We start from the raw sequence: 136,525 nt of genomic DNA, 5'->3' as shown, positions 1-136,525 counted from the left end.
TATAAAATGCTAAGCACCCTTATCGCAAAGAGAGCTTTGAGAGTTTGTCCCCTGAACATCCCAGCTGACTGCAGTATCCAAACAAAAGCAGGGAAACTTTAAAGAGACATGATTAACCAGAAATCAAGTCAGTTTTAAAAATGAATTAAAAGTAGTTTCTGGGAACTCCACCTGATCTTTGGCTAAACTTTTCTAAAAAGTTCTCTCTCTCTCCCAATGATCTTTGAAAGATTCACACCAACAAAAGCAGAAACTGACTGACTACAGGGAAAATGGTGAAACTGACCATACAAAAAGTGCTGTCCACAGCACAAAATGAGAGACAGGAATATGTTGTTATTTTCCTAACTGCTTTCAGTTGCAAGGTACACAGCGGTGTTGTAGCCATGTTGGTCCCAAGATATCAGAGACACAAGGTGGGTGAAGTAATACCATTAAAGCAGGCCAGTAAAAGTTACCACCTCAGCATCTTTGTCTTGCTGATAATCTGAGATGTGCTTTTTCAAAAGGCGGTTATTTTCAGACAGAAGTGTGATTTTTTAAGCACTGTCCTCTAAACAAGACACTTCTATTTTGCAGACATGAGTACGTCTAAAGTAGACAAGAAACTCAGGGCACAGACTAATGCAGGCTGGCAATGCGCAAGCTTCCCCACTGTACCTCAGTCTTGACCTGCAAATCTCATGACTCTGGTCCTGTATTTCTAGGAGATTTCAGACTGAGAAGAACTGCTCGGGAGATTCAAATGAAGTTGCTAAAACCATTTTACTTGGGTAACAAGCACAGTAACTTCAAAGGAGAAATTCTGTATGCACTCTGCTCAGCCAGCACAGCCCACACAGTAGGAAAAACCAGGTCAGAAAGGGGGGCCAGCCCAGGGCAACTAGAAGATGATTGAGTCTCTCTCTCTCTGAGGTAATCTCCACTGGCTGCCCCCAGGAGGAGTGAGTGGCAAGGCTGGCTGGCAGTGAAGCCCGTCCTGTGGCACAGGAGCAGAGAAAGAATTGTACCCGATCCCAGGAGAGACTGGCCAAACAAACATCCCTCCTGATGAGACAAAGCTGGTGCCACTGGCAGCCATTTTGCTAAGAAGGAAAAGCACTTGTGGCACCGACAGCATAGGAGCCCCATGGCAGAGCTCTGGAAGCTGGTTTCTCATGCTTCAGAAAATCTTGTTAAAATAGCAAAATACTTAGACCACGTTTTGTCCTGCCCTAATCCTGGAGCCATGTCACAGACATTGTGCGTTGGGTGCAGCACAATGAGGATGTGCTCTCTCTTTTCCTCTGCCAGTAGCAGATTAGAAACGGGTTCGAGATCTCCTACATGAGCCTCGTGCATGCTAACAAATGGTGTTCCTATTTCTCTTGGATACTGCAGCGATGGGAACCCGAGATGTGTCGGAATCCCATATAAATAACCACGGGGTCGTGCATGTCTTAGCTTCAGTAGGCCCAGCTCATTGTACGTACCAAGCACCCCTCCATTCCCCCGGAAGGTCCCGTGGGCCACCCTCCCAGGTATTTTAGGGATTTTCTGCAATCTGCAGACCCTCTGCCTCATGCCATTGCTCTGTGTCCCCCATACCACTCTTGCACCCCATTAGAGGTCTTATGCAATTGCCCTATTCCCCCCCAAACCAGGACTGTGCACACCCCTATTCTGCCCAGACCAGCATTTCTTTCCCACCCCTGTCATGGCTATGTGGGCCTTCCCTGCATTATTATTTCTTTTCTGTCTAGGAGTTAAGTAATTCAGAGTATCAACATATTGAAATCTATTCGGAGAAAGGGCACAGACATGAAATCAGGGTATCGTTATGCCAAAGGGTGTTAACTGGCATCAACCAGTACCTTGGGCTATGGACAATCGCAGGGGTGCTTGAAGCTATGGCATCCTTAGAGAGCAGGGCTTCTGTGTCCCCAATTTTCCCCCAAATGGCTTTTCAGTTTTCCCCCAAATCAACAGGATTCTGCCCACTGATTCTGAGAACATTCCCTAAAATTCTGGACTTGCATATGGTGTTCAAAAGCTATCACTTTACATCAAAACAGAGAAATGCCGTCCAGTGGAACGCCTCCCACACTTGGCCAATTCACATAGTATTACAGTGGATTTTACTCAGCAGGGTTGATAGTTGCTTGAGGTTGGGTGTGGGGGTGTCTTTGTGTGTGAATTCCTTATTTTCTATTATTGCAACAATCTGAAAATTGCCAAGTTTTGTCTCAGCCTTAGGATCAAGTTTTCAAAGGTGCCTGAATCACATAGGCCCTTTGAAAATGTTACCCTTAGTCTGATGTCAATTTTGCTTTGTTTTTTAAGAAAGTGTCTTTCACTTTGCAGGTCAGAAATTCTAAATGTATTGAATCTGTATGTAAAAGTGGTTCCTTTTATTCCTACCCTTTGTTTCCTGTCCTTTAACCAGTTATCAATCCACAAAAGGAACTTCCCCTCTTATCCCATGACAACTTACTTTACATAAGAGCCTTTAGTGAGGGACCTTGTCAAAGGCTTTCTGGAAATCTAAGTATACTATATCCACTGGATCCCCCTTGTTCACATGTTTGTTGACCCCCTCAAAGAACTCTAATAGATTAATAAGGCATGATTTCCCTTCACAGAAACCATGTTGACTTTCCCGCAACAAATTATATTCATCCACATGTCAGACAATTTTATTCTTCACTATAGTTTCAACTAATTTGCCCGGAACTGACATTAGACTTACCAGTCTGTAATTGCCAGGATCACCTCGGCTGTGTCTAGACTGGCAAGTTTTTCCGCAAAATCATCTGCTTTTGCAGAAAAACTTGCCAGCTGTCTACACTGGCCGCTTGAATTTCCGCAAGAACACTGACGATCTCATGTAAGAGTGTCAGTGTTCTTGCGGAAATACTGTGCTGCTCCCGTTCGGGCAAAAGCCCTCTGGCGCAAATCATTTGCGCAAGAGGGCCAGTGTAGACAGCACAGTGCTGTTTTGTGCCAAAAAGCCCCGATGGCTAAAATGGCTTTTTTGCGCAAAACCGCGTCTAGATTGGCACGGACGCTTTTCCGCAAAAAGTGCTTTTGCGGAAAAGCGTCCGTGCCAATCTAGATGCGCTTTTCTGAAAATGCTTTTAACGGAAAACTTTTCCGTTAAAAGCATTTCTGGAAAATCATGTCAGTCTAGACGTAGCCCTCTAGTGCCCTTTTTAAATATTGGCATCACATTAGCTATCTTCCAATCATTAGGTATGGAAGCCAATTTAAAGGCTAGGTTACAAACCACAGTTAATAGTTCTGCAATTTCCCATTTGGGTTCTTTCAGAACTCTCGGGTGAATGCCATCTGGTCCCGGTGACTTGTTACTGTTAAGTTTATCAGTTTGTTCCAAAACTTCCTCTAATGACACCTCAATCTGGGACAATTCCTCAGATCTGTCATCTAAAAAGAATGGCTCAGATTTGGGAATCTCCCCAATATCCTCTGCCGTGAAGACCGAAGCAAAGAATTCATTTAGCTTCTCCGCTATGACTTTATCATCTTTGAGTGCTCCTTTAGCATCTCAATTGTCCAAGGGCCCCACTGGTTGTTTAGCTGACTTCCTGTTTCTGATGTACTTAAAAAACATGTTACTATTACTTTTGAGTTTTTGGCTAGCTGTTCTTCAAACTCCTTTTTGGCTTTTCTTATATTTTTACACTTAATTTGACAAAGTCTATTTTCCTCACTAGGATTTGACTTTCAGTTTTTAAAAGATATCTTTTTATCTGTCACTGCTTCTTTTACCTTGTTGTTAAGACATAGTAGCACTTTTTTGGTTCTCTGTGTTCTTTAATTTGGGATATACATTTAAGTTGGGCTTCTATTATAGTGTCTTTGAAAAGTTTCTATGCATCTTGCAGAGATTTTACTTTTGTCACTGGACCTTTTAATTTCTGTTTAACTTCCTCATTTTTGTGTAGTTCCCCTTTCTGAAATTAAATGCCATAGTGTTGGGCTGCTGAGGTGTTTTTCCCACCACAGGGATGTTAAATTTTATTATATGATGGTCACTATTTCCAAGCAGTCCAATTATATTTACCTCTTGAACCAGATCCTGTGCTCCACTTAGGACTCAATCAAGACCAGCCTCTCCCCTTGGGGGGTTCTACCTGCTCCAAGAAGGAGTCATTTAAAGTATCAAGAAATGTTATCTCTGCATCCCATCCTGGGGTGACATGTACCCAGTCAATATGGGGATAGTAGAAATCCCCCCACTATTATTGAGTTTTTTAATTTGATAGCCTCTCTAATCTCCACTGTCGCTGTCCTGATCAAGTGTCCTGCTATATTCTTATTATTGGAGCATGGAATTCCTATCTATAGAGATTCTATGGAACATTTTGGCTCGTTTAAGATTTGTAATTAAGTGCAACAGTCAAACAAGCCTTATCAGGGTGGAGCAAATCTTGCAAATACAAGAGTCCCACTCTGACATACCTAGTACAGTTCCCCCAATCACCAATATTCCTGCTCAAACAGAGATGAAAGACTTACCAGTATGAGTTCGAATATGTTGAATATAATTGTTCTTCCTGTCTGAAAAGTAGGAGCACTGGGAGCACGTGTACACCTTCCTAGGAAAATGATTTCTTAGATGTTTCTTCCAATGATACTCACTGACAGTGGTGTAAGTACATATGGTGCACTTGTACACTCTCTCGTTTTCTCCTGCTTTGTTGTGGTGTTTCAAGTGTGCCAGATAGTGATCATATCTGTTAGTGTTATAGCCACAGCGATCACAGCGAATAGGCCCCTTAGAGAAATCTGCCTCTTCTGTGGTGCAAGAATCAGATTCCTTGACCTGGGCTTTCTTCTCTGCATTTTCCTCTACAATGAATTTCTTGGCACTGTGCACTCTAATGTGATGCACAAACTCCTCCTCACACTCTGCCTCATAATGGCATGGTTTGCAACGAAATGGCTTGCTTTTCAAGCTTTTACATTTGTCCTCTGCATTCTCTGGAGTATCTGGTGCTTCCAGGGTGAGGTGGTCCTTGTCCAGACTGCAGGGCTCAGGAGTAGGGCAAACGGCTGGACCCTGGCTTTCCACACTAGGAATTTCAAGAGCCCCTAATTCCATGGTTTCAGGTCCATCAGGGTCGCTGTCCTCTCCCTGTGTATCTTCCATGCCCTCTCCATCACTATCTGAAAAGTTGCTGTCACCTACAGTTGTCAATTCAGCCATTTGCCTCTCTTCTCCAACCAGGTAATCACAGCAACTGCCATTAACTTCTCCTGTCAAGGCCACATTTGCCAACATAATAAGCTGAGGGGCTGCCAGCTCAGCTTTGGAAAGGTCATGCAAGTCATACATGTCGTTAGACAGTGCCATGCCAATGTTGGCACTGCCAGAAAATAGGCTGTTCCCACCAGACTGCCCCAGCACCTGAGTTGCCATAACAGCAATTCTGTCAAAAAAAAAACCAAAGAGCACCAGTAAAAATCTGACAATTACAAATATAAACATCCATTTTCTAAGATCCAAAACTGAGAGAGTAGGTTGGTAATGTCGGCACATCTATCCAAGACTATCAACTGTTATGAAATACAAATAGGAAAATAGAAAAAACGAGAGATTTGGTGAAAGCTAGCTCTTCCTTAATTAGATATTTTCTTTTTATGAACTGAGCAAATATGCATTTTTCTTTAAAATGTTTACTTTTTGCTCACAAGTATGTACTCACCTTCTGGAAAACTTGTCAATAAGCCAGGCTACTTTAAGACAAATCCTTGATTGCTTTACATTACCAGGAGACACACTCGCTTTACAAAACGCCACTCGTTTCCGAGCTACATTTAGAACGTGTCTACACAGCTCTGCGGCCGCGTCTCTTCCCTCCGCCCTCCACTCGGAGCTGGAGTCAAGTCCTCCCGTATTTACAAGCTCCCCTCGCTGCAAAGAGACTCGTTTCGCATGTGCTGCCACACCCAGTGACCCCAAAAGTGGCCTTGTGACCGGGGGAGAGCCGGGGAGGCTCGGGAGGAGCCGGGGGGCGCTGGGGCCGCTCCGGAGGAGCAGGGGGGACGCCGGGGAGGCTCGGAGGAAGCCGGGGAGGCTCGGGGGGCGCTTGGGCCGCTCGCGGGAGCCGAGAGCGCTGGGGCCGCTCCGGAGGAGCCGGGGGAGAACTGGGGGGGCTCGCGAGGAGCCGGGGGGCGCTGGGGCCGCTCCGGAGGAGCCGGGGGGCTCAGGAGGAGCCGGGGGAGAACTGGGGGGGCTCGCGAGGAGCCGGGGGGCGCTGGGGCCGCTCCGGAGGGGCCGGGCGGGCACGCGGGGCGCAGCCATGTCGTACAATGCGGCGGCCGCGGGCGGTGCTCGGTCCCCGCGGGCCCAGCGCGCTCGGCCGGGGCACGTCGCGGCAGCCGGGCCCGGCCCGGATCGGCCATTTTCTGCCGCCCGCCCGCCCGGCACAAAGCCGTGGCCCGGCCCAAGGTCACGCCCCGCCCGGCCGCAGGGAAGCGCCGCGCGGCCTGGCCGAGCCGCCCCGGGCGCTTCAGGACCAGCGGGCCGAGCAGCTCCGCCCGCGCCGGCAGGCCCCGGCCCCTTGGCCTTGGTGCTGATCCCGCCCGCCCGCCGGGCCCGCGCGCTGATCAGCCCTGGACAGCGCCCCGCCGCCCCGCGCTCACCGGGCCCGCTCCGCCGCCGCCGCGCCGCTCGCCGCCAGGCGCCTTCCTGTGCGGCCGGCCAGGGCGGGAGCGAGGCGCCGCGCATTCCAGCACAGCCCCCGCCCCGCCCCGCCCCGCCCCGCCGGCCTGCGCCCGCCCCTGCCACCGCCGGCTCTGGGGGGGGGGTGAGGAGAGATGGGGGTGGGCTGTGGGGCTCTGGGGTGAGGAGGGATGGGGGGTGGGCTGTGGGGCTCTGGGGGTGAGGAGGGATGGGGGGGACCGGTGGGGCTCTGGGGTGAGGAGGGATGGGGGGTGGGCTGTGGGGCTCTGGGGTGAGGAGGGATGGGGGGTGGGCTGTGGGGCTCTGGGGTGAGGAGGGATGGGGGGTGGGCTGTGGGGCTCTGGGGTGAGGAGGGATGGGGGGTGGGCTGTGGGGCTCTGGGGTGAGGAGGGATGGGGGGGACCCGAGGGGCTCTGGGGCGAGGAGGGATGGGGGGGACCCGAGGGGCTCTGGGGCGGGGGGGGGAGAGATGGGGGGTGGGCTGTGGGGCTCTGGAGTGAGGAGGGATGGGGGGTGACCCGAGGGGCTCTGGGGCGGGGGGGGGAGAGATGGGGGGTGGGCTGTGGGGCTCTGGGGTGAGGAGGGATGGGGGGTGACCCGAGGGGCTCTGGGGCGGGGGGGGGAGAGATGGGGGGTGGGCTGTGGGGCTCTGGAGTGAGGAGGGATGGGGGGTGACCCGAGGGGCTCTGGGGTGGGGGGGGAGAGATGGGGGGTGGGCTGTGGGGCTCTGGGGTGAGGAGGGATGGGGGGTGGGCTGTGGGGCTCTGGGGGTGAGGAGAGATGGGGGGACCGGTGGGGCTCTGGGGGTGAGGAGGGATGGGGGGACCGGTGGGGCTCTGAGGTGAGGAGGGATGGGGGGTGACCCGAGGGGCTCTGGGGGTGAGGAGGGATGGGGGGTGACTGGTGGGGCTGTGGGGTGAGGAGGGATGGGGGGGACCGGTGGGGCTCTGCGGGTGAGGAGGGATGGGGGGTGACCCGAGGGGCTCTGGGGGTGAGGAGGGATAGGGGGGACCGGTGGGGCTGTGGGGTGAGGAGGGGGGGTGAGGAGGGATGGGGGGGACCTCTGGGGCGAGGAGGGATGGGGGGCACCGCCGGCTCTGGGGCGAGCGGGGGGGGTGAGGAGGGATGGGGGTGGGCTGTGGGGCTCTGGGGGTGAGGAGGGATGGGGGGGACCGGTGGGGCTCTGGGGGTGAGGAGAGATGGGGGGACCCCAGGGGCTCTGGGGTGAGGAGGGATGGGGGGACCGGTGGGGCTCTGGGGTGAGGAGGGATGGGGGGACCGGTGGGGCTCTGGGGTGAGGAGGGATGGGGGGACCCCAGGGGCTCTGGGGTGAGGAGGGATGGGGGGACCGGTGGGGCTCTGGGGGTGAGGAAGGATGGGGGGGACCGGTGGGGCTCTGGGGTGAGGAGAGATGGGGGGACCGGTGGGGCTCTGGGGTGAGGAGGGATGGGGGGGACCGGTGGGGCTCTGGGGGTGAGGAGGGATGGGGGGGACCGGTGGGGCTCTGGGGGTGAGGAGGGATGGGGGGACCGGTGGGGCTCTGGGGGTGAGGAGGGATGGGGGGACCCCAGGGGCTCTGGGGTGAGGAGGGATGGGGGGGACCGGTGGGGCTCTGGGGTGAGGAGGGATGGGGGGACCCCAGGGGCTCCGGGGTGAGGAGGGATGGGGGGGACCGGTGGGGCTCTGGGGGTGAGGAGGGATGGGGGGACCGGTGGGGCTCTGGGGTGAGGAGGGATGGGGGGACCCCAGGGGCTCTGGGGTGAGGAGGGATGGGGGGGACCGGTGGGGCTCTGGGGGTGAGGAGGGATGGGGGGGACCGGTGGGGCTCTGGGGGTGAGGAGGGATGGGGGGACCGGTGGGGCTCTGGGGTGAGGAGGGATGGGGGGACCCCAGGGGCTCTGGGGTGAGGAGGGATGGGGGGGACCGGTGGGGCTCTGGGGGTGAGGAGGGATGGGGGGGACTGATGGGACAGGGGGTGACCGATGAGGCTATGGGGTGAAATCGGGGGGAGAGGACAAAGGGGACAGTTGCCTTGGGGCCCAGCAATTGAAAGGGGCCCTGGGCTCCTAGCTGCTCTCCTGCGGCAGTGGGGCTGGCTAGAGCCCCAGGCCCTTTCCACCGGTGTTTCCCAGCCAGTGGTACGAGTATCCTCAGGGCCCTCGAGAGATGTCTGGGGGGTACGTCAACGCAACTGAAATTGAAATTTGGAGAAAACTGAATTTTTGTTGTAAGTTTTACAGCACTTCATTAGTTTTGTACTTTTTACACCCAAACATTTCATCAACTGTTTAAACAAATGTGTTGCAATAGTAGAAAAAAATGGTGTGTGTCTGAAAACTGTAGGTACTGGGGGTACTTATCATTTTTTGTTTTTTGAAAAAGGGTTACTTTATAAAAAACGGTTGAGAAACACACCACCACCGGAGCACTGTGCTGCACACTCCATGGGGCTCTGAGGGCAGAGCGGGAGGGACATGCTGTGGTCCAGGCTGTACTGAGGGCTTCCTGGGGGCCAACATGGTGAGCTCCAGGCCCTGCCCCTTCCACCCATGGCCCCACCCCTTCAGGGAGCAGGAGCCCGGTCTCCCCACACCTTGCCCAGGGACCTAGGGAATCATAGAATCATAGAATAATAGGACTGGAAGGGACCTCGAGAGGTCATCGAGTCCAGCCCCCCGCCCTCAAGGCAGGACCAAGCTCCGTCTACACCATCCCTGACAGATGTCTATCTAACCTGTTCTTAAATATCTCCAGAGAGGGAGATTCCACCACCTCCCTTGGCAATTTATTCCAATATTTGACCACCCTGACAGTTAGGAATTTTTTCCTAATGTCCAATCTAAACCTCCCCTGCTGCACTTTAAGCCCATTACTCCTTGTCCTGTCCTCAGAAACCAAGAGGAACAAATTTTCGCCTTCCTCCTTGTGACACCCTTTTAGATATTTGAAAACCGCTATCATGTCCCCCCTTAATCTTCTTTTTTCCAAACTAAACAAGCCCAGTTCATGAAGCCTGGCTTCATAGGTCATGTTCTCTAAACCTTTAATCATTCTTGTCGCTCTTCTCTGTACCCTTTCCAATTTCTCCACATCTTTCTTGAAATGTGGCGCCCAGAACTGGACACAGTACTCCAGCTGAGGCCTAACTAGTGCAGAGTAGAGCGGCAGAATGACTTCACGAGTTTTGCTTACAACACACCTGTTGATACAACCTAGAATCATATTTGCTTTTTTTGCAACAGCATCACACTGTTGACTCATATTCAACTTGTGGTCCACTATGACCCCTAGATCCCTTTCCGCCATGCTCCTTCCTAGACAGTCGCTTCCCATCTTGTATGTATGGAACTGATTGTTCCTTCCTAAGTGGAGCACTTTGCATTTCTCTTTATTAAACCTCATCCTGTTTACCTCTGACCATTTCTCTAACTTGCTAAGGTCATTTTGAATTATGTCCCTATCCTCCAAAGAAGTTGCAACCCCACCCAGTTTGGTATCATCTGCAAACTTAATAAGCGTACTCTCTATCCCAATATCTACATCATTGATGAAGATATTGAACAGTACGGGTCCCAAAACAGACCCTTGAGGAACTCCACTTGTTATCCCTTTCCAGCAGGATTTAGAACCATTAACAACAACTCTCTGACTACGGTTATCCAGCCAATTATGCACCCACCTTATCGTGGCCCTATCTAAGTTATATTTGCCTAGTTTATCAATAAGAATATCATGCGAGACCGTATCAAATGCCTTACTAAAGTCTAGGTATATGACATCCACCGCTTCTCCCTTATCCACAAGGCTCGTTATCTTATCAAAGAAAGCTATCAGGTTAGTTTGGCATGACTTGTTCTTCACAAACCCATGCTGGCTATTCCCTATCACTTTATTACCTTCCAAGTGTTTGCATATGATTTCCTTAATTACCTGCTCCATTATCTTCCCTGGGACAGACGTTAAACTGACCGGTCTGTAGTTTCCTGGGTTGTTCTTATTCCCCTTTTTATAGATGGGCACAATATTTGCCCTTTTCCAGTCTTCTGGAATCTCCCCTGTCTGCCATGATTTTTCAAAGATCATAGCTAAAGGCTCAGATACCTCCTCTATCAGCTCCTTGAGTATCCTGGGATGCATTTCATCAGGACCTGGTGACTTGCTGACATCTAACTTTCCTAAGTGATTTTTAACTTGTTCTTTGTGTATCCTATCTTCTAAACTTACCCTCTCTCTGCTTGTATTCACTACGTTAGGCACACCTCCAGACTTCTCGGTGAAGACCGAAACAAAGAAGTCATTGAGCATCTCCGCCATTTCCAAGTTCCCTGTTACTGCTTCTCCCTCCTCACTAAGCAGTGGGCCTACCCTGTCCTTGGTCTTCCTCTTGCTTTTAATGTATTTATAAAAGGTCTTCTTGTTTCCCTTTATGCCTGTCAGTGCCCCTGGGTGATAGTGAAAGGGGTTCTGAGGTGAGCTGTTCGTTGTTTCAGGGCTGCGTGTGGGCAGGGTTGTGAGGCATGGGCCTCTCATGAATGACTGGAGAAGCTGCAAGGTGAGATTCTCACATGTTCAGTTGTGAAGGGGGAGTTCTGTATGTAGGGGTGAAAGGGTCCCTTACACAGGGGGGGGCCCTGAGGTGGAGGGTCCTCGGGATAGTATGACAGGGGTTGCAGTGCGGTGCTGTGGCATTAGGCCTGCACACACACACGGAGTTGAACACCTGTAGAAAGGGATGTTGTGAGGTCCTAGATCACCCACATCCTTCCCAAGAACCCAGTCCCATATAGAGAAGAATGGCCCTGGTGTAAGACGGGGCATGCCATGGGATCCAGTTACAACACGCTACTCAGGCTCTCAACACAATTACACTGCTGCTTGGGCCAGTGAAGTGAGGTTTGAGCATTGATAGCATTGTAGATGGGGTGCCATTTCAGATTTGGGGATGGGGGCAACCTTAATCGTGATTCCTGGGGCTGCTTAGCCACCTGAAAACTCCAGGTTTTGTAATTCTTGTATAAAGAAAAATATATATATACACAAACACCAAATAAAGCCATATTGGAAGTTCACATGTAAGTTCAGAACAATCCAAAGATAGTGCATCAAGATATTCCCAAACTTGAAATATCAGTTTGTAGCCTTAATGCAGGAATCAGAAACATAAGTTTGATACTTTTATACTAGAGAGAAATAAAAATAAATACAACCTGCTTACAATCTGCTTATTTTCTCTAAGGGCATGTCTACACAGCAGGGCAAAAATGGAATTAAGCTACGCAACTTCAGCTACATCAATTGCGTAGCTGAAGTTGAAATAACTTAACTCGACTTTTGGCGCTGTCTACACAGCAGGAAGTCGAAGGAACAACACTCTTCCTTCATCTTCCCTTGCTCCTCGTGAAATGAGGCTTACAGGAATCTAAGGCCGTGTCTACACTACAGCCCTCTGTCGGCAGAGGGATGTAGGTGAAGCACTTGGAAAGTGCAAATGAAGCATGGCTTTAAATATCCCGTGCTTCATTTGGATAATCACGTCAAAAATGAGGAGTACAAAATCTTTCAAAAAATTGCCCCGTTGTCGAAAAAACTGCATCTACGCTGTGGTTTCACTTTTGACATAGCGCTTGTTCAAAACAGCGCCATGATGTGATTATGCAAATGAAGCATGGGATATTTAAATTCCCGTTTCATTTGCACTTTCGAAGTGCTTCATTTACATCTCTAGGTACGTCTAGACTACAGGGTTTTGTCGACAGAAGTTTTGTCAACAGATACTGTCGACAAAGCTTCTGTCGACAAACAGCATCTAGACTACATCCAGTTCTGTCGACAAAGCAAGCCGCTTTGTCGACATAACAGTGTGGACGCAAAGGACAGTGTAGATGCAATAATGCCTTCTATCGACAGAACTCTGTCAACAAAAGGCGTTATTCCTCGTAGAATGAGGTTTACATACGTCGACAAAACTGCTGAGTTTTGTCGATGTTATGTCGACATAACTCAAAGGCAGTGTGGATGCCCACTTTTGTCGACAAAACCCTGTAGTCTAGACACACCCTCTCTGACGACAGAGGGGTGTAGTGTAGATGTAGCCTAAGTAAGAAGTCCTCCAGCTCGACATTACTTCTAAATAAAAGCTTGTAGCGTAGACTTGGTTATTTCAGAATAATGTCAGTTATTCCAAAATAACATTGCTGTGTAGATGTACTCTAACAGACTTTGCTAAAAGTAAAACTAGGAAAGGCCTTAAGATGTGCAGGGACACAAGCAATAGGAGGACCACAGATTTTGGGGTGGGGATAAGATAAGCTGTCTTCATCTCCACGTCCATTACTGGAAAGATGCGGGGATCAATTGCTGTTTCAGCTACTTCGTGCCTCCCAAACCATAGGGCCCTAACTAACTACTTGTCTCACTTGTGTTTCAGAAAGACTATTTATTTTAATAGTGATAGAAATGTAGCCGTGTTAGTCTGGTGTAGCTGAAACAAAAACCAGGACTATGTAGCACTTTAAAGACTAACAAGATGGTTTATTAGGTGATGAGCTTTCGTGGGCCAGACCCACTTCCTCAGATCAAATTGTGGAAGAAAATTGTCACAACCATATGTACCAAAGGATACAATTAAAAAAAAATTGAACACATATGAAAAGGACAAATCAAATTTCAGAACAGAAGGGAGATGGGGGGGAAGGTAGATGTCTGTGAGCTAATGATATTAGAGGTGATAATTGGGGAAGCTAAGCTATCTTTGTAATGGGTAAGATAATTAATGTCTTTGTTTAAACTTAGGCATAAAGTGTCGAATTTAAGCATAAATGTTAGTTCCGAGGATTCTCTTTCAAGTGTGGTCTTAAAAGGTCTTTGAAGCAGGATGCAGGTAATCAAGTCGTTGAGACAATGTCCTTTCTGGTTGAAATGGCAAGAAATTGGGTTTTCTTTGTGATCCTGTCTGATATCTGTTTTGTGGGCATTGATTCGTTGGCAAAGTGTCTGAGACGTTTGTCCAATGTACATAGCAGATGGACACTTTCGGCACATGATAGCATAAATTATATTTCTGGATGAGCAGGAATATGTGTTCTTGATCTGATAACTCACTTGGTTAGGTCCAATAATGGTATCAGCAGAGTGAATATGTGGACAAAGCTGGCAACGGGGTTTGTTGCAAGGGAAGGTACCAGGGTTGGTATTAGTGTGGTATGTCCTGTGGTTGTTGGTAAGAATCATCTTGAGGTTAGGTGGTTGTCTATAGGAGACTATGGGTCTGTCTCCCAGAGCCTCTTGGAGTTTAGTATCCTGTTCCAGCATAGGCTGTAGTTTCTTGATAATGTGTTGGACAGGTTTAAGTTGGGGGCTCTAATCCCACTGACAGAGACCAGAAACTTCAGGATCTCTACCAAGCACTTATAAACCTCAACTACCCACCCGGAGAATTAAAAAAGCAAATTGAAAGAGCCAGACGAATACCTAGAAACCATCTACTTCAAGACAGACCCACGAAAACCAACAATAGAACACCACTTGTCATCACCTATAGCCCCCAACTTAAACCTGTTTTTTATTTATTTTAACAAGCACAGGAGAAACCAAGCCTCTGTACAGAATAACTCCTATTGCTATTTCCTTTGCTGTGCAGTCGCAGAGCTGTTGAGTGATAATGTTTTAAAAGTCAGCTTGGGCTGAACCTGTATGTTTTCAGTTGAGCTGCTTTGTAAATCTTAAATGCTAGGATAGAGTTGAGTAATTGAAGAACTAATTTAATTGGAAGCTTTTAAAAAAGCCACTACTTTCAGCTGCCTCAGTGCTGCTGTCTCTTTTCATCTCACCAACTTCAAAGTGTACTTTACCTCCCCCTTCACTGCACCCAAGCTCAGACATAAAGAAGAGGGCAGACTGAAGAGTTGGCAGAGTGAAACGCTTTAGACAAACTTGAAAGTTAAAGCTGTTTGTTTTTCCTACATACAAAAATAATTGGAAAATTCAAACCAAGTCCGGATTCATTTAGAGCATAAAGCCTGGTCATATTTTAAAATACTTTTAATCTAGCCAGCTCCTTGATATAACAAATTCATTTTTAGTCTTTATCCCATCAGGAATTTCAGCTCAAGTGAGCCCAGTTGGTGTTGATAGTCTTGAGCTGCTTCATGCATTTCAAGTTGAGGAATATTATTAAACCTCTCCTGCAGATGGCTGACGGCTTTTGTATACTGTTCTTTTCTATGGATTTTCTTTTCTTGGTGTTGAAAGCATTGCTTTGACTCTTCTAGTGATTACTGGTAGATTGACTCTATAATTAAACAAGTTCACAGAATAGTTTAATTTGGTTCAGAGTAGTTCAGCACCAAATACATGGTATAGTATTTAACCTGATGTTTTCTTAGTTACAATGCAATTTGATCCACACACAGACTCCCACTAACTTTATACCCTGGGGGATATGAAGATCTGTCTATGTAGTTATAGGGGCTCTGCACAGGTGCAGGGGTCCAACCAAAGGAAGCAGTTGCAGAAGCAGGGATGTTAAAATGTTTAACTGATTAAATGCTAGTGCTTAAGTGGTGAACCATTTAGCTTACAGCCTGCTGCCCGGCCTGCCACCTGGCCCTGCTGCAGCCATGGGGTCCTGCTGCTCGGCTCGCCAACCCCTCCGGAGACTGCTTGGGTGTAGCACTGCTGGAGTTCACCAGCAAGGGCCATTTAACCAGTTAGCATACTGGTAAGCTTTATGCTTACTGGTATGGTTGCCGGGTTAACCATTTCGCAACCCTATGCAGAAGCCAGTCATCCATAGACTGTAAACTCTTCAGGGGATGGAGTACGTTTCCATGTATGGCTTGTACAGAAGCAACGCACGCCAGAATGTAACAAAAAATAATAATGTAAATATATAAGTTTTAATTTGTTGTAAGGCTCATTGCAAGTGCCTCAGTTATATATTTAATATCTTATTAATTCAATATAGAAACCTATGCAGTTTTATATTAGTCAAGGATCTGGTCCTATCATTTCTTAATATTTAGAAGCTGAATTCAGTGCTTGTTAAAAATGCTAGATTGACATTAATGGAAATGAAGATTCACTTTTTTACCCCCCTCTCTTCCCAATTACAGGGTTTTTTTTAGTTGTACAGATCTATGTCTACCCAAAATCCAGTCAGTCCAAATATGATGGAGGCAGCTCTCCAGTAACAAAGTATATCTTTCCACAAAACAGGTGCAACATTAGCAACAGCTGGGCATGCAGCTCACTCTATCTTTGGCACTGTGCAGCAAATCTGGTTTAAAGACACCCACCTCTATTTCACTTTTTAAAATACTGTGCTAGTAAGCAGTATGTTAGTCAACAATAGAAAGAGTCCAGGTAGAAGAAGTATGTTTCATTCTTTTCTTTTTTTTTCTTTCAGTGATTTAGGACCTGATGGCCTTTAGGGTGAAAGTAATTTATTTTTTTGCAATGTATAACTAATCTTAATTTTGAATTTCCAACTTTTGTAATGTTTGTGAGTAAAATTTTCAGAAGTGCTTAAGTGATTTAGGAATTTTACTTGACTTTTAATGGCTTTAAGAACATAAGTCACTTAAGCACTTGAATGTTTCACCCTGTCTTTCAAATAGTAAAAGTTCTCCTTAGTGTTCTTTTCAGTACTTGCTTATTTTACAGGTTTAATTGTAACATAGGGAATTGCTTATTAACAGCTATCAGAAGTCATCATGGAGCTTGCAAATTATGCAGACTCTTCCAAAAATGTCCTTTACATACTCATGAAATTTCTTTCCTCCTGTTTCCTAGAGGAAACCTCCTTTTTCTTCCTTCTCTGACTGTCTGTCTTGAGTGCCCTTCATTCGGGACACAGCTCCTGGGAGAACAAATATAGTGGATTTGTCTGGAAAAAGGCTCTTCCCAAACCATATTGGTATTCTTCCCAAACCCTTAGCTTTGCAACTTGGACCTTGTCTACACTGGCACATTTTGTCACCAAAGACTGCCTTTTGGCAACAAAACAGTGAAAGTGTCTACACTATAATGGGACTTTTGTCTGGCAAAATACCCTGTTCTGGCAACAAAAATATTCCACCCCAGTGAGAGACTTACGTCTTTCCCCTCCTTTTATTGTTGACAAAGAGCCAGTGTGGACACTACACTGTTTGTTTTGTCGAGAGAAGTGGCCTCCACCAGTATCTCCCCAGTGCCTGCCCTAATGGCTCTGCTCGGTGTTTTCTGAGCTGTGCTGCCCTGCAGGCATGTGCCTCTCCCCTTTCAAAGCTCAAACCCTATATAAGCCCCAGTTCCCTTAGCCTCTCATATGTCACATGCCCCAGCCCCCCAGTAGTTTTCTTTGTCCTCTGCTGGACTCTCTCCAACTTGTCTACATCCTTTCTGTACAGGGGAGCCCAAATTGGACACAGTACAGGCAGTCGGGACTGTAGGTTTGTTCTTAAGTTGAATTTGTATGTAAGTCGGAACTGGTACATATTTTGGGGAGGGACGGGGAGCTGGAGTTAGGTGGAAAAGACCCTGATTCTCATACAACTTCCTTATTCTAAGAAAAACACATACTGTTTTGATATGAAGGTTTTTTTGGTTGATATTTTAATTAAAAATTGATCATAAGTTTCAGTGTTTCATGCTATATCCAAATCTTCCTTTTGGGGTACCTGAAAGATCCCCGTTATTCATTTAATAGTCAGAATCTTTGTTTTTTATAACTAAAAAAAGTTTATTCAATGCATATTACTGTTCCAAATAGAATTTGCTACAGATGGTTCAGTGAAATGGGTATTACGTGTAATCAATAGTCATTGGAGAGCACAATGAAATATTGATACAATCAAAGCTGTTGTTGTATTCTGCTGAGCAGAAAATGGAAATCCCTTCCTGGGAAGTGTGTGTGTGAATTTATCCACAGGATTAATTGTAAAGAAAAATTCTGTGTTGGGAACAGGAGTTTAGCCACAGGTGGGTCCTCATTGTCCGCTCACCCACTTTGCAACCAGACCCATCCCCTCGGGGCTTACCCTGCTCCGCTCCAGCCAGGGTGTGGGGTTGGGGCTTATCCCCTCTTCCCTTCTGTCCTGCTCCTCCCCATTCTTGCCCACCCACACCACTGGGTAATTTTTCAGCTTCACCTCTGCCAGGCTGGAAGGGACTTGTTAATTTCACGTGATGCTAACAAGATACTTGCAGCTCTAGTGCTGAAGAGGGAAAGAGCTGTTGCTCCCAAGGTGGGGACTGTAACACAATGGGTCTCACTGCCTGCTGCTCCTGCTTGTTCCCTTGGAAATTAATTTTTCCGCTCTGGGGAGCCCCCTTTTGGCTGGTGTCTTGTTCCCCCCAGCAGACCCGCGTCCTCCGTGGCGAGAAAAGCCGCTCCGCATCTCCCTCATCTGCTGGGGGGGGGGGGGGTGCTAGTTCCACGTCTCCCTGGTCTGCTGGGGGGAAGCGCCCCCCGCGCCGCCGGAGGTGGCAACAGCGGGGGAGGCACCCCGCACTAGCTGCGCCTCTCCCCCACCCCCGTTTGTAAGTAGGGATCCGACGTAAGTCAGATTGATGTAACCCGGGGACTGCCTGTACTCCGGATGTGGCCTCAATACTGCTGAACACAGGGAAATAATCACTTCCCTCGATCTGCTCTGCTGGCAATGCTTTTACTATTGCAGCCCAATATGTCATTAGTCTTCTTGGCACACTGTTGTCTCACATCCATCTTCTTGTCCACTGTAATCCCCAGATCCTTTTGTGGAGAACTCCTCCCTAGTCATCTGCTGTAAGTTTCCTTTTTGTGTCTAAACTCGCCAAAGATTTCTCTGTTAAGTCACACTGGTTGCCTGGCACATTTGCTGTTCTTTCTGCACATTGGGATGGCTTGTGCCTGCACCCTCAATAAGGCTTCTTTAAAACACGGCCAGCTCTCCTGCACTCCTTCCCCCTCATATTCACCTCCCAGGGGATCCCGACCTTCAGTTCCCTGAGGGGGTCAAAGTCTGCTTTATTCCTTTTGTCAGGATCCTTAACTTCACCGTCTCATGGTTGCTTCTGCCAAGGTTGCCACCATCTTCTACTTCCCCTATAGTGAACTTTGGAATCTTATGGTGCTTGCCTGAATTTGATCTCCCAGACTTCTCTCCTACCGTTCCTTGTCTCAGTGGCGCCTACATGCATGACAGATACCAGCTTCTCTCCAGCACTGCACGTGAGTGTGTGTGGCTGTCTCCAGAGATCTGCAACCTTGGCACTGCAGCAGTTCAGCAGGCGGTATTCCTGGTCACTAGACCCCCACCTGTCTATTTCTGCTAATCACATTCCTCAGTCGTGTCACCTGCCTCTTCTTGGTAACTGCAGCCCTCTTCCCCCGGGGGTGCCCTGAGTGCCAGAGGATACTCTGACGTCACCTGGAAGGGGGCCTCTCTGTAGAATCACTTCCCTCCCCTTCCCCAAGACTTTCATCCTCCGCATCAGCACAGAGGCTGCCAGGCTGGGAGTGGGGCCTGCTCGTCTGCGTTCCTCAGAAGTCTCCTCTTTATACCCCCCTGCCTCCTTTAGCCCGGCCGGTGCAGCCCCGCCAGACTCAAGGGCCCATTCATGGTCTCTGAGGGCCATGAGCCGCCTGCCCCATGCACATGCATGCCGCCCGCCACGAGGCATCCAGAGCAGCTCTGCTGCTGGCCTCCCACCTGCAGTCCTGGGGAGGTGTGTATTGGCTCCATGCCGGCTCGCTGGCCTGCTCCCTCTGCACTCCCTGGCAAAACGCCGGGGGGCTGGCTCTCTGCGTGCCAGGAGCTCCCAGAGCAGCTCTTGTGCACCCTGCTGTGGCTGCGCCCTGCGGACAGTGTGGCGGACGGCGCCCTGGCACAGCTTCTCCCAGGGCAGGGGCAAGCAGGGGAGCGGCTCTGGGACAAGCCTAACTGCAGGTGGGATTAGCAGGGTGCAGGGCCATGGCAATGTGTATAGGGGTGCTCAGAGCTCCCAAGCCAGGACTGGCCTGAGAACAGGTCTAGCCTCTGGCTAGGGAGGGTAAGCTTTGTGTGAAGGGACCCCTCTTATCTTCCCAATGGCCCTGGGAGATGTGTGAATGCCCCTTCATCCTGATGGGCAGTTAACTTTCCTCCCCCGCCCCCATTCAATGGCCCTTCCCTTCTTCCTATTGATCTAATCTCATCCCCGCACAGCTCCACCAAGGCTCAAAGAAAAGAAACAGACCCGCCCCGGCTCTGGCCCTGATAGTGAGAGATGCAGCCCTGGCAGTCCGGTGTAGCTGAACCAAAAGACAGGACTAGGCAGCACTTCAAAGACTAACAAGAGGGGTTATTAGGTGATGAGCTTTCGTGGGCCAGACCCCCTTCCTCAGATCCAACTGGCTGCTGAAGGCTCCTGCTGGAGACTGGCCGGGAGAGACAAGCCCTGTCTGGCCCAGCCCCTGTTGGTGGGAGAGCCAGAGGCCAGGCAGAGGCTGTCTGTGCGGCTGGGGCAAGGCTTCCTGTCCCAGGCACTTGCCACTGGCGGGAGGGCTTATGGGGTGCACTGTCAGCACTGTCCTCACTGCACCATGGGGGTGGGGCGGTTGCTGCTCGGCCCTAGCTCAAGCAGAGCAGAGCACAGGTTTTACCGGCCCACTTCCCAGCAGCCAGCCCTGGCTCCCAGCACTCCCAGCCCCAGTCACAAGTCTGTCTAGCTCAGCGCCTGGCTTCCCCCTTCCGTCCCTTGCCCCCAGCAGGTCTCTGTGCGCCCCTATTCTTCCAAAGCATGCTCCCCCATCTCGCCCCCGGGGCCGCTGTGTGCCGCACAGCCCCTTCCCCTTAGCTATCCTCCCTCTGTGCGCACCTCCTTTCCCCCGTCTCCCCCTTCTGGAGGCTCTTGTAGGACCCCCCTTTCCCCACAGTGCCCCCCCATTCCTCTCCCGTCCCCAGGGCAGTATGACAAGTCATGTTAAAGGGGATGAGCCGGGGTATTGTTATGCAGGAAGCTGTTGGGTGCCATCAACCAGTTGTTTGATCTGTGAGGTGGCTCTATTAAGCAGCTGGGCTTCCTGCATTCCCTTGCCCCCACAATTGTTAGGGGTCTGGCCCTTGGTGCCTGGCATATTCCCTGCCATTTGTGCAGTGATCGGATGTGCTGCTCAGCAGTTATTGCAGTCCCCAGGTAAAACACAAACCCAGTGTGCAGCTTTGCAAGTTCATCCAGTGAACAGTCATGTTGCACAGGAATGCAGCTGCCTCTTCTGAAACCTACATAGTAACATGTTTGAATCCTGCTTTTTATTTAGGAAACAAAGTGAAAGCCACCTGCCCGTCAAAGGGAGGCATGCAGTACCCAGAGGCCTGCTGATTTCGGTGGGCGTCGCTGGGTGCTCAGCACTTTAGAAAATCAGGCCACTGATGTTTGTTCCCAGAAAAATGTGAATTTATGCACCCAGCCTTGAAAATGTCGCCCTTCATTGCTCTGTGCCTTGAGTATTGCGCTCTGCAAGACAGGGTCACGATGCCCACTCCTGCGTGCAAAGAACTCTGGCAACTGCATGTGCATAGCACGTTTGATCTGAACAAGTGCTATGGTTCTTGTGGCGGCTGTTGGATAAAGCAGAGCTAACTGCGGCCTCTGCCCTCTGTTTAACAAAAGTACAGCCTGACATTTTTGCCAACTCTTGCCATGTAATTGTAAGTCTCGAGCTCGCTGGTGTTTTTTCTTAGAATGCCAGCTCCTTGAGCCAGGAGAACCATGAGAATCGTAGTGTTTGTGAAGTATGTTTCTAGCCCTCCTGGCTGTGGTGAAAAGCAAATAGAATGCAAAGGACAAGAGAGCCACATTTTTCATTTTAAAAATACCTCAGGCTTTTCGGGGCCGGACTCATCACTGTTAACACGTGGGTCTGGCAGTGCTGGCTGCACCCCTCCGCGTGGTGAAATCGGGTCGTGTCCCTCACCCTTGTACTCTGGGTGCGTCCCTTGCCTCTGTGTTCTTTGGCCCCCGCCCCGGAGAGGTCGGAGATAAGAAAGTAGCTGCCATGGGGAGTCCTTGCCCAGGAAGTGGGGGGCTTTCTGGGAAGTGGCTACCCTCTGAGTCACCTTTCTTCTCAGACGTGTATGTGTCGACCATCCTGGTGTGACTGTCTGTCTGTCCCACATGCTAGCAAGAGCCCCAGGTCTCTTGGCTTGGCTGCCTTTTTCTCTCTCCCAGAGCAGCTGGGCCTGGCCACTATGATAGCGGCAGTTTCTCCTGCTGCCGTCTCTCCTCCCTGCCTCACTGCAGCAGCGTCATGGTGGGGCAGCAGGAAGGGAACAAGGGAAGCGATGTCCCCAGATGCCTACCCACTATTTACCGCTCTGAAGCTGTGAGGTGGAGGAGATCAATGGCCCAAGAAATATTGGGCAAGTGTAGCAACGCAATAGGCCTCCTGCCAGTTCCCGGAAAACACACTGGAGGAGGCGAAGAGTCAGGCTTTGTCTGCACAGGGAAGCGCATTGGTGTGACAAAGGCCTGTCTACAGAGCAATGCTTCTTTGAGGTAAGTTTTCCCCATGCTGCTATAGGTGGCAGAGGGCTAGGGCTTGAGGGCTCAGCCCCCTGGTCTGCCTTGCCACCTCACCGCCTGCCTGCATGCCCAGCTCCGTAGGAGAAGTCCCGTGTCCGGCAGCACCACAGCCAGGACCCCTGAGGTGGGGTCTTGTGGTAGGAGGGGCCCCACCTGTCCGCAGGCTCTTGTGTGTCTTAAGATGCTGTGGCAGGTTTCTTTGAATCATCAAGAGCCAAGGGGCAGGAGAAGGGAGCTGGGCCCTGTCCATGAGACAGGAACCACCCCTGCAGCAATGGCAGCTCCTTCTCCAAGGCCCCACGTTCCTGGCCTCTCCTCTGCACTGGGCTAGGCTAGAGACAGCATCCCCCCTCCACACACACACTGGAGACCAAACCTGACACCCTCCCCCGAGAAGAGACTCATCCTGCATACACCCAGGAGCGAGGATGCAGCCCCCTCCCAGAATATTTTCACTGTCCGCCTCCGACTGTGACTAAACCAGGGTAACGTCGCCAGCAGAGTGCAGCCACAGAGCCCACCCCGCTTTGCCCCTTCCCAAGCCATGCACAGAAGTCTGGCCCGCGGTGCCCTGCTCTGCACACCCCGCCGGCCCCGGACAAGGCTTTCGATGGGCTAGTCCGCCTAGCTGTGCCTCAGTCCTTACGCCAGCATGACTCCCTGCGTGGACGCTCCTGGCTGGAGCGCCACTAAAAGCTCCACCCTAGGAATCACTGTGAGGCCGTTCTCTGGCCTGTGTCATTATACTGGAGCCACTCCGGCAGGGGAGGGTTACAGACCAGCCAGAGGAGGCGTGTGCAGTGCTGGCCAATCAGGGTGGAGAGCAGTCAGCCAATCAGGACCAGGCTGGGCTCTAGAAAAGGCTGCAGCGCTGAGGGGCACTCATTCTTGTTCTGGCTGGGAAGGGAGTAGGAGCACCTGGAGAGAGCAGGGGTGGGCAGGGTCAAGGGAGATGGAGGGAGGCTCCAGGTGGTGCCCTTGCTACAGGGGCCGAGAAGGTGCAAAGGTTCGTGGGGAAGTAGCACCAGGAACAGGAGCGGTAAAGGGGCGAGGAATGGCTGCTGCCAGAGGGTCCCTGTGGTGGGACCCAGAACAATGGGTGGGCCTGGGGCTGCCCTTCCCCTTTCAGTGCTTCTGTGGAGTGTAGCCAACGGGTGGCAGCAGCAAGTGCAGGACGATCTGTGCTGCGCGCTGTTTCACTGCCAGTGTCGTCCAGGGCAAGCAGGGGCCATGCTGGGCCAACACACTGGCCGGTTTCGAGCCTCAGTGCTGAAACAGTCTGGACACCCTTGCAGCTAAATGGTGGTCAGCACGGACCTAGCGGCACCTATTTCTGACCCCCACTGCCAGCAATGGGCACTTTTCTAGCATAGACCAGGCCCCAGAGAGAAGCACAGAAGGGGCTTGATTTCACCTCTGTTGCATTTGCAGTCTGGGCCTTCCAACGTCGCTGAGCGAATGCTGCAGAAAGCGCTGCGGTGCACTGCACACACAAGGCAGCACTGAAGCATCCTGCCAAGGCCTGAACAAATGCTGATGCAGCATTTCCCCTGGACAAAGGTCAGTCCTGTTTCACTGGCTTCTGAGTTCACTATCTTCTGTAGCAGTGCCGTCCACTCCCCATCCCCAGTCTTGCAAGGAGCGCTGTGGGGCAGCCCCTACAGCGAGGGGCGGGGAGGGCTGCTGACTCAGAAAAACGCACCGCTCCGGTCATCTGGTGAAGTGGGCTGTGCCCACAAACACTCATGATCCCAACGACATGTTTTGTGAGTCTGTAAAGTGCTCCCAGTCCATTGGTTGTTTTGTACATTAATCAGAAAAACCAGTCAGGAGCTGCACAAAAGTGAGAGGCAAAAAACAACCCCCTCCCACACCCTCACTGAGGTGGCCCCCAGTTGAGGAGAGCCCCTGCCCATGTCCCCTCACACACCAGGCTAGTAGATTTTGTGGGCCCTCCTAGGCTCTGGGGAGGGGCCAAAATGAGGGGTTCAGTTTGTGGAAAGGAAGGGGCTGCTGGGAAGCAGGCTGAGGATGTGGGTCCGGGTGGGGGGGGAAGTACAGGAGCGGAGCCCCAACCCTCAGGGGCTGGATCCAGGCTCGTTGGGGGCTGCATCTGGCCCCCGGCCTTAGGTTCCTCACCCCGGCCCTACAGCCACACAGAGGCCTGCTTGTTGGGAGAGGAGGGCTACCACTCTGTCAGAGACCCATTCCAAGAGCCTTATCCCACTGCCGCATAGGACACAGCATTCGTTCACGCTGTAGGAAAAGACCAAATCACTTCAGTCAGCATTAGAAAGTTACTGATTTCAAACCAATTTCCCCCTAAACCACTGCAGGGAAACGCTGCTTTTCTTTATCTACTGGCTTGTTAGAAACAAGCGTAAACCACACTGAGGGAGTGCCTAGACTATGGCCCTCTTTCGACAGAGGGATGTAGATTAGACACTTCGAAATTGCAAATGAAGCCGGGATTTGAATTTCCCATGCTTCATTTGCATAATCGCATCATGACGCTCTTTCGAAAAAGCCCTGTTTCAAAAGTGAAACCAGCCTAGACGTGGGTCTTTCGAAAATAGAAGCCATCTTCCAAAGATCCTACAAACCTCAAAAAATGAGCGCCATGCCGCGATTACGCAAATGAAGCGTGGGAGATTCAAATCCCAGCTTCATTTGCAATTTCTAAGCGTCTAATTTACATCCCTCTGTCGAAAGAGGGATGTTGTCTAGACGTGCCCTGGGAGTGGGGACTCTTTGCTGGAGCCTTTGCAAGCCATTTGCATGTTCCTGTCCACACTGGCCAATCAGGGCTACTTTGCCGTGTGCTTGTGCCGGACTGAGTGGAGCTCGCTTGACTTACTCTGAAGCGAAGCGGTGCCTATGCAAACGGCTCTGCTCATTTACTTAACGGGCCCTGAGCCTGAATGGGACCTTGCTCCCGAGCTCAGTTTTGCCACACTGGGATGTATCTCACTTCACTGGAGTGACTGGCCACTTGTGGCGTAAGAGCCAGACTCAAAGGTCACTTCAGACGCTCTGCTGCCAGTTGAAATTCTTGTCCCAAGTGAGGTGCTCAGGCTCCCCAGGTAAGCTTGGGGAAAGACATTAACCGCAGGAAGCTTAGCCCGATGACACTGCTTCAGGTCAGTGAGGGTGGCAGAATCAGAGTCAGACTGGCCAGGCCAGAAGGGACCAACATGATCTACTCTGCCTCCTGCACATGGCAGGCCGCAGAACCTCCCCCACCTTAATCAGCCACTCTTAACTCAGCCAGGTCACAGACAACCCACCACTTATTCTCGTTCAAACAACCAAGTGCCCCTGCCCCCCTGCAGAGTGAGACAGAAAATGCCAGGGTCTCTGCCCGCTGGGCGGGGGAGGAATCCCAAATACGGGGATCAGTTAGATCCTGAGTAAGTGGGCAAGACCCACCAGCCGGACACCTGAGAGAGACTTCTCAGTACTAACTCGGAGCTCCCCACAGCTACTGCCCCATTTCTTACTGTTCTGTATTTGCTAATAGCTGTCAATGATGGGCCATGTGCCACCATCTCATCATACTCCCCCCTCAGTAAGTGTCAAGCTCAGTCTAGCACCCTCACTACTCCCTTGGCAGGCTGCTCCAGACCGTCACGCCTCTGACAGCTAGCGCCCTTCGTCTAATTTCATTCCTAACCTTATTGTTGGCCAATTGATACCCGTGTTTTCGTGTGCCAGGATTAGTCCTTAACTGTAATGAAACCTCTCCCTGCATGGTCTTTACCCTCTGGTGTATGTATAGAGAGCACCCTGAATTTGGTTAGGTAAGCAAGCCAAGCTCCTTAAGGCTTCTCTCAAACGGTAGGTTCACCATTCCTCTGATCATCCTAGTAGCTCTTCTCTGCACCTGTTTCAGTATGAATCTTTCTTAAACATGCAGTAGCCCAGATAAGGTCTCACTTGTGTTGTGTGTAATGGTACCATCACTTCCCAGCTGCTTCTGGAAGTACCTCCACTGAAGCTCTATAGGTCTGCTTCACACTGGCAGCTCATGGCCATCCTGTGATCCTACGATGCCATGTCATTCCCTTCCTCTGTGTCCCAAAGATACCTCTCCAACTTAGTCCTGAAATGCCTGATGCTGCACTTTGCACTGTTAAATGTCCTCCCGTTTCTGTTCCTCCTGTTCTTAGGGTTTCCACATCATCTTGCATAATATTCCGATCCTCCCTTGTGTTGGCAATACCGCCCAGCTTTGTGTCAGCCACAAAGCTTTCTTTGGATGCTCCCACACTAAGGAAAATGTGAAATAAGACTTGTCCCGAGAGTAGCCCTTGAGGGACTGGTCTGACAGCTCACCTTTCAGCATCACCTGTTGGAGTCTCCCCTTTAACTAGTTCCCTGTCTTTTGCTTCTCAAATCAATCCCCATCTTCTCCACTTTAACTCATTCCCAAGTGGCACTGTAGCAGATACTTCACAGAGATCCTGGCTAATTAGAGCTACTGCATTTTCTTTGTCTAGGTGGAAATGAGCTTCTCAAAGAAAAAGATCCGATTGGTCTGGCACAATCTAACATGGTTTTACAAAATTTAGATGTTTATCCCCATGTATTTCTCTAACTCCTCTATCTTTCAAAATTTGGTCTAAAACCTCACATAGGCTTGAGGTCAAATTACTGCATCTGAAATTTTCCAGATCACTTCCCCCTTTCTTAAATATAGTTCCTTGTGATTGCATACTCCCCTGTATTCAGACCTTATATGCTAGTGTGATAATATTTGTACAGAATATCTTTGGAAGGTAGGTTTGAAAACTCTTAATTTGCTGATGAGTGTTGTTCTGGTAAAAGTGTGGTAATATTGTATGTGAAGTTATAAGATTGCTGTGTATGGCATTAACATGTTTTCCAAACCACACAGCCCTGCCCAGAGGGGCAAACAGATCTGTCCTAAACAAAGGAATGTGTGCTGTTAATTTGCATGTAAGTCGTAAACAGTCCTCAAGCAGCAAGAGAAGATAAAGGAAATTCAAACTGGTTAAAAAACCAGCAGGGAACATTCTTCTGCATAGACTTTTTGGCTCCTGGTTCTCAGCTGGAAATACTTTTCCAGAAGGGACCTTAAGGTACTCCCCCCTCACTCCCTACCCATCACAAGCACTGTACCTGAAGGGACAAAGGCTACAACTGCTGTGCTATGTCTACACTCTCGGCTTCTTGCGTGAGAAATGTGCAAACGAGGCTAAGCGTGGAATATCGCTGAGCCTCATTTGCATACCTAATGAGCCGCCATTTTTGCTCTTGCGCCAGAAGGAGCTGTCTACACTCCCTCTTCTTGCGCAAGAAAAACCCTCTTGCACAATGCCGTTCTTCCTGAAAATAATCAGCATAGCGGCATTGCGCAAGAGGGTTTTTCTTACGCAAGAAGGGGCAGTGTAGACAGCTCCTTAGGTACGCAAATGAGGCTCGGCGATATTCCATGCTTAGCCTCATTTGCATATTTCTCAGGCAAGATCCCGCCAGTGTAGACATAGCCCTGGTCTCTGGAAGTGTTCTCACCTACAGAGCATAGGTGATAACTCCATGGACACTGTGGGGCTGGAGCACCCACAGGGGAGAAAGAAGCCCACCTCCCCATGTCTCCCGCCAGAGGCAGGCCCCACCCATCAGCCCATCCCCAGTGAAGTCATGGGCCTTCACATTCATAGGCTTGTTCAGGATTGGGCTCTGAGCTGGTAGAGTCCATACCCTGGAAGATGCTCAGAAGACAGGCTGCCATTTGGTGCGTGGTAGCTGTACAGACTATGGGGGAGTTACACAAGTACTAGAATATAGTTGGGAAAAGAAAAAAGTACATAGGAAGTAACTGACATCTGTAGCAAATTCAGTTATGCCTTTTGATCTGTCTTTTGCACTTTTAAATATCTGTGGGCTCTGTAGTAGGGACGTTAAGTCCCAGTTAATCAGTTAAACTGATTAAGTGGGATCTCACTCCTGGCCCCTCCCCCACACACTGCCGGCATCCCTAAGTGCAAGGGAGCTGGCTTCTGCTCCTGGCCTCCCCATGCGAGGGGTGGCCAGCTTTTGCTTCCAGCCTCTCTGTGCAGCAGGGCCAGCTCCTGACCCCCATGGTTGGGGGAGGGCTGCTCCCGGGTACTGGCTAACTGATACCCAGGAGCATAATCTGGTAATCCCGGCTTCCCATCAGCATCCCTGCTCTGCAGTCAGAACACCATTTGATGTTCCTCTCAGGGCCAGTAGCCACAGGGGAGAGAGAGGCACATGTAGTTCTTTTCATCTACAACAAATTCAAAATTAACAAGTATATGGCTGCACTTTGGGAGTATTAGTCTCTTTAGAGTCTAGGAGGATGCAGGCAGTTGCTGTGTGTTCTTTGCATTGTGGCTCCGGTAAGCAATGACTGTTGTGTGCACACAACAAATAGACAGTCCCTGTGATTAATACAATCATGAAATTTTGCCTTGAGACACTTGTGCAGCTGCACTGAAATGAACGGAAGATGAACAAGTAACTGCACAGCATTTGTTGCATGTGTAGCTTTGTTTCTTGTTTGGGACTTTTATTCTCCCAGGTACGAGGCTGCTTGTGGCAGTGGTAGTCTTCAATTGCTGCTTGTGATTGCAGAACAGAATCAATCAATCTCTCCCTCTCCCTCTCCCGGGCAGCTTAACAGGAAATTCTTGCTTTAGAAAACCATTGACAAAAGCTGTTCCTATAAGCAAATAGAGGCCTGATCTTGCTTCACTAGTGGTGAAGTTCCTCCCATTGACTTCACTGAGAACAGGATCAACCCTAAAACATGGGGAGAGGGGTCCATTATACGATGTTTGAAGGGAAAAAACAGTTTCCGCCAGCTGAGTGGCTGATCCATTATAAGGCCAGAAAGGCTCCTGCTGACTCTAGCCTGACCTGCCTAACAAGCCCAAAGAGTTACCCAGTGGTGCCTTTAGTGGGCAGGAGTGAGCCCAGTGCAAGTTGTACTTGAGTGCAGCATCTCAGACAGGCAGTGTTGATTTCAAGACTCCAGGCTAGACCCAAAGGCACTTGGGCACCACCAAAGCACACACTTAGGCACTGCTGCTAGCCTCAACCACTCAGTTGCCACCTGTGCCTGTAAATGTCTGTTCTGGCAGTAGCCACATGCATCCAGATGCTGCCCCCCATTAGCAAGCTATTTAGTGCCCTCACTCACACCGAGGCCCGAGTGGGATTCTTGAACTAGATATTCCCCCCGTCGTGCACCAGCAAGACCTGTGCACACTTGTACATGCACACCCAGCCGTGAGGGAAGCTCTGAATGCCATGCTGCCTGAGTTACAGCAGAGACTTGAATTGCCATCTCTGCCATCCCCCAGCAGTGCAATGGGGTTGGGGGAGTCACCCTCCCTGAGAAAGGGCTGTTGTGACAAAAGTCCTTTGAACCAGATGGATTCCTTCAGAACGCCAGATAATAGCAAATGTGAAATTGCAAAACTTCTTTGTAGACGAGAATTTAAACCTGTGTCTGTACCAAAAGACTGGAGGGTAGTTAACGAGATGCCAGTTTTTAAAAACTGCTTTAGAGAACATCCTGGCCATTATAGGCCAGTAAATCTAACTTCAGTACAGGGCAAACAGGCTCAAACTACAGTAAAGAACAGAATGGTCAGATACATAGATTAACATCATTTATTGTGGAAGAGTCAATATGGTTTCTGTAAAGGGCAATCAAATGCCTCATCAATCTACTAGAATTCTGAGAGAGGGTCAATAAGCATGTGGACAAGGGGGATCCAGTGTACCTAGACTGAGAACCTTTGACAGGGTCTCTCACCAAAGGCACTTAAGCAAAGTTGCCATGGGATAAGAGGGGAGGGTTACAAGATGCGCATCAGAACAAACAGACATGAAATATTCAATACACACATTTAAGCATTAGCTGAAGCATGATACACACCCACACAGAATTCAAACTCCCTCCAGACACGGCCATGAGAAGGGGTATTTATCTTCATAGCAAGGAAACAAAGTGCTAAGAGAGCTAGAAAATAATTAAACAAGTTTAATGGCATGACAGACTGCTAAAAAAAATCAACATGGCTAAGTAAAAATAATCGACATCACATGGACAACAAAACCAAACCCTCCACCAAAACCAACTGTCAAACTTTGCTGCCATTTACTACTCCCCACATGACCATAGATAGTTACATATGCATTCTAACAGGCCAGCGGTGAGACTAATTCTCTCTCCCTGCTTTACAGTTTAGTCTGTTCTCTAGCTTGAAAGAGTGAACCTGCTCAGTTCTTCTCCCCAACAGCCTTGTGATTGTCAGAGCTCTAAACTCTAAAACCCCCATCCCTGGATGTGCCCAACCTCCCAGATCGGTTACTGGCCTTCTGGCTGTATATGGGTGTCTCTCAGCCATTTAAGTTTAAGTGTTCCTTCTTTGGCTGTCAGGATCAGTAATGAGCAAGCCAAGGCCTGACTGCGGTGTTCCTTCAGTAGTCTTGGTCCCACTCACCCAGCAGAAAACAGATCCAGATCTCTCAGGTGGTGAAGTAGAACCTTACTACAAATGTGGGACTATTTTTTTAGTGTCAGTTCCTCATTCTGAATAGTTTCTTGGTTAACAAGAGTCTTGTAAGTTTAGTCTTCTTGTATGATACAAACCCTGAACTTGGGCAAAATAATCTTAAACAGCTGTAGCTTTTGTGTAATAGTAGTTGTGGTCACCTTTTTCTTTTTGCACCCAGTAGCATGGAGGCCAGGTTAACACTAGGGTTTTTGCTGGCATAGAAATGTCACTAACAAAACTACCAATCGAACAGCTATTATTGTACCATCTCGAGTTTCTAGTGGATATCTAGCCACAGTGTCATTATTCTCTTCTTACCTCCAGGTGTCCTTAGAGCATCCAGCGTCTTTGCTTTTCAAAGCAGCTCCTCTTTGCTTGCTAGAGCCAACCCTTAATGCAAGGAGGCCAGGGGAAGTTCTCATAGAGCCCATCATTGGTGGCTCCAAAATAGCATCAGAAAGCAATGTCAAAGGGCCACCAAACCCATGTTACACAAAAGCCAAGGGCATTTTCAAAATCAATCTGCAAAGCAAGTTGACGGCTCTGTAGGGGTTTTCCTGCACTGCAGCTCAAAGCTGTGATTTTAGCACTCAAGCGAGTGCACTAAGGGTATGTCTAGACTACATGCCTCTGCTGACAGAGGCTTGTAAAATAGGCTACCTGACGTAGTCAATGAAGCGGGGATTTAAATATCCCTGGCTTCATTAAAATAAAAATGGCCGCTGCACTGTGCCGGCTCAGCTGATTGTTGGCTCAACGCGGCAGTCAAGATGCGGATCGGTCAACAGGGGAAGCCTTTCTCGACCGCTCCCTTATGCCTCGTGAAACAACCTGTACAGAAGCGGTTGACAAAGGCTTCCCCTGTCGACCGATCCGCGTCTTGACTGCCGCGCTGTGCCGACAATCAGCTGAGCCGGCACAGCGCAGCGGCCATTTTTATTTTAATGAAGCCGGGGATATTTAAATCCCCACTTCATTGACTGTCAGAACCTATTTTACATGCCTTTGTCGGCAGAAGCATGTAGTCTAGACATACCCTAAAAGTATCAGCATGGCTATTAGTGCACTGGCTAGTTGCCCTACTCCAAGCCCTGAGTTTGGGCACGTAGTCTGAGCTGCCACAGCCACACTGCTAACTTAGCATGCAAGCTTGAGCTGGGCATCACGCCTCCAAGCTGCAATGTAGGCATCCTAGGAGTCCTGGATTCAGGTTCTGCATTCAGTTGCAGTCAATGTTCCCTCTAAACTTTTCCATCCACGTGTGCAATAACTTTTGTTACGTTTACCAAGGCATGCATGAATGTACACCACCAATAGAAATACATCTGCACAGCTTACAGGGAACTCTGGTCGCAGTAAAGTGCTTATTACCAAGTTTGCAGTGTCCCATGAAATTACCTAACACGAGCTTGCAGATGCTGGAGCACAAAGACACCCGCACTGGAAAAAAACCTGGCTCCCAGGACATGGTTAAGCTAGTTATTTTGGAAGCCTGGGAGAGGTATGATTGCCAGGTCACTAAAATACTAAAAATTGGATAGATATTGCTTTGTCGTTTTATTATAGGATTAGGAAAACAGGGTATGTTTTGATACCTGCTAAATCTCTGAACAACATGGCTGTATCCAAGCTCTGTTAGGACTGTGAAAGTCACTGACTGTATTGATTCCTTCATTCCTCTCCCACACAGTTAGAGGCTTTAGTCTGAATGCTTCAAAATTAAAGTCTTCACCACCAAGAGCTCCCTGATCTTATGCCTATTTTCTTTTCAAAATACCCAAAGAATAACATCTACACGAGGACAGAACAAGTAGCAACGGACTTAAACTGCAGTAAGGGAGGTTTAGGTTGGAATTAGGAAAAAGTTCCTAACTGTCAGGGTGGTCAAACACTGGAATAAGTTGCCCAGGGAGATTTAAATATCTCCAGAGATGGAGAGTCCACAGAGTAGGTTAGAAAAATGTCTATCAGGGATGGTCTAGACAGTGCTGGGTCCTGCAATGAGTGCAGGGTACTGGACTCGATGACTTCAAGGTCCCTTCCAGTCCTATTATTCTATGATCTAAATCCATGAAGCATCTTATTAAAATAAACACTAAGGTATGGAGAGATTTCTAATTCTTCACCCAAATCCCTGGGAGAAAGATTTCAATAGGTTTTGAAACTGAAGTTGCATACATTAAAAGGAAAGCACTAAAATGCAGGGAAGAAGGGTGTATTTAACTGCAACCACGTCAGGGAGACCATCATCTCCTTTTTGTACCTCCGTAACCTGCAAAGGAAAAAGAGTCATTGTAAAAAGCCTTAACAGCCTCAGCTCAGCATCAGTTTATAGACTTTAAGGTCAGAAGGGACCATTTTGATCATCTAGTCTGACCCCCTGCATAATGCAGGCCACAGAATCTCACTCACCCACTGCTAGAATAATCCTCTCACCTATATCTCATATATTGAAGTCCTTGAAACGATGGTTCAAAGACCCCAAGATGCAGAGAATCCTCCTGCTAGTGACCCGTGCCCCATGCTATGGAGGAAGGCGAAAAACCTCCAGGGCCTCTGCCAATCTACCCTGGAGGAAAATTCCTTCCCGACCCCAAATATGGCGATCAGCTGAACCCTGAGCATGTGGGCAAGACTCACGAGCCAGACACCCAGAAAAAAGTTCTCTATAGCAACTCCTATCTTCCCACCATTGGCCTATTTACCACTGATAGTTAAAGGTCAATTAATTGCCAAGATCATGTTACCTCATCAAACCATCCCCTTCATAAACTCATTTAGCTTTATCTTGAAGCCAGATAGGTTTTTTTCCTTATATCCATTTGTTCTTGTGTCCACATTGGTACTGAGCTTTCCATTTGGTTCCCACTCCTCTACACTCGTACATGTTGATAGCAGCGTCAAGAGTAGTCACAGGATTAAGGTGACACTGAGCTGGCCTGGGAAAGATTTCTAGGTGATGATCTGGACTGATCTCTGACAAGACTTTACTAAGACACACATGAATAATCACCACTAACAGGAGAGAGGAGAAATCCCTAATACAGGCTGCTGAAGTCTTCAGACAACTGAAGATGGGCCCAGTGCAGATAACATGATTTTCACTGGAGGCCTACAGGGAAGCTTCACATCTCTCATCTCTCTCTTGCAAACACTCCAGACCAGGAATGTGTTTGAATGCTGTGAGTGCATTTGCCAATGGGCCCTCAATCTGGAGGACAGTCTTTGGGTGCAACCATAATATAAATATTCATTAATCATTGAGAAATATCCTAGAACCGTGTTTCCCAGTTTTATTTGGCCATGGAACCCTTCTGAACTACTTAACTAGGTAGAGAAGGCTAAGGGGGAACACGATAAATACATAATGGACTGATGTAATTAATCCCCGTCTATAGAAAGATGGGGATTAATTGTTCTCCACGTCCACCAAGAAGTACTCCACTTTGTTAGCAGCAGGGGAGATTCAGGTTAGACATTAGGAGAAACTTTCTGACTAAGGATAGGGAAACACAGGAATAGGTTTCCAAGGGTGGCTGTAGAATCCCGACAGGTATTTGTCCAACCTGTTAAAAATCTTCCATGACTGGGATTCTACAGCCTCCTTTGAAAGCCTGTTGTAGAGCCTGACTATAGAGTTTAGCTGTAGCTCTGTCAGTTCCAGGAAAAACATTACCTCTGCCACCTCACTTGGCATTTCAGCTATCTGTTATTTACTCAATAACACTTTGGGGGAGAAGTTATGTACAGCAGGAAGTTCACACACGGTCAAGAAACTTTATGGAGAACATGTATTCAGCAAGAAGAAGTTTTATTTAGCCTAGAAGGAGCTGATCCAAAATCCACTAAAATCTTATGGAGTCTGTCCGTCCATTCCAACATGCTTTGGATCAGCCCCAAACCTCTTGAGGGACTGCAGGAAAATAAAGCCATCTTTGCCTTACCAGAAGCAGTTCTTGTCCCTGAGGTGTGAGGCCCTGTAGAACCACTGGAATTTCCACCTGTAGGAGGGGGAGCAGTAGGACTGGTGTATGGAAAATATGAGGAACGTGGTTGTGACCTGATAAGAGAAATGGTTTAAGCGTTTGTTTTTTTATGAATGGTCACTCTGAGCAAAACATCTTTTAAAAAGACAAATCTGAGTAGAAAAGTAGAGTTGCAACATTATACTTATTTTTAGGCCTACAAATTAGCAAAGTGCAAAAAGGAATTAGACAGCTACATGAATAACAAGGATTTTCTGAGTTATACTTAATGCTAATAAGTTTTGGAAGAGATTAAATCTCTTGCTTCAGCATTTGCACCCTTGCGCCTTGTTCTTTCACAAGTGTGAAAATGTTGGCCAAAGATCTGTTCTAAGTCAGGAAGCTGAAGTTAGGCTCTTAAATACTTATTTATGCCACTAAGTAAGTGCCTTGAGTTTCCGGCATTCGGAGCACGCAAGAGTGCTGACTGATGCCCAAAAGCACAGCTTTTCCATACAAACCGTTCCTGATGTTTAGGCCAGTTTAAAGTTTAAAAAGCCCAGATACTTGAAACATGCTAGGAGCCCTAATGGGGTGATTTAAGTTACTTCAGCAAGCCACTGACCTATGAAGTGACATTATAAACACTTGTGTTTCATACTACTAAAGAAATTTGTACTCTGTATTCACTCTCGTCTATTAGCTTGGCTGCTTTTACTTCTGTTAGTGCTTCAGAGCTAAGAGTGTCAGCTCGGTTCTGTTGCTTCTTGTACATCAGAATAGGTCTCTGATCCCAAACTGTTCTTTTCTACAGCGCTCCCAGTTTGTGTGTCTCAGCTCCCGCCCAATTACTTTTCAAAGCAGACTGAAATTTCAGTACATTCCAGCATCCTTCATACTAGAGTTATGGAGCTTTTATCCGTTGGTTGGTATCCCAATTTTCCCCTTTAAAGAGTAGGTAAATACACTCGCCCCTTATATTACTACGTTCCAATAAAAGGTGAGTTAGCATATCTGCATGTAGCTCAGTAACTTGATAAACAAAACACTCCTGGGCAAGATCAGTTTGGGCTCTGAAGAGCCATACAACTCCACTAGCATGGCAGGTATTGCTACTCCTGCTAAGCTGTTGGGAAGAATTTACAAGAGGTTTTGATTTTTTAAATAAACATTTCAATATCTGAGCCCACATCTGAAGTTACTTTATTACTGTAAACCAGACTTTGCTTCTTTGTACAAAGTAATCAAGTAAAAGTCCTTTGTAGTACTATTTTTTTGTTTACATTTTCAAATACTTTATTTTTGATTACAAGTATTTGCACTGTAAAAAACAAAAGAAATAGGCCTGCATTTAACCACGAACATTAACCAATGAGCCCAGAGTCATTGGTTAACCCCGTACATTGTTACACTTTCAAATACGAACTCTGGTGGCCAAAGTATCAAAGGGCATACAAATGTCTGGAATATCTGGCACCTAAATACCTTGCAATGCCATTTACAAAGTATGGCAATTTGAAGCTAAGAAGCCAGCAGCATTATCTTCTGCAAATGTAAACAACTTTGTCTGTCTTAGTGGTTGTCTGAACAAAAAGTAGGACTGAGTGGATTTGTAAGCAGTAAAGTTTTACATTGTTTTATTGTTGAGAGCAATTATGTAACAAAAATCTACATTTGGAAGTTGCACTTTCCTGATAGAGATCACTTTACAGTATTTTTCTGAGCTAGAATGAAAAATAATTATAAATATAATTTTACAGTGCAAAAAGTGGTGCTGTAGACTTCGTCTTCTGTGTTTGTAACTGAAATCAAGTGTAGAAAAAGATGAAAAAAACCCCCACCAAATAAATTTCAATTGTTATTGTTAAAGTGTGATTAAAATTGCAATTTTCATAACTGATTAACAGCCCCCACTACATTACATTACTTCAGTTATTAATATTCTCAGCTATGTCACAGGAGAAATTCCACATAGCTTGTTTACATTATTTCTAAAATTTGAAGTTCATCTAAACAAGCTACAATGGTAGGTGCTTCACAAACAAAACCAGTCTCAAAGCACCCTTTTAAAATGCCTCATTCTGCTGCAGCTTCCGCCTGAATTGCTATTGTGGCAGGATTCTGCAGCTTGGCTGACGCAGGAGCCTGCAATTTCCAATACAGAAGCAATGTGAATGTCCACACGACATGGAGTAAGGACTATGGGGAACAGGCAGAGCAGTGAGCACAGTGCTTACCTTTGATTACCAGCCAAGTACCCTAGTAGGCCTCCTGCTCCAAGTCCAGTCCAAAACCCCGGTCCTGAATTGGCCTCATAACTGGAACCGCCACCAAAACCACCAGCTCCTTCATTCAAATTGCAATGAAAAACAAAACAAAAACAATCAACTTTGTCAATGGCAATTAACCATTCTCAAGAGTCAAGAATACTCCACATTCAAGAATTATTTTAACAGAGGAGTACAGTGAAACTGGCTTCAGTGGACCCATTCCCATTTGAAGAGCTTCAGAGAGTGGTTCTGCTTTGGAAAATGACTCCATTAAAATGGCACCTTCTGTTCATTAGTTATATTACAGTAATGCTGAGTACCTCCATCCAAGATGAGGGGCTCTGTTACTAGGCACTGGGTAAGAACACATTAAGAGACAGTCCCTGCCCCAAAGAGCTTACCCTTTAAAGAGGCAAGACAGATAAAGCCAGGGAAGTGAGGCAACCTGTCTGAGATTCCATAGCAGATCAGTGGTCAAGCTGGGGACAGAACTCTCCACTCATTGTCACTCAACAGATTTTCCACCATGTTGAGTAACTGAATAAGTTGAATAGTATGGGCTCATTCTCATGACAAACACCATCATCACATTTTTCTCATGGTAGTTCTGACTCAAGTGTGTGTTAGCAGAACTGTTAATTAAGATCACAATACAAAAGCATCATTAGTGCTGATGGAGAACTCAGGGGAAACCCGCTTCACTTAAATCTCTGGTTGAATCTGAAGAATTATCAGCAAGAAAAAGCTTGCAAACAGAAACCTTTAAACGTGGAGTCAGAGGCAACATGGAACTTCCCAATGTCATTTGTTGTCACATTTTAGAGTAGAACTGCACTGTACATTTAAAGTACCAGGCATCAAGATAAGGAAGTTTAACAAAAGTATCACAGGGCAAAGGTAGAGAAAAATGTATTCATAACTAAAAATAAGGGAAGTGATCAGTGCTGTCATTCCAAAATCCCCCTGGACTCGCCCAATCTGCTGGAAACATCACACACACAGTATTTAGCCACAGTAGCTGGAGGGAATCAATAAGGTATCTGAGAGGAGTTTAAAAGGTTTACAAACAGGGAAAATTTCCCAACATCTGAAATCTGTTGGCCCTGGCAAGGACAGAACCTTGGCTAATCCTGGACGATAAGGAATGGGATGGAAGAAGAAAACGACTTTGTTGTGTGCTTGACAACACCTAGCAAAGTAGGGCACTGGGCAACAGCTGGGGTGTGCAGGTACTTCACAACAGAAATACATAACATAGGTTAAAGCTCTAAAATCCGGGACTCTGGTCCAGCAACATCTGCAGTCTGGCAGGACCAGATTCAGACGTGCAGCCCTGGCCAGGGCTGATGGTAAAGAGCGCAACCCAGTCTGAGCTGGTGCGGCGAGGGAAATCTCCTCAGTCAGGGCTGGCACGGTGGGGGAAACAGCCTCGGTCAGGGCTGACACAGTGAGGGCAACAGCCCTGGCCAGCGCAGACAGCAAGGAATGCAGCCCCACTAGGGAGGGAGGTAGCAGGGCCAGCGGCCAGGAATGCAGCTAGTAAGGTGGGGAGCGCTGCCCTGTCCGGGGCTGGCACGGTGGGAAATACAGCCTTGGCCAGGGCTGGAGTCAGTGGGGCCAGCAGCTGGGTGTGCAGGCCCAGTTGGGGCTGGAGGCAGTGGGCAGGCAGCATAGGGCGCAGCCCCAGCCAGGAGCAGAGCCTTGGCCTCCCCTTGTCAGACAAACTCCGTAGTTCAGGACCTCTCCAGTCCTGAGGGTGCTAGACAAGGGAAGTTTGACCTGTAACAATAGCCATCAGTGTGCAGGAGAAAATCACCAGGGACACTAATGGGCACATGGCATTAACCCATGGTTTAGAACAGAGGTGTGGAATCTTGTTTGGGTTGGGGGTCACTGATCCATAGAAAAATCAGTAGCGGGGGGGAACCCAAAACCCTCATGGATGTGGCCCCCAACTGAGAAGGGCAGCCAGGCCTCCCACTCTTTGAGGATCAGTAGGAGTTGGACACCTAGCACCTATCTGTGCCTGTGAAAGTCTCTCCCAAAGAGTATATTGGAAAGCTAGTTGCAACTTTAGCAATGGAGTTATGACTGTGGGCCCCACAGCTGACATTCACACGTGACAACGCATGCACATGTTGTTTTCCTTTTTTAAACTATTCCCTCCCCTGTTTGCTGCAGCCAGAGCAATACCTTATTACTTTTTATTTCTAACACTACAACAAGTGTAGAACCACACCTGTGAAGCTGGATTTGAAACCAGGAGGAGGTGGTGGTGGTCTCTGACGATTCTCCCAAGACATCCTAGAATATCCATCATCATTAGAGAAATCCTGCTGAGGCACGTGGTTACTGAGGAATAACTTGTAACATCCATAAGCAAGGAGCAGAAGCACTATTACGACAATCACTCCAGATGTAGAGTCAGAGGAATCCTGAGAATTCACTTTGTTTGATTGGAAATAGCTGGAGCCAAAGCTTCCAAAGTTGTTAGTTTTTCTTTGGCCTTCCTCAGTTAACTCTAACGCATACTGCAAGCCACAAGATCCCCTTAAGATGTAAGGGTCATCTGGATAATCATAGCCTTCACAGCTCACTTCAATTCTTCCAAAGCGATAGGAGTTGTCCAAATCTGCCTTACACTCCCACTGAAAGTAGTAAACAAAACTCAAAGTAGTAACCATTTCCTGGAAAGTAGGAGATAGTAGTTTTTTTTTCTTACAATCATTGCTATAGTTCAATCTATCTAATAATTACTGTTTTTAGCTGATTATTTTAAGAGAACTTCTGGACACTTGTATTTTAAAATTTAGCTACAAGATTCATTAACCTTTAAATGCAAGAAACTGAACATTCAAAAAGTAAAGCAATTGTAGCTTGAGAGTTTCAGTAGTTTGTTCATAAATCAGGTTTTTCTAAGCATTTCTAAAAAACACTGCAGAGTATCATGTAATACAAAAATTATAAGCACAATAAAAATATTTGAATAAGCATCCATCACAAGAAAGCTGTGTGGTAGTTGCACTGAAATACTAATCAAGGCCCCGATCCTGCAATCTGAAAAGTCAGCTAGGGATGTGTACTAGTAACCAACACTCAGGAGCAGCACCCCTGCTGGGCCCACTGTTAAAACTGATAGAAACTCTGGTTTTGGTTACAGGACACCTGGCTTGAGGTTTAGCTTAAATAGAGTGCCAGTAAACCTGTTTAAGATAAATCAAAATAAAGGTGTTAATACATCGTCTTGCATAGTTTAAACTAACCCAATTTAAAAATAAGTTAAACTTCAGCAATTTTCTTATGCAGACAAGACCTTACTTTTAACTAAAGAAAGATATGGGTAATATGGAAACTTTTGTATTGGTCTGAATTAGGTTTCTTAAAATACACTTCTTAACATTTCAATTGGACTGGAAAAGTGTTCTTAACGTTAAAATTGTTCTTTTAATAAAAAGTGTATAACTTTTGCATAAAATCTAAGTCTAGGGTGTAAACTAATCAACAATATTCCTTTAAAACTATGCTTTTAAACGGTCACTAAAGCAGTGGTGGGCAACCTGCAGCCCATCGGGGTACAATGTGTGGTCTGCAAGACATTTTGTTTACCGTTGCCCACATGCAGGACTGCAAGATTCTGCTGGTTTCTCTCTGCATATTTTTTTTCCCTACTGGTATTACTAGAGTAACATGCACGTAAAGCCAGGGCATGTGGAGTGAGGTGTGTGCTGACTGCACGCAGCATTGACTGTGAGAGCCATGTGTTCCCTCTGCATCCAATTAAAGTGATGCTACAGTTCAATTGGTACACCCTGCAAATTCTGGGTAGGCAAGCAGTTAGCCAAAATAATCCCAAGAGACCATTATGCGAGTCTTGTGGCCCAATGAGATAAAGGGCCATTCATGCAGCACATTTGCTAGCCTAGATTGCCTATCACTTCACTAAAGGATAAATCTACACTATAATTTAGAAGTGTCCTTGTGAGTCTTTACAGTTTATGGTTGCTGAAAATTTCATTCAGTCTGTGCAAAGATTTTTTTCTTGTTTAGCATTTAATTTACATACATATTTAAGTGACTCTACCTGTATGTCAAAGCCATCCCAACCTTTGTTATGACACTGAACAACTGCAGGGACATATGCACATCTGGCTGTGCCTCCAGTACATTGTAGCTGGGGAACGGGAGATGTCCGCCGAGAAGTAGTATATTGGTCTTGGTAGAGAGTGAGAACTTGGACCTCCCGCAACAAAACTCTCCCTGAAACAGGAAGTACGCAAATTATCAGAACTAGTATGAATGAAGAATGCATTTCAAAACAAGACTAAATGTGAGTTAACACAAGCACCCTGCCAAGATGCTTTCAGAAACAGAGAATACTTTAAACCACTTGAGACATCTAGCAACGTGATTGTGGCTGAAAGTCTGTGACACCTACAGACTCTGATAATAGGATACAGCCCTGTTTTACTTCTTTCAAAGAGATGTTACTGTGTATGTCACAGCCCCAGATGACACCTCACCAACAATATACAAGCTTATTGTGCAAGAAACTTTGGCTACAATGCAGTAGTTTCTCTCTGAATACTGAATCCCTGACTGTATTTACCATAGCAATGCTTGAGAACAAATTTGTTTTAAAAATATTTGTCTGCTTCATAGATTCCATAACAAGCTTTTGATGGGGAATCACGATTGAATCTGAAATGAGTACAAAATGGAAGTGGAGGAGAAAACTATGATGTCATGGTCCACCCAGGTCAAGACAGAAATATACCAACTGAAATCTTTCAAGCATGAACATTTCAGCCTCGCCTTTTTCTATTTACATGTGTAAATGACACATCACATATCAATGACATATGACCTCTCCTGGAACAATCCCAAGTCACATTCCCATTAAATCACAAACTAAATGATTGCTTCATCATGATGACTAAGAATATTATCACCTCCTCAAGAGGATTGCCAAGAACCTTGTACCTAAAACATCACTGCAATATATGAGGCCTGTGAGGCAAACAAACTCCTCAAATCGTAATTTTTCAGTGGGACAAAAAAAATGAAACAATTAAATTGTTAGAGATTTGGATACAGATTCTAAATAATGCAAACATGAGAGCTGTCACAGCGGATTAGTATGAATGGTGCATCTAGGCCGATATTCGGTTGAGTGCGAACAGGGCAGTGGTTCTCAGCTCAGTTACCACTGTGGGGCCCAACAGTTCACTGTTTAACGAACGCAACTAACCCGGGGGTGGGCCGGGTCCAGCGTGCGGGGCTAGTGCCCGCGATCCCCACCCCCACAGTGCAGCTACGGGAGGGTCGCGGCTCTGGCTGGCCGCAAATCACTGCCCGTGGCCTGGCCACGGCTCGCAGCCACGAGCCCCTGCCACCCTGCGGGAGCAGAGCTCCCCTCGCAGCGGCAGCCCGCCAGGTGCCGCTGTGTCCTGCCCACCCGGCGTAACCGCCCAGAGGGGGGCGGGGAGCTGCACGCGGCCCCCGGCTCGTACCCGGCTGCTCCCAGCCCCGCGCCAGCCCCGGCCCGCCGACCAGCAGCAGCAGCAGCAGAGAGACGAGCAGGCCCCGTCCGCCGGCCGCCATGACAGCCCAGGGTACTTCCGGCTGCACCGTCACCCGGCTCCTCTGATTGGCTGGCTGGCCATTGTTGGGTGCGGCTCCCTCGCGCCCCCTGCGGGTTAAACCGCCGCAGGAGCGCGAGACAGGTAGGCGCGGCGGAGTTCTGCCCGCCCCCTTCCCCGCAGGGCCAATAGGAGAAGAGGAGCCTACCAGCTGGGCTCAGGCGCTTGCTCTGGCTGCCAATGCAGCTGCTGCAAAGGTCTGCAGCCTAGCACTGCCGAATCGGTGTGCCAGAACCGGTGGGCACGTGGTTTCGGTACTGAGGCTGTTTGGCATGGTCCCTCACTGCCCAGCACCCCCCCAAGGGGAGTGCCTCCCAGGCTGAGACTCTGCCCTGCTGCCACACTGGAGCTGTGGGCCAGTGTGGGCAGAGCTAAGAGTGTCTAGGGGCAAGTTTGTGGTCTCACAGTTAACAAAGAGTGATGCTGTGTGCAGAAGGGGCTTAGGAAGTGGAAGTTCGTGGGGCCTTCTAGGGCACAGTGGCTTCTGACTCCAGACCCAGTGGCTATAACACTTGCTCCCTTCTGCGCACATATTGACCTGGAAAAACTTAGAAAACAACTAATAGTCTAGCAGCACCTTAAAGACTACCATCTACAGGTTTTGTTAGTCTTTAAGGTGCTGCTAGACTATTCGTTGGTTTTTATTTTTTTTATTGTAATGTAAGTTCTGCAGTGCCCAGCCCCCAGGCCCTGTCCCTTTGGCCATGCCTCTCAGGGGAAGGCAGGGCTTTGTCACAGACCCAGCTGGTGACCCAGTGTGGGTGAAACTCTGGGTCTCTTATGGCAGCAGGCAGACAAGGCTCACAGTGTCACCCTGCCACAAGGGCTAGGCTCCAACTCTTTGTACAGAAGGATGGCAGGACTGCAGGTGCTGGGGCTATAGGGAAAGCAGCACACCTCGTGTGGCGGATGGGGATCGCTGGGGGCTGCACCAGGCCTGTCAGCAGGGGGCCGGGCTGGAGATGCGTGCCTGGAGCACTACACCGCGCTGTTCTGGGGAGCTGGAGTGACAGGCTGTGGCTGGCCCTTTAAGGCCTCTCCGCTGTGGTACTGGCCCTTTAAGAAAACAACAACAACTGGTCTGGTAGCACGTTATAGACTAGCGAATAGATGGACTCCCGATCCCCTCCACTGTTGGGTTAGTCCACAAAGTGCTGCCAGGCCACTTGTGGTTTTTCTGTACAGACTCACGCGGCTACCCCTTTAAGGGCCCCTCCCTTTCCCGGCCCATCCCTAGCGCCGGGCTGCGCAGCCGCCAATCCCGTGACCGAGGGGGCGGGCTCCTGCGCCGTTCTGACCGGAAGTGCTGCGCCGCGCATTTCCGGAGTGCAGTGAGGCCTGCTCCTTGGCGGCGGGGAGCGGCGGCGCCATGGCCGGGATCAAAGGTGCGCAGGGGGCGCGGGCCGGGGCACGCCAAGGGGTGGCGCTCGGGGCAGAGCCGGGGCTGCCGTACGCGAGCCCCTGCCCAAGGCGGGACCACCCACCGCCGCCCTCCGGGCTCGCTCCTCCGGGGAGAGCCCGCCTCTGCGCTTGGCACTCGCAGCCCCCTCCTCGCTTCGCGTGTGGCCTCGCTGTGCAACTCAAGGGGCCCCGGTAAATCCAGGTCCAATGGGCCCGCCCGTGCAAAGGCGCACGCGCGTTCTGACCGTACGCGGCTGTGAAACTCAGTGGCTGTGATTTGCAGGGTGTTGGTATTGAGCCGCAGGGTTCCAGTAAAGCCAGCTGGCCGGTAAGACTTCCCTTTCTCAGAAAATCGGTCACTTGCTTCCTAATGTTGCTGGGTGAAAAGGAGCATTTGGGACCCAAAGCACATCTTAGTTCTATCTCCTGAACTTCAAAGAAGCCTCACTTTTCCCATTTTGAAGAGTCACTAATTTCTTTTGTCACAACAGCCAGATTCTGATGAGTATATCTGAAACAGAATGATGCATCTTTCTGGAGAGATATTTTAAAATACTAAGTAAGCATATTATACAAACAATTTAACTTTATAGAGAACAGGTTTAACATGACACTTAAAATGTTCCTATATTAACAATTTTTTGTTTCATGTTTTAATTGAGCTGGAAGTAGTTTCATGTACTAGCTCTGCTCCTGAGCACTCCTGCTGATTTTTGCTGCAAAATTGTATTTACTTGTTTTTTTAATAACCTACAAAAATAGAGGAAATGGACGACTAAGTACTGGGTAAACAGTAGAATGTTCCGTAGGCAAAATGTTGTCAAAATAATGTAGGGCTTGATTCAGTTCTCTGAGTCAGAGTTTTTTAACTTCAGAGGGCTTTGGAATCAATAGAGAAACTGAATAATCAAATTTGAAAAAATATGAAAGAAAAACGCTTTTTCCAAAACTCCTGTTCTTGTGTTTGCGTATATGTGTGGGTATATATAATATATACACACCTCATAGTTTCATAAGAAACCTCTATTGATGCTCATTGTTAGCTTAATCATATTGCCTAAGTTAAATCACATTTCCTCCCAATAGAATTAATAAACAAAGTAACCCCATGAGGTTTCCTTAAGGGACCCATAACCTTTCATGTGCTTCGGAAAGTCCCAAGATGGATATGAAATCCCACTTGCGTCATCTTTGTTTTTTAAGTACTAACTACTGAAAACATGTAGCAAACAGAGGGAAGAACCTCATGTTAAATTTTATTCACAACTTCATTTAACACTGACTGTTTTAAAGCTTATTTTTTGTGTGTGTAGTGTAAATACAAATATAGAGAACCTTTAATGAAGTAAACATCTCCTTAAATGTAATATGAAACCAATGAGAAATAAAATATTTACTTATGGTCTGATAGTTCGAATTGGTGGAAAAAATCTGAAAAATTGAGTTTTGGTAGACTTGAATGAACCCCACTTAATACACAAATGGTAGAACTTTAAAGGATGTAATTCTGAAAAGCGTAGTAACTGTAAACTTGATATACAGCGAAATTAAATTTAACATTTTCCTTTGTAAATGACCAAGCAGTTTTAAGAGGACATCATCTGGTATGATGTACAATAAGGATTTAAACCAATTGCTTTCCCATCAATAAATGGGAATAGCTTCTATTTTCTGATTAAAAAACCTGATTTCTAGGTATATGTTGCCTTTGACTTGACATTCATTTAGTTAAATAAAACATCACCAAAGAGGAAGGGCTTCAGAACTTAGCATTGTGAACTATTTTCAATCTCTGACCTATCCTATTAAATAAAGAATAAGTATAAGGCAACGAGTTTAGCCTAAGGAGGCTGGGGTTCTTTAAGTCTGCTAAAATCTTATTGCACCAAGTGAATAGAAGTCACATAGAAATATGTCATTTTATATATTTCACAAGTTTGATTGTGAGGTATTCCATTCTAGGGATGTTTTAGCGAGTAGTCCAGTTCCCCCAGCACTGTCTCTGCTGTGCTGCCTGGTCCCCATCCTTTCCCCCACCCTGCTGCCTCTATCAGAGGCAGCAGCAGGGGGATATGGGAGGCTGCTCCAGCAACAGCCCCATCTATGAGGTGCCAAGTAGCCCCTGTTCGGAGCTGCCTGGGCAGGCCACACGCAGGAGCTGCTCCTGCAGCATTCCTAGCTGCAGCCAGCCCTGTCTGCTGCAAACGGGCTGGTGGACTCATTGTGAGCTGGGACTGAGCAGTCCTCCTCGCACTGGTCCAGGACACTGTGCCTCTGCATTTTAAATGTAGTAAGAACTCATCCGCTCTTATTGCATTTAAAATGCATAGCCTCAGTGTGGGTGGCTCCCAGAGCTGGCACAAGCCAGGACTGCTTGGTTCTGGCTTGAGCCGGCTCCTGGAGCTACCCCCGCTGCAGCTCTGCAGAGCAACCCTTATTGACAAACCATGTGGTTGATTCCACAATTTAATATCCTTATTCCATTCAATAAGCATAATTTGGCACATTTCAAAGTTGAGTCCATTTGCATTATTTGTGTGGCATTTTTACTTTCTCACAGTGCATGTATTTGAATAGATTTCCCACAAGCATGCAAAAAAAAATCTGCTGTCTTGATGAAGCATATAAAATTTCAGTCATAAGAAGTTTTGAACAAGTGAAAAACAGGGTCATTATTTAATCTCTTTTGCAACCTTAATTGCAGCATATGCTGTTAAAGTGTGGGAGGGGGAGGAATAAGACCAGTTCACTCCAATCTACTGCAAGAGTATCCATTGATCTGCTTTAAATGTTAGTGAAATTAACAGTGTTGAATATTTTAGAATACTCTGCATCAGCTCGAAAGCTTGTCTCTCTCACCAAGATATTTCAGCCTCCACCTTGACTTTGAAAGACTGTGAATGCAGAAGGAAGAGGCTAATTCAATGACACCCTTGACTTGCATAGATATTAGAGATGTTAGATATCATTTTATTGAATAGTTGAATAACCTCATGAATTCTTACTGATTACAGGCAGTCCCCGGGTTACATGGATCCGACTTACATCGGATCCCTACTTACAAACAGGGTGAGGCAACCCCGCACTAGCTGCTTCCCCCCAGCAGACCAGGGAGACGCGAAGCTAGCGCCCCCCCGCAGCAAACCAGGGAGACGCGAAGCGGCTTTTCTCAGCAGACGCCTCAGCTTGAGAATAAAGGACTGAGGGAATTGAGGGGTGGGAGAATAAAACTGAGCTCTGGAGAAATGTTTGGCTAGAGTTTCCCCTACAATATGTACCAGTTCCGACTTACATACAAATTCAACTTAAGAACAAACCTACAGTCCCTATCTTGTACGTAACCCGGGGACTGCCTGTACTTGACTATTTTAGCTGCTCAGGGTGGGAGCTGGTCCATGAGGGAAGACAGTTTAAAAACTAGCTCCCTTCTTGGAAGGGCTGCCTGCAACCCTGTGCTGCTGCCTCTGATATAGGGGTGGCAGCAGCCCCTGTCTGGGGGGAGGAGGGTCTGAGCTCCTGGACCCAGCTTGAGCAAGGCTGCCTGCTTGCCTACTTCCTAATACACTTTAAATGCAGAGCCTCAGCAGCAGTAGGTCCCGGACCCATCACAAGCCAGGATTGAGACAGGCTGCTGGCCAGCCTGCTAAAATATTAGTGGCCAGGGAAGGGGAAAATGCATGTTGTCTATGGCATTAACCTATAAGCTTTTGCTTATTGGTTAATCAACTACCTTATTGCATCCCTAGTAGATATTGTTCAGCTTTGCCAATAGCAAAAACATTGTAAATACTTTCATATTGTGTATTAATGTCCCATATGTTGTTCTGTTCTTGATTTGTTTTTTCCTTACAGCTTTGATTAGCCTGTCCTTTGGAGGAGCAATTGGACTAATGTTCCTGATGCTTGGATGTGCTCTCCCACAGTACAATAGGTAACATAGAGTTTGAACACACTTTTGGCCTCATGCCCTTTCGCTACTGAATAGTGAGTCTTGTCTTCCAGAGACATTGTAATGAAAATTCTTTTAGTGCACACTAGCTGCTCTTGTAAGCAACTTTTTTGATTATGGATTGAAAATATTAGGGATAAACAAAATCATCTGTGAACTAGCTAGCCAGGAAAGGGAAACCAACTAATATATTTATAGGATAGTCTTAAACACAAACCATTAAGGAAAGCAACAGAAAATGTTTCTCAGATTTGAACTCTCTTTATCCTTTAACCTCTGTGTACTTGGATTGACATAGGTTTCAGAGCATATTTTGAATGGGTAATAGAAGAATATTGCCAGTGTGATGGCCAGTTTGTCCAAAGAACTATTGGGTAGTTGACTGACTTGCAGTGTTGTAGCTAAGTTGGTCCCAAAATTTTGGTGAGACAAGGAAGGCAAGGTTATATCATTTACTGGACCAGCTTCTTGGTTTTTCTCACCAACATAAGTTGGTCCAATAAAAGATATTACCTAATCTGCCTTGTCTATCTAGATTAATTGAAAGACAAGCTTGTAGACCCTTGTAGTTGCCTAAGCATACCATGTCTGTCTGATAAATTGTCCAGCCCCTTTCAACTGATGGTACAATGAAATAAGAAATACTAAACACCTGTTGCTAGGTAGAATGACATCCTGAATTACTGTTGTGGAATAAGTTGTCTTCACGGGTCTATATTTTGGTTCTGTAGCCTCCTTCCCCTGTTTTCTGAAAGCTGAATATCAGGTATAGTGCTAAATATACTTTGTATGACTTCCTCCACCTTATTGAGTGAACGCTAAATTTAAAATATTTGCCAAAGTATTTATTTTCCAGGTTCTAAAAATATTTTGGAGATATTTCCATCCATTGATGTAATTTATTTATTTATACATCCATTGATGTAATTTATTTTTTATAAATGTCTGTAGAGAACAATTCCTTACGCACACAATATTTATGGGCAGCTTTTAAATCTTATAAAGTTTGGCAGGATTGCTAAAATATTCAGAGGAATTGATCATATCTGATTCTCTTAAATGATGCAGTGAAGTGCCCAGAAAAAAAGTGGATAGATAGGTCTTCTCCCTTGTGTGCTTAAGAAATGGTATTTAAGTGCTAATAATAATAAACCATTATTGCCAAATGCTGTAGATTATATAAGGGCATTTTTACATTCAGTATTTAAAATGTTAAAAGATCTTGGCACTTGATAACACTTTTAGAATTAGCTGACAGCTGGATTTGGTTTTTGTTTTAAATGTTTCAATACAAGTTTGTGAAGCAAAGGGAGGAGCAGATTGAGATCTTTCTCTCTTATCCTCTGAGAACACCCTCTCGCCCTGTTTTCCTCCACGGTAATTCATGTAATCTGAAACAGTCCCTGGGCTTGAACATTTGGGACCCCATCATGGTTATAAATTTCACTTCCCTGCTGAATGGAGCCAGTTATGTGTGTCAGTTCATGTTGGAACCCTTCCTCCCTCCCCTTTCTTAAATTATTGCTTGAACAGGAAATGGACTAAAGGGGTGTTATAATTTTGCAGTGGGGAAAGAAACTTTAGTGATATATTTCATTGAGTTCTTAATATGCTTTACACAGTAATCACTGTGGTAAGGGCTTTTTTAACTTTCCTGATGGGGGATAAAGGTATACACACAAGGGTTTTTATCAGGAAAAGCAATAATAAATTATGTACTGTGAAGAAATGGGACTATTAACTCTTCTCTTTTTTTCTTTTCTCCAGCCAATACTGGCCCCTGTTTGTTCTGTTTTTTTACATCCTTTCTCCTATCCCCTACTGCATAGCAAGAAGATTAGTAGATGAAACAGATGCTGCAAGTAATGCCTGCAAGGAGCTAGCAATATTTCTTACAACAGGCATTGTTGTCTCCGCATTTGGGCTACCTATAGTATTTGCCAGAGCACAACTGGTTAGTAATATTTCCATATGGGAATATGTCCTTTGCTAAATGATTCTCTATGTTGTTTAGTATGTTCTCTGAGCTTAAAGTTTTGCCGATACATTTTGATACAACTTTTAAACTAAGATCTTTAAAGTGTACCTGAGTAAGTGAAAATGTATATAACACTGCAAACATTCAAGAAGAAGGAAAATATAACAGCCATATAAAAACTCTCCCACAGAAACAAAGCTAAGAATGTTCCAAATAATGTGGACACCATTTATGGAGTAGTTAGGACTGTTCTCCCTAGTGGTAATCTATTTCTTTCTCCTTTTTACTAGACTCAGTAAACAAAATATAGGATATCCAAGGAGAATTATCACAAAATGTGTGGCCTGGGTTCTAATCAATATATAATTATCTTCAGTTCTTTGTTTAGGCAAGTGTAGCACTTAGGCTTGGTGTGGGTTTAGGGAGGGTAGCTGGTCTGGTGTCAGACCAACTGTGAGAGAATTGTTAAAATGTGTCTCCATGTACCATGGTTTTGTGGTTTAATTGCAGATCATAACAAAAGCTTTTCCTTTTGTTCCACTACAAGCCATGCTTGGTAACTTTGCATAATGTTATTTTTGTCTCTTTTTGTTGCTTCATCTGTCTTGTTCTCTGTATATGTAACCAGATTTCCCTTGTCCACAGATTTTGTGGGGAGCATGTGCGCTCGTCCTCACAGGGAATACTGTCATCTTTGCTACTATCCTAGGATTTTTCTTAGTCTTCGGCAGCAATGACGACTTCAGCTGGCAGCAGTGGTGAAAGAAGTTGAGTACAGAACTATCGTAGACATCTTGTCGTTCAGCGGCCATCCATACAAACAGAGAATGGGCAATAAGGAGAAATAGCATAGAAAGCCTCTTGGTGTATTTTAGATACTACTTTTCACCTTGTTTATTGTAAGTGTTCTATCTTTGCTGACTTGCTGATGGGTTTCAAGGTTTTTATTGTTTGGAAAGACACTTAGTATTCATTTCCTTTTACCGAAATAGGTTTAGTAACTGATTCATTTAAAATTTTAATAGTTGGTTCCATTCTGTTTTGTATTTATGCTACATGAAAATGCTGGAACAAGAATTTTTAAACGGTTTAATTTAGAAAGTTTTCAAAAGTTTTTTAAGCTCAAAAGTAAGTAATATTGGGTTATGGATAAAATGTATCTTTTTTTCCTCTTGACCATCGTGACTAAGTTATGATGTACTAAGGAGAAAAAGTAAGCAATTGTGCTACCAAAACAGCAATACTGTCAATAAGTAAATGTGTTGATAGACGGTGTTTTGATGGGTGCATAGGTAATGGATGGGAGTACCTGTTGTAGACTATTTTATTCACACCTTGCTATGACTGAGGTATTGATGCCACTGGCTTGGGAATGGGGCAGCTGTTGCCAATAAGGAGGTATTTATTTTCTGAAATCTGCTTTTGACACCCTTAAAGGATACTTCCTTTTTTGTTCTCAGCTCTTGAGTGGGTGTGACATACAAATCTCTTATGTATAAGTTGTATTTGTTTATTCATGCTATAAAATGCAAAATTTAAATTGCATTGGTGAGGGAAAAAATTAATATTTTCATTTTCAAAGCTGTTAATGTTTCTATTTATAAATATTGTATGTTTTTGGTCTTCTGTGTCAACTTTTAACATTTTACCAAAGGGAAGGTAAAATGTTCATTTATAGAACTACTGATGTATGTCTGTTTGCAGCATATACAAAATCTTTCCCCACTTCCCTTTTTTAATTTATTTTATACATAGTATATATTGAGTAAAATTGCTTTTCAACTGTAGACTAACACTTAAATCACAGGTATTTAATTTACCATAGAAAATTGCTATAGTAATATACAGTACAGTCGAAGCACAGCTTTTTTGCAAGTCTTTGACTGAAATGATTTCCTAGTGACTTTGTCAGTCTTTCAGTTCATGCATTATCTGTTAACAGTAATGTTATCTGTAATAATTGTAGTTCTTGTTCCATAAGGTTATATCACCTGTAATTTACAACATTTAAGACAAGTTTTCTACATACCTCTCAATTGTCTGTTTTTAATTGACACAAATCCTATATATTAGATATTCATTGTGATGCAGTGGATTAATGCAGATTAATCAGGTTTAACTATATTAGATGCATCAATAAAACTGACCAAAAATACTTTTAAAATCTAGTTTTATTCAACTTTTTTAAAAAAATGAAGATTAGAAAAGCAAACTGTGCAGGCATGATTAAAAATAATTACATAGGTCTTAATTATAAGTGCTTCAGTATAAAAATGCATGGAGCAAGTGGATCTTGTCTTGTGAAAAAGTGGATTATTTTATTTACATGAATGTAAACTAACTATGAAACTGACTATTTGAAATCTATTATGATGGTTACATTATATGTTTAAGATACTTAGTATGTAGGGACAGAAGACGGGTGTGCACAGCTACCTGTCAGTCACTAAGGCCACACAATGTTGTGTGCAAGAGTTGGAGCAATATTCTCCAGAGCTGTAAAGGAACTGAAGAATAAAGTCCTCAGTGTGTAGAAACTGAATCTTTAGCAGATAGCATTTAAGCCATCCTTAAAGACATATAACAGAAGAATCCATTGAGTAGGATGGAAATTTTCAAAAGTGCCTGAGTTGATAACACGTCTCATTGACTTTCAGTGGGACTTGTCCACCTAAATACTTTACGTGCGTTTGAAAATCTCCTAAACCAATGGCTGATGATGGAACTTGCCATCAAACAAAAGTTAGCACTAGTGGCTTTGACAAATCCTCCTAGATTCTTGAGTTCTTTTTATGGCCTGACCCAGTCATTGCCTAAGAAATGCGTTATGTTTTTCCCATTGCTTTTCTAGTTGTCAATGTAATGTACTCTTCCACCTGGCCACAAAATATTTTATATTTAATAGCTGAGTACTTTTCCATATATTAATTGTGTTGACAGCATTGTATTCTTGACCTTGTACACTAATTAGACAATGCTGTCTCTGATTTCTAGGCTAGACACTTGAGAGGTATGACTTTTCCATATATTATGCACTGAAATAGCATTACCATCCTTCTGTAGAGCACTTTTGATGATGAAACAATAAACGTTTTAAATATCAGCTTGAAGTTCTGGCTATTTAATGAAAATATATTACTATGTATGTTAATCAGAGTATATAGTCTGTTAAAAACATGGATTGCTTACTCCACATTGTTTTCATAGGTTTGTCCTTGCTGTTGGAAAAATGTGCTTGTTTTCAAAAAAATTACTTGTCTGTTTTGAAAATTGGTGCTTCATTAATCTGAGGCCACTATGGAGATTTAAGATTATTCATTAGTATGCAAGGATGTCCCAGCAAACTCAAAGCAATAAGATATTTACAATATTTAGATGTTTTTCCAAGCCTGAGCATTCCATTATTTTGAATTTCATTTGTAAGATTTGTAATACCAGCATTAATTGTACACACCACTAGGATTACACTGCCAATAGATGTCACATATGGGACTTTTTAAGTTCTATATAATAGGCTGCTAAACCATACAGTATTCTTAGTTGTAACCAGTTGCTAGCCCAAGCTTACAATACTTAAAATATTTTACAGTAATATGTTGTCAGTCAAAACTCTGTTGACCTGCTACATTTATTGCCTCAGTACACACAATATGTAAGTGATTTATAGAGTGGTGTGAGAGATATCTATCAGTAAACTTCTGAAAATTGGAAAGTTGATACCATATAGTGCCTGTCACGAACAAAAAGAAATGAATGAAATCCTGGAAATTGTGCAATAAGACCTTTCCTTTTTTTCTAGCAGATAACTTGTTTTGGAAAAAAATAACTTGATGAGGTCAAACCAGATTCTAAAAGCAAAAGTGTACTTCTAATATGTGAAATCTGAGGAAAATTAAGACTTTATGGTTGAAACTTCAGTTTTGAAACCACCACTCCAGTGACAACAACTAGCGAGTCAGTTCTGTAGTGGACAGGGAAAGAATGTGATAGTACACAAGGCTGTCTAAAGGCCCGTCTAGCCCAGTAACGACAGACCTGGGGACAATGGGATCTGTGGGGACCGACTGGGGGAAGTATTAATATTGCTTGTTGTGGTGGCGCAACTAAGCTGAACCTAGTAAATGAGCACTAAAGCGTAGGGATCAGTTAGTCTGACCAATCAGCACACTGGCCCCGGGCTGGGCCTAGGCTTGCTGGTGAACTCTGCCCGGCATGATCCCGAGTGGACAAGGGGCGGGGCGAGGGAGAGAATCCGGCCCCATCCTCGAGCGCTGTTCTTGCATTGCCCCCCCCCCAGCGCTGAGCCGCGACTGTTAGACAATAGGTCCCACGCCAGGAAAGTGTCAATCCCGGGGCTGGATGGACGAGCCCAAGGAGCAGTAGCGGGGGGGGGGGGGGGGGCTGAGCAGGCCCCCCCGGCCGCCTGGCAGCAATGGGCGGGCCGGGTTAACGGACCGGCGCGTGCAGGGGACGCTGCCCGAGAGCGGCGACTCCCACCCCCCACGCTGTTCACGAGCCGGGCGGAGCCTGCTGGGGGGCGTGTCCCGCGCCAGCCCCGCCCCTCGGCCCGCGTTCACTTCCGGGGCCAAGGGGTCGCGCCGCCCGCCGCCTTCCTGCGCGCGTGCCCAAGATGGCGGCGCCGGGCGGCGCGGGGGGGGCGGCCGCGCTGTGGAGCGAGGTGAATCGCAGCGGCCAGAGCGGAGACTTCGGCCGCGCGCTCAAGTCCGTCAACAAGCGTGAGTCCCGGGCGCCCCCCCGCCGGGCTCCTCCCCCCCCGCCCCCCGCCCGACAGCGGGGGGGTTCGCAGCGGGCCTGGCTCGGGCCTGCCGCGCTCGGGGGACGCCGTCATGCGCGGCGTGCGCGCTCCCGGGCCTGCGCGTGACCCGCACCCCCCCCCCCCCCCCCAGTGCAGCCATCGCGCGTGTGGCCCGCGCCCAGGGCCCTCGCGCCAGGGCTGCGAGCTGTGGCTCCCCTCGTGAATTCGTGTCCCGTAGCCAGCTACAGCCCCTGGGGGCGGGGCGGGGGCTCCGAGCCGCGCTGCCCGCCCGCCCGCCGGGCCCTAATGCTCTCTCAGTGCCCCAGACCCATCCAAGCCGGGACTGAGCCCAGCTGCTGGCCAGCCCGCCCGCTAACCCATGTACTGCCCAGTGCGGGGAGGAACGTGCGTCCCGTCTGCTGATCGGCCAGTCACTGCACTGCCACATCCACAATCCCCCCCAGGGGGTTTGGCCATGTTGGTAACAGCGAGTAGTGCTGTGGCACGGTGGAGATTAACAAACGTATCGGATCAGGAGCTTCTGTGGGCAAAACCCTGCCGCTCAAGGCACAGTCTGGGACATTGTGTGGATTTAAATGTGATGAGCTCTGTTTTCAGTGGGAAGTCAGAATGGAGCTAGAGATTGTGATAACTCTCTTTGCTTCCCCAAGTGTTGCAGATCAACAAGGATGATGTGACTGCCCTTCACTGCAAAGTGGTGTGTCTCATTCAGAATGGAAGCTTCAAGGAAGCCCTGGGTGTAATCCACACCCACACCAAAGTGTTAACTAGGTGAGTGGTAGCTCCAGAGGCTCCCGCAAGGGAAGTATGTGCAAGCCCTGAAAAGCTAATACAGTAGACTTCTGATAATCCGGCACCTTTGGGACTTAGGTAGTGCCGGATGATCAGAAATGCCAGACTATCAGGAGGTACTCTGGCGGGGGCAGGCCTCGTCGGAGGGGAACAGCGCCGCAAGGGCCGAACCCTCCGCCATTTTAGAAGAAGGCAAAGCCTGCGAGCCGGGGAAGCAGAAAGGGGGCGAGAGGCAGGCAGCCGCTTCAAGAAGTTCTAGTCAATTACACTGCCGGTGGCTGGATCCATAGGCAACAGGCTCTCAATCTACCTTTCCTCTCTACTGCCTGGAGGAGGGAGGGTAGGGGTCGGCGTGTGTGTGTAGGTGTGTAGATTGAGAGCCTGTCAGCTGTGGATCCAGCCTGGGGCATTGTAATTGACTAGAACTTCCTGAACACAGCTGCCTGCCTCTTGCCCCCTCTCTGGTTCTGCCCCTTGCAGGCTTTGCCTCCCTGCAACAGGAGGGAGGGTTCGGCACCCCCCCACCTGCTGACCCCCTACCCCAAGCAGTAGAGAGAAAAGGTAGATTGAGAGCCTGTGGACTGTGGATCCAGCCTGGGGCAGTGTAATTGACTAAAACTTCCTGAAGCAGCTGCTTGTCTCTTGCCCCCTCTCCACCTCCCTGCAACATGACAGAGTTCAGTGCCCCTGCCCCCGCTGACCTCTGTCCCCTCCTCCTCCCTCTCTCCTTCCTCTCCTGCCCCCCAGAGGCAACAGAGCAAAGATAAATTGCAAGTCTGTTGCCTGCAGATCCAGCCACAGTTAGTGTAATTGACTAACAACTTGACCCAGCTGCCGGAGCACTTCCGGGTTGCAGCTGGTGCTGGACCATGAAGCATGCCAGACCACTGGATGCTGGACCACCGGAGTTTTACTGTATCCTAGATAGGAGGATGGTGCTGGTAGACAGTGACTTTGCTACAGATTTCCCTGTTTTGCATGCTTCACTTTAGGCTTGGTCTGCATGGGTCAGTGTAAGGCAGCTTATGCCAAGCTGACCCTGTCACTGCACACAGTACAGCCTTGCTCCCACTGATGTAAGTGCCCTACTACACTAACATAACTCCTCCTCCTCCACATGAGGTGTAGGACTTCTCAGTGTAGCTAGGGTGACGTGGCAGCTGTGCAGAGGTGGTGCTGTTGGCTGTCATCCAGCAGAGCTGTGAAATGATAAAGCTAGCTCCTGGCTCCCCCGTGTGGCTGCTGCCAGGTCTGTACCAAGCTGGGCTGCAGCCTGGGCTCCCAGTTTCCCTTTGGGAACCCTGCTATTCCCCCCCTCCCCCCCATCCAGAGTCAACATATGACTGGGAGCATGGAGGTGAGAATCACTGGGGGGGCATCGGGGCTTCCAGTGGGCAGCTGAGTGGAGATGAGTGCCTGAGCCATCAGCCCTTGACACTGTCCTTCACAATTGGGTGGAAGTGCTCCTGGTGACACACGTCACCGACAAGAGGTGGGACATCACCCACTGCTGTGTTGTGGTGGCAGTAACGCAACCTAACACAGGTCGAGGGAAGATTGTAGTGTAGACCTGCCCTTCCTCTCATAAGCGCTCCTGCTCAAGGCAATGGAACTGCTCATGCCAATAAAGTTCAGAAGGTGCATGAGTGTTCCCAAAACTTGGGCTCATGGCTCTCCTTAGCTGCATTTTCCCATCAGTGAAATGGCAGTGATAAATGTTACCTATCCATCTTCCTGCCTCACAAAGGTGTTTGTGCCCTGCTGTCTGTGCTGTGGCTTAAGATGAAAACTGCTGTATAGGAACTCACATTAATTTTGCTGACAGTATGTACTGTCAGCATCACTTCCCTCTGGGGAAGCAAGTCGTATGCGTGAAGGGAAAGGATGTAGAACAGACAGTGTTGGTGTTGTAGCAATACTCTCAAAGTAAGTTGTCATAGCCCTTATTTATAAACACTAATACGAACGTAAAACCATAGGCTAGGTTGTCGCTTAATTTCTTACCTCTTTGAACACTCATAACTTCCATAGCAAAGCAGCTTTTGATAAGCTTGCATAAATATACACGTGCTTGTGAGGACTGAGAGAAAGTCATGGCAAAATACCTGTCAGGTGTGAGGGTAGTGGATTGCATGAGACATGTATATAGCCTTCTATGTAGTGCTGAGAAGGAGCGGTGGTTGTGGTACATGTTGGTGCCAAAGACATAGCGAAAGGTAGAAAGAGGTCCTGGAAGCCAAATTTAGGCTGCTAGGTAAGATATTAAAGTCCAGGGTCTCTATGGTGGCGTCCTCTGAAATGGTTCCAGTTTCATGTGCATAGTCAGGAAGACAAGCAGAACTGCAGGGTCTCAATGTGCACACGAGACAAAGGTGTAGGGAGGAGGGGTTTAGGTTTATTAGAAACTGGGAACCTTTTGGGAAGGAGTGGCCTATTCGAGAGGGTGGATTCCACCTACCTAAGTAGAACCAGACTTCTGGCACGTGAATTACAATAGGGCTGGAGAGGATTTTTGAACTCAGAGCTAAGGGAAAACCAACAGGTGCAGAGGAGCACATGATTTGGGCAGAAACATGCCTGCTGGGTGATGAGGGAGAAGCGGATATGTAAGAAATTCATAAAGTATAGTGAGGAACAGTCAAATGAAATAGAATCCCATTTAAAAACAGCACATGCATGCAAACAATTAAGAACATAACATAAGAACGGCCGTACTGGGTCAGACCAAAGGTCCATCTAGCCCAGTATCCTGTCTGCTGACAGTGGCCAGCACCAGGTGCCCCAGAGGGGGTGGACCGAAGACAATGATCAAGCCATTTGTCTCCTGCCATCCCTCTCCAGCCTCTGACAAACAGGCCAGGGACACCATTTCTATCCCCTGGCTAACAGCCTTTTATGGACCTAACCTCCATGAAATTATCTAGCTTCTCTTTAAACTCTGTTATAGTCCTAGCCTTCACAACCTCCTCTGGCAAGGAGTTCCACAGGTTGACTACACGCTGTGTGAAGAAGAACTTTCTTTTATAAGTTTTAAACCTGCTACCCATTAATTTTATTTGGTGTCCTCTAGTTCTTTTATTATGGGAACTAATAAATAACTTTTGAATGTTGAATTGAATGTTGGCAAAGCATGCAAGTGCTGTATACAAATGCAAGGAACCTAAACTCTGAGATTGATGAACTAGCGTGCCTGTCAATAGATGAGGCTGTGGAAAGCAGCTTTCAATAAGCTTGCGTAAATATACATAGGTGCTTGTAAGAGTTGGAGAAGGTCATGGGAAATGACCTGTTGCAGAGGCGTAATGCCTAGACTCCATGAACTACTGCTACTTAGAGCAGCTAGTCCTGGAACCCAGAAGCAGAGAGGCAGTTCTTAATTTAATCCTACCATGAGTACATCAGAACTGCTGTTTTGGGGCAATAAAATCAATACATCTGAAGTTCTATCTGTATTCATGTGTCAGTAGAAGAGGTTTTAAGCAAATTGTTTAAATTGATAAATTAAATGGTAATAAGTCACCAAGTCCAGATGAAGGAACTCAGCTATGAGATTGCAACTACTGTTATAACCTACTGCTGAAACAAACCTCTGATTAGGTGATAGCTCATGTAACACTGATCTGTGGGCTCCAGAGGTGTATTACAGCATGGTGAGCCTAATTTCAGTACTGGACAGATTGGTAGAAACTGCAGGAAAGAACAGAATTGTCAGACATACAGATGAACACAGTTTGTTGGGGAGGAGTTGTGACGGCGCGTTGGGGGTCTCCTGCACCCCGAAATGGCACAAACAGACTGCACCAGCCGGTGGAATAGAGGAAGTTTATTGCCTCTCCAGGATACAGCACAGCACAGATGTAATCTGGTCACAGAGCTGGGCTAGGATGCCTCAGGCCCCCTTGAGATGGGGGAGACTGGGCCCCTAAACTCCAGCCCCTTTCCCTAGGCTGTCTCCTTCATGCTCCCAGACAGCAACTAACCAACACTCTTCCAGCCCTGCCCCCCAGCCAGGGCAGCATTCCACCTTCCTTTGTTCCTCTCCATGGGGGGTGTCTGGCCATACTGGTTGAGAGATCCCTTTGCATAGTGACTCATCCTGTTTTGCTGGGTCGTGGTACCCACGGCAGCCAGTGGGGGTTACCCCAGAGCCAGCAGCATAGAAACCAGCCAGGTACCCCCACTACGTCACAGGAGTCAACATGGCTCTTGTAGAGGGAAGCTGTGCCTCACCAGTCTGTTAGAATTCTTTGGTGTTAGCAAGCATTGTGTACTTAGAATTTCAGAAAGCCTTTGACAAGGGTTCACACCAAAAGCTCTAAAGTAAAGTATCTGCCACTGGATAAAAGGAACGGTCCTTTCATGGATCCATAATTGGTTAAGGTAGAAAACAAAGGGTAGGAATAAATGGTCAGCCTTCACAATGGAGAGAAGTGAACAGCAGGGTTGCCCAAGAAACTCTACTGGGACGTGTGCTGTTCAGCATATTTGTTAATGAGCTGGTAAAGGGTGATGAGTGAGGTAGCGAAATTTGCAGGTGAAACAAAATAATTCAAGAGAGTTATGTCTAAAACAGACAGCGAAGAGCTACAAAGGGATCTCACAGAATTGGGTGACAGGGCATCAGAATGGCAGAAGAAATTCATTGATGCAAATGCAAGTAATGCACATTGGAAAAAAATCCGAATGACAAAAATCATCCAACTGAATGGTTCTCATTCATGAAAGAGCTCTCGGAATCATTGTGCATGGTTCTCTGAGAACTGAAGCTAAATGTGCAACAGTGGTGGAAAAGATTAGCAGTATGTTAGGAATTATTATGAAAGGGGTAAAGAAATAAGATACCGAACTTCCTAACGCCACTGTGTAAATCCATGGTGCACCGACACCTTCAACACTGTGTCCAGGCTTGGGCACTCCAGCTCAAAAAGGACATAGTGGAACTGGAAACGGTTCAGAGAGAGACAACAAAGATGATCCAGGACATGGCTTCCATATGAGGAGAGACTACAAATATTAGGGCTGTTCCGCTTAGAAAAGAGATGAGCAAGTGGGGATATGCTAGAGGTCCAAAAGCTCATGAATGGTGTGGGAAAGGGAAAAGAGAAGAGTCATTCACCCTTTCTCACACTTTTTTACTATTGATGTTGTGATGGCCAAAATTATAGCTGGATTAAAAATAGATACGTTTATGGAGGGTGGGTCTACAGTGGCCATTAGCCAAGATGGTTAGGGATGCAGCTCCATGCTCAAGGTAACCCTGAACTTCTGACGGCCAGAAGTCAGGAGTAGAGATGTATGCATTGGTCAGAGGATATAGATGATGAGACCCTTGGGGATGATGTTTTGTTTCTTGTGTTTGTTTGGGAAGTAGATGTTGCTGTTAAGTTTCTTGTTTTTCATGATGAGTTTGTAATTCAGGGGACTAACTTCAATATCTTCCATTGTTTCATGAGCGTAATTGTAGTTGTTGATTCCAGGTTATTAGGTAGCTAGCTATCTTGGGACTGGCATGGCTCAAGTACGCTGCATAGAAGCTGGGAGTGGAAGACAGGTATATTTCTCTCCATTTCCGTACACTCCCATTGGAGCTCTGCTCACTGTTGGAGATGGGTTACTGGGCTAGTTGGACCAGGAATCTGACCCAGTATGGCCATTCTTACAAAACTCTAGCTTTTTCCATATACAGCAGGGTTTTGCCCAACCACTAAATTGTGTATTCTCCAAAGCAAAGAAAGTTCTCATCACACTTTATGCATCTGTTCTGAGTAACTTTTGGGCTATCGTGACCAGGATCATGTTTTAATCTTTTTTTATTACTATTCCATCCTTGTATTCCCCCAGAAATGTTGAGTGCAGAAAACATTTAAATAAAATGTGAACACGGACAAACCTCTCTCACAGCATCTTTGTTAGTCACAGTAAGTTGTTGGTCCCTTCTTTTTGCTTTCACTCAGTCTGATCAATAATTCCCTTGGAGAAATACACACTGGACTCCTTTTAAATAAAAACTACCCATGCTGTGTATATTATGGCTTGCTGGTGTCATTAGCGCTTTTTTAAGTCTGATTCAACCTAATAGTTTTGCCATTAGTTTTCCCTTGTAATCATGGTGTTTCTTGACAGCACTTATTGCTCAGCATCAGATGTGGTGTTTTATGTTTAAGGAGAGATTGCATGTCATCACATTTGCTCTGCTTATAGCTTTAGGTTGCAGTGATATACCTTTCTGTATGCAGCAGCGACCAGTCCTCTCTTCCTTCATTGATTATTCAGTGAAGCTTTTCATTGTTCTGCCTTAGAAAAGTGTTACAAAAAATAAACAGTCTGCACATCTATGAGATTTCAATGCCATATTGTAGTGGTTATGGGTACTTATGAGTATGAACTGTTCTGGCTAATTTAGATTCTTCTTTGGAATAGGGCTTTTGCATTCCCTCCTGGCTAAGAAAACCTGTTTTAGGCATTGTTAGTGCTCAGTAGATACTTCAATACCTGGTGCCAACTCTTCTAATATAGTGATCTTGTAAGAGTAATTATGGATGCTTAAATAAGGGGTCATGGCTCTCCTAGGAGACAGATGTTGTAAGAGGAGTGCTGTAGTTGTGCTCCCACCCTCAGTCTCTGCCTTGTTTTCTCAGTGACTCCATCACCTTTGAGAAGGCATACTGTGAGTACAGGTTGAACAGAATTGAAAGTGCGCTGAAGACCATTCAGTGTGCCAGCCAGCAGACAGACAAACTGAAGGAGCTGTACGGACAAGTGGTAAGTACCGCTTTGGGAACTCTGTCATTCATGAGCCCTCTGCTTTGTGAGTTGGAAAAAAATCGGACACAAACTTTTCTAATGCTCAGCTGTGACTTAAAAAAACCCTGTTATGTTCTTGGCAGAAACTCACTGAAATCAGACAAAACTCCCATTGACTTCAGAGGGACTTAAGATTTCACCCTCTCTTCTAGTTAGCTGGGGTCTTCCAAGCTACCAGCTCGGGCAGGTAGCTCCATCCTTTCTCTGTTGGCCCCCCACTTCCCTCTACAGGCAGTCCCTGGGTTACGTGCAAGATAGGGACCGTAGGTTTGTTCTTAAGTTGAATTTGTATGTAAGTCGGAACTGGTACATATTGTAGGGGAAACTCTAGCCAAACATTTCTCCAGAGCTCAGTTTTATTCTCCCACACCTCACTTCCCTCAGTCCTTTATTCTCAAGCTGAGGTGTCTGCTGAGAAAAGCCGCTTCGCGTCTCCCTGGTCTGCTGGGGGCGGCATTAGCTTCGCGTCTCCCTGGTCTGCTGGGGGGAAGCAGCTAGTGCGGGGTTGCCTCCCCCCATTTGTAAGTAGGGATCCGATGTAAGCCGGATCCATGTCACCCGGGGACTGCCTGTATTTCATTATCTACTGAATCACATTCCTCTGTTCCAGAAATCAGGGTAGTTTGCTGGAAGCTACTTAACCAGAATGTGCCTGTGCAGCCATATAACTGGTCATCTTCCTTCTCCCCCGGGGTAGCACAAAGCGATGGGTTTCCATCAGCTAAGGAAGTGGGCAGGTCCCAAGGAGAGTGATTACCTTTCTGCTCTGTGAGCCAGGTCAGCTCTTCATAGGATCTAGTCCTGCAGGTGCTTCATGCATACAGTTGCTTAACATCAGGAGCAGCTGTGTGGGAAGTGGCATAACTTGAGCTAGGCTTGGAGCACCAGGATGGAAAAGAGGAAGAGAAAAAGCTTTTCTTCCTTCCCTTGTTTTCACAGTTGATGAGAATAGTCCCAACATGTGGAAGGAACAGTTGCTTGCTGTAAATAGTTTTTGAAAGAAGGTTATTTAATCTGGTTTCTTGAGAGGTGCTGAAGCTTGTAGTGAAGAGGCTGGCAGAGACCAAAATCGACTCTGTTCAGAGTAAATTCTGCAGTAGACTTTACAGCACTTGATTAGGTGTGTCTAGCTGTGGAGGCCGGTGTGCAGGGCAGTGTCTCCCTTTCCAGTTGTACAGGTTGGAGCGCTTTGACGACTGCTTAGCCGTGTATCGGGATCTCATCCGGAACTCCCAAGATGACTATGAGGAAGAAAGGAAAACCAATCTTTCTGCAGTGGTTGCAGCACAGAGCACATGGGAGAAAGTGGAGCCAGTGAGTGTGTTTGCGTGTTCCCCCTCCACGCTCTGCTGAACCTTGCCCTCTTAGAACACTTCTGAAGATGAATCGCATGGCTCGTGGATGGGAAGGAGACATTGGAGAAGCTAAATCGTAAAGAGAAAATAGGAGAACTTGGCTAATACACACAGAAAAGAGTAATGTCTCCCTACCCCATAGCTGTGTGGAGTGAGGCTGTGTTCTGGAGATGTAATTATTTTATAAAGTACTAGCAGGCAGCATTTCTCCCTCTGCTTGTGGCTATTAGCACTGGTCTTCCATAGTTTGCTTGGCTAAAACCCAGAAAGTAGCCCATGTGACCTCAGCTGGTAATCACGTGTCCAAACTGGAGGCCTCCTATCCAACAGGAGTGCATCCGGAGTGACCTCTCCCCTAGTGCCCCAGTGCGTGCCGTACTTCCAAGGTTCTCCTAATGCTAATAAGTTGACTGTCACCCTGCTTACCCTGTCTCTCTTCTATTGGATGCCCTGGCATTTCAGGTATAATTTAATTTAAATGAACAAAAGTGAACAGAAGTGCCTTTGCAGTTGGCACTGTCCGATGCACAACACAGCGCTCATGCACATGTTATAGCCTTGTGCAATCTGGTCATCGACAGTGAGTGTCCAAGACAGTGCACACCAGCCAGATCCACTGAACGTGAATGGCTGTGAGCGCCTCTGCTTCCATCCAGCAGAACATTGCTAATGTGCACTAGTGACTGGGAAGATCCATTGTGAGTGTAATGCTCAATGGTTAGGCACATTACGTGTGTTTTAAAATATTTAAAGCTGTAACTTGTCTTTGAAGTTCTCCAGGGATGCAGTTCCTGCCAATTCTCTGCTTAAGCAGCATGGATAGTTCTCCTGAGATCTAATCCGGTTATTTTTCTAATTCCTAAGAGATGGACTGTTCTGCAGCAAGAAGTTGGATATCTCCATTGCAGATTCCCCCTTGGCTTTGTCTTGCAGCATAAGGGGAAGACCATTCATGCCATGGCTTTTTTGACCGCACATAGCCTCTCAAAATCACCTTCACGTGCATTTCCTAGTGAATCTTCTGTTGTATATTAATCTAAGAAGTTGGCATGTTTGCCCAAAGCTATGGCTTTTGCCTGGAGTAATCCTGTAAAAGTATCTTTAAACAAATCTGATTAGCTTCTGATCCAAAAGTAGGCTGGATAAAGTTAGGTAGTAAATTTGCCTTTCAAGCATTTAACCTGATCCTCTCTCTCTATTAGGAAGATCTGGGCCTCCAAGAAGGCTCCTATGAGCTGTGTTATAATTCTGCATGTGCATTGATTGGGCAAGGCAGGCTGACTGAGGCAATGAAGAACCTACAGAAAGCAGAAGGTAACAACATGGGCTGTTATAAAGATGTGTATCACTCATTCTTTGTAAATACAGAGAGAGAACAAGGATTTGATTCCAGATTAAAAATGGGATTGGACAACTGTAGGGCTCTTCTGTTAGTTTCCTTAGTGTATTCGCCAAGAGGGGTTGGGACTTCATAACACTTAACATTTCTTAAGTCACTTTTGTTATGTCACTTCTTTTTAGCTATCGTGGATCAAATTGTTTTCTTATCTGCAAGGGCTTAGCATTTCAATCTGTAGCCCTCTTCCTGCTTTCCAGATACATATCGTTTATTGTTTGGCCATCATTTTACAGTAGCAAACTGTATAGAACATCTCAGTCTTTCTTCCCGCTTGATAGTTAATTCCTGAGTGCTTTTGGTAAGTGCTTATGATTGTGCCAGTACTGCAATCTCTTCATGGTAGCAAAAGTTTTAAAAGTCAACTGCAGCTGCTCTTTGAATGTACATCAGTCTTTTAAGTCTGGGTGAGGTCATGTGGGTGACAAGGAGTTATAGTGGTGAGAGCTAGTTCACGAAAGATAGACTACTTTTAAAGAAAATGAACAGGGGAAGGAGAGAAACAAGTGAAAAACTTGCTTGCCTTAAAATGTGCCCGTGAAATTTTGTAGACCCGTTTAGAGTCCACAATGGACACGCAATATAAACCAGGGGTGGAGAACTTCCAGCTCCCTGTTTAATTTGATCTGGCCTATGGCAAGTCTCTGCACCATGGGCTGGAAGCGCCAAGCCTCGGCTACCCCTGCAGGGCTGCAGTGTGAGCGCTGGTCGGCCGGAACTGGGCACGCCCCAGTACCCCGAGTTGAGTGTGAGTGAGGGGTTTTGGGGTATTTTTTGCTTCTTACATGAGAGCAGGATGTTTGCTTTCTGTTTTCGTTTTGCTTTTTATTTGTGTGCAGCCCCTCCCTCCCCCCAACTGATTTTTCTGTGGGCCAGTGGCCCCTGATGAGAAAAGGTTGCCCACCCTGATATAAACAAACATTCTTACCATCGTCCTGTTCTCTGCCTTCCTGTGGGTAAGAATTGATCCTTTCTAAATGTTTCACATTATTTTCTCTAGATCTGTGTCGCCAGTCGCTTTCGGAAGACACTGTAAGTTGTTGCTGTTACTCCGCATAAGGTGCATTTTACACTGATGCATTTCAGAGCGGTGTCCCGGGAATTAGCCATGTGATTGCTTGTTAAATTGCTAGACAATATCATGTCCAGCAGTAGTGTCCAGTCTGCCTGCATTGATGTTCCCGATTCCAATCCCAAGGTGCAAGTTGTTCCTGCCTGTTGCTGAAATGTACATTTTTGGGGCCAGACTGTCTCTGGCCTTGCCCACATAGCACTCCCTTACATCAGTGCAATGGGGGTATGCTCCTGCTGCCTCAGAGGGAGGGGGAGGTATGCCTACTGCAGACGTGTGGAGGCTGTGGTGAATGAGGCCCACAATTCATGCCTCACACTTTGGCATGTCTGTAAGGTGAAAGCGATCTGCTCGCACGTGGGTCGAAAGGATAATTTCCATTGTTAAGAGTAGCTTGGCCTTTGGCTCCTATTTTGTGGCTTAAGGTGCGAATGCGTTTAATCGTGTCATGGCTTGGCTGCCTTTTGAAGATTGGCCTTCTGGCAGTGGATTATGACTGAGGGTTTTGCCTGGGAGAGACTGAAAAAGTGCCAAGCGCAGAAGCCAGGGAGCCCAGGAAGAGGGGGGCTTCATTCTGTCGTGGTTTTCCTTCAGGATGTGACGGAGGAAGACATTGAGGCTGAGCTGGCCATCATTCATGGTCAGATGGCCTATATCATGCAGCTGCAGGGGCGTACAGAGGATGCGCTCCAGCTTTACAATCAAATAATCAAACTAAAGTAAGTGCTTCGTTAAAACAAGCTCTCACCCTTCCTGACGGGACACGGCTGCTGTCTAATAGCTGTATATTTAATTCTCATTTTTCCTCTGCAGGCCGACAGACGTGGGATTGCTTGCTGTAATTGCAAATAACATCATTACTATTAACAAGGTATAGAATTGCTTGTTCTTTGCAAGAATGCTTGAGAGAGAAATCAGAATGAACGCTGAACTCACTGCATGCAGAGCTCCCATTGACGGGGGTGGGTCAGGTCTGCGTGCAGAAGGATTGCAAGTGGAAATAAGTACTTGCTTTCAAGTGGAAGAAGCTCTCTAGCAGGGAAGTTCTATTTACAGTGTTGCTGTTTGTCCTGTTATTTTGGTATTTCCATTGTATTTTTATCCTGAGAGACTCCAACCCTACAAATACAGATTGCAAAAATAATCCTGTACGTAGATAAATTCACGCATATGAGTTCCATGGGAGCCAGTCACACTGCTTGCATGTCTGTAGTTACATATGTGCCTAGAAATTTGCAGGATCCGGGTCTTAGAAGACTGAAGCTTCTAGATTAAGGGTGTGTGAGAATTTTTTTCAGGTACAGAATTGAGGGAGTTGGGGGAATGGGAAGATTCGGGGTTTAAGTGTGCTGTGTTTGGGATTCAGTAACTTCTACAATGCATCATGCAAACTATTAGTTACATTGAGAACATGAGGTTTTTGTGCTGTCTTCAAAACCTGATGGCTCACTACAGTGAAACTTACATCAAGTACATAGTATTTACACAATAGTATTTGTGTATGCGAAAACTATACAAATAGCATAATGTAGGAGTCGTTTCTCATGTAGTCTCATTCTACTGTCATTTTTTAAATGTTTGCTTGACAGGTCAGAGTTGCCAGTAAATCATTCTGCTCTTTGTTGAAATTCTGCAGTTAAAAACATGCAAAAGTTGCCCATATATAAGTAATATAAAGTGGTATGCATAAGCCAGATGGGAAAAATAAGTGTAATTCTCTCTAAAATGAGCTATGCCTCCCAAAAGATGGTATGGATCTTGGTACTGTCTGGTTTCCAGACCACAGTGACCTATCTGTTGCAGGCACTTCATGGGATTTCACACTGACTGCAGAAGACAGCTTTTAGGGTGCCCTGTAGAGAGAGATTCTGAGGCATTCTGGCAAAAAAGAAATACCTGGAGTCCCCATTCATCATTGCCTCGTCTTGTGTTCTTTGTGCTGCCCAGTGCTGGCAAACAGGGAGGAAACACGTGCCCGTGGGTGTTCACGGCACGATCTGTGTGTGGTGGTGGGTGGGATTTTGTAATAGCACAGTCAGTTGGGGGATCAAGATAGAGATCACCATTTAAAGGAGATAGTGTAACTTGGCTTCATCTCGTTTTTGCTTTCACCAGGACCAAAATGTTTTTGACTCAAAGAAAAAGGTGAAATTGACCAATGCAGAAGGTGTGGAGCACAAACTCTCCAAGAAACAGCTGCAGGCCATCGAATTTAACAAAGCTTTACTGGCTATGTACACCAATCAGGTAGAGTGGTCCTTGGTTTGCTGCATGCTGTCCTGGTAAATGTAGTACTCGTTAACTTAGCATTGACTGGGGATATACGGTTGAGAAGAAATTGTGCGTTGCTCTACATGAGGAAATACTTCAATGGCTGTTCTTGTTAATAAGGCCCCCATTGCCAAAACACAAACCCGGGACTACAGATGTGGTACCAGTATTGATTGGGTCCATGAGCTCAGAGCTTTAGAGAAGTGTAACTGACAAGAACACAGTCAGGTCTCTGGTCTAGAAAGCTGAGCAGGCCTTTCATGGGGGTTCACGCCGGCTGCTGAAGACAGCTTTCAGGGGCCCTGCGGTGAGAGATTGAGGCACTCTGGCAAGAAAGAAATGCCATTGCCTAGAGCTGCATGTGCGTAGAAACCGAGATTTGTCCCGTGTCTGTTATAGAATCTGGCGGAAGGGGCGTGCTGGGCATTTTCACATGGTTCCCCTTTTGTTTCCCCTTCTCCCAGCGGCACACGTGGGTCTAGCTCCTTCTGTCCCGCACAGGCATTCTGGGGGGAACAAGGGAGAACCGTGGCGAAGAATTCCCAGGTAGCGGCTTGCGCAGCGCCTCGCTTGGAGAGTCTCTTCCCAGCCAGTGTATTTCTAACTGCAGTAGCGCCCACAGGCTCTGATGCTGTTTGAGCCACGCACTGGGAGCCCACGACAGACTGTCCCCAGGCTGCATGCGGTCTAAGTGTCTAGGCAGGAGGAGGGCAGTGAGGAGACGGGCCAGCACAGGTGGAGAGCTGTGCAGGCGTCTGGCTGAGGAGTGAAGCAGAGGGCAGCGCGATGGCAAAGGCCCTGCCTTTGGGAGTCCTGCATTGGACTATCTAGGGGCCAGTGACCGTTCACCTGTTGGCACAGCCTCCGCCATGCCCCGAGCTCGGCTGGGGCCTCCTGAGCCTCCTGCCGGACGATCGGTGCCTCGGAATCGGGCGGCCCCGCTCTCTGGGGGCTTGCACAGCGTCAGTAGCTGCCCACTGATGCCGAGGCGAATGTCCCCTTGTGTCCCTCAGGCCGATCAGTGCCGCAAGCTGTCAGCGAGTTTGCAGTCCCAGAACCCTGAGCACCTGCTGCCTGTGCTGGTCCAGGCTGCCCAGCTCTGCCGAGAGAAGCAGCACGCGAAGGCAATAGAGCTCCTGCAGGTGGGTGACTGCCCTGCTGGCCAGGAGAGGGGAGGGGAGGGCAGTCCCTCGGTGCAAGGAGCACTGGGGCTGCCCAAAGGGTGCGAGCTCTGCCATGGGCAGTGGCCACTGCGTTGAGTGACTGGCTTCCAGTGAGAATGCAGTGACCTCCCGGCCGGGCGCCCACGCCCTGATGGTGAAGGGTTGGCTTTGTCTGTGACAGGCGAGCCCCACGTGACAGTGACCCCTTCGCTATGGGGGTGGTGCCAGGCCTGCTTTCCTCCGCAGAGGGACCTGGTGGGCGCTGGACCCTGGGGCTGTGCTCCTCCAGTTTGACCATGCTGACTTCGCTTCTCCTGGCCTCTCATCCCAAAGGGTGGAGTCCACGTCCTTTGCCAGCCCTTCTCTGCATGCACAAATTGGGGCCAGAGCCTGCGGGCACCTCTGGTTTCAGAGTGCCCTGTTCCTGAGTGACTGCTCGCCTGCAATGAACTGCTTTTAAACGGGCGCTGTGTTTGCATGGCACTCCACCTGTTCTCCTGAAACGGGGCCAGAGCCTGCGGGCACCTCTGGTTTCAGAGTGCCCTGTTCCTGAGTGACGGCTCGCCTGCAATGAACTGCTCTTAAACGGACGCTGTGTTTGCATGGCACTCCACCTGTTCTCCTGAAACGGGGCCAGAGCCTGCGGGCACCTCTGGTTTCAGAGTGCCCTGTTCCTGAGTGACTGCTCGCCTGCAATGAACTGCTCTTAAACGGACGCTGTGTTTGCATGGCACTCCACCTGTTCTCCTGAAACGGGGCCAGGTTCCTCGTGAACAAGGCCTGGGCCGTGGTGGGGTCACCTGGCATGCTGCGCTGGCCAGCTGCCTCCCTAGACGGCCGCTGGGCCTGGCTTGGGTGGATGGGGATGGTGCTGTGGGAGGAGCAACGGTCCCTGGAAGCAGCTGGGCGCTCTGTATGGAGCGGTGCCACGGGAACTGCTCCCTCCCTGGCTGTTCAGTCGCCCCCGCGAGCTTTTCTTTCGGAAGTTGGGTTTGAAATGGGCCCAGGCCAAGGCTGACGCTCTGTTTGACCATGCTGACGTGCCCTGGCGTCTCTCGCTCTCAGGACTTCTCGGAGCAGAGCCCTGCCAACGCGGCACAGATCAAGCTGACGATGGCCCAGCTGAAAATCGCTCAAGGTACCAGTGCCCGTTTGTGCTAGGAAATGCTGCTTTGTTGCTAGGTATCCCCCAGATCTTTGTCACTGGCCTAAGGCCAGGGCTGAGGGGGGCCGCCTGTTGCTGTGAGCCCGGGCCAGGCAGCTCCAGGCAGGGCCGGTTAGAAATACCTTCTCAGACACCGCCCTTCTGTGAGACTGCAGAGGCTGGGGCCATCGCTGTGCTCCTCTCAGCTCTCCTCTGCGTTTGGCCAGAGCCGTTCTTGTCTGGGCCGGTTCTTGGACCAGGCTGCAGCCGCCCCTCTGGTGTCTGAGAGGAGTAACCGGGGGAGGGGGTTGTCATTAGCCGCGGGCACCGTGTTTGGGGGGCAGACTGAGCCCTGACCGAGGCGGAGCTCTTCTCTTTTCACCACGGCTGTGGGGTGAGACACGTCTCTTCCGTCCTTGTCTCCTGCTGCCCTGTTCCCTTAGAGGCAGCAGCCTTGAGCATGCTGGGGACCCAGTGGGAGCCCAATAGGTGCTGGGCTGCTGCAAAGGCTGTGTAGGCCGAGGCTGAGAACAGCGCTCCTGGGACGGACGTTTCTCCCAGCAGTTGGTGGGGTCTTCCCGAGAGTGGGGAGGAGCGGGCAGGGGCCCTGCCGGCAGAGCAGTGCGGCGGCTCGCTGGCGTGTGCGGATTCCCCCGGGCGCTGTGAGGAAAGGGGACCAGAGGAGACCAGAGGGCAGGCGAGCATTGCTGCGTGGGTGAAAGTGCATTCTTCTCCCTTCTGTCTCCAAGGCAGCGTCACCAAAGCATGCATCATTTTGAGGAGCATAGAAGAGCTGAAGCATAAGCCAGGCATGGTGAGTGGCATCCCAGGGTACCATCCTCCAGAGCTCCCTGTGGTTTTCACGCAGCTTCCCTGTTGTTGTCTCCTGAGCTACCCTGGGCTGAGCGTCAGGCCTGGCTGCCCCGCGCTGGTCTCGGTCGCCTGACGCGCTTGCCGAGCGGGGCGTGAGCATTACAGCTCCGAGTAGCTGTTGGACCGTTGGCTAGCTCCCCTCTTGTGGCAAAGGCCAGCCAGAGCCGTGGTCCCGACTTGCACTGGGTCCCCAGACGGGCGGTTAGACGGACAGCTGCCCTTCCGGTCCCAGTTGGGCCTGCCCCCCTTCCGACAGCATTCCTGTACCAGCCCGTGGCAGCTGCAGCAAGGAATGCTGGGAAGGCGTCCGACACTGGCCGTGAGCAGCGGGAAGCAAGGAGAAGCCAGTGGCGCAAGACCTTCCCGCTCCCCCCGCCAGAAGCCCAGCGGCAGCAAGCGCTCTGCCTACCGTGGCGTTGAGCGCGGCCCGGGAGCCTTGGCCCTCCCTAGTCGAGTGGTTCTCTCGTCCCCTGTCCCCTCCGTTGATTGAAAGCGTTCGACGGCAGAGCGGGGCTTTTCGACATTGCAGTAGCGTCCTGGCTGTACTGGGGGGACTCGGGGCAGCGGCTGCTGCTTCTAACGTTCCATTGGGGCCGCTCGTTCCACTTCGTCTCCAGCGATTCTTTTACTGACACACCAAGTCCCAGGAGTGCCCCGGGCCACGCGCTGACTGTCACGGTGCCTTGCAGGTGTCTGCCTTGGTGACGATGTACAGCCACGAAGAAGACATTGACAGCGCTATCGAGGTCTTCACGCAGGCGATCCAGTGGTACCAGGAGAACCAGGCAAGTAGAGCCAGGCAGACAGCACTGGAGAGCTGAGCTACGCTCGGCCCTTGCTGACTCGCTGGAGACCAGCTCCTCCCGGCACGCGAGTGGGAGAGGGGCATGGCAACAGGCAGTTGTCTTGCACCTGCTGCGCTGCTCCCTGTCTCCCGCCCTGACATGCTGCTGGCGCCAGGCCTGTCCTTGGGGCCAGTGGCAAGGCTGCAGGGCGAAGTGGCCTGTTGGGTTAGCGCGTGTGCGGGCCATCGGGGGCACTTTCTGTCGCTCCGTGTCCCGTGCTGCCAGTGGCGATGGCCACTTCCTTGGGGGAAGGGAGCGCTTGAGTGAGAGCACTTCAGAGGGGCGCCGAGTGCAGCCTGCACCACACGACTTGGGTGGGAAGTGCTGGCCGGCCCACGGTGCGCCGGCCTGCGCTGGCCTCTAGCAGTGCAGGCACGTGGCTGGCTTGCCGAAGGCTGCAAACACGTCTTCAGTTGAAGAACCTTGTGACTTGCAGCCCAAGACTCCAGTTCACCTGTCGCTGATAAGGGAGGCCGCCAACTTCAAGCTGAAGTACGGGAGGAAGAAGGAAGCGATCAGTGACCTGGAGGAGCTGTGGAAGTGAGTTCGGAAGGAGCGGGGTAGCCTGTTTTCCGCCTGCACCTGAGCCGTTCTGGGAGGCCTGCCCAGGGGTTCTGGAGCCAGACGTCTGTAGCGTTTCGGTGACGTCTGAGGCGCTGGCTCCTCCTTTTAGACATTGTAACGAGGCCTCTGCTCAAAGCTGTGCTCCCTGGGATGAAGCGCTGCTACTGCAGGCCTAGCTGGGCTGGGCAGGAGCAGCTCTCCATCTCTCTCCCGGGTGCTCACGCCTTGGATCCTGAGAGGAGCTGGGGCTTTCCTGGCAATGCCATGTCTCCTGCCTCAGCCAGTGCCCGTCTCTGTGGCAGGACTTCCCCAGTCCCTATCTGAAATGCGTAAACCCCGGGCCCTCCTTGGTGCAGCTCATTCTGAGGCCTGGCTAGCGCTCTCCTGTTGTGCCAATATCCAGATGAGCTTGTCCTTGCTAATCGTGGCAAGCAGCAGACACAGTGCGGTTGTCAGAGGGGCAGAAGATTTTCAGAGGAGCCACCTTGAAAACAGTAATTTGACCCAAATGACAAATATTTGGCGTAAGACGAATGGAAGCAGGCCCTAGGTTTCCATGGTGGTTGGCTGCGTGGTCCCCGAAGAGACACGTCAAAGTGCCTGGCAGCGTTAGGCGGTAAACGCCCTGCATGAGAGAGTGTGAATCGCAAGGCCCGTATCCGCTCCTGCTGAAAGCTCTGCGTGGGGTGGCCGGAGCTGGGCCGTGTGGCTAGCTGGACCTGGGCTTGTCTGGTGTTTGTAGCCTGTGCGGTGAACTTCAAAGTGTTCCTCTCTTCTTCTCTTCAAGGCAAAACCCCAAAGATACTCACACGCTGGCCCAGCTCATCTCCGCCTACTCCCTCGTCGACCCCGAGAAGGCGAAGGTGTATCCGTTGTGGTGGCGGCGGCGGGAGGGGCTTGCTGTCCTTTCAGTGCCCTGAACGGTTTCCTCACCGTGCCCGGAGTGTTCGGGAATTTTGAGCTGCTTCAGGACCCTTCCGGGGGGACGACAGAGGCCCTCTGACCCGGGGAGGAGCGGGAAGGGTCATAGTGCAACTTCACAGCAAGGGCGGGCTTTTCAGATGCCCCATAGCGAGCTGGGTGCCCAGCTGCCACCTACTCCTAGTAGGGTTTGGGTGTCTAACCCGTCGGGCCGAGAAGGTAGTTAATAAGTGAACAGATCAGTCTGACCCCACTGTTCGCACGGCAGCTGCTTCGCTTTCCCTCCAAACCATTTGGTGTGGGTTCTTACCCTCTGCCCATCAGAGCTCCCAAAGCTGCTTACAGGGCGGTCTGGGCATCAGCCTCATTGTACAGATGGGGCAGACGGCCCAGGGAAGGGAAGGGACTGGTCCCCCGTGGCCTTGCCCCCTCCGCTACTGGTAGTTCACTTGGAGTTTCTGGGACAGGTGGGGTTTGAGCCTCCCGCACTCCTGTTTGCATTCCTGAGCGCTGGCCTCCCGCAGCCTCAGCAGACACTTGCCCTCGTCGGACTCGATGTCTTTGAAAGTCGACGTGGATGCGCTCGAGAACTCCCCCGGGGCGACCTACGTGCGGAAGAAAGGCGGGAAGCTGACCGGCGAGAGCCAGCAGAAAGAGCAAGGGTAAGGAGCATCTCGCACCCACCATCCCGTCCACGGCCTGTTCCTGGAGCCTGCCCCTGGGTGTCTGCAGGCAGCTCCTGGGGGGCGCCGTGGGGCGGGTCAGCAAGGCAGAGGGGCTGGAGCCAGAGCTGTGCCGCCTGACAGTGAGGCCCCGTGCTCTGCGGGACATTCCCGCACGCTGGCCGTCCCGGGCACTGGCCGGTGGGCTGCCGAGTGGAACCTTGAGCGGGGAGCAGGACTCCAGGCACAGGCACTGACTTTCGGGAGGGCTTGGCCTAGGCCCTGCCCCCAAAGTCCATCCGTGCCCTGCCTCTTTCCACCCCACTCCCCTTCCCCGGGCTTGCCCCTTTCCCCCACAAGCCTCCCGAATGCTGTGAAACAGCTGATGGGGGTGAGGGAGCGCAGGGGGAGAGGTCTGCTGGTGGGCATGAGGTGCTGGGGGAGGGGATAGGGGGCTGACTGGGTGCTCAGCACCATGCGATTTTCCCCACGGCCTTGGTGCCTGTGCCTCCAGGTCTCGTACAGACTGGGCTGCCGGGGAAGTAACGAGATTAGAACCGTTTCCCTGCGGCTGGTGTCCTTTCCCCCGCCCCCTCACTTGCAAAAAGAGCAAGTCCTCCCTTCCCCCAGCTCTGTTCACAGTGCGTCACTGGGGTCTTGTTTCTGCCCCCTCGTCTAGGCAAGGGGACGTGAAGAAAAAGAAGAAGAAAAAGAAGGGTAAGTTGTGCGTGTGATCTGGGCCCTCGCCCCGTGCGCTGCCGCATCCCCAAGAACAGTCTTTAAACGCCCGGCCAGAGGACCCCAAAGACTGAGACAATCCCAGGCGTGTTTTGGGGGGGAGGCCTACAGGAGTTAGGAACCGAAGGCCCATCGATGCTCAGTGCTTCGTTCCCTTGGCGGGGGTGGGTTTGGGATCCCACCTCTAGTGAAGGGATGGCAGGGGGCTGATCACACCCTCCCTGGCCCCACCCAGCTCACTGCACTGCCTGCCCGTGACCTGCCTAGTCTGTCTCCAACCCCAGCTGCTGGGGTCAACATCTAATGTGAAGTGTCCAGGCCTGAGCACCTGTTTCCTTTGGCTTCAGTGGGAATTGCAGGCACCTTGCACCACGCAGGACCGGGCCTTAAGCAAACCAGAACTGCACTGATTTCCAAGGCCTGCTTTCCTGCGAGTGTCCCCCTGGGCCCCGTGAGAGCTAGCACCTCGCTGTCCCCGGTCAGAGTCCCAGAGCCCCTGCATCTCACAGCCCGAGAACTGCCCTGGCGCCATCAGGCACATCGCTCCTGCCCAAGCTTCGTTCTGATGTGTGGGCTTCTCCTCCCCAATGACACGCACTCTGGCCTTTTTCTCCGGCCCAATGCTCTGCAGGGAAACTGCCCAAGAACTACGATCCCAAGGTGACCCCGGACCCTGAGCGGTGGCTGCCGATGCGAGAGCGCTCCTACTACCGTGGCAGGAAGAAGGGCAAAAAGAAGGATCAGATTGGAAAGGGCACCCAGGGAGCAACGACAGCCGGCACGTCTGAGCTGTGAGTAGGGCTTGTGGAGAGGGGGACTTCGTAATCCCACCGTCCCTCCGGTAGCAAACGCTCCTCCAGCTGCTCGCACTGCGGCCCCCTGAAGCCAGTGGCCCCTCGGGCTCTCCCCAGCGCGGTGAGCCGGCTTGCTTTGCTCGGTAAGTTGCCAGCTCCCCAGGGCAGGGGCTGTCTCGGTCGTGGTCTTAGGCTGAGCACATTGTGTGCGTGGCGTGCGTCTGGCAGGCACCAGCCCTGGGGCGCTGGCCCTGCTGCACAAAGCTCAGGCTGGCAAACTTCCTCTGTCATGACACTCGAGCTCAGCTCCTTGCAGCTGAATGAGGAGCACTTCAGGGCAGGAAGCAAAACCTCCTTCTCCAGGTGCAGCTATGGGACAACACAGGTAGAATTACATCAGAGCGGCCGGGCTGGTCAGACCAAAGGCCCGTCCGGCCCAGGGTCCTGTCTGCCCGCAGTGGCCAGTGCCGAGTGCCCCGGAGGGAGGGACACGACAGGGAATCCTCACGGGATCCCTCCCCTGCCAGACAGAGGCCAGGAATGCCGTCCCTGCCCATCCTGGCTATCAGCTGGTGTTGGACCTGTGCTCCATGCATTTATCTCGCTCTTTTCTGAACCCTCCCGTGGGCGGAGCCGAACGGTGGAGCTGCTGTGTGTGGCGCTCCTGGGTATAAAACGGGCACCTTACCACTGTGCTGCTAATGTGGGCGGTGTTCCCTGTCTCCCTGCAGGGATGCCAGTAAGACAGCAAGCAGCCCGCCTACCTCCCCACGGCCTGGCAGCACCACGGCCTTGTCCTCGGCGGCCACAAGTAACATGATTCCCCCCCGGCACCAGAAGCCTGCTGGCGCTGCGGCAACCAAGAAGAAGCAGCAGCAGAAGAAGAAGAAAGGAGGCAAAGGAGGCTGGTGAGAGCAGCCGCCGAGCTGGCCTTGTGTGGGACGCAGCTCCCTGCCTAAGGTGCTGAGAACAGAATAAAGGTCAGAGTGAGACACAGCAGAGTCCCGGCTTCCTTCCCACTGTCTTGAAAAGGGCCCTCCTGGGCTTGGTTTCCTCTGCAGTGGGGAGGGGAGGGGGAAGCTTTTCCTCTGTCACTGGAAGTTTAGACACCAAAAAATAAAGACAGTTTTTGCCAAGCAATCCCAGCACCTGCTGACTTCAACTCTGCCAACATGAGCAGGGTTTCCCTCTTTCTGAAACAGTGTGTCCTGGCTTGACTGGCTCCCGGCTCCGTCATGGCCAGATCCAGAACATGATGGGGGACCCTTTTCCCTTCTCCTCCAATCACAGATGTTTCTCCTTTTAAATGTATGTTAATCGCACAGCAGAGTCCAGAGCGCCTCTCTCCGAAATGACCTGGTGCGGTAGGGTTGCTGAACAAGGGTGTGAGAAGCACTCAGCATGAGCAAGAAGCCTTTCAGAAAGGGCTGGTGTGTATATACACTGGTTAGCTGCTGCTCCAGTCCAGCCAGGCCCACCTCATTGGGGGGTGGCCCTGCGGGATGGGGCTGCCTCAGCTGGTGGGAGGCAGGTGGGATCCTGTTTAAACATAATGTTTAACCCGTTGACTGTTCAAACGGGATTTTACCTTCCTAGTCAGTAGCAGGAAATAGGCAAGTAGGTGCTTCGTGCTTTTGGGTGGAAGTTTACAGTGGACTGTGCGTCCGTTTGCACGTGATCCCCTGGCAACCTCCCCCATACGCCTCCTGCTTCTGTTGTGGTGAATGTTGCAAAGGAGAGTGTTGCAAGGAGCTTGGGGAGGGAAGAGATTGCTGTGCTGTGCTGTGCTGTGCTGGGACTGAGGCGTGTTAAACTTGACTGTACATTCCACTAGTAAGGAGGAGTGGGGCAAAGTCTGGCACCAACTAGCAGCATTGTGAAAACAGTCTGCTAGAGAAATTTACAACCAAGCATTGCTGTCAGCGGAAACAAACCGGGCCCTGCAGAATCTGCTTCCCCACCTTTACAGCAGTGGTTCTCAACTTGCAGGCTGCTTGCAGCCCAACCAGCGCTCAGCTTTGGCCCACGTGGCAGACTCAAGGCCATATGGGTAAGATATGTAATGGGGGACACATCCCCACAAAATACAGAAACCCACAGATGTGGCCCACTGGTATAGTGGTTGAGACCTGCTGCTATATGAACTGCACAGCTTGAGAACCTGAGTCTGACTCGTCTGTTTCATCATCTCAGTGACCAGACGTGTGAAAAGCAAACAGCATAACCCAGGAAAAGGCTATTTTATTTTTTAAATCTTGGTTTTAACCCTCTTCCACTCAGTGTGGCTAGTAAACAAGACCATGGGTTGTACAAGTGTCCCTTTAAATTCTTGTGTGTAGTGCTCTGAACTTGAAGCCCAGCCTGACTTTAGAAAATCTGTCTAGAAGGCCGGGCCAGACTTTCCAGCGTGCTCAGCACCTAGCAGCTCCCATTGTCCTAGATGGGTGCAGGGTTCTCCACTGTTTCCAGTGGGCGATTCCGGTGCTTTCAGGCAACGGACTCCTAAACTGCCATCTCACCAGGCACGGTGAACTTCACACACCCCCACCTCCCCGGAGAGACTGAAATCTGTGCTGGAACGATTCCTGTGGCACTGTGAGTTACCATGTCCTGACAACGGTGCCACTGGTGCCAGGCTGCACCCTGCAGGGAGCTGGCTGCTGTGGTGAGGTGGTGAGCAGGCTGCTTCGCAAGGCCAGTTTCCAAGAGCTCCTCCGAAAGCAGCTTTCCATCCTGAGGGCCAGTGCAGCGTTTGGATGCTGGGACGAGAGGTTGAAAATGGCATTAAAATGAAACGCTCGGGGGGGTTTCACCTGGTCATCTTGGATTCAATTCTCAGTGCCGGAGGGTGGGGTAGCAGGACTGGCAGGGCCAATACCTCCCACGCTGTGGCACTAGCCCTATGAGCGGGGCATGTGCCCCCTGGAGCGCTGAGCTGCTGCAAGGCAGGGGCCTGGGTGCTGGACAAACATCAGGGCTGGGGCTGCCATCCACCCAGCAGCCCCACTGTCTCAGTTGTTTTTAGTAAAAGGGACTTTCTTTGTTTAGTGCCCATGCCCCATCTCTGGCTTGTTCCAGCAGTAACCATGCCCCAACGGTAACCTGAGTCATTGCTCTTGCGTTAGCCTCTCGCAGCCCCTTTCTCACGCGACACCAGTGTGTTCTTTATAACGTTTCCCAAGCAGCAAGCAGGAGCCGTTATCCAGAGCTGCGTGTGCCCCACTAGCGGCCAGGTGAACCCGTATCTTCCCAGAGCTCCCTGCAAGGCTCTAGGCACACGCCACCACCCGGCTCCTGCCAGCTGGTTTGCTTCCTGGGGTCTGTGATGCAGCGCTTCCACATCGGTGGCTCCGCTCTGCAAGCCCCAGCCTGGGCCGCTGCTCTTTTCTCCTCTCCTCTCTCTCCTCCCTTCCCCCCCCATTAGCACTGGCTAGGCTACATCATCCTAGTGGCCTTCTCTGCTTCTGCAGAGCTGCTAGTTCCTCACTAGAGGCAGCGTCTGTGAACTGAATGCCGCCACCTGGCCAGACTAGGGCTTTTCAACCCGTGTAACTGACCAGGGAACATTGCAAGTCCTGCACCTGGCACCATTTCACATTTACCCCCCTCCGTTGTAGGGTCCCTCTGAAACCACACTGCAGTTCACCCTTCTTTTCCCATCAGTTTGTTCCCCTGGAACACATTGATGGGAATGAGCTAGATACCTGCACACCAGCTTATCTGCTACCACGTGAAAGGGTAGCACTGAACAGGTGTCAAAGAAACAGGTACAAAACTGGTGCGTAGGACCACACCAACTGCCAGACCAAGGTTAGAAAGAAAGAAGGCTAAAGGGTTGATCCTGCGAGCATTGGTGCATGTTTAGTTACCTACCTGAGCAATGCTGCTGAAATCAGTGGAATTGCCCATATGAGTAAAGTTACAATATGTTGATATGTGTAAACAAAGACTGGACCCTAGTTTGGGGCTAATTCCTGCATTTTTGAAATGGGGAAAAAACCCTTTATCTCAGGTGCAGATACATCGGTATATAAAATGGCAACTAGGCCCAAAATTAAATGTACTGTGTAATATTAGAAATGTTTTGTGTGTGCTATTATCCTGTGGTATTACCAGCCCAAGCATTGCAGTGATTTGCTAAAAGATGGGACCAGAAAGAAAAACTAATTTATTTTCACTGCGCCAAGCCAAAATAAATGAAAATGGGAAAGCACCAGTAATGTGTAAAGCTGGAAATTCAGGTGTCTGATCAGTGGTAACATTAATAACTTGAAAGGTAATGTTGGTAGTTTTTAAAATGGCATTTAATTTTATAGCCTGTAGTAGTGTGATGGGTTGGATCACAGCGTTCCCCTTGGGATTGTTACCTGGGGTGCTGGTCATGCCATGGAGTTCAACTACCTGCCCTCAGCCTGGCCTGCGGGGCTAGAAAGCCCTGGTCTCCCCCAGCTGAGGCACAGAGTTGGGGTAATACAGCCCCCCAGCAGAGCAACACAGATGCTGAACCAGCTCAGCTCTGGGAGGGCTCAGCTATAGCGTCACTGGCAGCACCCAAGAACGTGGCCCCAAACAGGGCCAAATTCCCAAATAAAGCTCTCGCTCTATAAAAGTTTTGCACAAAGTGCTTAAATTCACCATCTATCAATGGAAGAGAGATGCATGGTGGTTTGTATGTATCCTGTGGTAAAACAGTGGAAAGCTGGAGGACTTGATGTACCCCGAAAAGACCTCTGCCCCCCCCCCCAGGGGTGCCAGTACCCAGGTGGGGAGCCGCTGTTCTAAGCCTTGAACCGTGTTTATTGCTCTCTGAACATTGTCGGTTTGTTCACATCTGTCCAGGGCTGGGCACATACTGCAGGCGAGGCCGCCTCAGTGTGGGGTGGAGCCGACTCAGCAGCTCTTGTGCCTGGCTTCTAATAACCCTGCTAATCAGCCCGGAGCGATGCCTGTTACAACTCGGTTACACTGTTGCCGCCGGCGATCCCGGTCTCCTTCCTGGCCGGGCTCTTCCCATTTAGCGGGGCTGCTCTGATTTTTGGCCGGGGGGGCGGGGCGGGATTAAAATAATTGGCCGGAAAAGGCCATTTCCGTCCGTTGACATGATCGGGAAAGACTCGAGGGGGCGCTGAACGCGGCTCCCCCCCCCGGGCACAGAGCGGGGCGCTCGAGTGAGCAGGGGCGGCGGGGTCCCGGGGAAGGCGGACACCGGGGGGCCGGGAGTCGCGCCCCGCCCCGGCTCCAGCAGCCCCAGCGCCCGGGGCGGGGTCAGGCTGCAGCCGAGCCGAGCCGAGCCGCCATGGGCAGCAGCAGCCTGCGGCGGGCCGGGCTGGCGGGCGCGGCGCTGCTGGCGCTCGGGGCGGGCGGGGCCTACGTGGCCTGGCGCTGCCTGGCCCGGAGCCCCGGGGCCCGGGCGGAGCCGCGGGCGGGCGCAGCCGCGGCCCGGGAGCAGGTAGGGGCGGCCCGGAGCTGCCCGCGGGCCCCTTCCCGGGCGCGGCTGCGAGACCCCCGGGCCCCCGCCCGGTGCATTGAGCAGGGCCGAGCCCGCTGCCACCGCCCAGGGCTGCGCGTCCTGCTCCTGCCTCGCTCAGCTGCGGGCGAGCCCCCCCCCCCCCCAGCGCTGCGGGCTGCACGCGAACAGTGCCATGGGCGGCCGGTGCTTGCGGGATTATCATCTGCCACGTCCATTTGCCAAGCCCCGGGCAGGCTGGGATCCAGCAGGCAGGCCGCCTGGCCGCGCGGCTAATCAGCTTAGTGGGTAGGCAGGGCAGTGGGGGTGAGGCGCTCGCCCGCTTTCTCATGCCTGCGCAGGAGGGAGGTTGTGGGATCCCTCCCTGGCCGGTGACAAAGTCCCCCGGCCGGGAATGCGCACTCCGGTGACAGGGCCCTTCCAGTCCCTCCTTTCTGCCTCAGCAGCCAAGCTCCAGCTTCTCTCTCCAGCCCCCCACTCCCTTGCAGGTTTACCGGCCAAGGGCCTGTTGGGCGCAGGGTCGCGGGCGAGCCCTGCCCGGTCCTGACTCTCCTGGACGAAGCGCACGGGGCAGGCCGAGAGCCACCCTGCGTGCTGGAGCTGGAGCAGTGGGCGCATCCACACGAGCTCCATCAGGGTTGATACAGGCCTGTTTTCCACGTTTACATCAATGTTGTTAGGTTGCAGGTGGCAAGTAGGAAAATTTGGGGTGGGGGCGATAATAGGGTCCTATGTAAGACACAGCCCCAGATATCCGGGGCTCCTGATAATAGTGGGACAGCCGGTCTCCCTAGGCGGGCAGGGCAGTGCACAGGGAGTCAGACTCCGCTTTGCCAGGCCAGCTGTTACCCTCCGTGCATCATTCGTTTATCTTGCCTGTGCTGAGCAGGGCCAAGGCTGCGTCCGCCCTTCCTGTGTAAAACCCCTGAGAGCTGGGAATGAAGAGCTGAGATCCGCATCCGTGGGGAAGCAATGGGAGTTAGGTGTAAAATGCCTTGGGGGATGTGGGTCTAAGCATCATTGTCATGGTCTGTGGGAGAGCCAGTGTGAATTTTCCCTTCTTCTCTGTGCTATTTGCTGCGGCATCTGCAAGCCAGCTGGGGGTGCAAACAGCAATGCTGGCAGCAGAGCAGTGCCAGCGATGGCTGGGTAGAAAGGGCACAGAGGGTCTAATGACCGAAATCCAGGGCTGAAGAAAAGTCGGCAGACAGGACACTAGGCGAGATGGGCCATTGGTCTGACCCAGTCTGGCTGCTCTGAGGGATGTGGAGCTGGTGGCTGTACGAGTGGCTCAGAGCCGGCACCAAACCAGCTTTCACTGGGCGCCAGTCTAGCATTGTGAAAACCAGAGTCCACCCAGCTGGAGTCCCAGGCCCCAAGACCCACTACAGATGGGGCCCAGCTCTGCAGTACTGATGTGGCTCGTCCCCTGCGTCGACCAGAACCGCCGTGGGATCTGTAGCGCCCGCTGCGGGCCCGACCGAAGCCAGCCCGCGGCTGTGGCACTGGGACTGGGCACCGGGGGCCCCTGTGGCACTGGGACTGGGCACCGGGGGCCCCTATGGCACTGGGACTGGGCACCGGGGGCCCCTGTGGCACTGGGACTGGGCACCGGGGGCCCCCGTGGCACTGGGACTGGGCACCGGGGGCCCCCGTGGCACTGGGACTGGGCACCGGGGGCCCCCGTGGCACTGGGACTGGGCACCGGGGGCCCCTGTGGCACTGGGACTGGGCACCGGGGGCCCCTGTGGCACTGGGCGTGTCCGTGCGCCTGGCACGTTCGGGGCCTGGCCCTGGGTGGCGCGGAGCCCCTGCAGCTGCTCCTCCCGGCCAGCAAGGGCTGCGCTGCGGCAGCGGGTGGAGGTGGCCAGGCTGCCTCTCTGGGCTGCTCTCCGGGACCGGCCGCATGGCGCAGCAGGGGGGGAGCGGCTGGGTGCCCGGGGCCCTGCCGGCGCAGGAGGTGAGGGGTCCCCGGGGGGCGGGGCTCTGCCTGCCCTCACCATGCACGGGGGAGCAATGAGCCGCACGGGGCTGCTGGCCCCCGGGAGCTGCTGGGGGTGGGTTTGGGGGTCCTAGTCGGAGGAGCAGCTGAGCAAAGGCCCTAGCGGTAGAGCAGACGGGGGGGTGGGTATGGCCTCCCCTTAATAAAATACCCTGCAGCAGTTGCCCGGGGTGCTGCACGGGGCTCTGATCCAGGCCGGCGCCTGGTACCCTTGCCACAGAGCTCTAGTGTAACCGTCTGGGTCATAGTCCCCCCACATCCCATCTCGGGGGGCGACCCCCCTTGAGAGTCAGGCACGACACAGGCTGGGGGTCCGCAGCTCTGCAGCAGCCCCTAATGCTGCTGGCTCTCCTCTGCTTTGCTCCTTCGCGGGGCAAGCAGCTAGCGAAAGCCCTGTCCAGCTCTGCGGAGCTGGTAAAACAAACCAGCCGCCGGGCAGATAAATCCCAGGCTCCCGCACAGGACGTGCCTTTGTTCTTGCTGCTGCAACAAAGTCGTGAGCAACAGTCCAGTAGCTGCGGTGGGGCTAGCCCAGAACAGCCGAGTCCTGGCTGGCCGGTACGCGGGAGGCCCGTACATCCGCCTACCTCCCTTGGGCGCTTGCCACACAGAGCACAGCGATGTTGGCTACAAGGGTGCCTGCAAAGAGAGGGGGCAGCCAGGGGCATGCGCCGGGCCTGGGGGCTGGCAAACCTGTCTGGGCCTCGGGCGTCCGACTCGCCTTGCAGGGGAGGGAGCTCTCTGCCGCACAGCGACTGCCATGCTGGGAAAGGGGAGGCCTCCGAGCCGGTGGTGTCGGTTCACACGCGTTGAGTCCCGCTGGTGTCGGGGGTTACGCAGCGTAGAACTACAGGACAGGGCCTAGTCTGGAGATATCTGACCCTTTCTATTCCCAGTGCAGGCACAGGCCCCTAATGCCATCGTATTGCTGGAGTTAGACTTGGGTTTGGCTTTCTTGCCTAGTGGCCACACAGCGCAATTGGTGCTGTTGCTTCTCTATCTGCTAGCCCCACAAAATGCTTAATGCATCACAGCCTGATTCCCTGCAGCCTGGCCTGCAGCACAGCCTCCTCAGCAGCTTCATGCTGCACCAGTGAGCATGTGCTGCCTTCTTACTTCCAGGGGAAACCCCAGAGCAAACAGATCTTGGTGCTGGGCCTGGACGGAGCAGGGAAGACCAGCGTTCTCCACTCGCTGGCCACGAACCACGTGAAGCGAAGCACGGCATCCACGGAGGGCATCAACGCCGTCTGCATCAACACAGAGGAGGCCAAGATGGAGTTCTTAGAAAGTAAGTGCTTGCCTTCTAGCGAGTGGCCTGGGGGTGAGCGTCGGACTTAGTGGGAGCTGAGCTTTCAGAAGAATGATTAGACCGGGGCGGGGAACGGGACTCAGGGACCGTTTGTGAGGCCTTTGACCCCCATGTTTGCAACGCACACAATCAATGCGAGAGCTCGAGACCTGAGAACCTCCGGGGCGCTCTGTCAGTCTGCGCCAGGAGCTGCAGGGTTGGGACGTCCCCGGAATTAAAAACGGGGATGCTGCTTGGACCTGTGACGTCTCCAGAGCTGAAGGAAGACCTGACACATGCTCCTGCTTGTGTCATCGCTGCCCTGGAGCCAGATGCCTTTCTGGAACATCTGCTTAGGCCAGCCTCAAGTTCCTGGGCTCCGTACAGGGTAACGGGGGGGCATGCAGGCTGAGCTCAGTTACGCTACTGGTGGGTGAGGTTGGGAGGTGCAGTGGTGCAGCTCTCCTGGAGACAGCTGTACTCAGAATGCAGAAGACACTGGGGCCGATGGCGTTTGTTCTAAATAACGATTTTCACCTATTGTACAAGGATCTTGTGGGGAGCTCAGTGGGATTTTCGGAAGGCCTCTGGCTGGGCGCCTCGACTGGAGTAGGGAGTCAGTACCCAGACCGAGAGATGCCCAGTGCTAGAGGGGGTGTCTGAAAATGTTAGGCCTTAAGAAAGGAGCAAGCACCTGGATGTGGGCTTTGGCAGAAATGCTTTCAGGGAGAGACTGCAGTCTGGCCACACTCCCCCAGGAGCCCAGGCAGACAGGGCAGCTTAACGTCTGAATCCCGAGGAGATGAGAATTTGATGAGAGGCCTTTCTATGTAGGGGTCGGTGCGGGAGAACAGAGGTACAGACAATCGAATGGCCTCTCATCTGAATTGCTTGCGCTCACCCTGCCTGTCGTGTAGCTGCTCCGAGAGCTCTGCCCCGCTCTTCTCTTCCAGTCGGCGGCAGGGAATCGTTGCGGTCCTACTGGAAGATGTACCTGCCCAGGGTTCTGGTGCTGATCTATGTTGTGGATGCAGCAGACCATGAGCGCTTCCCTTTGGCTAAAGAGCTGCTCCATCAGCTGATCCAGAATGACTCCACCCTGCCTGTGGTGGTCCTAGCCAATAAACAGGTAAAAGGGGAACTGCACCAGTCAGTGTGCAGTGGGAAACCAGCCTCTCTCCAAACCATTGACTCTTTAAAGGCCAGGGGGCTCAGGAGCTGGTTGTCAATGTTGTGCTTTCCGATTGCGGAAGAAAATAATCCAAGGCTTGCTTGTGCACTCACAGCGTAGGCCAGATGCTTAGAAATCCACGTGACCTAAGTGGGGGTGCCCATGTTTGCAGGTGTGAAACTGTGTGTGCAGACTGCACGCGCCAAAATGGAGAACTGACTAATCCCCCACCACAGTTTGGACCTGAGAGCTCAGCATGTCTGGACCAGGGATGTGAGAGACTAGTCGACTAGCAATGCGACTAGTCGCTTCCCCTCCCCCTTGCTGACTCTGAGAGGGAGGAAGCAAGGGAGGAGCAGGAGCTGGCTTAAAAGCCTGTTCCCCCCAGCACTGTCTCAGAGTGGGGCAGGGAGGTCGGGGCACAGGGGAAACAGCACAAGCAGGGGCTGAAGCAGTCTCTGCTCTTGCTGCTTCTGCTGTGATTCTGCTTTTGAAATTTACATGAGCCCCTGGGAGGCTCTTGTACATTTCAAAGGCTCGGGCGCTGCAGGGAGCATGGGGCCAGAGGGGTCCCTGCTGGGCCTGTGCTCCTTGCTGGGCCTGAGCCTTTGAACTGTAGCAAGAGCCCAGTAGGGCAGACGCGCCCTTATAGACTAATCACATAGTAGATGGAAATCCCGTCGACTATTTCACTAGTTAATTAGTCTGAATTGAACATCCCTAGTCTGGACAGTGTCATGGGAAATGATTTAATTTAGGGCCTGGAGGCCAATTATCTATTTACGTCTTGTTACCTACTAGCCTCCAGTAGTGAATCCCAAACGATTGTCTGGGTGTGTAGGTTGGGGGCGTAGCTGAAGGAACACGCACACACTGCGATACAGTTTCTCTCTGCTAGACCTCCTTCTCCTAGCTGAAGCTTTCCCTTCACTAAAACACAGACAATAAGTTCATGTTCCTTGGCTGCTCTGCGCCGGAATGGAAGCACACCCGAATTCTAGCAACATGCCACCGAGACTGCCTGGGTTTTTCTAAAGCAAGATGCTTTGCCCTTATTAAAACCCTGTTTGTTTCTTCTGCTCTGCCTCAGAGTCTCTAGCGACTGGCCGTTGCTCTGTTGGATGGGGGTGGACTCAGCAATACAGTCTGGTCACAGTACCGGGGCGATTCTCTAGTTCGGGGATGGGCCTTGGTGTCAGAGACACCGGAGCAACCTAAAACAGGGTCATGCCCTTAGGTTCTGCGCATTCACTCTAGGGAAAAGTTAGAATGGAGCCAGCCAGACTCTCCAGGGGCCGACGGGTTGGGGAGCCAGATGTCACTGCCCGTCAGTGCATGCTCCGAAGTTCGTTCTTCTCCTCGGTTCCCCGTGTCCGCTGACCGTTCCCCACGTGGGGCCGCCTGTGCCTCAGAGACTGGATGGTGCAGCTGGTGCTTATGAGAGGTGCAACCCACTGGTGTTTTGTCTTTGTTGGCCAGGATCTCAAGGGGGCATATTGCATCACTGACATTCACGATGCCCTGGCACTGTCTGAGATGGGAGACGAGAGGAAGCTGTTCCTGATCGGCACCCACGTGGCAGAGGATGGCACCGAGATCTCTTCCAGCATGAAGGATGCCAAGGAGCTGATCGCACAGCTGGTTTCAGAAGCTCAGTGACACTCGTTGTCCTTGGAGCAGCGCTGGGATACGGTGTCATTGCTCGCAGCCACACGTTCCCAGCAAAACACGGGGCGTTGCTGTTCCTAGCGGGTGGTGTTTCTACGGAAATGTCGGTTTGTTAGGAGCTTCTGGTTTTAGATAGGGGTTGCGGGTTAAAATAGCTTGTGGCGTACTTTTAGGGCAGGGGGTGTTTCAGTAAAACTGAGTTAATGGGAGATAGAGTTTAGACGTACTGAGGCAGGTATAAATCAACCTCATGAACGTCAGTGGCATGGCCCTGATTTATACCAGTTGTGGAGCTGAGCCTGAATTTTAGTTTGTTTTTCTGTTTTACAAATCCCAATGGCAGTGGTTTCTGCACCCTTCCCCTACCGTGTTGGGAAGGCTCCACGCTACGATCAAGGGTGTTCTGAAGAGACGAGCAATTTTGGATGCCCCAGTTTTGGAGTGTGCACACTGACACCTTTGGGAGGCTGTTTTTCAGAGGGTGGCCATTTGTCACCCTATAGAAATGGGGCCTTTTCAAGGTCTCTCAAATTGGGCACCCAAAATCACTAAGCCTCTTTGAAAGCCTGAGCTGTCGTTAGTGCGTGAAAGCCAGGAAGTGAAACTGATGCTAAAGCCACTGTCTGAGGTTTCTTTGCCTCTTGAAGATCGTTTCAACAGTATAACTTAAGGGGATGAATTTCAGCCTGTCTAGTTAACTTGGTGCAACAGGTGGTAGGGACACCTACTTGGTTTGTGGCTTCTTTTCGTTTAGATTGATTCAGCTGGGGAGCAGTTTAAGGGTAACTGAAATAAGCCATTTGTATACCAGATAGGATTGGCCAGGCCCCCTTTGCGTTAGTTTAACTATATTGGTTTAAGGGACAAAGTTATTTCAGGGCAAGTTGACCAGTTCTGAGCTAAGTCCAATGCCAGAAGTAAACAGTATCAAGGATGGGAAATAAATGACATTTTCAAAATCCCTTTGGTTCTTTACAGGTAAGGAACGCACTGGGATTCTGTTCATCCTGCCACTGTCTCTTTAGCGAGTGTACCTCCTTAGTAAGAACATGCTGGAAATAGCAAGCCAAGGTTTTGTAACAGCAGACACTGCACAAAGGTTTATAGCAGCAGCCTTTCCATTTGCCAGCAAACCAGTTCTATAAAGCAGAGCATTTTAGCGTCGTCACGTGTGGGGGTTTCTTTTCTCTGACCAGACGGCTTAGCTGTCACCCCAGCGCCTCCCCATGCTCCGGCAGAGTTAGTGTGAGGGTTTATTACATTCTGTTCATGTCACAATCGGCCCTTTCACAGCCATCTGGATTCTAGGCTTCCTCCTTTGTAATGCCTCCCTGCAGCCCCAGGTACCGTTCTCAGCCTGCCTTATCTTCCCCCTCCCTTTCTCCAGCGACCTCTGCCTCTGCCTCACACACATCTCCTGGGCCAGGCCGCGGCCTCACCCTCGGGCTGTGCTCGGACCCCTCCTGTTTGCTGATTGGCCCAGAAAAGGAAGGGGACGCCCTCCCCCCGGACCCCCTGAAAGCACATTCATTTCCAAACTCCATCTGGGCCAGCTTGCAGCCCCACCATTCCACCTGCAGAGCGCCGAGCTCCCTCCAGGAGCCGAGCTGGCCTCAGATAGGTCTTCCCTGGCTCCACGCACGGCCGGCCGGAGCGGAGCTTTAATCGTGTTCGGATACTAGGGTTGCCAGATGGTTTAACAAAAAATACTGAACCCTTCCCCCCCCCCCCCCAAAAAAAAAACACCAGGAAAAAATTCTGTGGAGGGGAAAAAAAGGGGGGGGGGGAGACCAAAGGAGGCTGCCCCTTTAAGACGGCTGCCATCTTGGCCATCGTTTTTAAAAATCCCTGCAGCTCCCTGCTCCAACCCGGTAAGCACGGGGAAGCCGGCGGGGGTCGTTGGGGGGGGCACAGGAGTGGCTTGCGAGCCGCAGGTTGGTCACAGCTTGTGTTGAGGGAGGCGTCACGTGGCCAGCTCCCGGGTCTCTGCTGGTCACGTGGGCCAGAGCAGCGTGCTCTCCGCTCCCACCCCAGCCCAGCGCCCCCCTAGCATGGCACCTGGCAAGTGCCCCCTCCTATCCCCCTTCACTACGACTCTGCCGCGCGCCTCACTCCCCCGCCCCCACCAGATGCGGCAGCGGAAAATATTCCCCTCTGGGCTTTCGTCTGATAGAAACAGGAAATACCAGACATTTCACATGTCCGATATTTCCTGGGTTTTTTTACCGGATGGATCCCACAAATCCCAGACTATCTGGGTGATACCGGACACCTGGCAACCCTATAATACGTCCCTGCGACTTTGTTCCCCCGCCCTTTGCCCCAAGTGAAGACAAAAGCGACGATCGTTCAAAACAGGTGGTGGGCCTAGCGTAGCAATTACTGGGTGAAGCTCTCTGCTGTGTGCTATGGAGGGGGTCCCATTGGCTGATCATTAGGGTCTCTTCTGGCCATTGAATCTGTGAATCCCAGGGCCTGTCTTCACTGCCTGCTGGCTGCACGGGCAGCGATCTGCAATGGGAGTGCATGGACGTGATCAGCCGACTGCCAAGCGCCCTCCTGTTGACTCCGGTACGTCACCAAAACCAAGAGTGTAGGCAGAGGTGCCTGGAGAGCGGCAGCTGTTGCTTTACACTGTGAAGACACCACGGCGAGCAGACCCAGGTACGCTGGCCTGAGCTACGGTATTCGCGTGGCTTAGGTAGCCGGCCCTTGGTAGTACAGACAGGGTCGGAGGCTTCCTCCTCGTGCATTAGGACAGGCAGGAGGGAACGGGAAGTGGACAAACACTGCAGCAGCCTGAGCCATGACTCATTCATAGGCAGCTACGAGGGAATTGTTGAAAACTTAACAAACCCCAAATCACCAGGTTTTAAAATCCTTGTTGGGTTCCTTTTCCTGTCCATCTGGTGCCGTGGGCTTCCGGGCTCACATTTTAAAGCTTTTCTTCACATCCATGATGGCCACAAAGTTTCTTTGAAAGCGAATGCTGAGATTCTCGGCGTAACGGAAGCCAGGCTCTAACGGAAAGCAGCGAGTAGCACGGGACTTGCGGTAAAGCTGAGAGTCAGCACCGCTGGCACTGGAATACTGCCTAGAACCAAAGTGCCCGCCTAACAGGGCAGCTATCTTAGTGGTGGGCAAGCGGCGCGGGGCCGCGTCTGGCACTAGCCATACTGTTTTCCTTGTGTGCACGGATGGCCGCCTGCAGCTCCCACGGGCCAGGAACAGCCAACGGTGGCCAATGGAAACTGCCGGAAGTGGCCAGCAAAGCCTTCCGACCGGCTCTGCTTCCTGTAGCTCCCGTTGGCCGGGAGCAGCGACCCACAGCCAGTGGGAGCTGCAGGCAGCTGTACCCGCGGGTGCAGGTTAAACAGCCTGTCCGGCAGCTGCCAGCGGCTTGTCCTGCCGAACTGCTGCGGAGCCCAGCCCTGCGCTGCTCGAATTCACTGCTAGACTCGGAGACCTGGCCCCCGGAGGGACATCCCGATCGTCCAGCTGACCCCCTGCACGAGGCAGGCCACAGAGCCGCCCCGCCACTCCTGTATCAGGCCCTGCCCCCGGCTGCGTTACTAAGCGCCTCAAAGCGCCCTTCCGTAACATGGGGGATGGGCCCCAAATCCCTGTTTCCTGGATTCGCCAGCCCAGTCCCCGGGGGCCTGGCTCTGGGAGATGCAGGCCCCTGGCTAACGCTGCCCTTGCTAGTCGGGTTTGAGCAGTCCCTGGGCTGTGGGCTGGCACCGTGCAGGGGGCACCTCTGTGCCCCCCTGCAGAGCAGCTGTGTGGGGCTGGGGCAGCTGGCAGTGCCAGGCCCACCTGGGGGAGGGGAGCTGGAGGCCCTCGAGCCACCCCCCAGTCCAGCAGCATGAGACCCCCCCACACCTGGCTCGGAATGCGCAAGGCCCCTGCGGTTGCCCTGGCGACGAGGACACAGCGGCGGTGGGCGGAGCATGGCGGGCTGCTGGCCGCCAGGTGAGTGGGCGGGGCAGTCGTGGGGTGGTAGCGGCTGTGCAGCCCCTGCCGGGCCAGGCCAAGCTCGTGGGCAGGGCCCCGGACACACCCGCAATCCCAGGGTGCAATATGCTTGCTCAGCGCCCAGCAGGATGCCCGGTGCATGGGGGGCTTTCCACACTAGTCCCCACCCTGCCTTGCTCAGCCAGTCGCCCCGGGCGCTCCCCCCTTGGCAGTGCCAGGCCGAGCGGGGCTCGGTGCTCTGCTGAGCCACCACTCCCAGCTTGGCTCAGCTCCTTGTTCGGTTGTAGCAGGTTTGATTAATTCTGCCCTTCAGGTCTGCCCAAAACCTGTGTGCGTGACCCGGGGCCTGGGGTTAAGTTAGCACTTGGCGAACCAGGTCCCCGAGCTTTGAGTGGCACCTGTTTCGATCGGGGGTCGAAAGCACTCTACGCCTGTGGCTTGCTGCTGGAGCGTGTAAGGGCGCAGCTGGGAGCAGTGGCTAAAATCGGTTTCACTCCTGTCCCTCCTCCCAGTTGGGGGCGTCATGGCCAAGTCTTTGGGAGCACAGAGGGTCCTCGCTGTAAGTCCCAGATACGTTCCCAAAAAGCTTGGACTTATAGCGAAACAACTTTAAGCGGGGAATTTTTTCCCGTGGCTGACTTCCATTTAAGCAAATTGGGGGGAGTGTTTTGCATGAGTTATAGCAGGGAACGGGAGGACTTAGAACGCATCAGTTCCTACGAGCATCAGCGACTTTAGTGTGGAATGGATGTATTCCGGGCCGATTGATAGCGGGGCCGCCTGTATTTTTAGATCTGTGCTGATTGACGAGAGGGGTCTGTATGTGTCACCCTGTCCCCATGGCAGCAGTGCAGCAAGTCAGGTTTCCAGCTCAGCAGGAGGGACTTGTTTTGAAGGTGGCTCTGTAAATGTTTCAGTAGCATTGTGGCCAGAATGTCTCTGAGGCTTTGACAAAATTCTGTTGGCAGGTCCTCAGGCCCAGGTATCTTTCCCAGACTTCTAGGGCCAGCCTGGCCCGTTGCTCCTCTGAGGCTTTCTGTCTATTCAGAACAGCCACAAAAGAAGGGAGAAGGCTAGCCTCTACAGAGCAGTCTGGAGTGGCCCTATGCAAAGTTATACACGTTCTTTAAATAACCCTCTTCTAACCTTCCTGGATAAACTGCAGAGACGGGTTCACTGGCAGATCATTTCTGCCTAAATTTTGCTTCCTAGAGCCTTGTCCGTTACGGTGCAAACACCATGGCCCACTAGTTGTTTCAGCTGCATACATCAAAACAACATGTATTACAGCTTGCTGAACAGAAACAAAGCTAAGGAAAAGCACCTGGACAAATATTATTGAGAAAACCCTGTTACTCAGTAACCGTCTCAGTAAGTGGTGAATCATAACCAGCAATAATTATTATTCCTGGACAGGATGTTAGAAGATCAGATTTGGATTATTATTATTATTTATTTATTTATTTATTTTTTTGCGGCTGGAGAATTGGAAAGATTCATTCCTTACCTGAGATCTTCATTACATGGTTTAGACCTGGCACTTCCTAAGTGCTCTCTAAAGGCAAATGGATCCAGTAGTGTCAGATGTGCCATAAACCCAGACCCTACAAAGTGAGGAGGGGATGAAGGAAAGTAAAATCGTCAGGCAGGAAGGGGAGGGTTTAAAAAAGGGCAAGGGGGAGCTGGAGAAGTTACAGGAAGAAGAGTCTCAGATAAAAGTGATTTTTTGTTTTCTCTGGGTCCTTGCCAATCCACGGGAGTAAAAGGTCCCTGGCTCTAGTGAGGCAATTTGCTTGGAGTCAGGATCCCGGAGGTGGACGTGCTTTCAGTGCACCGGAGCCATGCGGGGTAGATGGTTCCAGGGCACCGGAGCCATAGTGGGGGTGGGAGAGAGGCTCCTAGTGCATTAGTGCTCTGGGGGTGCATGGGGGGCATAGCCTCGGTGCACTGAATCAGGGGAGTCCATAGCGTGACACTTCTGCCTGCTAACAGCAGCAGCTGGGGCCCACAGCTGCTTCCCAAGTCGGGGCGCAGGCCGGGAGGGTGAGACATCAGTCTGAGGTGAAATTCCCCCCCCCACCCCGTTTCCCCCTCGTGCCCCAGCCGGCTCTGTGACTAGTGACCCGGGAGGACCCTGGCAATAGAAGGGGGGGGACAGACAGGCCAGTGGATTTGTTTGTTGCTGGCCTGGGAGCTGGGTGCCCACACTGCCGTGACCGAGCTGGTAAAGTTGTTTCAGTGCCTCCTGTTCCTGCCTGTATCTTCTGCAGAGGCCTTTTGCTGTCGTGTCGTCCCAGCCTCCTCGGCTGAGGCCAAACGGCGCCTCTTGCCCTCCTTTGGAAGGGGAAAGTGGCATGGAGGGAAACGCAGCATCCGCATCCGTCCCTGTGGCGAGGGCTCTTCACCAGTGAACGCAGCCTCTCTGCCACCACGCGCTTGGGGTAATCCGGCACCACCCTGGCCTTGTGCCCGGCCATGTTCGGTCTGCCCACAGGCTTTGCAAAGAGCCACTTTGCTACTCTTCTAGAGATCTTGCCCTGCTGGCTGGCGCGAGGGGGCGGCGGGCTCTCTCCACATCGAAGTTCTGACCGGGGCTGGCACAGAGGGATGAAGATTGTACAGGCCTCCCTTTCTCCACCCCCTCGGGGCGGACCCCCGGAGTGCAGGCTATTTCCTGTGGCTCCGTGTTGTAGCACTAACTGTGTCTCTCAGGCAGGAGACCCGGGAGTGGCTAGTCCTATGTGTCCCTTGGTATCGCTTCAGATACTTCACTCGAGACCGTCTGGTCACTTGATCGTTGCTTTGGCCGGTCCGTGGCTCCCACGGCTGCCCGACAGCTGCTGCGCGGGAGGATTTTGTAGGAAATGGGCGACGGCAGCGTCCGCACTGGTGTGGCAGCATCTGAGGGACATGAGACGTGGCTGGTGGGGAAAGTGGCTCAGTTGGTGAGTGTCGATTTTAGGGGCTAGGGGATGGAATCATCAACCTACCAGTGGCCTGGGGGCTCCCAAAAGGCTCATTTCTTGCTATTCTGATTGACACGGTGTTTGGCATGTGTGTTCGTTTGGTTGTGTTCTGTGTTCTGATGTCACGAACTGGAATGGTTGCAGCGGGGTCAGGACCCGCCTCTTGTGAGCTCCCCCTTTGCAGGTACAGCTGTTTTCACCGGGCAGCCCTCACCTCTCGTGGGACATGCCCTCTTGGCTGGCTGGCTGGGAGCCTGCTCTAGTTTTATTCTTCCAACGGCCTGACACCCACTCTCGTGAGCATCCTGTAGCCAGTGGTTCTCTCAGTGCGTCTTCAGGGACTCAGCCCTCCAGGCAAACTGCATACGCTGCCCCCCACCTGAGCTCTATCACAGCCCTGGTGTGGGCCCAGGGTTCTTAGGCTTCTTCCCAGAGACCCTGCCTCCTTCAGCCACCCGACCAGTATTGCTGCCGACATCTTTCAGCAGCTCTCCCTGGGCTTCGATTGCAACCAGACCAGCAGGGTCTGGCCTGGGCAGGTTCTGTGCTCCGTCCCCAGACTCAGCCTGTCTGCACTGACCTTTCAGTGGTCCTGCTGCTATCCTACCCTATTCAGCCAGCCAGGAACCTGGCCGTTAGCAGAGTTCCCAGGCTGTACTGTCTGGTGAACTACACACAGGGCGCTGTCCGTGGTCCTAATGTCTGTCTAGTTAACCAGGCACCTAGTTCTCCCTCATTGAGCTCCACACAGCAACTGAAAACTCTGCTCTGCTGCTTGCCTTTTATTTGGTCCTTCTGGCCCCTTATTGCTTGCTCCAGCAGCCCCTCTCACTGGCTGCTATTCTCACTGCTCTATTCCATGGCAGAAAGAAACGGGGCTGTAGGGCCTGTAGTCGGGGGCCTTGGGACATAGCCCATCCTGTCACAATGGTATGCACAGATGGTGCACGTGCCACTTTAATAGTACACATCCGTAGGGCAGTCAACTTCTCGGTAACAAAGTGTTAGGTTATTTATCTGTATGCTGTGATAGCGCTGAGCAGCTCGACCTGGTCAGATCCCTGCTGTGCTAGGCACTGAACACATATAACAAAACCAGCCCATGTCCCAAATCAAAGTCAGATTTGTGTGTGTATTCAGCTCTCTGTCCACTATACACATGTACAGATAGTTACAAAACAGCTTCCATTACTATTTTCAGATGCACATAACTTTCCCAAAAAATTTTGCTCTGAGGCTGAAATTTTCTATGCCTGACCTCAATCCAAAGGCGACTATTTTTTAAATGTAATTTAGCTGCTTTCAGGTTCCAGAAAGGTGAAGAAGAACACACCCTAACCAGTCTTTGTTTAGACTTTGGAGTAGCAAAAGTGGTTGAAGTGTGAAGCTTTTCAGATAAATTGTCTTTCACTTTTGGCACAGAAGCCTTCCCCTGGCCATGATTGTGCTGAGCTGCTCAGGTTGCAAGTAATTTCCATTCCTAGGAGTAAATCTTCACAAAAGGCTTCCTGCTTGGCAGAACGCTCGCTTGTATGGGCAGGGAGCAGTTTCCATCAGTAGCTCTCAAGTATAGTGACTTTGGGTGTGGAGGCTGTATCTGACCTTGGCTCTGTGATATTATTTCTGGACAGTCTGGAAGTGGAGTGGGCGGTTGAGTGCACATCCCAAGACAGACTGTTGGCCAGAATTGTCTGGGCCAGTACGGAGCTAGCAGGGTTAGTCCGTCTCGCACATCACCCTGGGCATGTATGGGATACATGAGGCCTTGATCCCCAAGATACAAGGAATGTGTCATGCAATAAACCCGTGCGCCCCTGTTCTGTTTGGTGGCAAATGAATGCATCGAGGGATTTCTCCTCTGGTGAAATACTGGTTGGATGCCGGAACTCTGCAGTGACCCCGTATGGTCTGTTTAGGAAGTCTGCTGGATTGTTGCTGATTCCTCGAAGATGAAGGGGCTTTGCTCTAGTATGGCAACGTTCAGGTCTGCTACTGTCTAGCTAGGGAGGTTAAAGTGCTCTCCCACTGGCTTTGGACGTTGCCATTCTCCGTGCCTGATTTGTGTCCATTGATTCTGTTGCACAGAGACCGTCCGGTTTGGCACAATGAGCAGGGCAAAGGGGCGGTGCTGGCGCATGGTGGCATGTATCACATTAGCAGAGGTGCCGGTGAGCCAGCCTTTGATGGTGTGGCTGGTGTGTCACTGGGGGAGATGAGTGCTCGTCTCTGCGCTCTAGCACGTGTCCGGTACAAGGCAGGACACTGAGAGAGCTTGGCATGACTCTTTCTGCGCGCTGCATTCCCCGTCCCAGCAGAGGGCAGGCTTTCCCTTCAGAGGCTGCACACCGGGGCGTGCGCACCCAAACAATCGTTCTCCTCACGTTTTTCAAGTTCGGTTTCTAGCCTGAGGGGCCAGGGCCCATGGTTTGCGATAAGGGGATTTTAAACAAGTGTTCTTTCCTTCTGGGGATGCTGCCAGCATGCACGTGTGTCCTCCATAGCTACAAAGTAGAGCAGCGGCGGGAGGCAGGAAATGGAGATGCAGGTGTTAGCACTTCGAGGGCTATTTTACTGTTGGAAACGCTAATACAGATCACGGTCTGAGCCTGGCATGGCACCTTGCAGCGTTATTGGCTCCTTGCAGAATGGGCGTGACGTGCTTTGCACGCGCGTCGCACAAGTGTAAGGCCATCCCATGGTTTTGGTGTTGATGAGTTAAGCTAAGGTCTCTATGCAGATTATGGGCCTCGTTTTCCTGCTGTACCCCGAGTGTAAGTCGAGTGACCCCCAGTTCCAGCCAGTGGCGTTACAGCAGCCTGGCACCAGTGGAAGCAGCAGGAGACCCTGGTATTGTGGCTGTGGCACTTGCCGGTCCCAGGAGGCCCGTAGCCGCGGTTGCGGTGACTTACACACTTGGCTGGTGGGCAGCGGGAGCTCTAAGGTTGGTGGCTGCAGCTCATGGGACCCGCAGTCTCAGCTGGGTATGTAAAGGCAGTGCGGGGGAGGGGGCAGTCACCACATGGAAACAGGTACCAGAGTGGCTGGCACCTGCTTAGGAGCAGGGCCCTGGGCTCCTTGCTGGCCAGCGCTAGAAAGTGGCTTCTTACCCGCTGTGCCAGAGAGGAGGGAGCCTGTCTGCACGCCAGCCCCGCCTCAGCCTGGTCACGACGACGGGCCCCTGTTCTCAGAACACTCCTCCAGCCTCCGCAGGCACACACCCTCATCCCACTTCACCCACCAACACTCCTCTCTTCAGTCCCAGCTCTGCCCCTCACAGCCGCGTGACCTCGCCACTCACTGCCCACCCACGCGGGGCCATGCAGCCTCCAGCCCCTCTCCCGCCACGCACAGGGGGCAGGCAGGCGGCTGATTCTGCTTGCACCCAGCCATGCTCCTTGGAGCAGAGAGTGAGGAAGAGACCAGAAACTCAGAGGTGGGGTTCTCCCCTGCCCTGTCAGTGCTGGGGCAAGGGGCCCCACATCCCATTTTCATCCAGTGCCAGCCAGCAGAAGCTTTCGTCCCTGGGGGCATGCTCTGGCTTACAGCCCTTGCATAAAGTTCTTCACAAGGCCAGCTGGCGCAGGAACCGTCCTTCCGCCTTCCTCGCCCCGGAGAATCCCCTTACCCCACAGCGGCTGGGGGACGCTGGAGGCAGATGTTGGACCTAGCAACTGCCGCCAATTGAAACCAGAGAGCGAGACTAAGCGGGGAGGGGCCCTTCAGGGTTGTCTCATTTCTGCAGAGCAGAACCTCGCGCCGTGTAGCCGAGGTGCCGGGAAGCCTGGCCATGTGTATGAAGGAAGGAAAGGGGTCCGTGCAAGCGCCTTATTCGATGCCACAAAAGCAAGCCCTGGTCCCTGGGGCCACGCGTCCGCACGGGCCTCCGCAGCGCCCTTATGCACAGCTAGAAGGCTCCCCTCGGAACATGGCATGTCCTTGTGGCGGTGAAATGCCACCATCCCCCCCGCGGGTGGGGGAGCTGGATGGGCCTGGGGGGACTGGGCAGCTGGGAAAGAGGGGGGCCGAGTGGCCAGACGCATACCTCGGCTTCCTGGGCTTGGCCCGTTCCAGCGGCCCACATACCCGCCAGGGGCCCGGCCTGACACGATGTGGGCGTAGCTCTGGGGCTGGAAAGAATTTTTCTCCCAGGGGCCAATTGGGAGGGTGTTTGAGCCTTTCCGCAGCTGCAGGCCGCGGTGCCTTGAGTAGGAGTGTGCGTCCCGGCACGGGCCGCTGGTGTGTGCTCATCGCAACTGGCAGCTGGTTTCAGAGAGCGAAGCCAACAGTGTTCAGAGGCCAAAGGCCTGGCATTTCGGTGATGGGCTTTGGGCTTGTGATAGGGGGAGACGCTGTGGGCTGACGCCAGGGCTTGTGGTCCTCACCTGGGGGGAGCACAGTCCTGGGGTGGGCTGAGGAGAAGGGGCCTGCATGGGAGAGTGGGTGCCCTCCCTTCTGTAAGAAAAGCTGCAGCCTGCCACTGAATTCCTTGCAGGGGTGTGTTCTGTCCATGCGGGCTGTCTGTGGGCCCTGTGGAGCATGGATGCTGCAGTCACTCGCCTGTACAGCGCCTAGCACAGTGGGGCCCTGGTCCGTGCCGGGGTCCTTTGGTGCCACCGCGATGGAAAACAGCATCATTGCCCGTGTAAACCCTGGCAGCTCAGATTCCAGGCCCCCACGGCTCTCTGTGTCCGCTAGTCTAACAGTGCGGGCAGAACAAAGCGCCACTTTCCTGGGTCGCGGCGATCAGGGAGTAGCGCTACTTCGCCCGCATAGACGGACGGGTCGGGGAGAGCCATGGAGCACTCTGCCTCCGAATCAAAGGCCTGGGGGTGCGGAATCTCCGTCGCTGGGGATATTGAAGATCAGGTTGCACTAACGCCTGTCAGGGATGAACTAGATGGTGCTTGGTCCTGCCATGAGGGCAGGGGACTGGACTTGACCGCCCGAGGTCCCTTCCAGTCCTAGTGTGCTATGGCCTTGGCCCCCCAGGGGAAGACGAGTGCTTTTTAAAATCTGGTTCCAGCTCTGGAGAGGTCTCAGGAAAAGAATTCAGACACATTTCTCCTTTGGGTGAAGGGGGGAACAGTTCACATGTTCTGTTGCGGCAACTGTCTCTCTGGGCACAGATTTCTGCAAGGCGGGTTAGTTGTGCAGAAATGCCTTGGGAAAGCTGCCTTGCACAAGCAAGGGTTGGCCACTTCCTTTTACCGTCACTCCGACACTGTCGAAATCAGCTCGGGACTGCGGAGAGCCCCACATTACAATACCTGTGCTCTTTTCTCCTGCTCGCCCTGCCCTGTGTCCGGCTGCTGCCTGGAATGAGCATTGAAAAGCTGGGGGGTTGACAGGTTAAAAGGGTGTGGGACAAATGAAGCCTCAGCTAGAAAGACTCAGGCAGTGGTGCTGAAATAATGGAGTCTGAAGACTTTCATCATAACTACTCCCGCCAGCTGCAGCTTGGCTTTGGCTGAGGTCATCCCGGGCGTTGTTTCCCAACTGTTGCACAAGTCTGGTGTTATTTGCGTCCCTGCTGCCTTTGCTGCACGTATCACTGCCCCTGGATTTTTCCGTGCCAGAAAGGGGCACTATTCCTCTTGCACTTTGTCTTGTACAATGTAGTTTATACGCTGCTACTTACCTAGGGCTCTGAAACGTTCCCGTGCACTTGCACTTAAAGCTCATGATGGCTTATTCCACTTGGCCAAAGAGGGGCTGGTACGTCACCGTTCCGGCCAATGGTAATTTCCCACTCTGCCGGCGGGTGCCCGAATGTGGTTTGTTACCCAGTAGCCACAGGGAAGCGTGAGGGACAGCGTGTGCATCGCACTGTAGTTTCCTTCAGGAAAAATACCCAAAGCTGTGCCAAGTCACTAAGGCATAAGCCCTTGGACCGGCTTCTTTCCCCTTGCCAGTAATGTCGTAGAGGATAACTGGTCACGTAGGAAATGCAGATCCATGACCGCACAGAATGCAGGTGCTCTCCAGCCTCTTAATACCCCTTCTTGTTTTCTTTGCAGTTTCTCACTTCTGTTCATATTCAAGTGACAGGTAAGAAAAACTCACCAGGCAGGGACCTGCAGATGTGAGCACCTACCTCAGAGTCCTCTCGCTCACTCAGACAGAGCGCCCCGCGTCGCGAATGGGGCTTTGCCTGAGAGCGGCCTGCGGGCCAGGCTCCCTGGGGCTTGCCCTTGCTGTGGGGCTGCTCGTGTGTCCAATGTCACACCCGTATTTAGATCCTTTGCGGGCTGGGCTTCAGAGAGTGGTTTTCTCCTGTCGGTGGGAGTCTTTCACGTGCCAGCAGAGGAGAGAATGGCATTTTTAAAAATAGAGAAATGTGCTCAATAAAGCCCCCCCCCCCCCGAATTGTGAGTGGAATTCGGGGGCAGAAGTGTGAGACACAAATACTTTTAATGTATTTCTTGGCCGGGACTCTGTTTCAAACCGAAGGCCTCCACGTGAGAAGGAAGTTGTGGCCGTTCTGTCAGCATTTAAAACCCACCCGGTCGTCTTGGTGTTTTTCACGCGGCTTGAGCGGGTCTCCTGCACAGGCTGTATTTTGCGAGGTGATTGGACGCTCAGAAAACCAGAACGCAGGCAGACTGTCCTCCTGTCTAATCCATTGGCTCTAGTTATCCAGCGGCTCTAGGCCGGCACACTGCGCTGTGGATGGGCTAGAGAGCCTCTTCCGCGGAGAGGATCCCCGCATTCATCTCCTGTCCAGGCACTAGCCTCCCCGGGCAGTGTGTGCGTGAGAACTGAGAGGCGTTCTGCCTGAAACGTTAAGTGGCCCCGTTGCTGTTTCTCAAGGTAAGGTCATTGTGCAACTGGGAGTCAGACAATGACACTGAAAGGCAAGGCCATGCCGGGCCCTGAACCGAGGGCCCTGGGCCAGAGGCTCATGAGCAGACCCGGGGGAAGCTCATGGGAGCCGCGGCCCTTCCTGCGAGCGGAGTGGGTACCGAGGCGATGTGGGAGAGCTCAGGTGCAACGATGGCGGCCACAGCGTACACGGTGAGAGGCTGCGTCGTGCCAGCCCCTGCCCGGCCCCCGCCTGCACCGTGCTCAGCGGCTTAGAAGTGTCAGATCGAGTGGTGACTCACCCCAGGGCGTCTCCTGCTGGTCTCCTCAGGAATCAGCTCTTCAGCCTCAGAGCGCCCCCATTACCTGTCTCTGCGTGGTCCGGCCCCGTGTCCATCCTGGCCCACGCCCTTTCCTCACGGTACTGCCCTACAGCAGGGCCCCCGCACTGTGGGGTCCTCCCCACCCAGGGCACCCCTGCCCCACCGTGTCTCAGCGACCCACGGCCAGTCGTCAGCCTGCCCCTGCCCCGGGGTGAACTGCGGTCTGATGGCCACTCCTCACTGCCTTGCCCTGCCCTGGCTGCCCCCCTGCAGCCCTAGGGAGTGGGGTCAGGCCAGAACCCCCAGCCCTGCCAGCTCCGTCTCAGGTACCCTCTGCAGCTTCTCTGGCAGCCAGGTCCCTCCCGCCCCACAGCTGGAGCAAGAGCTCTCCAGGAGCCCCTACTGGTACAGCCCCAGCTGGGCCTTTGTTGGCTGCTCCCCACCGCAGCTTCTCCCCAGCCCTCTCCTGGGCTGCGCTCGGCCTGGAGCGGAGTGACCGCCCTGCTGCAGAGCCCGGTGTCCCGAGAGAACCTCCCCCAGCTTTCCGCAAGGTGTAGTGCTGGTGTGCTCAGCCGGCCCCTCTCCCACTGCCCGGCCCGGAGACACCCCTGGCTGCATGGCTGGGCCCTCGAGCGCAGCACTGACCCCTCCTGTGCAGCTGCTAAGGCCGTGTCACAACGAGGGGACAGGCAGATGGACTCCAGGGCGTCACCATGTGCAAGGTGGGAGGCGTGGAGAAGAGGAAGAATGGGACAGCCCTGCATGTATTTTGCTGGACTCTTTTGCCACTAACTTCCAGCTGCTAGCGGAGGACTTGGTCTGATTCTAGGTCAAAGTCCTTGCAAATACTATTGAACCGCCAGGCCAGTTGCTCCCTTCCCCTGGCCGGCTGCAGTCTGCATGGTCACTTCTTGCAGTCGCGTCTGAGGTGCAGCCACTGTCCAAACACGCCGACAAAGCACGGTGAGAACGTTTGGGCGTTGAGCGTAACCGTTTTATCCCCAGAGTGACGCCCTTGGGGATAGGGGCCATGCGTTTGTGTGTCCTGCAAAGTGCCTTGCGCACCGTGGGCCCTGCCCAAACAAGCAAACATTAACACGCCGGTAATTATAAATGGGTCGTCAAATGTCTGCAGCGTCGTGCGGGGGCTGTGACTTCATCCAGACTTGGAAAGCACCGTGTGAGCGGTGTGATTCGTAACCATGGTGCTGGTAATCAGGCCTGCACTTCTGTGGTGCTTGTTCTGTTGCTGTTTGTGTGGGCCGGGAGAAACTCTGACCACCCAGCCCTTGGGAGTTGATGTACATTAGTGAAACAGCAGCAGTGCTCCCGCACCAGTCCCTCGCCCACTGGCTGTGCAAGGAAGTCTTAACTCTGAGCTTCTCTGTGCAAATTGGGCCCGGGCAGCGGGCTACCGGAACAGAGAAACCTGGTGTAGAGTTCCCCAGAACTGAGCAGAGGAGCTGGAACGGGAGGGACGTGCCACGGATGGCAATGCAAGTACTGGAGAGCTAGGTAATGTCATAGCGACAATGGCCCGTCGCTTACACAGAGTCAATGTCTGTGGTCACAGTGGCTCCGTGATGCAAGTCTCTGGGTGCCCAGGAGGAGTTTCTGGTCCGATACAGTAAGACCTGCTCTGCGCTTGTGTTAGCAGTCACCGAGTTGAACTGCTCACGTCCCTTCATTTCCATTTGCTAGGATCCGAGAACTAGCAAGACCAAAGAAGCCCAAAGCCGCCTGGGAGAACTATAGTAGGTACGTGGGAAGAGCCCCACGCGACGGCGCTATGGGCGTTGGGCCTCCGTAGCCAGCACGCAGGCGTTCCAAGGCGCGGCAGGCTGCGAATGCTTTTCTCCTGCACTGCTGAGCCGTGTCTGACGCCTGGCGAAGACCACGGAATGCGGCTCTGCATTTCCTGGGCCAGAGGGTCCACGCTAACCACAGCAGCCGTGGTCAGGGTCCAGGCTAAGGCCATCCAGGCCCCTGAGAACGGAGCGCTTACGCCTTACTCTAGCGGGGTCAGGGATACTGTAGCCCTCAAGGCTCACCTGCCACTGTGCGCTGACACTGCATTTTGCCTGCTCTCGTCCTTGTTCCCCCGCACGGTTTGGATCGCTGGGGGCGGAGCCTGGGGAGATAGCCCACCCCCTACTGGTGCACACGCACTGGGAGCCTAGAGGGCCGTGGTGGGAAGGAGCGGGGCATGGCATTGAGAGGGCTGCTAACACTGCAGGACAGTGGCTGCAGCTGGTACCATGCACGTTGCTCCTCGGTGGCTTTGCGAGCTTGGGAGAGCCCCAGAGGCTCGGTGCCGGGCTTAGGTGAGTGATCATCTAACAGGAGTTTGGTTCCCTTGCCTCCACAGTCCCTTAGAATGGGGGAACCAGGAGACCATCTGGCCCCTCTCCCCGAGTGCTTTGACGGCCCGGCCGACACCACGGATTATGTCCCTGGCCAAGCCCAAGCAAAACGTTGATGGGAACCTTCAGCGCAGGTTGGTGTGTTCCGCCGGCTGGCACGCTGCCATGGGCGAGCGGGGGCCCGGGCTGAGTGACGCCGGGAAAGGCCTGGCAGCCGTGCAGAGCTGCGTCCCGCCTGTTGGGCAAGAAGAAAGCAGAAGTTTCTGCACTTCCATGTCTTGCTCGCAGCCCGGCCTGCCGTGGTCAGCTTCCCTCTGAGACCTGCGAGGCAGGTTGTCAGGCCAAGGGCTCTGCGGCTCCGGCCGAGGTCTGCAAGCCTGGCGGGAAAGGGGGCGCAGGGGTGTAAAGCACTGGGTGTCTCTCGAGAGTGGCCGCACAGGGGCAGCAGCTCAAGCCCCTTCTAGGGTGTCTCCGGTCGAGCCCCCCAGAGATGGAGTCGGCAAATAGCTAGTCGCCGTTTCAGAATCCTGGTTCTTCATGACACAGCCCCGCTGGAAATACCCACAGTGCAATATGCTGTCAGAAGGGTGAGCAGTGGAGATAGGGTGGGATTTGTGTGGTGAGGAACTGCCTTCAAACTGCCCATGGAAAGGACGAGTTCAACCCTTCTTCCCCCCGCCCATGCTTGAAAAGGCCTCTGTGCCTGCCAGCAAGCAGGTATCGGCCTGGCCGGGCCAGACAGTCCTGCGGGCAAATGCCCACATGTGTTTTCGATGGGCCTCACTTGAGTGCACGCATGGGGGCGCTTGTGAGCCTGAGCTCGGAGTGCATTTGAGTTCTCCGGGCTTGGCCGCGCACGCCTGTTGTCACTGCCGTGCAGAGGGGTCTGGCCGGGGCTGACTCTCTTCCTTACGTCTCTCCTGGCATTCCCACAGGCGCCTCTACTTGTACAGCTGTGGCCGGGTGTCAGAGATCTGGCAGTGCCCGCCCCGGGTGAATGTAGCTTTACCGTCGCCTCGGACGCTGAAGCTGGCAGAACCTAAGAAATACCAGGCAGCGTACTTCCAGCGAAGGTAAAAGAGCCCTCCCCCACTCTGGCTGCGCTGCTCTCGGCAGAATTAACACCCAAAGCAGCGTGTCCAGCTGGAGTAGGAGCAAACGGGGACCGAGCGGGCTGGTGTAGCTGTGCTCTGGGGGGCACTTGCTGGTGGTCAGCAGATGCAGGCTGCTGTCGTCGTGTGAGCTCGGCTCTTCCCAGCCTCAGGTTGGCTTGTAAGAAGCTAAGCACACGCGCACACCCGTCCACCTGCATGCACACATACACATGCGTGTGTGCACACGTGTGCATGCATGCACACACATGCACACAGATGTGCACGCACACATACACACACACAGCGCTTGCTTCGCGTTCCCTTGCCCTGCCCAGAAGGGAAGTGGCTGCAGAAAGGCAAACGGGCGGGCCCGGCCGCAGGTCTCTGTCCATGTGTGGCCCCCAAGCACCCTAGGAGACGATGAGAACGCCCTGCAGCGCACGTGGCTGTAGCAGGGATCCTGCGGGGCCAGCCAGGTGGGTTGGGGACAGGCTGGAGGGTGGAGCAGGAGAGCTAAGGGCCCACGCGCCATGAACCCGACGAAGCGCAGAGAACATTGGCTCAGAGTCAGAGCGCAGCCCAGAGTTAACAGACCCTCCCCAGAGCTGGCCACAGGGCCCGAGCGAGTCCCTGCATCCACCTCCGTGGTCACTGGCTCCTTTTCAGCCCTGCGTGGCCACGCTGCCAGCCTGCTCCCGGGCGACCCCCAGCCCTGGGTCCAGGCACCATCTGGCCCTGCTCCAGCAGCAGCAGCGTGGGCTTCCCCCGACCCCCCGTCCTCTCTAGCCCTGCCAATCAGCCCAGAGCCCGCCAGGGAGCTCCTGCTCTGGAGTGGCATTCCCCTCCTCCAATGGGGAGTCAAGCCAGCACCCCTTAGCATTGGGACTCTAGGCCCTCCCCCTCTGCCCTCACTTCAGCCAGGGCTGGCCTGTTCACACCCTCCCGCGTGGCTGTGGCGTGGGGCGTAGCAGGCTGAACTGAAGGAAACGAGCGGATGCTGGGAGGGTCCATGTGGCATGTCTGTGTCTGCCTGCAGGCCTCGCAGTTCCCCGGAGTGGCTGGTGTCCACGGCGGCGCTCACCTGTGAGGCTTCCCAGCGGGTTCTGGAGCTCGCGCACCCCAAGTTAGTGCACCCTGACTTCCTGCTGGACAGAAAGGTGATGGAGCTGGGGAGGGATCCTTCGGGGACGGGAACCTGTATCCGCAGCACAGTAGCTTTGGTTGCTGCAGCCTGAACACAGGCAGAGAGTGCGCACAAGGGCCAGTCTGCACCAGAAATAGCCGGGGGCTCTGCCAGGGCTGGAGGGGGGACGCGGGCTGCTTTGCACTTTCTGGTTACGAGGCCAGACTTGCCTTGGCGGCTCAGCCATGCTGGCGGGGGCCATTTTGAAAAGTGGCTTTTTCTTGTACTTTAGTGGTGACTCAATGGTAACCCGTTTGCAAGTCTCGGGATGGCTTTGGGTGGTTGATGAAGCTAATAGCGGTGGCAGAAGATGCGTAGGCTTCTCCGGGGATTTTAGCTCGGTACCGCACAGCAATTGGATTTAAACACTCAGATGAACACGGCCCACGTGAAATCGATTAAAACTGGCCACCTGACAGGTCTCACCTGTAACTAGGTGGGGAACTGTCACGGCTCCTTCCCCACGATGGCATGATAAATGCAGAAGTGGAGGCCAGCAAAAGTCCCCCAAAACCTTATCTCCCAGGCTCTGGTATAAAACTTCTCCCCAAGATCTTAACAACCCAGATTTTGGGGATAAAACGCCACTGCCATCACCCAAATATTACTAAAGCAACCAGGGAGAGACTACTTGGGAAATCTCATCCCCAAAGTACAAACCAGGACACAACCATTAACCACTGCCAGGTTAATAAAAGAAAAGAGAAAGAACTTTTATTATCACCACAATATTCCTGTTGCCAGCATACTGACTAGATGGAGCAATAACAAAATTATATCCTCAGGGAGGAGAAATCTACCATGGGCCAGGAACTTGGTTACCAAGGAGAGCAAAACCCATTTTTAAATGCACAGACCAGATCCCAGTCCCCAAACCATAAAACAATAAAACCGAACGGATTTATCTAAACTTCACCCTACTTCCAGACTGTGAAGAGTATATTCTTAGAGGGAGACATCCCGTCCCCTTCAATAGCTGGAGAGAAACTGCCCAGAGACGAAGGCAGGAAAACCCCCAAAATTCCTATGTCCCACTTTGAAGTTCCTACCTACAATTCTAGTGGCTGCCTGCCACTTGGTTTAGGTAAGGGACATATTTAACCCCTTAGTCCCCGGGGTGCTGGCTAGCCCTCGTTGTCATGACAGGAACTGTCATGTGGTCTATCCAGCGGGTCCTGCAGGGGTCAGCTCCAGGCCCTCTCCTGTTTAACGTCTTTGTCAATGATCTGGAAGGAAACAAACGTCTCACTGTTAAAGGTGAGAGATGGCACAGGGCTGGCAGCTGGGAGGAGCGCGGTGCACAGAAGGGGGGGGCGCACAGAACCAGAGAGCGGGAGCCAGGGGAGCAGGAGGCAGGTGATTTTCCATGGCACAGCTCGGCGGGCTACCGGGCACACACGCTTTGGAGAGTGGACTGACCCTTTTCTCTCTTCACTTACGTCACGGCTCAATTCCCCAACCTGGCACTTGGAGTGTAGGTAATAGGGGGCCGGCTAGCAGAATAAACCCTGTCAGGACCTGTCTCTGTAATTCCCAGAGACAAACCTGTCTGCTTTCAGTTCCCTGAAATCCAAAACAGAAACGACTAATCGCTGCCACCACCAAGGGAGTGTCTAGACTACATGGCTCCGTCGACAGAGCCATGTAGATGAGTTTACTAGACATAGGAAAATGAAGTGGTGATTTAAATAATCGTCGCTTCATTTTCATCAAAATGGCTGCCGCGCTGTGCCGATCAGCTGTTTGGCGGCACAGCGGGGCAGTCTGGACGTGCCGCGGTCGACAAGGGAAGCCTTTGTCCACCGCTCCAGTAAACCTCATTTCACGAGGCATACTGGAGCGGTTGACAAAGGCTTCCCTTGTTGACCGCGGCGCATCCAGACTGCCCCACTGTACCGCCAAACAGCTGATTGGCACAGCGCGGCGGCCATTTTGATGAAAATGAAACGACGATTATTTAAATCGCTGCTTCATTTTCCTATGTCTAGTAAACTCATCTACATGGCTCTGTCGACAGAGCCATGTAATCTAGACATACCCCAACTGTCCCTAAAAATATAAAATAAACCCTTTTCCAGGGATGAAACAACTTGGAATCCCTTCCCTGAGGCAAAGCTCTCCCCCTTGCCCCAACCTCCATTTTGCTTGGAATTGGGAAAACAAACAGTGATAATCCGCAGAGAACAACAGGGCTCTGCTTCTCTCGGATAATGTGGTTTCACTTAGGCACGTAGGTTTAAGGACACAAAAATCAACCAACACCGGTTAACCAAAACAAAAAGAAAACACTTTTATTATTAAAACAAAACCACTGTTGTGAGCATAGTAGATGACTGGGTGTTAAAAGCCATAAATAGAAATAGACTCGGATTTTCCCTGGGCTGTAATTCTGAGTTATAAAAGTGGAGAGAAAAACAATTGACTGGCTCAGACATGATTTCCAACCCTCCAAACAAGGAAAACAACAAAACCCGATGGACTCTCTAAACTTTTTCCTACTTACACATTTTAATGAATTCAAGGAGTCCATTCCAGGGAGAGTCCATCTCTCCTGCTCCGTACCTCCCCAGGGAAAACCCCCTTTAACTCAAAACAAAGGAAACACAAATCCCTCTCTCTTTGAAATTCCTTATCTGTATTTCATTGGCTGTGTGTCCAAAATCCCCTCCCTCAGGTGTAGAGCCTCCATTAGCTTAACCCTTTCCTCACTCTCCAGGTAAGCTGAAGTCTCCCTTGCAGCTCCTGTTCATGACCATTTATAACCCCTATGTGCTTCTCCCATAAGGGGCTGCTGTGTGCCCACCCTAGAGCACAGCATTGTGAACAGGCCACTGGACACGGTAGTTAAGGTGCTGCCTTGCCATTGCCGCAGCCCACCAGAGGTGTAGCAGCAGTGCCAGGGCATCTTCATCCAACACCCAAACTCCAGACAAATGCAGCTGGGTCCCGTTGGTTTCTACAGGATTTGTGCTCCTCAGTCACTTAGGCACTTCTGAAACTCCCCGCACGAGGAGCTCTCAGGGCACGTTGTGCCGGGCTTCCAGGCCGACTCGCTTGCAGGGTCGCCTCAGAGCTGGGCACCAATGTCCCTCCTTAGGCACCTGCATTAACAATGGCCTGCCCGCTGCTGCCACTGGGAGCTGGGCCCCCTCGGCTCCTCTGAGAATCACGCTCTGCTGCCACTGGCTGGCACAGCTCAGCGGCCCCGCACTGGTGTGTTTGCCCCCTGCAGGCTGAAACACAAATTACAGGCACCGCCAGGAAGATTCTCGCCCTTCCGCGAACACAGCGTCTGGCCCAGCCCAAGAGTCGGAAGAATACCTTGTGCTACGACCGGGGAAGACCCGAGTGCATGATCCGCCCAGTAAGGCTCCTCCCTGCGGCTCCTCCTTGCTGTGGGCTCTCTCTGTGGGCTCTTGCTGCTCTCCCTCGATGACTGAGCCGAGCGCGCACGCGTCCCGTGTGTCCCAAACAGCCTAGGGCGTCACAGCCCGCTGCCTCCTCCCTCCACCACTGGGCTGTGGCTCTGATGCTCCCCTGAGCCTAGCTCGGTCTGGATCCCAGGTGGGGCTGGCACAGGAGTGAACCCGCTGTAGGCAGGCCTGGCTCGCGGGGCTGTGCCAGGCCTGAGCACAAGGCTGACGGCTGGACAGCAGGCAGGCGGGGGGGGGGAAGTAAGAGATGGGCAGGCGGGGAGGCACAAGAAGGCCCATGACCGCATAGACCCTCTCCTCCTCCTCCATGCATGTGGGCCCAGAGATGCTGCTCTGGACTTTCCTGCTGTGATCCACGCCTCGGTCACCGCCAGGGAGCCAGGCGGGGCGGCACTGGGTGCTGCCGTCCATCCCTTTGGGAACAGGAGGGTTTGTGAAGTGGCATCTCCCATGGCTGCAGGGTTGGCCCTGGCTGCCCAGTGGCTTCCTAACATTCCCGCACAGCCCCGGGCTCCTTGGGCTTTCACCTGCAGCGGCAGTCTCAGCGCACAACTCGAAGGAAGCTCTTCTCGCAGGTACCCAGCGCCGCCCAGCAAGCCGTAGCAAGCGCTCGCACGCTGGCGTTGGCTAAAGCCAAGGGGGTGTCTCCGGAGTATCTGCCTGTCCGGGACACCGAATGGCTGGTGACCAAGGCAGCCAAGCGGGCAGTAGTGACGCCCAGGATCGAGGCGCTCTCCCAGCCGTGCAAGAGGTACGTGCTCCCCCGCAGGCTGGGGGCAAGGCTGCAAGGCTGCGCAGAGAGCACTTTTCTGTGCCCCGTTCCTGCGTCTCACCCGCGGGGCTCTGGCCAGTGCAGGCAGCACATGGCACTGTGCCAAGCAGAGTGATTTCCTGTAGAACCCACGCGCTGGTTGTGCTGTTACAGCTGCCAGCGCACCCAGCAGTGGTGGAATCTCAGCGCGGGAAGACGTGGCTTGGGACTGTCTCGCGGTGCACACAGGCTGAAAAGCGCTTGTACGGTTCCTGAGCCGGGAGAGCCACGCCGAGTGCCCGGCTGTAGCCCGTAGCTAGTAACGGCGCACAGCCCAGACCACGGCAGTGCAGAAGTATGGATGACCTGGGCAGGCATTGCCACCTTTCCTCCTGCACTGCTCTGGCGGGGCGCTGCCTGCAGAGCTGGGTGCCTGGCCAGCAGCTGCCGCTCTCTAGCCGCCCACCTCTGAAGGCAGCTCACAAGTAAGGGTTGTAATACCATGATCCTGCCCCTCACCCCTGCCACCACCCAGTTAGGGAAACGCTGGTCTCCCCTGCGGAATCTGAAGAGTACAGGGTAAAAGTGCACAAAAGGACAGATGTCATGGCCCAGGATGTGCTTTTCACAGCCGTGAATTTGGTAGGGCCCGACCTATTTCAGGGCAGACTGCTAGAAAACGGGGCAGACAGCTCCCCCCAAACTGGAGGTATATTCTACGATTTGATTGCCCTGCGCCAATAACCAAGCTGAATGCCCGGGTCAGTAAATCTGGAGTCAGACAGCCCCTGAGACCTCCAGCCTATCTTGCCACCCAGAGAAACTGAACTTTGTGATAAGAGGTTATAGAAGCCAAACATCACCTCCTGTTAGGTTACTCCTGACCCCTAAGGCTCAGCCACTTCCCCCAAACCAATGGTACCCTGGACCTCCCAGCAAAGACAGTGCTGACAGCCAGTTCTCTAGTAAGCTGGCGAAAGGTTAATTAGCTAAGAAAAAGAATGGAGAGTTACTGAGAGGTTAAAACAGGTAAAACATATGAACGGGTGAGTCAGTTTGTAAGGCCAAATGTTAGTAGTAATCTGCCAGTCTCCAAACTCTTTCAGGGTTACCCAGGGTAATTGTGGGGATCACCGGTAACTCACTCGATATTTCCACCCAGTCCAGAGATGCAAGACTCTGCAGGAATCCGTGTTGATAGCTTTTCCACACACAAAGCACTCTGACGCCTGTCTTTATTCCTACCGGATCCCTGCCTTTGAAACAAGCATTTCTTGTTACTGCCAGTATGTCTTCCATTGGCAGTTTCAAGGTTCCATTGATGTTTGAGTTTAGTCCCGGGGTTATGGACACACAGTGTAAAGGTAATGTAACAGCAAACGGCCATCCTCCCTTAGTTTTCAAGGAGCTGAATGGCCGATTAGAATGACACAAACACAGCTTTGATTACAGGGTGTACATGATGCAGAAGCAATGTCATAGCAGCGGTGGGATATGGAGAGATGAAAACAAATCAACACCTTTTGATAGGAATGTGCAAGTGAATTGCCTTGAGAACCTGGCATGCATGGGTGCCTGGCTGGCTAGCGGCGCAGCCCTAATGATCTCTGGCCTGGACAGCCATGTACTACAAAACGTTCTGTGATATCGTTACCAAAAACATTGGTTTTAGTACTATGGGCCCTCTCAGTGACATCTGCAGTTCAGTCTCAGCTGAGGCCTGGGCGCAGTTCCCCAGTGCTTTCTGCGGATTACAGGGGTGCGCTGTGAGAGTCTCCTGTGAACAGAACTCGGCTGGCTAGTAGCTGTCGATGCAGAACGTGGGCGCCAGTGGTTAACACTGAGGGAGTCTTCTGAAGCCGCTGTCACAGTTCACACTCCTAACCCAGTCTCCTCCTGTGTCCCCCTCTTCCAGGCTCACCACAAACCTGGCCCAGTTTGATCCGGATGCCTTTTTAGTCAAGGAGTCTGCCAAGAAGGCCGTTTGCTCCAGCAGGCTTCAGAAACTAGCCCAGCCTATTGAGCGCTGAGCCCCGGGCGCCTGGGTTCGTTACATCCGGAGACGATCCCTGGCTGTCTTGCCCCTGGCCTCATGATCATTTGTAGCTAGACTCTGGGCCGGGGGAGTTTGACTAAAGAAGAAATAGGCGCTGTAGGGAAAACCCTGCCAGCGGTTTGCCTGCTGCTGCTGCTGCTTTTAACTAGGCCGTGTCTCTGGCAAGTCTCAAATAAATACTGCAGGAATAAAAAAGGAGCCGCTGCCGGGGGTCAGATTGCAGGCCAGGCTGCCAGTGCCCTGACCCGACCCCGTGCTGCGCAGCACAGGGAGCCCCTGGAAAGGCAGGTTGGGCTGTGTGCTGTGACCCTTCCCCTGGTGTTTTCCTAGGGAGCTAGCAATCCCACGTGGGTCACGGGCTCCCCAAAGGCTGCGTAGCAGGGCTCAGGGCCCACGTTGCTGAGGAGGGTGGGAAGTGGGGGTTGCAATGCGCACCCCCGGCAGGCGAAGGGAGGGCAGGAGCCGAGGGCTAGCGGGTGGCCCTGGAGAGGCCCAGACGGGACAGAGGCGCACGCACCAGAGGGCCGGCCGGGGAGCCAGCGAGGGAAGCTGTAGACTAGGGGCGAAAGGGGGAGCGGCGGGAAGCTCGGAGAGGCTGACGAAGGGGCGCCTCTGCGGAGACACCGCCCTGCTGCCGGCCAAGGGCGAGGGGGCGCGGGGTGGGGAGGGCTGGGGGAGGGGTTGGCGCTGTCAATGAGCGGCGCAGGGTTGCTCAATGCAAGGTCTCTGTCTGCCGACAGGCCGGGGGGCAGCCCCCCCAGGCTCCCAGCCTGCCCCAGCAGCTGCCTGTGGCTTTCTGCAGAGGGCCGATCCAGCAGAGGGGTCGCAGCTGCCAGGCCCACGGGGAGGAAAGTGCCAGAGTTAGGCCACCCCCTCTCCTCAGTCTGTTCCCGGGGCGGAGCTGGCCTGGCGCCCCGGCCTCTGCTCTGACACAGCAGCTGTGCCCCCCGCAAGGAACCTGAGCAACGGGCTCTCCCCTCACCCGGCGCCCAGCACTGAAGCTGCCTCAGTTTCCCTGCTGCTTCTGCAAGCCAAGTGCCCCCTGCAGGAGCTGCTGGGAAAGCCACCCAGGCCAGCTAGCCAAGCCAGACCCCGCAACTTCCGGGGGCCCTGCCCAGGCGACGTGCTCGGCAACGGGGCAGTGTCCCCTCCCCGCCCCACCGAGCAAGGCGACGGCCAGTCCCCTCCGCCTGCTGGCTGCACCGTCGCCCCAGCTCGCGCTCCTCCAATGATCCCAGCGCTTCCTACCAGCCCCGCAGCGAGGGGGCTCGGCGAGTGCTGCTCCGCCGGGCGCCTCCTGGCCCTGCGGCTGGGTTCCTCAGTCCCCCCCCCGGCCAGGGCCATTTCCTCATCCTGGGGCAATGACAGTGGGAGGCCAGGCTGAGACAGCCCTTCCCCCGAGTGCCCCACAGGCCCGGGCCCCACACAGGGCAGGGCAGAGCGTGACTCGGGGCTCCCGCTCACGGGCCCCTTCTGCTCCTTTCACAGGAGCCCTGGGCTGAGCGGGGGCCATGCCAGGAGCGAGACGCCTGAGCCGAAGCCATGGGGATGCGGTGCCTGCAGGCCAGGGCCCTGGGACTGGCTCTCTTAGCCCCGGCCTCCTCCCGTGCCCAGGGCCCTGGCTCAGGGCTGTGAGGGCCTGGGGCCGGAGGAGCACCCAGGCATCAGGCTGCCAGACCGCAGCACGTTAACGTGGCCCCTGAACCCGTCCCGCGACCCCCGGGGGGCTACGTGCCGTGGGCTCGGCCAGCGGCTCTTGCCAGCATGGGGCACACGAACGCATCCCGCCCTCGGGCCTGGCTAGAGCAGGGAGCGGTTCCCGGCCCAGGCCCACGACCCCGGGCACTGCGAGCCCGTTTCAGGGTCCGCCAAGCAGAGCCAGCCTTAGGCACCAGGCTCCGATGGCCTGAGCCGGGCACGGAGCTGGGCCGGGGCATTTTGTAGCAGGGGGTCGGGTCAGAATGAAAAAGGTGGCACCCCCGGGGCTAAGCACGGTGGGTAACCTGCCCGGCCACCCCTCCGCTCCTGGGAGCGCAGGAAACACCCCCCAAGCTTCCTGCAACCCCCCTGATGGGACGCCCCGGGCTGCCACCTGCAGAAGGCCTGTGAGCCGGCCAGCAGCCCTCTAACAGGGGTTACTGCGGGGCAGAGCCCTGTGCCTGGGGAGTGCATGGGCCAGGCTGGGCGCAAGGGGCTGCTGGTGCCCAGAGCCCCGCCTGCTGACAGACGTGCACCCTGGGGGGCTGGTGCGTGGGCCCGGCCTGTACAGGGGCTGCAGGTGAGCTGAGGGTGGGGCTCGCTGGGCCTTGCACTGAACAGAACACGCCCACTTCCCGCTGGAATAACACGTCTGATTTGATGAACACAGCAGAGAAATGCTCCTTGTGTGCAGTGCCCGTCAGCCGCCCGCCAGCACAGTCCAGGGCTCCTGGCATGAGCTAGGGAGTGCGGCCGGCCTGCTTCCCTCTGGGTGTGGAGTGGAGCCCGCGGGAGCCTGTGAACGCTGGCACTGAGTGTCGCCTGGGGCCGGGGGCCAGGGTGCCCTCTTCCACACTGTCATGTCCCAGGAGCGGGGCTCAGGCCCAGGTTAGGCGCTCTGTGCAGCTAGCCCCGCACACGGGGTACACCTGCTCCCCTGAGCACACCCGGCGAGCGCCGGCGCCGGGCTGCCACGCAGGAAGGTCTCTGTGTTTGCTGACAGGCCGGGGGCAGCCCGCTGTCCCCCCCAGGCTCCCAGACGGGGCCACGCTGGCTCCTGGGTGTGCACACTTGAAATAAAACACCGTGTCAAATAGCAGGGGCCACTTAGCAGCATGCAAATCTGTTGTGCGAAGAGAGAGCAAAAGCAGCCATTTTCAGGGCGGCGTCCTCAGTCTCTGACGGAGCCGCACTCCGCCGGGAGCCCTTCGGCTCTTCTCCACTCGGCCAGGCGCTGCTGGAACCATTTCTGGAGGACAGAGACATGCACAACGGTCACACTGCGCAGGCAGGCAGCGCGCCGCGCGGCCACGGGGAGAGACCGGATCCAGACGCGCCGCTGGCCCTTGGGAAATCAGCAGGCGCTACATTCCCCCGTCAGACAGGGCCTGGCCCTACGGTACCCTGCCCCACACCTTCCTGCTCGCCGCAGGCACTGCCAGGAGTGTTTAGCTTGCCAGCGGGCAGGTGGCTGGCTGCCCAGAAGCCGGAAGCATCTGGCTTCCGAATGGGGAACAGGAGGGGCGGGTGTCTTGTCCCAGGTGGCTGTCCGTGCGGCCGTCCTGGGCTCCAGGGAATGCAGACGGACGGGGGAAAGGAACCGGGCTCATGGGGCGAAAATTTCTGCATGTAAAACAGGCATGGACGCTCCCGAGGGCAGGGACTGTCACCCTCATCCCACATGAGCAAATAGCCACCCGGCAGCCTTGTGCAAACCTGGGCCCCCTCGTGCAGCCCCCAAGCCCGCCACCAGCAGTGAGCACACGCGTGTGCACCTAGTGACGGGTGTGCACTTTCACACAAGGGTGGGAATTACCCTCGCTGTGGGACGAAATCCCTTCTTTCTGTTGCACAGTTGTGCAGGACGGCTCAGCCGAGTTCATTTTACCCGACTCGTTGGCTGTGCTCAGGCACAGAGCGAGGCCTGACGGGCAGAGCATGCGCAGCAGTGCTGGGAACCCCGTCCGGTGCAAGGCCCGTGCTCTGCCGAGAGGGAACTGCAGGAGGCAGCGCGCCCCCCAGGTGGCTCTCTGCAGGCAGAGGTGAGACCCCCGTGGCACAGGGGGGCTATTTTCTAGGGGCTGCACCCTTAAGAGTCAGGGGCTCTGTCCGCAGAGGCGCGCCTGTGAGTTAGCCCAAGATGGCTGCTAGTGCCGAGTGGCGCTCGCACCCTGTGCTCTCCACAGAGCGCCGCTTGTGTGTCCTTCGCACCCGGGGGCCTCGCGTGTTTGCCTTGTACAAGGTACGCGAGCCGGCAGCAGGGCCGGGTGCACGGCCAGACGCCAGCAGCCAGACAAGCCGCCCAGAGGGCAAGGAAGCGCTGCTCGTTGTGTGACTGCCAGCCGCTATTTTGGGACTGCTGTGGTCACTGGCCATGCCAGAGCCACCAGACTTTCCACTGCAGAGTCACTATCTCTTGGCCCTCCTCCAGCCTGGCCCGCCCGGACGCCCTGTCTGACACACCCTGCCCCAAACAGCCTGGGCGGTTGGGAAAGGCTGGTGTTTGTGGTGTTAGACACAGGACATTTGCCCCCCTCCTACTCTGCCGCACGGACACCCCTCGTGCAAACAGCCGCACGCTCTAGCGCACCTCGGGGCAGGGGAAGACGAGCTGCTCACATGCTAGTGTGCAGCAATTGCCACAAGAGAGCCAGGGGCGCTGGGTGCCCTACATGGTGTTTGATCTTCAGTTTGTGCCAGGGCCGAGCGGGCGTGGGGGTACAGGGAGGTGGGGGGCACAGGGGCTACCCCGTTTAGCACCTGTGGGGGCAGGAAGGATAAGGCACATGGGGCCTGGTCTCATCTGAGCTGGGTGCTCATGTGCAGGCCTAAGGTGGAGCAGGCCCTTGCGAAGACACGCCCCGGCACCAGCCGCTGCTCCCTCTGCGCTTTCCCAGCCACGGGTGGGTTTTCCAGCCGTGTGCAGAATACATTTTCTGTGTGCACCGAGGCGCGTGCGGCTAATCCGCTGGGCGGCACTGGGCTCTCTCACAAAGCGCACAGCTCCCAGGGCACACCAGTGCCAGCCGCACGGCCGTGTCCCCCGCCCCGGAATGACAGGAAACCCCTTTGCAAGGGGAGGCTGAGGCAGCTGCTGGCCGAGCCGTGGTGCGCCCGGCGTGGGCGCCACACTGCACAGCGGGTGGCTGGGAGCGCCAGCAGAGGCGGGGGTGGGTGGGCCTGTGTGCAGCCCCTGCCTGTTGCCTTTGGCCAGAGCCACGCCAGAGATGCCAGGAGCGTCCCTGCCCACATCCCGTGGGAGCCACGCCGGAGGCGGCGAGAAGCTAGGCCACAAGCTGTCACCGGGGTTGGGCCTGTTGCCCGGAGTCTGAGCCCTCTGCCCGGACGCATTACGCCCGGCCGGCCACGCAGGCACGTAGCAGGGCCGAGCTGCACCTGCCAGGAGCCCAGAGGCACGCGCTCAGCAGGCGGGGAGGGGGACTAAAGGAGCCGAGTGCCCGAGTCTGTCCCGAGGCCGGGCCCTGCACAGCCCCTCGGCCCTCACTGCACCCCAGCAGCAGAGGTTTCTGAGAGCCATTAGCCGGCACAGAGCTCAGCAGGGGCCTCGAGCTGCCATGCAGGGCAGGACGGCGGCTGCGGAGCTGCAGGAGCAGGAAGCAGTGGGGCAGGAGCCGTTGCTAAGGGCTAAGCCGGCCGGCCTGCACCCTGCCCGGGCCCTGCTGGGGACCCAGGGCGAGGGGAGCCACAGGGCAGCCTGCCAGCCGAGCCCAGAGGGGACGCAGCAGCTACTGGGCCTCCCCACAGCGCAAGCGGAGCCGGAGACCAGGGGTACCCAGGACAGGGACTGGTGGATGCTGGGGGGCGGGGTGAGGGAGGCCGATTGAGGCTATTGGCTGGAGTAGGGGGGCATTGATGGGGCTATGGGGGTGGGATGGGAGCAGGCCCAGGGGGTGTTGAGCTTGTGTCAGGGCAGGACTCTGGTGTGAGATGGCCAGCAAAGCGATGTGTCTGAGGGGGGCAGTTATGGGGCTGTGCTCTGCACAGCAGAGCTATAGGGCGGACCGCAGGACTCGGACGATGTGCCATGAGATGAGGAGCAGGCTAGTGGGGCTGTGGGCAGAGGACAGGGCTCTGGGGCAGGTAGTGGTGTGGAGAGCAGGGGGTGAGGTGCTGTGGTTATGGGGTATGGGGTGACTCACAGAGGTATGGCGCTCTGGGGTGGGGAGTGGATTAGGGCTGTTCGGCTATGGGCTGGATTGAGGTTGTGGGGCAGAGCGGGGCCGTGGGGCGGAGCGGGGCCATGAGGCTGTGGGGCGGAGCGGGGCCGTGGGGCGGAGCGGGGCCATGAGGCAGTGGGGCGGAGCGGGGCCGTGGGGCGGAGCGGGGCCATGAGGCTGTGGGGCGGAGCGGGGCCGTGGGGCGGAGCGGGGCCATGAGGCTGTGGGGCGGAGCGGGGCCGTGGGGCGGAGCGGGGCCATGAGGCCATGGGGCGGAGCGGGACCGTGGGGCAGAGCGGGGCCATGAGGCAGTGGGGCGGAGCGGGGCCGTGGGGCGGAGCGGGGCCATGAGGCCGTGGGGCGGAGCGGGGCCGTGGGGCGGAGCGGGGCCATGAGGCCGTGGGGCGGAGCGGGGCCGTGGGGCGGAGCGGGGCCATGAGGCCGTGGGGCGGAGCGGGGCCGTGAGGCCGTGGGGCGGAGCGGGGCCATGAGGCCGTGGGGCGGAGCGGGGCCGTGGGGCGGAGCGGGGCCATGAGGCCGTGGGGCGGAGCGGGGCCGTGGGGCGGAGCGGGGCCATGAGGCCGTGGGGCGGAGCGGGGCCGTGAGGCCGTGGGGCGGCTCTGGGGGCGAGGAGCAGGGCTGTGGGGCGGAGCGGGGCCATGAGGCCGTGGGGCGGAGCGGGGCCGTGGGGCGGAGCGGGGCCGTGAGGCCGTGGGGCGGAGCGGGGCCGTGGGGCGGAGCGGGGCCGTGAGGCCGTGGGGCGGAGCGGGGCCGTGGGGCGGAGCGGGGCCGTGAGGCCGTGGGGCGGAGCGGGGCCGTGGGGCGGAGCGGGGCCATGAGGCCGTGGGGCGGCTCTGGGGGCGAGGAGCAGGGCCGTGGGGCGGGGCAGGCGTTGCTCACTCACCAGGGTCTCCTCCTCCGACAGGCCGGCCTCGGCCGCGACGAGACACAGGGTGGTGGGGTCCGGGTGCTTGTTGACCCTGCTGAAGTTGTGCTCCAGGATCTCCAGCTGCTCCGCCGTGGGGCCCCTGGGCTGCTCGGTGGCCATGTCCGCTCTGCACAGGGCCTGGGCGCGCGAGGGGCTGAGGAGAAAGACGGGGGGGCGGGGGGGTTCTTGCCTGAGCCCAGGGCAGGTGCGGAGCCACGGCCTGGCTCAGGGCACAGCTCCAGCCCAGGCCCCCAGCGCCGGCAGAGCTGCAGCAGGGGCCTGACCTCGGCTGAGGGTGCCTCGGGCCCCACAAAGCAGGCGGGGAAGAGCAGCCAGGGCTGGGACCGGAGAACCTGCCCAGCTGGCCCCGCCATGCTCAGTCTGCTGCAGGCTCCATCGCGCTGGGCGCCCCGGGCCCCGCTCAAGGCCTAGAGGCCGTGGGCTGCGATATCCCCGCGGGGCAGACAATGAAACCTCTCGCCGGGCGGGTCTGGGCAAGGCCGGTAGCCAGGGCCTGTCCCCGCAGAGCCCTGCAGGGCTGCAGCCCGTGCCCAGCTCCGCGTGTTGGCCGCGCTCGCGGGGCTGTGGCAGGAACGCACCTGGCCGCCCTGGCGGAGCTGAGGGACCCGCGCTGCGCCCTGAGGGAGCGGGGCTGTGGCAGGAACGCACCTGGCCGCCCTGGCGGAGCTGAGGGACCCGCGCTGCGCCCTGAGGGAGCGGGGCTGTGGCAGGAACGCACCTGGCCGCCCTGGCGGAGCTGAGGGACCCGCGCTGCGCCCTGAGGGAGCGGGGCTGTGGCAGGAACGCACCTGGCCGCCCTGGCGGAGCTGAGGGACCCGCGCTGCGCCCTGAGGGAGCGGGGCTGTGGCAGGAACGCACCTGGCCGCCCTGGCGGAGCTGAGGGACCCGCGCTGCGCCCTGAGGGAGCGGGGCTGTGGCAGGAACGCACCTGGCCGCCCTGGCGGAGCTGAGGGACCCGCGCTGCGCCCTGAGGGAGCGGGGCTGTGGCAGGAACGCACCTGGCCGCCCTGGCGGAGCTGAGGGACCCGCGCTGCGCCCTGAGGGAGCGGGGCTGTGGCAGGAACGCACCTGGCCGCCCTGGCGGAGCTGAGGGACCCGCGCTGCGCCCTGAGGGAGCGGGGCTGTGGCAGGAACGCACCTGGCCGCCCTGGCGGAGCTGAGGGACCCGCGCTGCGCCCTGAGGGAGCGGGGCTGTGGCAGGAACGCACCTGGCCGCCCTGGCGGAGCTGAGGGACCCGCGCTGCGCCCTGAGGGAGCGGGGCTGTGGCAGGAACGCACCTGGCCGCCCTGGCGGAGCTGAGGGACCCGCGCTGCGCCCTGAGGGAGCGGGGCTGTGGCAGGAACGCACCTGGCCGCCCTGGCGGAGCTGAGGGACCCGCGCTGCGCCCTGAGGGAGCGGGGCTGTGGCAGGAACGCACCTGGCCGCCCTGGCGGAGCTGAGGGACCCGCGCTGCGCCCTGAGGGAGCGGGGCTGTGGCAGGAACGCACCTGGCCGCCCTGGCGGAGCTGAGGGACCCGCGCTGCGCCCTGAGGGAGCGGGGCTGTGGCAGGAACGCACCTGGCCGCCCTGGCGGAGCTGAGGGACCCGCGCTGCGCCCTGAGGGAGCGGGGCTGTGGCAGGAACGCACCTGGCCGCCCTGGCGGAGCTGAGGGACCCGCGCTGCGCCCTGAGGGAGCGGGGCTGTGGCAGGAACGCACCTGGCCGCCCTGGCGGAGCTGAGGGACCCGCGCTGCGCCCTGAGGGAGCGGGGCTGTGGCAGGAACGCACCTGGCCGCCCTGGCGGAGCTGAGGGACCCGCGCTGCGCCCTGAGGGAGCGGGGCTGTGGCAGGAACGCACCTGGCCGCCCTGGCGGAGCTGAGGGACCCGCGCTGCGCCCTGAGGGAGCGGGGCTGTGGCAGGAACGCACCTGGCCGCCCTGGCGGAGCTGAGGGACCCGCGCTGCGCCCTGAGGGAGCGGGGCTGTGGCAGGAACGCACCTGGCCGCCCTGGCGGAGCTGAGGGACCCGCGCTGCGCCCTGAGGGAGCGGGGCTGTGGCAGGAACGCACCTGGCCGCCCTGGCGGAGCTGAGGGACCCGCGCTGCGCCCTGAGGGAGCGGGGCTGTGGCAGGAACGCACCTGGCCGCCCTGGCGGAGCTGAGGGACCCGCGCTGCGCCCTGAGGGAGCGGGGCTGTGGCAGGAACGCACCTGGCCGCCCTGGCGGAGCTGAGGGACCCGCGCTGCGCCCTGAGGGAGCGGGGCTGTGGCAGGAACGCACCTGGCCGCCCTGGCGGAGCTGAGGGACCCGCGCTGCGCCCTGAGGGAGCGGGGCTGTGGCAGGAACGCACCTGGCCGCCCTGGCGGAGCTGAGGGACCCGCGCTGCGCCCTGAGGGAGCGGGGCTGTGGCAGGAACGCACCTGGCCGCCCTGGCGGAGCTGAGGGACCCGCGCTGCGCCCTGAGGGAGCGGGGCTGTGGCAGGAACGCACCTGGCCGCCCTGGCGGAGCTGAGGGACCCGCGCTGCGCCCTGAGGGAGCGGGGCTGTGGCAGGAACGCACCTGGCCGCCCTGGCGGAGCTGAGGGACCCGCGCTGCGCCCTGAGGGAGCGGGGCTGTGGCAGGAACGCACCTGGCCGCCCTGGCGGAGCTGAGGGACCCGCGCTGCGCCCTGAGGGAGCGGGGCTGTGGCAGGAACGCACCTGGCCGCCCTGGCGGAGCTGAGGGACCCGCGCTGCGCCCTGAGGGAGCGGGGCTGTGGCAGGAACGCACCTGGCCGCCCTGGCGGAGCTGAGGGACCCGCGCTGCGCCCTGAGGGAGCGGGGCTGTGGCAGGAACGCACCTGGCCGCCCTGGCGGAGCTGAGGGACCCGCGCTGCGCCCTGAGGGAGCGGGGCTGTGGCAGGAACGCACCTGGCCGCCCTGGCGGAGCTGAGGGACCCGCGCTGCGCCCTGAGGGAGCGGGGCTGTGGCAGGAACGCACCTGGCCGCCCTGGCGGAGCTGAGGGACCCGCGCTGCGCCCTGAGGGAGCGGGGCTGTGGCAGGAACGCACCTGGCCGCCCTGGCGGAGCTGAGGGACCCGCGCTGCGCCCTGAGGGAGCGGGGCTGTGGCAGGAACGCACCTGACCGCCCTGGCAGAGCTGAGGGAACCGCGCTGCGCCCTGAGGGAGCGGGGCTGTGGCAGGAACGCACCTGACCGCCCTGGCAGAGCTGAGGGAACCGCGCTGCGCCCTGAGGGAGCGGGGCTGGCTGAAGGCTTTTAAGGAAGGTTTTCCCTTCGCAGCGTGGCCGGGCTCGCGTTGGAATGTGACCCGTTGGCCGTGAGTCGAGCTGTGTGGGAAATAGCTTCCCTCCCAGGACTGTCCAGATTTCAAAAGCAAATTCTGCCCCCAAATTGGCAGAGAAGTTAAAACAGCAACACACTGTCACAAACAGAAGACTCCACCGCGGTTCCTTACTCATCAGGCCCACGCGGGAGCTCCCGGCACGAAGGGCCGATGTGGCCCAGGCTTTTTCCACACGTCTGCGTCTGCCCTCGCACTGAGCGCGGCGGCATCGCCGGCCGGGGCTGTTCCACGGCGTCTCGGGGCTTGGGGTTGCTGTGCGAGCGAATGGGCCGCCTCGGGGAGACGTGCTGCCCTCGGCTGTTCCTTGTGGCTATATAAGGCTCTGCACAGACACTGCAGCCCTGAGTCACAGGAGCTGAGAGCAGCTGGAGCGCTTGTGCCAGGACTGCTCGTGGGAACGTTGGCCGGGATCCCGAGGAGAAGGGCTTGTCTGACGCTCTGCTCCCGGGCAGCCATAGGTACACGCGAGGCGGCGGGTGTCATTTCCAGCGCGAGGAGCCCAGGCACGGGCGCGCTGACTGAGTCAATACGCTGCAAACAGCTCTGTGCTCACGTCCCAGCAGGCCGTGGGACAAGCCCAGCCCCCCACGCCAGGGCGGCCAGGCGGCTCTCCGGGCTGACAGCCGGGTTCCCTCAAGCAGGGTCTCAGCCCTTCTGGAGTCCCCCACGTTGCTGTCAAAGGCCACAGCCCCGCTGTGCCACTAGAGCTGGGCCAGGCTGAGGGGTACAAGCAGGGCTGGGGCGTGGGCCTCGTGCCACGGGACCCACCACAGAGCTACACGGCTCTGGCTGAGGGCCCAGGCTCCAGCTGTCTGCCCTGGGCCCCAGCACGTGTACACCTGGCTCTGCTTGTGGGGTGCAGCGGGGGGCTGTCTGCGCCGTACCCGGGTCCCACTGACTCACCCACATGGGCATTGGCCCAGACCCCCAGGCCAAGGCTCCTCCCGGGCACCTCTCTGCAGGCTGTGCCAGGCAGCAGCAGTGTCCCCCCGCCTCCCAGGGCTCAGGGCGTGGCTAGCGAGTCGAGCGGCGCGGCTACTGAGCTCTCAGCAACAGTGCGGCGGGGAGCAGGGGCCAGGGCGGGAGCTGGGCTCCAGGGCTCCATCTTGGCACGCCCTGTCTGCCTTGGCGCCGTAAAGCCCAAAGCTGCCGCACCAGGCACACCCCAGGGAGCCTGCGGGGCGGCCCCTTCCGCTGCCAGCCGAGGGAGGCCGCGTCCTAGCACCCGGGGTGCTCTCTAGGGAGCAGCCCCCCATAGCGCTGCTGGTCATGGCCGGTCCAGAGCAAAGCAAGAAAGCACCGGGGGGGGGGCAGCGTGTGTGGGATTGCGTGTGTGTGTGTGTGTCAGTGCGTGTGTGTGAATGTGGGCGAGAGCGTGTGCATGTGTGTGGGAGAGCGACTGTGTGAGCACATGTGTGGGGGAGTGCATGTGTGAGTGCGTGTCTGTGAGAGCATGTGTGGGTGACAGTGTGTGTGGGAGAGTGCACATATGAGTGTGTGCGGGTGAGAACATGTGCATAGGTAAAAGCAGGCATGTGTGTGGATGAGAGTGCACATGTGTGTGTGTGCATGTGGGTGACAGCACATGCATGTGAGAGTGTGTGTATGTGAAAGCACATATGGGTGAGCGGGTGTGAGAGCACGTGAGTGGAAGGGTGAGTGTAGAAGCATGTGCACGTGTAGGTGACAGTGCGCATGTGTGTGTGTGCACATGTGTGTGAGCACGTGAGAGGGTTTGCGTGTGTGTGAGTGCAGATGTGCGTGAGCATGTGTGAGAGCACATGTGTGTGTGTGTGTGTGTGTAAGAGCGTGTGCGCGTGTGGGTGAGCATGTGTGGAAGAGCATGTGTGGGTGAGCGTGCGTGGAAGAGCATGTGCGCGCGTGTGTGTGAGAGCGTGTGTGTGTGTGTGTAAGAGCGTGTGCGCGTGTGGGTGAGCATGTGTGGAAGAGCATGTGTGGGTGAGCGTGCGTGGAAGAGCATGTGTGCGCGTGTGTGTGAGAGCATGTGTGTGTGTGGGTGAGCATGCGTGGAAGAGCATGTGTGTGTGCGTGTGTGTAAGAGTGTGTGTGTGCGTGGGTGAGCGTGTGTGTAAGAGCATGTGCGCGCGTGGGTGAGCGTGCGTGTGTGTGTGTAAGAGCATGTGCGCGCGTGGGTGAGCGTCCGTGGAAGTGCAGTGTGCGTGTGTGTGTAAGAGCGTGTGCGTGCGTGGGTGAGCGTGCGTGGAAGAGCACTGTGCGTGTGTGTGTAAGAGCGTGTGCGCGTGTGGGTGAGCGTGCGTGGAGCAGTGAGCGGGCGTGGGTGGGAGAGTGTGTGCGCGCGTGCGTGAGCGTGCGCGGAGCAGTGAGCGGGCGTGGGTGGGAAAGCGTGCATGGAAGAGCAGCATGCGTGTGTGTGTAAGAGCGTGTGCCCGTGTGGGTGAGCGTGCGCGGAGCAGTGAGTGGGCGTGGGTGGGAGAGCGTGTGCGTGCGTGGGCGTGCGCGGAGCAGTGAAAGGGCGTGGGTGGGAGAGCGTGTGCACGTGTGGGTGAGCGGGCATGGGTGGGAGAGTGTGTGCCCGTGTGGGTGAGCGTGCATGGAGCAGTGAGCGGGCGTGGGTGGGAGAGCGTGTGCACGTGTGGGTGAACGTGCGCAGAGCAGTGAGCGGGCGTGGGTGGGAGAGCGTGTGCGTGCGTGGGTGAGCGTGCGTGGAGCACTGGGTGGGAGAGCGTGTGCACGTGTGGGTGAGCGTGCGTGGAGCAGTGGGTGGGAGAACGTGTGCACGTGTGGGTGAGTGTGCGTGGAGCAGTGGGTGGGAAAGCGTGTGCATGTGTGGGTGAGCGTGCGCGGAGCAGTGGGTGGGAGAGCGTGTGCATGTGGGGGTGAGCGTGCGCGGAGCAGTGGGTGGAAGAGCGTGTGCATGTGTGGGTGAGCGTGCGTGGAGCAGTGGGTGGGAGAGCGTGTGCATGTGTGCGAGGAGCAGTGGGTGGGAGAGCGTGTGCACGCGTGGGTGAGCGTGCGAGGAGCAGTAGGTGGGAGAGCATGTGCACGCGTGCGAGGAGCAGTGGGTGGGAGAGCGTGTGCATGCGTGGGTGAGCGTGCGTGGAGCAGTAGGTGGGAGAGCGTGTGTGCGCGTGCGAGGAGCAGTAGGTGGGAGAGCGTGTGTGCGCGTGCGAGGAGCAGTAGGTGGGAGAGCGTGTGCACGCGTGCGAGGAGCAGTAGGTGGGAGAGCGTGTGCGCGCGTGCGAGGAGCAGTAGGTGGGAGAGCGTGTGCTCGCGTGCGAGGAGCAGTAGGTGGGAGAGCGTGTGCACGTGTGGGTGAGCGTGCGTGGGTGGGAGAGCGTGCGTGGAGCAGTAGGTGGGAAAGCGTGTGCACGCGTGGGTGAGCGGGCGTGGAGCAGTGGGTGGGAGAGCGTGCGAAGAGCAGTAGGTGGGAGAGCGTGTGCACGCGTGCGTGGAGCAGTAGGTGGGAGAGCGTGTGCGCGCGTGCGTGGAGCAGTGGGTGGGAGAGCGTGTGCGCGCGTGGGTGAGCGTGCGAGGAGCAGTAGGTGGGAGAGCGTGTGCACGCGTGCGAGGAGCAGTGGGTGGGAGAGCGTGTGCACGCGTGCGTGGAGCAGTAGGTGGGAGAGCTTGTGCACGTGTGCGTGGAGCAGTAGGTGGGAGAGCTTGTGCACGCGTGCGAGGAGCAGTGGGTGGGAGAACGTGTGCGCGCGTGCGTGGAGCAGTGGGTGGGAGAGCGTGTGCGCGCGTGCGAGGAGCAGTGGGTGGGAGAGCGTGTGCGCGCGTGCGAGGAGCAGTGGGTGGGAGAGCGTGTGCACGCGTGCGAGGAGCAGTGGGTGGGAGAGCGTGTGCACGCGTGCGAGGAGCAGTGGGTGGGAGAGCGTGTGCACGCGTGCGAGGAGCAGTGGGTGGGAGAGCGTGTGCACGCGTGCGTGGAGCAGTCGGTGGGAGAGCGTGTGCACGCGTGCGAGGAGCAGTCGGTGGGAGAGCGTGTGCACGCGTGCGAGGAGCAGTGGGTGGGAGAGCATGTGCACGCGTGCGTGGAGCAGTCGGTGGGAGAGCGTGTGCACGTGTGCGAGGAGCAGTGGGTGGGAGAGTGTGTGCACGTGTGCGAGGAGCAGTGGGTGGGAGAGCGTGTGCACGCGTGCGAGGAGCAGTGGGTGGGAGAGCGTGTGCACGCGTGCGAGGAGCAGTGGGTGGGAGAGCGTGTGCACGCGTGCGAGGAGCAGTGGGTGGGAGAGCGTGTGCACGCGTGCGAGGAGCAGTGGGTGGGAGAGTGTGTGCACGTGTGCGAGGAGCAGTGGGTGGGAGAGCGTGTGCACGCGTGCGAGGAGCAGTGGGTGGGAGAGCGTGTGCACGCGTGCGAGGAGCAGTGGGTGGGAGAACGCGCTTCCCCTCGCTTTGTAGGAAAAGGCCAGGTGGATGCTGCTCTGTGGCAATGGAGGGAAAATAAGGGCCCATCCCCCGCCCTGCACACCTGCAGGACGCTGCCCTGCCCCGCCAACGCTCGCTCTGTCCCAGGGCAGGTGCTCGCCTCCCCTGCACGCAGACCCTGCCCCTCCCGACGCGCCTGCCCAGCCCCGCTGGGGCCCAGACTCTTCCCCGCCCCAGAGCTTGGTGGGTTTTGCACAGAGCCCGTCCCTGGTCTCCTTGCAGCCGCTGCCCTGGAGCCTGGCCAGGACACAGACTGCAGCCCGGAGAGGCGCCCTGCGGCAGGATGGGCGCGACAGAGCAGCCTGGGGGCCCCGACAGCCCGGCGTGGAGCTCGCCTGCCTGCAGAGAGCTCTGGCACAGCCGCTTGGAGCCACGCGGACAGACCCAGCAGCCGGCCACAGGGTGTGGCCCCCCACGGCCAGCCCCGAGCAATGGGATGGGCCTGAGGCTCTCTGGAGGCCCAGGGCGGCGTGTTCGGAACCCCCCCCGAGCGATGGCACCGCCATCCACCCATCCCAGGGGCCGCCTGGCCAGGCACTCGAGCAGCGCCGGCCAGGGTGGCAGGCCCCTCACGGGGGTGCTGGGCGTGCTGCTGGGCTGAGCGCCCCAGGGCCGGAGGGACCCCACAGGCTGGTCCTGCCACACGAGCCGCGTGTGGCGTGACCAGCCTGAGTCCTGCCCTGCTGAGCCCCAGCCCCGCGGCCCGGGCAGTCCCCTCTGCGTGGCAGACAAAGGGTTAACGGTGGCCGGGCTGGTTCCCGCTGCAGCTGCAGCCCCCATAACAAGCAGCGCCCAGCCCCGCGACTGGCCCTGCGGCCGGCTACCAGTGTGGTCGCCTTGTCAGCCTTGTGGCTGAGCTCAGCTGCGGCCGAACCGCTCAGTGGCCACGGGCAGCGTCTAATTCCCCTGGCCCAGAGCAGCGTGTCGGAGCAAGAGGAACGCTCATCTCAGGGCACCAGCTGCCAGCAGAGCTAACTCCCAGGCTTTTCCCACTGCCCCGTGGTGCAACGTGCAGCACCAGCCGGAGCGACTCTGGCTTGCACTAACACCAGGCGCCCGGGCAAAGCTGGCACTCACCTGGCGCGTCAGAGGCCGGGCTGCTCGCTCGCAGCCAGTGTCCTTGCCCCAGTTTAAGTAGCCGCGCAGGCGGGGGCCCGATCACGAGCCGCGCTGTGTGACAAGCAGGTACCTGAAAAACCTGCAGGCGCTGTCGCCGGGCTGGAAATTCCGGTCCGGCGCTCGGCAGGATCAGCCCGGGCCGCGGCCGCGCTGGACTGTTGGCGTCCCGCTCTCCCACTCACACCCAGCCGGTCAGAGGAGCGGGGAGGCTGCTCTGCTGCCCGCCCTGCGCCTGGCTCCGGCTCCGGCTCGCTCTGCAGCACTCCAGAGAGGCGGTGACGTCATGAGCCTGGCCCGGTGCCCGGCCGGGTGTCACTCCGGCGCTCGCTGCTTTCCCTTTCGGGGCAGCGTGTTCGCATTCCAGCCGGGAGGGAGGGGCTGGCAGGCCTGACTCAACGGCAGCTCCTCCCCTGCGCTGGCACCTCTGTGCCTGCTCCCAGCAAAGCGCCCCGCCCTGCCCCGCTCTCAGCACCAGGCTGGACCTGGCCGGCTGCAGCCCGGCGTGTGCCTGTGCGTGCGGGGCGCGTGCGACACTCAGCCCTGCCTGGGCACCCCCTGCTCGCAGCTCCCGGAGCAGGGTCCCGCCCTGCGTCTGGCGGGCCCACGGGGCACTGGGCTGGTGCAGTAGCCGCTGGAAGAGCCTCCCCCCTCAGCCCAGTGTGAGGAGGGCAACCAATGCCAGCCGGGGGCAGCCACGACCACAAACACCTCCAGCCACTGAGCCCCAGGCCAGCCGGGGGCGCCCAGCTCCGGCAGCCAGCAGCTTGGCTTGCAGGGCTCCGGCGGCCGCGTGAGCCGGGCGCCGGACTGGCATACGCACGGTGCCTGCAGCTCCCACAACCTCATCCCTGGGGTTCACGTGCGGGCCCAGGCAGCTCAGCTGGGGCACCGGGAACTGGAGGCCCATGAGATCATGGGGCCATGTCCCGCACTCTGCGGAGGGCTCCCCTGGGGTTGGGTTCCTGCCCTCGGCAAAGGAGCAGCTCGGAGCAGGCTCTTGCCTCTCACCACAAGGCCACGGTGCTGGTCAAGCCTGTGGTCAGTTCCAGGCCCAGCCCCCAACTTCCTGTGACCTTGAACCCTCCCCTGGGCCCGGCTCAGCCACTGAGCCACGGGGGAGCGGTAGCAACGCTCCCCTTGCCCTCCACTGGGGCAGAGGATTGGAAGGCGCCGCACTGGTTCCGCCGGTGCGGGCTGGGGGCCGCGGTCTCCGGGAGGCTGTTCCTGGGTCGCTGGGGCTGAAGGCTAGCCAGTCAGAGCCCTGCCCAGCCAATAGCTGCACACGGCAGGGGATGCTCAGCTGGACACTGGTGTGGGGGCCTGGGGGTAAAGTGACCCAAGGACAGACAGGGCTCTAATTCCCAGCGCCCAGCAGTGCTGCCCTGGGCTTGTCCGGGACCCGTCGATACGGGGGCGGTGGCTCCCGAACTCCCCCGGCCTCCCCGCCCAGGATCCCTGCTGCTGTAGGGAGAAGCCAAAGCAGCGTTTGCGTTGCCCCGACGGGTGCTGGGGGAGGCGTCCCCCGGCGTCACAGACAAGCTTTGCTGCTCAGGCTCTGGACGCAGATGGCCGGGGCAGAGAGTGAGCAGGCGGAGACCGGGTTCGCAGCGCTGCCAGGCAGCCGTGGCAGGGCCGTGTGGAGCGTAGCTGGGGCAGCAGGGCGTTGGCAGAGCCACCGAGGTGCCACGCGGCACGTACCTAATTCACTCTGGGAACGGCCCGCCTTGGGCTGGGCTGACCTGGAATGGCTCCTGAGCGGTTGCTCAAGCACTCAGCTCTCAGCCTGCTACCTGGGAGCCCTGCAAGCTAAGTGCAGCTGGGCAGTGCTCTCCGGCTCGGGGGCTGAGCGCTAGCCACGTGCCTAGCGTGGAACTCGTCTCCGTGCACAGCAGCAAGGAGAGAGCCCTTCCCCCAGTGTGCTGTGCATTCGGGTGGCCCTATTCCTAGCGCACCCACACTGCAGAACGGACCCCTCTTGCCCCGGCACCCGGGAGCGCTTCTATCCCGCCAGGACTGCTTCCCAAGCCTGCCACACAAGAAACTCTCCCTTCACCAGCAGGCCTCTCGTGCGTAAGGCCGGGGATAGGCAGAGCCGTCTTTCGGCTTCCCAAGGCTCGCTGTTAGAGCGCGCTCTCACTCCGCAATTTCCCTCTGTACACGAGCGCTGGGCAAACACTTGCAGCTGAAAGATTCGTTCTGACAAACGACGGCTTTTCCATTTTTTGCAAATCAAGTTCCAGTTTTACCAGAAACTCAGGGTTTTGCCAAACAGACAGTCCCCCGCAAGCGAACTCGCATTTTGTTTTCAGTTGTCGCAACCCCCCTCCCCCCAACTATTTCATCCCTTGGGGTGGTTCATAAGAGCCTCCACTATTGTTGAAAGCTAAACCCCTTTGAACTTCCATGTTTGTCGGCTCATTTCCTGCTGCAGGCGCTGCCTGAGCGTGGACAGGTGGGGTTTGCAAGGTACACATAATTGCTGTGTGTGGGAGGGTGCGCACTGAATAATTCACATGGTGAGTCATTTTGGTTTCCACTCTGACACTCACAAAGGTGCTTGAGGAGATTTGGAGGACCAGAGGCTGCTACCCCCGAAAGCCCGTCTCTCCCATCGACAGAAGTCAGTCCAATAAACGACATTACCTCACCCGCGTTGTCTTTCTCTAGTAGCCTGGGACCCAACCACTACAGCACTCCGCCTGCCCGCAGAGCAAACCTTCGGCAAGAGCCACCCCTCTGGAAAGGCCCATCTTAGGCACTGTGGCCAGCCTGAGTCTGCTCCCTGTTGTGGACGTGCAGGGGGTAGCCGAGTTAGTCTGTTACAGGAGAAAACCAGCAAGCAATGGTCTGGTAGCATTGTGGACTGGCAAGTCCCCCTGCAATGGCCCTGTGAGCAGTCCCAGCTGGGCAGGCCGGGGCAGATGTGCCCATGTAACGGAGAGCGCGATTGGGCCTTCTCTGCAGGTTATCTGCGGGGGCAGGATGGGAGCCCCCCGGGGGAAGATAACGTTAGCGCCTCACTGAGCATCGCCAGATGTTGGCTTTGTTTTGAACACGCAGCCCTCACCTTGACTTGCCAGGCTCCCGGCATGCCTTACTCCAGCCCCGCCGAAGGACGTGCCGTGGGGGAAAACAACATAGCGTCAGCTGAGCCAAGTTTCTGCCTGGGGCTAGAACTGAGAACCGCATCCCTTGCAAAGGCAGAGCTGCAGGATCAATCAGTCCATCTGGGCCTGGGCATAACACACTGCCCCCCCCCCCCCGGGAACCCTGCCGTCCTGTGGCACCTTGGTCTTTGGCCACGTCCAGAGACATGCCCGGGGGCAGGCAGCCCTTGCCGCATGGCAGAGTCGAGCTCCTGGCTATGGTGAGGACCCTGCCGTACTCACATCCCTTTTCATCAATTCCATGGCTGTGGGCTTTTCAAAATAGTCGATTTCACGGAATCAGGGATTAACAGCTGGAATTTCCCGGTGTAATAAGCGGAACCCTGGGAGTCCTGACCCAAAAGAGCGTTATGGGGCAGGCTGCTGCGGGGGAGGGGGAAGGATTGCCCCCTCACCTCTGTGCTCCTGCCAGAGACGCTGCTTCAGACTGGGCACCAGAGAGCAGCTGGCAGCGGAGCCAGGAGGGTCACATTCAAAGGGCCCTCAGATTGTTCGGGCTCGGGGGGGGCAGAGATGTGGGGCTTGGGGTGGAGAGAGGACTCCCCCCGCTCGCTCTCTGCAGCACCAGGCTGAGGGGAAGAGGTGTCTCTCCCCCCGGCTACAGCAAGGCGGGGGTGGGCTTGGGTCAGGGCCAGGGAGCCCCACCTGCTGAGCAGGGCCATGACCTGCCCCTCCACCCTCGTTTCCAGTTCCTTAGCAAGCCCTGATCCTTCACGAGACAGCAGCCACGGGTTCACTGGTGGCATCCACGGCCCAGCCCACAAGTGGATGCAAGTGCCCCGCAGGCAGCAGAGCCCCGGGCCTGGGCCATACAGGACCCCCCGCGTGTAGGTTGAGCTCCTGTATGTCACAGGCCGCCAGCCGCACCTTCCCTCCAGCTACCGTCCTGCTTGGCCACCCCGTGGCGCGAACGAGCCGTCTGCCTGACATGTCCAGCTGTTAGCGGTGCCAGAGAGACCCCGCCCTGAGCTCCCGAGTGCCTGAAACACACAGCCAGGAAGTGCTGCCGCTGCCGCGTCACCGCTGGGGGGCGCCTGCTGAATAGCGCACATGCCCCCAGCTCTGGCTGCCTTCCCGGCTCACAGCAACGCTGGCTGCAGTCACTCCCTAAGCCCCGGGGACCTAAGGCTCTGGGATGAAGAGCGTGGTGGACGACTGCGCTGCTCTGGCCCAGGGGGAGTCTCTACAGCGAGGGTAATGCCTGGCCGTGCAGGAGTCAGCTTTGGCAGGGGCTGGGCTGAGAGTGGAATGAACTCCGCCATGGCCAACCCGTCTGCTCCCAGTGCCTGGCGCACTGTGCCAACCTGCCTTCGCCCAGAAGATTTACCCGGCCTTCCCTCGCTGTCTGGCTGGGGCCCCGTTTTTCATTTCAATCATCGCTCTGGGTGGGGCTGGGGAGGAGGGTTCAGTGCACAGGCTGCCCCAGGGAGAGAGGACAAGCCAGCCCTCGCTCACTACAGCAGCTTGGGGCCAGGTGAGACGCGCCGCTCCAGTGGGCATAATGGGGGGGGGTTATGTCCCCTGGCTGGGGCAGGTCCAGGTTTGTCTGCCCCCTGCACTGCTGTGACGGACCAGGCCGTGTCTGGGCACAACCGAGGGCATCTGCTCAGGGCGAATTGCTCAAATCCGGGGCTCTTTACAGTCCCCCTGACTGGCGACCTCTCCAAACAGGCCACAAACCAGTCTCTCAGAGCGCTTCAGCTGCCTGCCTGAAGCCTCCCGAGCAAAACCCCTCCAACACCCCAGCAATATCCGTGCCCCAGATGGCCCCGGGCCTATACACAGGTGGGGGGTCCTAGCACCCAATCCCACCTACCCCGAACAAGTTCTGTCCGGTTCCAAGAAACCAGCCACAGATCCCTGGTCAATTTACCCTCTGGACCTTACCCACAAATCACGCTGGGCCAATCCTTTAGAATCTATACCTAAAGGTTTATTATTACAGGAAAGAAAAGCCTGAGAGTAAGGTTATTAAAGTACAGTACGTTACATGCATCGAATCTCCCAGTCCTCGATGCAGGCTCTAGCAGAGACGTTACAGCTGCTGGTTAAAAGTTCTTATTGCACATCCTGAGATCAGGATGGGTTCACAGGTCTTCTGGGCTCTTCAATCCCTGCAATGCTGCCTCTGGGATGAAGTGCTGAGCTGAGAACAAAATGGCATCGACCACATGGCCTCTTTATACTCCTTCCTGGCCTCTTCTAGTATGTAGCAAGTCACCTGGTCCTCAGCCTCTCTGTGTTCCCTGCTGGCTGCTCTCAGGACAGCCCCCATTCTTTGGGTGTGTCTTTGGCCCATTGAGAACCATTGTCCCACAGGTAATTAGCATGTCCACAGGCTCCACAGGCTCGGCCCTGCCCAATGCTTAACCACATGCAGGGAAATCTTCAGTTTCCACACAGATTACAGATCTACACACACAGACATTATACACTCACATAAACAGTGTACACAGGATCAGAAAACAACAAGCTCCCATTCAATACCCCACATGGCTCCCTTTCATACAGATTTCTGGGGCCAACACCCCCACCTAGGGGTGCAGCAGCGATCTGGCTGCTTCCCTCCAATTCGGTAATGTGACAACTGCCCAGCCACAGCGAGGACTGCAGCAAACTGGACTCTTCCCCTCACTCCCTGACAAAGGGGAGCAGCCAGCAACATCCCTGTATGAATTGGGCGTGGGGGGCGTTGCAGGGTGCCCGGGGGATAGGAGGCTCATGGCTGGGGCAGTCCAGGGTGGGGCAGGGGTATGTGTGCACCCCCAGACAGTCCCTTGCACCTGCTGATGATTGTCTCTTTTCTGTATGGTTTTCTGAGACGCAATCCCACTCCAGGCACATCCTGTTTTCCTGGCACAACCTCCCTGACCTTGCTTTACATTATGATAAGAGGAAGCAGAGTACTGAATTTGGTGGGCCTAGCTTTTCCTGTGTAGGAGGAGTTCTGGAACAGATAGATCACGCGCAAGCTGACAAATTCCCTGGCATATAGTAGATAGGCACATGTTGCTATCTAGCTGTATATCTATAAATGAAAAAACATTCCACGGCACACCTTTCTCCCCTGGGGAGAGGAAGAGAGAACAAACAACTCGTGCCAGATGCTAGCATGGAGCCTAGTGCATTCTGGAAAATGTTTCCCTACCGTGGGGGTGAGTACAGCCTAGGAACCTCTATACAGCTGCATAAAAGTGCCTCTTAGAAACTGCCCAGCAAGGCTGAACCCAGACCAAGGTGGCTTAGTGGCAGTCTAGTGCCAGAGAGTGCTGGACAATTTTTGTGGCTGTGTAGCTGAGCCGGGGAGCATAGCTACATCCAGAGTATACACCAGGCCGCCCGGATCTTCCCTCTGTCAAGCCTTTGAGGCCTGGCTAACCCCAGGAGTCCCTGACAGGCTGGTGGGGGTATCTGACTAGCCAGACTAGCGGGCTGCAGTTGAGCTGGCGAATAGAGTTTGTTACCAAGCCCATGGGAGGCTGGGGCCTCTCACTTGCTCGTAGGAGCCACAAAGCCGACTGGAACCATCACATGAGCAAGGGCTGCAGCCCCTGGCCCTTTGCGCCCCTGGGTAATGGCAGCAGCTCCCGCAGCCTTCCCCCTGGTGCCTGCCATCCTGCTTCTGCTGGCAGCTCCCCGGACCTGCGGGACTTCTCCTAGCCGCCACTGCCCCCGTGTGGGGAAGGCAGGGGCAGCTGGAACGGCACTGCAGCCCCCAGGGTCAGGGCTGTGCGCTCGGGGATTGGGTGACCTGTTAGACACAGGCAGGTTCCTGCACTTCGCAGCTGGCGCCGGCAGCCCTGGTATGGCAGACTCCAGTAGCAACAGCTGCCCCAGAGCTCAAACTGGCTCCTGGGCCAGGAAGCCAGAGGCATGGAAAGCTGACGCCCCGGGGAGCCGCCCACTGCAGCAGCCCAGAGGGGGCCCCTGCTACGAGGGCTTGGACGTGCGCCATGCGACAGTGCCCTTAGAAATGCCCAGGGCTGGAGGCCTGGGCCTTCTTTTTTAGAGGTGGCCCTGGAGACACGGGGCAGGGGCAGGCGGTGCCAGCCCCACAGGGAGGCAGGGCAGTGCTCGGAAAGGACCCTGGTCTCTGGCACTAGTATCCCGCTTCCAGCCCTTGAGTACGGCCCCTGGCTGGTCAGAATTGGAGCCTTCAGGGCTTGGACACCCCACATGCCCAGTGTGCACGGGGGGCAAGCCAGCAGCTGCGAATTCACCCCCTTCCTCTGAAAGGGTGTGGGGGGGTGTTCTGCAATGATGGGCCCTGTTCATTAATTAATAAGGGTCCAACCTCTAGGGCCGGACAAACTAATCACCTTACAAAACTAACTAGAGTTTAACAAGTTGTCTTACCAAAATATTTACTAACTAAAAATACATTTAATCCTTCGGTGGAAGCAGGGAGCTTCCTTCTGACACTGCTCATTCACTCGTGTAGGCCTAGATTTGGCACTGCGATTGGCTAGCATCTTCCTGAGCCCAAGAGGAGTCTCATTCAAGTGAGCAAACTCTCCAATGATGCTGCAGTTTGATGCTGCATCAGGGACTTGCCTGTAATATGTTCCCCTCTGGGACTAAGATTTATAAAATCAATGCTGGACAAGACATCAACAATGCATTTCCACGTCAGAGTTCTTATCTGATAAGAGAACAGAATGTAGGCAGTGTGAACTCAGCACTTTGCTTTTGCTACTGACTAATGCAGCAATAATGAGATCGTTCTCTGCAAAGTAAAATGGAGTCACAGCAAAAAGTGTGCCTATGGAGATTGCAATGTGTAGACTGATAAAAGCTGAAGCTAGGTGTAGCCTAAAACTTATGGTACTGACAATTAACACAGACCACAGACTCGACTAGTACCAAAAGCATTGTGAGAATAGGCTTACCTGATGCCTACAAAGGTCCATACACCAATAAGAAAATGTTGCAAATTCAGAGAGCAAGACAGGTCTCTGCCTACACCAGGAAACAGAGCTCTCAGGGGAGGGA

At 53.8% G+C, this 136,525-nt stretch overlaps 7 protein-coding genes and 1 long non-coding RNA gene across 20 annotated transcripts in view; 5 read left to right on the top strand and 3 right to left on the bottom strand.

Moving 5' to 3' along the window:
- The window catches only part of REST (RE1 silencing transcription factor), a 21,957-nt gene extending 15,191 nt beyond the window's left edge, over positions 1 to 6,766 (bottom strand). Inside the window, exons 1-2 of one of the 2 annotated variants that reach the window (XM_075929217.1) lie at positions 6,649 to 6,766; positions 4,519 to 5,432 (exon numbers count right to left, since the gene is read on the bottom strand). In XM_075929217.1, coding sequence (XP_075785332.1) covers positions 4,519 to 5,422 — 904 coding nt within the window. In that variant the 5' untranslated portion in view covers positions 5,423 to 5,432; positions 6,649 to 6,766. Of the gene's footprint in view, positions 1 to 4,518; positions 5,433 to 5,708; positions 5,917 to 6,648 lie in introns of those variants that run through there. The other variant, XM_006127980.4, reaches the window with a different exon arrangement.
- Positions 6,767 to 23,129: 16,363 nt separating this feature from the next.
- LOC102445743 (uncharacterized) lies at positions 23,130 to 41,796 on the top strand. 2 transcript variants are annotated; one of them, XR_332404.4, is made up of 3 exons: positions 23,130 to 23,222; positions 23,648 to 23,776; positions 41,666 to 41,796. It is a non-coding gene; the product is annotated as an uncharacterized LOC102445743 (long non-coding RNA). The 2 variants fall into 2 exon arrangements; XR_012903927.1 differs by lacking the exon at positions 41,666 to 41,796 and adding an exon at positions 36,827 to 36,978.
- SARAF (store-operated calcium entry associated regulatory factor) lies at positions 29,866 to 42,679 on the bottom strand. The gene is made up of 6 exons (XM_075929215.1): positions 42,517 to 42,679; positions 41,088 to 41,263; positions 39,246 to 39,654; positions 36,974 to 37,082; positions 34,716 to 34,831; positions 29,866 to 33,043 (listed from the first exon to the last, which is right to left on the bottom strand). Exons 1-6 carry the CDS (start codon positions 42,605 to 42,607, stop codon positions 33,018 to 33,020), a joined length of 927 nt encoding a protein of 308 aa, XP_075785330.1. The 5' UTR covers positions 42,608 to 42,679; the 3' UTR covers positions 29,866 to 33,017.
- A 1,205-nt stretch (positions 42,680 to 43,884) lies between these two features.
- On the top strand, positions 43,885 to 53,076 carry LEPROTL1 (leptin receptor overlapping transcript like 1). The gene is made up of 4 exons (XM_006127982.4): positions 43,885 to 44,030; positions 47,899 to 47,977; positions 49,763 to 49,949; positions 50,619 to 53,076. Exons 1-4 carry the CDS (start codon positions 44,015 to 44,017, stop codon positions 50,733 to 50,735), a joined length of 399 nt encoding a protein of 132 aa, XP_006128044.1. The 5' UTR covers positions 43,885 to 44,014; the 3' UTR covers positions 50,736 to 53,076.
- A 1,473-nt stretch (positions 53,077 to 54,549) lies between these two features.
- Positions 54,550 to 77,140, top strand: SRP72 (signal recognition particle 72). 2 transcript variants are annotated; one of them, XM_075929208.1, is made up of 19 exons: positions 54,550 to 54,709; positions 55,401 to 55,521; positions 62,181 to 62,304; positions 63,517 to 63,660; positions 64,904 to 65,015; positions 66,098 to 66,129; positions 66,764 to 66,888; positions 66,983 to 67,040; positions 68,285 to 68,416; positions 69,454 to 69,582; positions 70,669 to 70,741; positions 71,497 to 71,561; positions 72,310 to 72,405; positions 72,902 to 73,005; positions 73,817 to 73,894; positions 74,475 to 74,612; positions 75,292 to 75,329; positions 75,982 to 76,141; positions 76,876 to 77,140. In XM_075929208.1, exons 1-19 carry the CDS (start codon positions 54,604 to 54,606, stop codon positions 77,054 to 77,056), a joined length of 2,016 nt encoding a protein of 671 aa, XP_075785323.1. In that variant the 5' UTR covers positions 54,550 to 54,603; the 3' UTR covers positions 77,057 to 77,140. The 2 variants fall into 2 exon arrangements, with proteins under 2 accessions (XP_075785323.1, XP_075785324.1); XM_075929209.1 differs by lacking the exon at positions 63,517 to 63,660.
- A 4,263-nt stretch (positions 77,141 to 81,403) lies between these two features.
- Positions 81,404 to 88,907, top strand: ARL9 (ARF like GTPase 9). 3 transcript variants are annotated; one of them, XM_075929213.1, is made up of 4 exons: positions 81,404 to 81,593; positions 84,736 to 84,904; positions 85,858 to 86,033; positions 87,555 to 88,907. In XM_075929213.1, exons 1-4 carry the CDS (start codon positions 81,441 to 81,443, stop codon positions 87,732 to 87,734), a joined length of 678 nt encoding a protein of 225 aa, XP_075785328.1. In that variant the 5' UTR covers positions 81,404 to 81,440; the 3' UTR covers positions 87,735 to 88,907. The 3 variants fall into 3 exon arrangements, with proteins under 3 accessions (XP_075785328.1, XP_075785329.1, XP_075785327.1); XM_075929214.1 differs by lacking the exon at positions 81,404 to 81,593 and adding an exon at positions 81,881 to 81,899; XM_075929212.1 differs by lacking the exon at positions 81,404 to 81,593 and adding an exon at positions 83,460 to 83,571.
- A 1,534-nt stretch (positions 88,908 to 90,441) lies between these two features.
- SPMAP2L (sperm microtubule associated protein 2 like) lies at positions 90,442 to 112,686 on the top strand. 5 transcript variants are annotated; one of them, XM_025187172.2, is made up of 9 exons: positions 91,657 to 91,715; positions 100,702 to 100,732; positions 103,510 to 103,566; positions 104,177 to 104,305; positions 105,107 to 105,244; positions 106,302 to 106,422; positions 109,681 to 109,812; positions 110,458 to 110,633; positions 112,549 to 112,686. In XM_025187172.2, exons 1-9 carry the CDS (start codon positions 91,694 to 91,696, stop codon positions 112,661 to 112,663), a joined length of 921 nt encoding a protein of 306 aa, XP_025042957.2. In that variant the 5' UTR covers positions 91,657 to 91,693; the 3' UTR covers positions 112,664 to 112,686. The 5 variants fall into 5 exon arrangements, with proteins under 5 accessions (XP_025042956.2, XP_075785326.1, XP_025042957.2 ...); XM_025187171.2 differs by lacking the exon at positions 100,702 to 100,732 and having other exon boundaries at positions 90,442 to 91,715; XM_025187170.2 differs by lacking the exons at positions 91,657 to 91,715; positions 100,702 to 100,732 and adding an exon at positions 94,269 to 94,663.
- Positions 112,687 to 115,490: 2,804 nt separating this feature from the next.
- HOPX (HOP homeobox) lies at positions 115,491 to 128,709 on the bottom strand. 4 transcript variants are annotated; one of them, XM_006127985.4, is made up of 3 exons: positions 128,325 to 128,709; positions 119,470 to 119,647; positions 115,491 to 115,636 (listed from the first exon to the last, which is right to left on the bottom strand). In XM_006127985.4, exons 2-3 carry the CDS (start codon positions 119,611 to 119,613, stop codon positions 115,559 to 115,561), a joined length of 222 nt encoding a protein of 73 aa, XP_006128047.1. In that variant the 5' UTR covers positions 119,614 to 119,647; positions 128,325 to 128,709; the 3' UTR covers positions 115,491 to 115,558. The 4 variants fall into 4 exon arrangements, with proteins under 4 accessions (XP_006128047.1, XP_006128048.1, XP_006128049.3 ...); XM_006127986.4 differs by having other exon boundaries at positions 128,437 to 128,709; XM_006127987.4 differs by lacking the exon at positions 128,325 to 128,709 and adding an exon at positions 122,949 to 124,008.
- Positions 128,710 to 136,525: the final 7,816 nt, after the last annotated feature.

The sequence above is a fragment of the Pelodiscus sinensis genome, chromosome 5, assembly GCF_049634645.1.
Source record: "Pelodiscus sinensis isolate JC-2024 chromosome 5, ASM4963464v1, whole genome shotgun sequence".
Classification (NCBI taxonomy): domain Eukaryota; kingdom Metazoa; phylum Chordata; order Testudines; family Trionychidae; genus Pelodiscus; species Pelodiscus sinensis.
Note: the sequence above shows the minus strand (reverse complement) of the source record. Positions and strands in the feature narration are given on the sequence as shown.

Excerpts from the sequence above, each read along its gene's own strand:
- SARAF (XM_075929215.1), bottom strand. The coding sequence starts at position 42,607 with ATGGCGGCCGGCGGACGGGGCCTGCTCGTCTCTCTGCTGCTGCTGCTG. Across the intron at positions 39,655-41,087 it reads GGGATGGCTTTGACATACAG|TGGGAGTGTAAGGCAGATTT; the intron begins GTAGAGTCACTT and ends TACTACTTTCAG. Across the intron at positions 34,832-36,973 it reads TACTTGGCTGGTAATCAAAG|GTCACAACCACGTTCCTCAT; the intron begins GTAAGCACTGTG and ends TTCTCTTATCAG.
- LEPROTL1 (XM_006127982.4), top strand. Across the intron at positions 47,978-49,762 it reads GCTCTCCCACAGTACAATAG|CCAATACTGGCCCCTGTTTG; the intron begins GTAACATAGAGT and ends TCTTTTCTCCAG. Across the intron at positions 49,950-50,618 it reads TATTTGCCAGAGCACAACTG|ATTTTGTGGGGAGCATGTGC; the intron begins GTTAGTAATATT and ends CCTTGTCCACAG.
- SRP72 (XM_075929208.1), top strand. The coding sequence starts at position 54,604 with ATGGCGGCGCCGGGCGGCGCGGGGGGGGCGGCCGCGCTGTGGAGCGAG. Across the intron at positions 63,661-64,903 it reads CATGGGAGAAAGTGGAGCCA|GAAGATCTGGGCCTCCAAGA; the intron begins GTGAGTGTGTTT and ends TCTCTCTATTAG. Across the intron at positions 73,895-74,474 it reads GACCCCGAGAAGGCGAAGGT|CCTCAGCAGACACTTGCCCT; the intron begins GTATCCGTTGTG and ends GGCCTCCCGCAG.
- ARL9 (XM_075929213.1), top strand. The coding sequence starts at position 81,441 with ATGGGCAGCAGCAGCCTGCGGCGGGCCGGGCTGGCGGGCGCGGCGCTG. Across the intron at positions 81,594-84,735 it reads CAGCCGCGGCCCGGGAGCAG|GGGAAACCCCAGAGCAAACA; the intron begins GTAGGGGCGGCC and ends TCTTACTTCCAG. Across the intron at positions 86,034-87,554 it reads TGGTCCTAGCCAATAAACAG|GATCTCAAGGGGGCATATTG; the intron begins GTAAAAGGGGAA and ends TTTGTTGGCCAG.
- SPMAP2L (XM_025187170.2), top strand. The coding sequence starts at position 94,326 with ATGAAGATTGTACAGGCCTCCCTTTCTCCACCCCCTCGGGGCGGACCC. Across the intron at positions 105,245-106,301 it reads GCAGCGTACTTCCAGCGAAG|GCCTCGCAGTTCCCCGGAGT; the intron begins GTAAAAGAGCCC and ends GTCTGCCTGCAG. Across the intron at positions 106,423-109,680 it reads ACTTCCTGCTGGACAGAAAG|GCTGAAACACAAATTACAGG; the intron begins GTGATGGAGCTG and ends TGCCCCCTGCAG.
- HOPX (XM_006127987.4), bottom strand. The coding sequence starts at position 123,046 with ATGCCGCCGCGCTCAGTGCGAGGGCAGACGCAGACGTGTGGAAAAAGC. Across the intron at positions 119,648-122,948 it reads CTCCCGCGTGGGCCTGATGA|CCCCTCGCGCGCCCAGGCCC; the intron begins GTAAGGAACCGC and ends CTTTCTCCTCAG. Across the intron at positions 115,637-119,469 it reads TGTCGGAGGAGGAGACCCTG|AAATGGTTCCAGCAGCGCCT; the intron begins GTGAGTGAGCAA and ends TCTGTCCTCCAG.